This window comes from Coturnix japonica, chromosome 3, assembly GCF_001577835.2.
Source record: "Coturnix japonica isolate 7356 chromosome 3, Coturnix japonica 2.1, whole genome shotgun sequence".
Taxonomy (NCBI): domain Eukaryota; kingdom Metazoa; phylum Chordata; class Aves; order Galliformes; family Phasianidae; genus Coturnix; species Coturnix japonica.
In genome coordinates this window covers 13,398,493-13,532,050 of record NC_029518.1, presented here as the reverse complement: position 1 = coordinate 13,532,050, position 133,558 = coordinate 13,398,493, and the positions used below count along the sequence as shown (strand labels likewise).

The window sequence follows — 133,558 nt, the reverse complement described above, 5'->3', positions numbered from 1 at the left end:
TTTCCACTAACACACTTAGTAGCGGATCAGATGCTTCCGAGGCTTTGACAGGTGCAGATGCTTCCATCGGAGCTCTCCAGTTATGGGTAGTACAGTGAGAAAAGAACCACTTGGAATAACAGCAAAGGATGACGAGTGGTGTTCTCAGCCCTCAGTCTTTGGTCACTTGGTCCATTTGTCCATAACTATTATTGATTTAACTTAGTAGAACCAATCAGCCTGACTAATACGGCTTGGTCTGGGCTCTTTGTCTGTTAGCTTCTTTAATTCTGTAGAAATGCATGGAAATATCACCTACTAGAAAGTTTGACCTGAAATGCCTTTTGTATGGGGGGGGAGGGGGGTAGAGAACATTCCTGTGCCAGCTACAGAGATCTTAAAAGCTTCCATGTTTCACCAGTGGTTGATTAAAGCTGTTTCCTTTGTGTAATGTGTACATGGAAGTTGCATAGAGTTTTCCTGTATGTCTGTAGAGAAAAAAAAAAAAAAAATAACAAAAAACCCAAACCCTCAGCCTCCAGTGCGTTACTGTGCTGTGTTCTGTGTGTGCCAAACCTAAATGGCTTCAATAAATGGGGTTTCCTTCCCCTGGGTCAGCGACTGGTTCCTCTCCAGCTTTTGCAGTGGGGGGAACAGAGGCTGGAAGGAGAAGTGGGGGAGAAAGGATGGTCTGTTTCTCTGCAGGGCACTGATGTCCTCCCGGCCTTGCACGCCTCAGCAGCTCAGTGTGTAGCAGCCTGCAGCAGTCACAGGCTCCACTGTTGCATCTGCTCCCTTCCTGCTGGGCTCAGAACCTTCATGGGGAGCATCTCACGATGGTGGCCTGACAGGATCCACCACAGTGAGCTCTTATCAGAAGAGGAAACTAAACTGTCATCAGTGGGTGCTCCTGGCCTGTTCCTTCCCAGCTTCCAACCTGCCACAAGGGAGTAACCACCCCCATAAAAGCAGCTCTTCCATACAAGGCAGTAACCGTCCCCACAAAAACAGCTCTTCTGTACCTCAGTGTCCGTCCAAAGTTCAGGCTGAGATGATAAAACCAGTGACACAGTGGGAGTGGTGCTGCCTGGCAAATAAAGGGAACTCCCATCCAGGAGTCAACTGATAACAAACACCTCCAGACTGCAGCTAACTGAAGAGCAGTCCAGCCCAGGTGAAGCTGGTGGACTTATCCCTGGGATTTCCTTTTTTGGTTAAGAGATGAGCCTGAACAAAGGGGGAAGGAAGTCAGATGTGGAGGCAGGAGGGTGTATCCCAGCAGCACAGCCTGCCTGACAGAGACAGAGCTCTGCAAAGCCCAGGCTGCCCAAGGGGTGGGTGAAATCCCACTGCTCTGAGGTGAGGGCCTGGCCTTCCCATACCCTCATGGTTCCATGGAATGGAATAAATCCCAGCAATACCTGAACTCAAGCTTAAACATCAGTCCCCAGAGCACCTGTTTCCATCACCAGCCTTACTTAACTCCAGCTCCTCTTTCCCTTCCAAACACAGCAGCTGGGTGGTGTCCTGAGGGGCACTATGTCCCCCATGCCAAAGACACCACATCTGCTCTGGCTGCTGGAGCCCATTGAGCATGTGCATGCTGCTGTTCGCCCTCCTTGCTTTGACTATGTATTTACAGAGCTTTCTCACTGCTCCTGCATGCACACTCATTAAGCGTGTGCTGTTCTGCACAGTAAAGGAACTGGTTGTTGCAAAAGCAAAACCCTAAAACCAAAGGGTTTCATCACTTTGCTGTGCTGGCTGCTTTGGGGCCCTCACCACCGACTGCTCTTTGGATGATGGCCACCCCCTTACTTACTTCCCTTACCCCCAGCTCTGGTTGGTTTCTGCTGGTTTTGCTGTTTTGTTACTCCTGGGTCAGAAGGGCCTCCCAAAGCCAGAAGAGGAAGCTGATGGGCAATCATGGCTGCAGGGTGAGGGGGTGTCAATGAGCACATCCTTCCAGCAGCCTATTATAGCCAGGCAGAAGCTGGGCACTCAACCTCCCACGCTCAGAGGGCTGGAAGCAAGGGGAGCAGAGGGCATGGGGCACAAGGTCGTCAGCCTGCAGCCACCAGCTCCCTCCAGCCAGCAGCATAAGCTCCATCCCACATCAAAAGCCCACAGTCCCCACCTCAAGGCACTGTGGTCCTGGGGTGGGAGGCACTCGGCCCCACTCTGGGTGCTGTTCTGGTGACTTACAGAGAGCAGGGCCTGGGCTGGAGGCTGCATGCATCAGCCCCAATGATGCAGCCTCGAGGTCTGGACCACAAGGCTGTGCCTGGGATGCACACTGGCCCCAGCTGTGTGAAGTCACAGCTGCAGGGAGAGCCTCCATACCTGTCCCCAGGAGCAGCCATCCCATTGCATCCCCTTATGGCCTCAGCCTCTGCACCTCCTTCTTATACTGGAGAAAACTCACAGGGGAGAGCTGCTGCAGCACAGCAAGGACAGCAAAGGATCCGCTTCTGGCTACAGCAGGGTCATCCTTCAGGCACGCACAAGCAGCCCTGCCAACATGAGGAACAACCAGAGAAGTACAGCAGGAACCAGCCCCCTCCACTACGTCATTTTAATTGCATCGACACCCACAAAATACACAGAAGGACACATGCCCAGAGCCACCCATCAACAAGCGGCTTCCTCCCATCACGGGTCTTACTTTCACACTTCTTTCACTCAAAAAGAAAAAATAATAATAATAATAATAAGAAAAAATAATAATAATAATAATATATATATATTTATATATATAATAATAATTGCACCAGTTGATGTACAAACACAGCCTTCCCTTTTCACACATTCGTGGGTTCGAGGAGGGTCACATCCAGCCCCAGCCGGGCCAGAGCAGCACCCAGGGGAACCAGGGGTTGTACAAAACAGTATGAACATTTCCTTACAAATGTAGCCTGCAACGTTTACCTTTTTTTTTTCTTTTTTTTTCTTTTTTTTTTTTTTTCCTTAAGTTTCAAAACTAGGTTTGGGGTCACTACCGGCTTGTATTGTATCTTTATCTACAATAAAATCAGCATATACTTTTGTTTTAGGAATGTGTAAGGCATTTTGGTAAGTTGAACGGTACGTTCTGGGTCACACGGACTCGTCACACTGAAGTCCCTTCCTTCGAACTGTCCTCTTCACCCTGGAGAAGAACAGAGGTGAGTTCAACTCAACTGGGTCCCAGGGACCCACCACAGCCCCAGGCACTGCCCAAAGCCAGACAGACGGTTTCAGGCCATGGGATCCCCACTGCATCCCATTTTAAAGCACCACAACCTCCACCAGTGGCGGAAGGGATGGCCAACTGCCACAGCTGTCCCAGCGCTGGGAATAAATACCTTCTCATGAAGTTGTTCTTTCAACTTCTTCACCGTTTCTCTCTCTTTGGCCAGTTGTTCCTGGGTCACCTTCAGTAGCTCCTGTAGTTTGGTTGCTGCCTGGCCCAAGTCCCTTGTTAGCTTTTTTTCTTTTTCAAGTCTTTCCTGGATGGGAGTGAAAAGAACCATGTGCCTCAGCCTCCCTGCCCATAGGGAACCCAGTAACCCCAGGAGATCTTCCCATCATCTGCCTTGCCCCACCATCCCCACTGGGGATAAATCATGCCCCAAGTCCTGCCTGGATATAGCTTTAGCCCTTCTAGCTCAGCACTAAACGCAAGGGACCAGGTCAGCCACATCACCTTGAGATGCTGGGCCTCCTCTGTGTCCGAAGCTGCTGCGTTTTCAGCCAGTCTCAACTTCTCCAACTCTGCCTGCAGGCTGCACGCTGAGCTTTGTGCCTGGAAGGGGGACACGCACTCATTAAACACCAGCAGAGCAGCGGGCACCTCCTGCCCGGCCCTGCTGCAGAGCTGGGCTCTGGAGCCACCAGCAGCCGGCTGGGTGCACTGCATGCACCAGGAGGGCAGCACTTCCTAAGATAGGAGCATGAACACCCCGGCCATCAACCCTCCCGGCCCAGCACCCACCTCCTCCAGCTCCCGCGTCAGCTTTTGCCTCAGCTCTTGCTCCTTCTCCATCAGTGCCTCATTCTGCTCCAGCTGCGTTTTCAGCTGCGTTGAGAGGGGAAAAATGCACAGAAAACAAAACAAAAGGAGAGCTGATGAAGACGATGAGCCAGTGGGGAGCTGGGCTGTACACAAGAAATAAAGCCTGGAGCTCTCCCTAGGGCTCGGGCAATGGGTACAGAAGCTGGGCAGATGGCAATGGGGAGACTGGGCATTGCCAAAGTTTTCTTGCTTCCTGAGCAGCACAACATAGGAGGATGTATGTGGCAGATCCTCGTGTGCGCCAGAGCAGTGCCCGAGAGAAGGTTCCACAGTTAACAGGATTAAAGGAGAGAGACAGAGCCCGGCGTGCTGCAGCCACTGCTGCCAGCAAGAGGTGTTAGCCTGCAAGGGAACAGCCGTGGATAATGCCTTCAGCCCGGCTCCAGCAAGATTTGCAGAGCCGCTGTTCCTACTCAGGGCCTGTAATCCTAATCCCCAGGCTCCTGCTGGGAAGGGTTCCCATGTAGCCATGGCAGGGTGTCCTCTCCTGCAGCCTGTCCTGTTTCAGAGACCTTCAACATGTGGCTGAAGGGAGCAAGGCCCAGCTTCCCACAGCCTCCACTGTCAGACCCCATACACACAGGACAGGAGACAAGAGCAAAGCCACGTGCAGTTTTCCATGCAGTTAGAGACGGGGGGACAGGACAAGGGACACGATTAAGGGTCAGTGACCCTGTGGGCAGCGGTCTCACCACCCTAACCTCGAAGGGTGTGGGATCGCCCAGTTCAGCTTGTGACCCCGCTACTTCTCCATCCTGCACGTGGCTCTTCATCTCACTCAGCTGCTGCCTGACCTGGAGGAAGGACCGGCAAGTTTGCCTCAGTTACACTGCGCTGTGACAAGATCCACGAGGACCTGCAGACCAGTTCTGTCTGTCAGCCCTTCTGCTTGCACACAAGCTGAAATGTTGGGAAAACCAGCTCATGTTCTGCATCTAACACGGGCCGTTTGAAAGACGAATGTTTGCACTAACAAACCCTGTCCAGAAGAAAGGAAAGGCTTCTGAATGGACACAAGCATGTTCAGTGCTTACAGCCACCTGCCCAGCTAATGGGTTTAAAGCTAATGACCATCCAGCACCAAGCTCCCCAAAGAGTGAAGGCTGCACCAGTTTGTTCAGTGAGTTGGATGACAGTGTCTTCCAAATGAAACATTTCCAGTATTAAAGCCCAAAGCACCAACTGCTATCTCATTAACCAAAGCACTGATTTAAAAAACAAAAGCCCTTGTGGTTTCGGTAGATCTGCTGGCTCTTCTGGCCCTTTATCCCAGGTTTCTCTCCCACTCACCTGCAGAAACTCAGCCCCACCTTCCAGCCCTCTAAGCAACTTCTATGCACGTGGCATACACAGCCTAACTCATCCCACCCAGGGCCCCAGGGCAGCACCCAAAGCCCTACTCCAAGTGTTTGTGAGGGGTAATCAGTTCCTGCTACAAGGAAGGCTGGGAGCACCAGGTGTGCCCATGTGGTGGCTGTGCCTTCCTCCTGTCTCCAAACCTGCAGAGAAGAGCAGGGCACCAGCAGGCAGATGAACCCTGGGCTGTGGTTTGTGAGCTGCCCTGAGGCCAGGCAGCAGTCCTGCATGCAGGCAGACGGGTCCCAGTGGTTCATCACCCTCTTACCAGGGCCAGTTCTTTGCTCTGCTTCTGCGCTTCTGTCTTCGCTGCTTCCAGCTGCTCTTGGGACTCTGATAAGAGCTGTCTCAGCTGGTGAAAAGAAACAGGAAGCAGAGGTGAGGAAAAGCATCAGGGTTTGGGCTTTTATCTCCAGCCACGCCTCCCTGCAGCTGTGGCCCACCCTGCAATACAGAAGTCCAGTTCTGGCCACTCCCCATCCCATTTTGCTGCCCCATCACCCTGGTGCCTCTGAGAGGTAAAAAGGCAAACTCACAATACTTCATGTTGGAGCTCTGCAGCCCAGGGAGACATTATGGGACGCAACACCATCCCAGAGAAGCAGTGATAGCATCACTTGCTAATGGCTGCTCAAAGAGGCAACTGTGGGACAGCTCTGCCTCACTTGACCCACAGAAATCACACACAGCACTGTGGTGCATCTCCACATACATCTCTACCAGCCTGCCAACTGATCCTGACATCAGATGCCCACAGCCCAGACTGGAGCAAACATCTCCAGCTACTCTCTCTCCTGATTTGTGAAGCTGCAGATCCCTGGGGCACTCCTCAAACCCCAAAAAGGTGGAGGGGTGGCGAGTCCAGGAACATTTAAAGTAATGTCTGCCACACTTACACTTTCAACTTCTTTTGTGTAGTTTTGGCGTTCGGAGCTGGCTGTCTGCAAGTGATTTTCCAGTTGCGCTTCCAGGAGAGAGACGTACTCCTTTCTCTGGATTACAAGGGAAGAATGCAGAGGGGGGTTGAGGTGCCAAACAGCCCAGACCCATCCCAGGCTGCAGCCCACCTTGCCCAGGGTAGGACAGGAGATGGGTTCCCATTCAGCCCGAGCACAGCACCCATCTACCCAGTGCCCGTGCCAGGAATGCAGAAGGCCAAAAACCTTACCTGGTCAGTGCTCTGCAGCTCTGCTTTCAACTTCTCTATCATGTCTTCAAGGGATTTCAACTGGAGTTGTGACTAAGCCAAGAGAAAGAACAGTGTCAGCAGAAGGCATTCCCACATTTATCTTTGAGAAAAGGACACCATGGTTGCTGAATTCTTTGAACAGAAGAATTCCCCTCTTCTCCACAGAGAGGCAGAGCTGCTCTGGGCCTGCTGAGCTGCCACGTCCATCCCAACACACACACACCGGCAGCCACGTCATCCCCATGCAGCACAGCCGCAGCCCTCAGTGCCAGACAGCCAGCAGTGGAATTAGAGATCTCTTGTACAAGAGCTCTCCCACTGCTCTGCAGCCCAGGCAGACTTAGACTTAAAAACCCACATGATGGGGAGGAACCAGACCATGGGAAGCAGCTTTATTTCAGTTCTGCATTCAAGAGGATACTGAAGTCAGAGATAACTGAAGTCAGATTTGCAGGAAAGGCGTGACCAGCTGAGCCCTCCCAGACCCCAGCTAAGTCACAGGAGTTCAGGACACATGCTTTCCCCCAGACACTTGGAGAGCACTGGCTCTTCGGCAGCAGCCAGCTGGCTTTGTAGCCAGTGAGAGAGGTACCCAAAGCTAGACAGACAGCTGGACCAAAAGCTATGCACAATACGTGGCTTGGACCTCAGCTCCTTTCTGTAACCTCAACCAAAGCCAAGCTCAACCTAGATACCTAGAGCAAGCCAAGTCCCTGAAAATAGGAGTCCTAGAGCACAGCACGTGCCCTGCCTCAGCCAAGCCAGCACCCACCAGGAGGGCTGAGTCTGACTTCCAAGTTTCAGAGCTGAAAGCAGTAATGTAGTTTCCCAATAATCATGCCTGCACCAGAGAGCTGCAACCCATTCCTCCAGCATACAGCATACAGGGGAGGTGGGAGCAAGAAGGGTTTAAGTGAGTTTCGAATCTGTTTATTTTGTGACGAGAGGTGGAAGAGTAAGCTCTCATGTCTCAGAGACCAAAGCTGGCAGGAACAGACAGGGTCACCACCCAGCCCGCAGCCAACAGCCCCTCTGCTCCATGAACAACACACCCAGATGTCCCAAAGCACACACCTTTTGGAGTTCCTCTTCAGAGACACTGAGCTTTGCTTTCCACACCTGCTCCTCCTCCTCCACGCTCTTCTGCAGGTCTCGCAGCATCCCTTCCTGTTGGCAAAGCCCCAGCTGAGCCCAAGCCCCCTGCAGCCCTCCCAGCAGCAGCCACCAGGGCTGGGTGCCAGGGAACATCCATCTCTTCTCAAAAGATTTGAGCCAATGCAATTTGGGTCAATGCATCAGCAACCAAATCAGGTGGGGCTGGGGGCACCCATTTCCCAAGCTGCCTCAACCACTTTGCTTAACGGGGCCCTTGCATGTGCCGCTGTGCCTCAAGCAACATCCAAGGTTTCCAACTTGATTAGAATGCATAAATTGAGGCTTGTCCTCTTCCCCCAAATCACTGGGAAATAATCCTCTCCATGGCAGCCCCAGCGGACTGTGCAAAGCCCACCAGCAGCCCATGATCTGCTGGGGAACTGAGCTGTATTTCTAGCAGAAGGCCAACACATTATGAGGAGCCGTAACTTACTGTCTCTGCAAGGATAGCTCTGTACTGCTCGCATTCTGCTTGTAAAGTGCTCTGTGCTTCCTCTGCCTCTTTCAGTTTAAGTGCTGAATCCTGAGAAGGGAGATGGAGAAAGAGAAATGAGGAAAAGAAAAAAGCAGCTTAAGTATTTTACTTCCCAGCCCGCTCACTTACCACAGGCTCTGTCGTAACCGCGTGTTGCTTTAGCGCACTCACAGCCTTCTCCTTGAACTCTTGTAGCCAGGCCTCATAATCCTGAGTTTGAAAAACAGGACAAGGAGGGGAAAAGAGAAAAAACAAACGGTTAGATGCCTGATATCCCTACGTGGAAAAGGCTCTGTAAGGGGGCTGGAATGGTAGGAGCCCACCTGCTGTGATACAGTGACTTCTGGGAGTGCAGAGAGCAGAGTCTCTTTGGTTCGTGTCTGGAGCACATCAAGCTGGTGGGCCAACTCCTCCTGCAAGAGGAACACACTGCCATGGGGTGGAGGACTCGGGTGCTCATGGGCCAGGCTACCAGCACCAGTCTTGCTTTTCTGTGCCTACACACATAAGCTGGCAAGGGAAAACCAGCAAGCAGAGAGCAGCGCCTCTAAGATTCACTGAAATATCCTTCCCCCTCCATCCACAGTCATGGTTCCCCAGTGGCAATCTGTAATGGATACAGAGCCCTCAAGACAAACCTGGGGAAGCTGGCGAGAGGGTTAAACCAGTGCTGCTCCTAAGACAAGGCGGGCAGCCCAGAGCAAACAACTGGTGGCTCTGGGGAGGCTGGGGCGTCCCCTAAAACACTGACACCACTACTGAAGAGAAATACCAGGCTCACCTTTGCTCTTGTAGCAGCAAGTAGCTTTTCTTCACATGCCTTCTCCGCTGTGGTCAACGCTTCCACTGCTTTCCAGTTCTTCTCGCGAAGGTCCTGCCGAGACCACACACACAAGGCTTATTGCCACACACCACGCTGAAGGCCGCCAAGCTGCTTGTTGGCACTGCGGAGGATTTCAAAGCCTCCGTTCAGGAAAATGGGCAGCCCATCGCTTTTGCTGAGGATTCCCCATCCCACCACCCACATCCACTCCCTTCTCCACTATCCCTGCAGCTTCACAAAGCACCAGGCTCAAATCTTCCTGCAGGAACAGAACAGCACATGATGGAGACGAGCTCCAAAAGCAGCCCTCAGAGCTGCCTGAAATGGACTCAGGCCTAGCAGAAGGCTGCAGCATTGCCTCCAGACAACTCATGCAGCCTCGCAGTAGAGGGAAAAGGAGCAGAGAGGCAACAGGGAGCTGCCCTGATCCTGCTGGACAGCATCTCTCTGCTTAACAGGTCCTGAGCCCAGGAGGACAGAGGAGGGACACCTCCAACAATGCAGCCTATCAGCTTGAGTCACCCTGCCAGGACCCTCCTGCTCTCTAGCAGATACAGTGATACCCCAGTAGTGCTCCATGGGGATGAAAGAGCCTGTGCTGCACTAGAGCAACTGTTACCATTCTGATCCCAAAGATTTGGGTTTTATAGGAAAAAGAATCTGAGCAGCAGAAGTTGAGCCCGGTTCATTCCACATACGTTGTTTTTTGTCTTCTGTTGCTCCATCGCCTCTCGCAGCTCTGCTGCTTCCCTTTCCAAGGACAATAGCTGGTCCGTTTTCTCCTGGAGCCTGGAATGGTTCGATGCATGGCATGATGCAGGAGTGAGCTTCCACCTCTCGCCTCCCACCCAAGCCAGTGAGCACTGAGTAAAGGACCGCAGCCCTATTTGGGATCTGCTCTTGAATTTAAAAGCAGCAGGAAGCTGCACTTGGATGGAGAAATAGAGGGAGTAGGTTGCACTTGTTGGGATTAAAACCAGGAAATGAAAGACCATGGCAATGCTGGAGTGGGATCTAGTTTTCTTAACAGCAATAACAAGCAAGTAGTTGGCTGGCTGCACATCTAGGACAAGAGGAAGAAACAACATGAGCCAAAGGCCACAAGCTCTGGATCATACAACTGGAACCACTCCCGACACGCTCCCATTCAGGGCTCATTCGGCTGTGATAGCCCACAGCTTTGCATTTTGAAAGCATCATCCTACTATCTCCAGTCCACAATCTGTGGTGTGGGAAACTCTAATCAAATGCCACAAAAATCTTTTTTCTCTGATGTGAGTAGACATCAAACAGAAGAAGAGGGACCCAGAGAGGTGGTGAACCTCCATCCCTGAAGACATCCAAAACTCACTGGAAATAGCCCCAAATCCCTTGATCTGGATAGCCCAGCTTTGAGCACAGGCTTTGATTAGGAACATCACAGGTCCTCATCCACTTTCAGCCCCAACAACTTCCCCAGACAGCTGTACACAAACAGTTAGCCTTCAAGTGCCAGACAGCAATTACACTGTCACTTCAGAATATATTGGCTGTTATTTGGGGCCAGCAGACCAGCACTGGAACTGATTAAACAGCAGCACTGACCAGGATTCACCTGGTCTTCCTGGCTTCACAGTTCCCCCAGGCTATCTAACAAGGAGAGCAGGAAGTCCTCACCCACACAGCTCAGCACTGGGCAAAGTCTGGGATGCACAGACAGCAAGTTGGAAGAAGCAGCAGTTTGTATACACTAGAGAGCACCCAGACATACCTTATCTGCAGCTGCTTCATTTCTGCTTCATTGGCTGCCTAGAAATAGAGAAATCACTTTCATTATCTTCCCTAGACAAGTGATGCAGATCAGACATTTCAGTGGCACTCCAGAGATGAACCATTAGCAGGGATAACACAGATACTAATATGACAGTGCAAAAACACCTGGTTGGGCCTGGTGCTAAGAGCTGAACCACCCGCTGCCAGCTGGGCACAGGCAAATCCCTTCCACATCTGCCGCAAAGCAATGCAACCCCCCTCTCCTCCTCTCACCCAAAGTAAAAATGCACAGGACCTTCAGGTTTCTGTCTTTTTCTGCCTCCCTCATCTGGCCTGCTTCCAGCAGAGCTTCGATGGATTTGATTCTTTCCAGAAGCCTTGTATTCTCTGAGCTGGCATCCTGTAGTTTCCCCTTCAAGCTGTCCAGCTCCAGCAATTTGCTTTTGACCTCTGTTTCAGAGCTCAACAGCTTGGCCTGCAGTTCTACCAGAGAAAAGGGAGAGAAACACACTAAGGTAGGTGCAACAAACATAGAGACTCCCCACCCTGCCCTGCCCTAGCACAACCCTTGGCAAAAGAAACCTTGGCCGTGGATGCTTTCCAGGGGCATAGAACAGGCAGGAAGGGATTGTGAGATAGCACAAGGTGATACAGGACAGAGGCACTGGAGTGGCAACCTAAGAGAGGATCACAGCCTCTTTCTACAGCACCAGCCATGTACCAGCCCTTTGTCTTGCTTGCATTGATGCTAGAAAGCCAAACTCATCCCCAGGTCTACCCACCTTGCCCACAACAGCCCCATTCAACACTCAGCCCCAAAAGCTCAAGATCTGCTTTGTGTTCCAGATGCCCCACAGTTACCCCCATGCTGTTTCATGGTCCTCACCAGCAATGCTCTGCTGCTGCACTTTGGCCTTTTCCGCATCTGCGACCAGGCTCCTGTAGCTGGTCTGGGTTTTGCGGAGCTCATCGCTTACTTCATCCAGTCTCCTCTGCAGTGTTGCCTCCACTTCTCTTTTGGAAGCCTGCATAGCAAAAAAAGGAAGGCTTTAAAGAACATACCAGGCACCCTGACCAGCGTGCCAACCTCCCCCCAAGTCTGCAAGGGAGCTGAGTGCTGAAAATCTTCTGTAAGCTCCAGCCATAGAAACACAGAGTCATTAAGGATGAAAAAGACCACAAAGATGAGATCATCACATCCAACCATCAACCCATTCCCACCACTATCCCCGTCCCTCAGTGCCACATCTCCATGGCTCTTAAGCCCCCCAAGGGATGGTGACTCCACCACCTCCCTGGGCAGCTTGTGCTACTGCCTCACCCCTCTTCTGAGAAGAAATGTTTCCTAATACCCAACCTGAAAGCACTGCAGAGCACAGCACTGCAGGAAGCCTCCCCTTTGCAAAGTCCCAGCCGATGATCAGAGCCCAAACACCCCGTGCTCAGCAGCACACACTGGTGTCTCAGAACTTCTCTGCTGCAGGTTTATTCTGGCAGGCACTGCACAGCTCCATTTACCAACCACACTCACAGCTGCTGCTATGTGGTGGGAAAAGAGAGGAGGAAAATGTCCTGCCAGCAGCACACAGGATATCACAGGCCCTCCTTACAACAAGGAAGTCATCCTCAACATTTTTAGCTCCCAGAAAGCCATTGCCATGCAGGCAGCCGATGCCTCAGCCCAGCATGTAGAGGTCTGACATTGCCATCAGAGAGACTCAGACGCCCAGCCACGTGTTTCCATAGGCAGTGGAATTTTTCATGTGGTTTGGGCCAGAGAAGACTTATTTTCCATCTTAGAAAGCAGCAGAGGAGAGGCCAAGACGTGTGCTTGGACAGGGAAGGCAGAAAGAGGAGCATGAGGCACGTGCTGAAAACCAGAAGCTCTGCACATCACACCACTGCAATGCTTTGTGTGGAGAGGACAGGAAAAGGCAACCAGCAGCCCAGTGCTCATGTGGATTTAACACTGACCTGCCAGAAGATGCTCCCCCTGCACACTGGCAACACGCTCCAACCACAGCCAAGTCTGTACTTGGGAGGTGGCCTTTGAGCAGCCAAACAAACAAGCCAGTCACACCCTGGTGACAACAAAAAAGCCACAGCTCTATCTCCTGTGCTAGCATCAACAGGCCTGAAAACAGTTGTGGGTTCACTCCCCCGCTCTCTCATCTGCATGAGCACAGACACAAGCTGGTGCAGACCAGTGGGTTTCCCATCACATCTCAGGGGGTTTCTACAGAAGGGGAAGGGACACTGCTGCAGAAAAAGCCCTCCTTCTCCCAGGTGCTCTTCTCCCTGCTGCCTTCAAGCCTCCAGCCACCACCAGGAGATGGTGCTTTAAGGCAGGGCCCTACTCATTCAGCACCAAGTACACCCAGTAGCATATATAGTCTGGGTTTCCCCCCCAACACCTTCACACCAGCTCCACAGATGTGTGAGAAGAATGGTTTTAACTAAGTCTCATGCTGCCTGGGCTTTGCTGGTGATGCTACAAGAAAGCCACAACGCATGTGACTAACACAGGGGAGGCTATGAAAAGATCTGCAAAGCAGTTTGCTTTCCAGCTGTGGATAGTCATCATCATCAGCACCTCCCACAGCCCAGTCCCCAGATCTCACGCAATTCAGTTACTTCTAATAACACCTGAGCCTCTTAGCCCCTAACTAACCTGGAAAGAGACAGTTTTACTGAGTAGGGCAAGGTGTGTGCATGAACATGAGCACAGAGCCTGTATGCACACCTCCTTGTCTCTCAGCGGCTGACTTCAGTTTCTTACAGCCAGTGTCCATCTCAATCACCCTCCCTGCAGAAAGGGATGTGAGAAGTCAGTGTCTGACACGAGCACTTTCCCTTCTGAAGGCCAGCACAGGGCAGAGCTGTCTGTACATGACACTTTGCTCTAAGTAGCTGCCCATTTCCACTAGAAAAAAAAAGACCTCCTAAGGTCACAAACCCAGAACACTGCAGGACTTGGCTCCTGCAGCAAACCCTCTCTCTCTGTCCAACCCTCTACAGTTTGCAGAGAGAATGACCAGAAACACATGGAGATTAAGCAACCCAGACAAGATCAGAGGGAAAACATTTGGCAAAGCCCCACACTCCTGGTTAGCTCAAGCCAGCTGTCCCCCACCTCAGGCTGGAGCTGCAGTGAGCACAGACCCTCCCACAAGGCACCGAACCCAAGCTGGCAGAGCAGGTTGGCAGTGCCTGCCTGACCTGTAGCTGCTCGATCTGCTTCTCTGACGCTGCTGCTTTGATCTCCCAGCTCTTTTTCTGCTGCTCCTCTTGCTGTAGCACCTCTGATTTTTCAGACAGCTCTTTCATCAGCTTGTTGCATTCTTGCCGTAACTTGGCCAGCTCAGCATTTTGCCTGGAAAAAGCAAGGTTCCCTTAGCCCACAAGACAGTCAAGTATCCTTGGTGTTACTTACAGAGGAATACAACCACGTGTGGGCCTGGTATAGGACTTGAAGCATTTTAGTGGTTGCATTTTCCTATTTCTAGGGCCCGCCTGGTCCTTCAGGGAGGGGGTGGAAAGTTGACAAATCGCTTTTTAAAAGCCGTATTTCAATCACAGGAGACATTCCTTTCTTATGAAGTAGAAGACACGAGGATCTGTGTTCCCAGACACAAGAGGAAGTTTTCTAAGCATCTGGAGTCCAGTCTGTAATTATTTTACTGCTGTTAATCACCAGCTATTTTGTATTTTCTATAAAAAGGAGTGTGAAATTCTTCTATCTAGCTCATATTTGTTCTACAGGCATCAGGCACGTCTCGGCTCCCTGCATCGTCACTCATTTCAAAGAGCCAGCTGGATTTCTTCTCAGGTCAGGAAGTATGAGCTCACCTAAGCAGGGAAGGGCCCCAGCGCCTCCTGCTCCCTTCTCCCTCCCACTGCCCGCTGGCTTGAAGCAGCAGCACAGGTAGCCCCAGGCTCACAGCAGAGGGGGCTTCCTTTGCCCACCCACAATATCACAAGCCATGGCATGGGAATGACATCTTCATTTTCCCTGCTTGTCCCCAAAAGCCATTTGGCAAACACTTCCCCACTCCCCTCAACCTCCAGCCAGCAATAGGCTCTGCAGGGGGAGGTCCCTTCAGTAAGTGGGAGAGGTCAAGCCCAAAGGAGAGCTAAGCCCTGCTGCCCAAAGGTAGTCCTAGCCTCTGCCCCCACTGTAGCCATGGGCTTACTTGCTCTCCGTCTGGCTGGTGGCCTGGTTGAGCGCGTCCCTCAGGATGGAGTTCTCCTGCTGCAGGCGAGCAAGCTGTGTGTTGGGGCCATTCTCCAGCTGTTCCTGCAGGGCCCGAATCTAGAAGAGCCCAAGAAAGGTTATGCTGCTTGTGGGATGCATACAACATCCCAGTTCAGCTTGGAACACGCACACCAAAGATGCATCATAGAGCTTTGCCTCCTTCCTCAGTCTACAGACACCAACAGCCGCCAGAATACGATATCTCCTTAAGATGCTCCCATATACTCACTCCCCCTTGAGCAACACAGTTCAATAAAGCCCACATTGAAGAACTGAGCATCAGAGGGTCACCCCACCTCCTCAAGCCTCAGGTTTCTCCTTCTATGCACCACTCTGCATCTCCATAAACCCCAGAAAAGCCATTAGACAGCAAGAGGAGGAAGTTCTGCAGCCTACCTTTCCCTGGAGCTGCTGCGTTTCTTTAACATGGTCCTGGTAGCTCGCCTGCATCCGTGCCTGGACAGCAGTGATCTCCCGCTCACGGGTGACCAGCTGTTCCCTCAGCTTGCTCTCGCTGGCTGCTGCCTTGGCCCTCTCAGCTGCCAGTTCCTGCATGGAGAGAAGCCGCCTGCTTAGTCCTCAGGGCTCCAGTTTTCTCCTTACAAGGGAACACAAAACTTGGCCACCTAATCCAGAAGGTGCAGAAGTTCAGCCATCTCAGTGCTACCAGCTACCTGTGCACCCCTACACCAAGGCAGCACAGCCAAGCTAAGTCAGTCATTCAGCACTTACATTTCTATCCACATCTTCTTTTGGGCTCTGTGGCCACTGGATGCCACTGTTGTTCCACAGTGGGCCAGCTGTGAGAAAGCAGTAAAACAGCATGGATTTTTTCTCCTGCTCATCAGACACAATTTGGGCACAAAGCAGGGAAAAAAAAACCAACAAGAGTACCCACCACCCCTTGCAGAGGCAGAATCAGTGCTTGATTCAGGGGGGTTGGCAACCCTGCCTGCAGCAGAGGTTAGCAACTAGATGATCTTTAAGGTCCCTTCCAACCCAAGCCATTCTGTGATTCTATGAATGCTGTTGGGTGGCTGGGCCTTTTCTCTCCCACCTGCTGCTGCCTAGTCCTGCTGGCAGCAAGGTAGAGGCAAATGGACAAAGACAGTGGCCAACTCAAAGGGATGACATGTGGGAACCAAGATGCTCACAGCCTGGCTGCTTTGTCAAAGTGGGGTGAGCCACCATGACGCTGGACAGGCCACACAGTGCTTACCTTGTTCAACTCCCTCAGCTTGTTTCTGGCAGCAGCTGCATCCTCCTGCCCCGCAGTGAGCTGCTTCTCCTTCTCTTCCAGCTGGCGCTTCAGGACAGCAACTGGGTCACCCTTCTGTGTAGCCTGCAAGTGTGAGGTAGCACATGAGTGGGGACCACCATCTCCAAACCCACTCTCTTGCCCCACAGGCAGAAGCCACCCAAAGTGCTTCGCACAGGGCTCCCAACTAAGCTCCAGGCTCCAGAACTGAACTGTAGGATCAGTAAGACCCCCATACCACCCAAAGACCTGGAGTTCTACCTGCTGAGGCTCACTCAGCAGAGGCAGAAGCAGTACTAGCAGGTGGCCATGAGGATGCCCACAGCCCTACCGTGTGCCAGGTGTCCTGCACGATGCCCGCTCTCTCTGTCAGGATCTCGATGAGCTGCTGGGCCTCCCCCTCGCTGAACGCCATGCTACTGATGGTGGACACCAGTGTCTTGTAGGGCAGGTAGAGGGGCCCATCCGTGTCAGCAGGTGCTAGGGAGAAAACGGGGGGAACTGAGACCACTCAGGTTGATGGCAGAGCATCCAAATACCCCAGCAGGCTTCAACCCCAAAACTGATGCTTCAAATCAGCAACCAGACTGATGCATGCAGTCCAGATGAGTCTCATGACTTCAACCACTCTGAGATTCTGGGATTCCCTACTACACTAACATGAAGGATGAGCTTAGGGTCCATGAAGCTAGGCAAGGAGTGGACACCAAGGAGACTCCACTCCAACACAACCTCTGTACGGGGCACAGGGGCCTTTGCCAGGCAGTCCAGGGCTAGTTCCACCATAGGGCCCAACTGGTCTCAGCAGCCACACTGGTGGCAGCACCTGATGGGAAACACATTTAAGAATGAGCAAAACACCACACCGCTCAGGAGCCACGCTCACATTTCACTCACACAGGTGACAGCGTGGATGCAGGACAGCACATCACCTCCCTCAACCCAGTTCCGCTGGGTGGAAGAACCCATCAGCAAAATGTCACCCATCTCCAGCCGGCATTCATTGCGCAAGCAATCTTTGCACAAGGAGGGCATGGCACAAACACCACCTCACAGCTGGCAAACGGGCCTGGGGCAACCTGCCAAACCACGGCACAGCACAGCAGCCTGCTTTGGCCCAGCTCTGCTCTGCAAAGGGAAGCCTAGGCCACGCCGAGCCAATTCACCAATTGATTTTGAGGTGGAAACCTCATGCCTTGCCCAAGGAAAGAAGCCCTCGCACAGCCCACGAGAGAAGAATATGTACTTGCACAAGAGAAAAATACCTCAAGCCGCTTCTGTCAGGTTTGGCATCTGTTTCAGTGCTGAGGACATGTCTTTGAACATCCCAGTTTTTATCTGCAATGGGATAATGTGTTGCTTCTGCCTTCAGTAAAGTGGGAGACCACAGCAGGCACCAAGAGGCTGTCCATAATGCTTTGGCCCAGCTACAGACAACGTCATGGCACAAACACTGACAAGAGCTCTCATTTGGAAAACCCTACAGGAGCACCTAAAGACATCAGTCCTGGCTTTTAAGACATGCAGGACCTGAACCTCACATCCAAAGGCACAGATGTTCAGAGCAACCCCAAAACTACCTAAGTGAACAAGTGATAGAGTTCATCTCCCATCCATGTTGCCTCAGCACGCAAGAATCATTTACCTAAAAAGCAACTGGGGAAAAATAAAAAGGCAAGCGAAGCCAAACCTCTTCAAATTGGTGCAAAGACTGGCAGGAATCCAGCTACAGAACTGTGCCTACACCTATTTACACCCCAGTGAGTTCCTTATCCTTGTTTTCCACCCTGTTGTCCAGCACCCTTGGCAGCTGCCTCTCACCCAGATGTACCTGGAGCTCGCATTCATTCCTGGTATACAAAACTGCTCAGAGCTCCCCAATACAACAGTGAATCCTAGAGGAGCCTATACCTTGCCAATGCCTGCCCACCGAGCCAAGGAGATAAGCACCACGTGGGGCACCCAGAGCAGGAGGCAACATGTTACAGAGTGAAAATAAATCAGTAAGTTATTGACTTAAATTCTCCTTCTCCTGGAGAGAAAGGCAGTCCAGAACAAGTTTCTCCCAACCAACCTCAACACACACAGTCCATCTCACCAGACACAGCCATTCTACAGTTACCCTGTTACCAACTGGGAAGAAAAACAAATAAATAAAAATCTCAGAACAGGACAGCTCTGTTTTAGCAGTACCGAGATGCTCTGTTTGCTTACTCAATAGGAACACATGCAGAGGAATCTGACCTTACCTGGTTCAGCCTTCTTCTTGACAGGCCCATCATGCTTCTGCTCCTCGTGGGTTGGAACAGCCTCAGGTTTTTTGGTGGGGATGGAGCTGACAACCGGAGCACTTTGCTGCGTGCCAACTGGTGGCACAGCCACAACAGGAACCTCCTTAGGGGTCACCTCCAAGACAGGAGAGCCTTTGGGAACACTGGCAGGAGGAGTCACCAGTGCTGGGCTAGGAGCAGGTTCTACCTTTGCCACCTTCTTCTCTTTCTTCCTCTTTTCCTTAGGAGACGGAGCAGGTTTCTCCTTTTCCTGGGGGGAAACTGACACCGCTGCGATCGGAGACTCAACAGTTACGGGTTCTGGCACCACAGCAGGCTCAAGAACCACATCCTTGGAAGAGTCAGCCACCTCCTGAGTAACTTGCTGCTCCGGTATCTTTCCATTAGGTTTTTCTTCCTTTTTCTTTGCTTTTCCTTTTTTCTCAACAGGTTTCTCTTTCTTCTTTTTCTCTATTTTGTGCTGGTTGGTCTTCTCAAGTTCCTTACGTTGCTTTGCCAAGGCTTCTTCATAAGAAGTCTCCTTCATCGAGAAGGTGGACACCAGGAAGATCCCAATGGCTGATATCACCATAAAGCCTCCAAAGACCACAACACCCAGCGTCTGAGGGTCGTACACATCCATCCTGCCTTATTCTTCTGTGCCTGCAAAACACCAGAACAACAGTGAGAGGAAAACCCCAAAAATGCAATTACTTCACCAAGGGAATTAAAAGCATCATTTGTGTTTCCAAACACCACCCTGCACTGAGAAGACAAATGCTCACGATTCATACACGCATGGAGAGAGCTACCAGTGCTCCTCCACTATATTGCCTATTGACAGTAATCCAGTTATAGTGCTGCAACTAATTTCACTCGAAGCAATCTCCAGAAGAACAAAAAACATTGGAAAGAAAAAAAGAGGGATGTCATCACAGCCACTAGCAACCACCTGTCGCACGCCCAAAGGGACAATGGCTTTAACACGGCTGTAGGGCAATACCTGCAGCACTTGCAACAAACAGGATGAAAGCACGTGCAGGGCAGCTTTCCCTATTAGCTTCCAAATGTAGAAACAACCAGTCCGCAACAGCTCCTGCTCCTAAGGAGAAAACCCAGCACCGAGGCTGTGCGCACGTACGCCATGTAGAGTCCCAACCATTTCCTTGAAATGCAAATAGTAATAAAAGTCAGAAGTTCATGCTTAAAAAAAGAAAAAGAGTCACGGTCATAAATTATCTCATCTCCCCAACAGACGCCAGCAGGAAGAAGTGAGTGAGACTTGCAGAGGGAGCGCTGAATGTAGCACTTCTCCTTCCATCTCTGCTATCAGCTGGCAGGCAAAGGGGGCTGTTTATCCACACAGACACCACGAGCAGCCTTGGATGTTGAGACTGGGCAGGCAGCAGCCACTGCAAGGTGCTGCCATCTCCACTCTGCTCAATTCCTAGTCAAACCTTGTCCCAAGCTCCTAAGCCCATCCCATCCCTGCTGTCACACTCAGGTTCCTCCTATTAGGGCACAACCTCCACGTGGCCGTGAGCTGGCCCATTAACCCCAAATGGGATGCTGAAATGGGCCATTCATCTGCAAAGGAGCACTTTCCAGGACATGCCAAGATGTGGTTTCTTGTCCTTGTCCCTCAAAATACAACAAGAAAAATACAGAAAGCTCCTGGCTATCAGGAGTTCACATCCCCAAACTTAACTGGGAACATTATCGAATTTCCTCTGTATAAGGGGTTGTGGGTTGAGGAGGAGGGAGGAGGCAAAAAGAATGAAACTAAGGAGATCAAAATCTTTGCAGAACCTCAGCACCTGAAGGCAGAGACCTGGGAGGTTCTTCCTTTCCAACAGCTGGAGCAGGGAACTCACAGCCCTCTCTGAAGTGAACGGGAGGCTCTGTGTGCCAGCTGGACCCAGCCACCCTGCCTGGAACAGGCACTGCCCGAGCTCCAGACCCTGCCCCAGTGTGCAAGGTGTCTCCGCTGCAGGGAGAGTGCCTTGGGATCGTCCCCACCAGGACGAACAGCCCATAGAATCATAGAATGGCACGTGTAGGAGGGGGGCCTTAAAGATCATCCAGTTCCAATCCTCTGCCACAGGTAAGGCTGCTTCCCACCAGCCTAGCCCAGGGCCCCATCCAACCTGGCCTTAAGCATCACCAGGGATGGGGTACCACAGCTTCTCTGGGCAACATGTTCCAACCTGCTGGGGAAAAGGAAGGATTTCCCCACAGTAAATAGAAAGCGAGGCTGAAGAACACACATCCATGATCTAATGCTGGTTTTAGGGTTACACCAAAGCATTCATCAGCTATCAGAAGACAGAACAAAGTGACCTGTGTTAGTAAGAATAAACCCTCCTCAACCCCACACTATCAAATATACACATTTAGAGCAAATTTAGTGCTCCAGCTTAGGGAAGGCTCATTGCCAACTCCTGGCAACCACCACCCAACCCCACCAGCTGCTGTCACCACGTCCAAAAGCAGCCGTGTGGAGCCAAGGAGGGAAAAAGAAGAAACAGAGCAAACCCCAGTCTGGCACCAGAACACCTTTCCAGAGCCTGGCCAAAACCTCACACCCAGGATGACGCAGGTCCTGGCAGCCCCATTCTGCAGTTGGGCCATCCTACCAGCAGTGCCCACAGTAATCCCCTGTACCTGTCCTTAAATGCAGAGGGAAGGGGCACATACACACACACACTCCTGCAAGGGCCTGTTACAGTGCAATGCCCGCACTGGTGCACGGGCATGGTTAGCCTTCCACATCTAAAACACAGAGCTCACGTTCCTTAAACCCATGTGAAGAGCTGTCCTTTAACTCTTCAGAGTGCTTTTTGCTTGTTAGCCATCAAACATCCCCAAGTCCAGCCCAGGAAACCCTCCCCACGCAGCCACTCCTGCCTGCACTGAGCAATAGTCCATGGAAGCGGAGCTGGGAATGCTCAGCCCTGCTGGATGTAAGCACAGAGCAGCGTCCAGCCCCAACACCCCACACATGGAGCTCCAGCAGGTCACGTAGGAGCCACAGAGATCTCATTTCCCCACACAGCCAAAGGAGAGCTCATGGGCTGCCCTGCCCTGGGATAGTGCAATAGACGGGGAAAGATGCTCCCCGCAGCTCCCTCGCTGTGACTCAAGGGCAGCGCTCGGCCGTAGCCCCGCAGCAGCACGTCCCGCTGGAGCCAGGAGGTGCAGAGGCGCGCAGGGCAGCGGGCCGGGCTCCGTGCAGAGCGGTGCTCTCCTCCTGCTTTCCCCCGGCAGCTGCCCGGCTCGGCACACGAGGCTCCGAGCTGAGATTTCGGCTTCTTCCCAAGCACGAAACCGCGAGCGGCTCCTGAAGTTTCTCCCCGCACCAGCAGGAGCGGGACATCCCGAGGTCCTTTTTTCTAGCGCGGTGAACGGAAAAGGCACGATCATCTCATAGTGACCTTCCGTAACCGCGGCTAATCAGCTTACGGGATCCCAGCGGGCGGCGGGCACAGGAATGCGGCCGGGACGGCGGCACGGAGCGCCGGGGGTGCCCGGGGAGCGCAGGAGGGGTCGGTCGGGGGAGGAAGAGGCGGCGTAGCCGCGTCCATCATCCGGCGGTGCGGGCCCCTCCCCGGCCGCCTGCACACGTCGCCATTCCGCACCGCCCTGCACACCATTCATCCCGGCCGGACAGCCCCCCCCACGGCGGGACGGAGGGGCGCGGAGCGGGACGGCTCGCAGCGGGACCCCCCGGCACGTGGGGGCACGGGACGGCCCCCCCCGGAGCGCTGACAGCCGGCTGCAGAGCCGGGAACCACGGGGGACAGAGGGAATCCCACCCGCCGCACCGCGGGGACCCCGCCGGCACCGGGGGTGCGCGCAGGGGGAAGGTCCCCGGCAGCTCCCCACGCTCCGAGCGGCGCTCCCCATCCGCGGCGCCCCCCGCCCGGCCCAGCCCCGGCCCCGCCGCCTCATACCCGTCCGGGTCGCTCCCCGCTCTCCCGTCTGGAGTCGTGGCACTTTCTGCCGCTCGCTCGCCGGGCCCGCCCCGCTCCGCACCGCGGGGCCACTCAGCGCGGGGGGCGGGACGGGCGCGCCGCCTCCTGGGGGCTGTAGGCACCGGAGCGGGGAACGCCGCGTCCGAGCTGGACGCGTTGGCAAGGAGGGAAGGAGCTGCAGAGGGGATGGACGGCTCCGAGCCGGAGGTGAAGGCTTGAGAGCCGGTGCTGAGCAGGTCGGGCCGTGGTGTGCAGCCCTGCAGACCTTTGGCCGAGTGCTGTTTGCGGGGAAGAAAGAGGGTTTGATTGCCCGGGAAGCTGCTGGGATCAGCACGATGTGATCCGTGCTATTAAAGCAGAGCCTGATAAGCTGCGGGTCGCAAAGCTGCTCACGGTGTGCGGTGACACCCGGCATGGTGTGCACAGGGGGCATGTACACCTACAGGCATGACTGCGAGGTCCCGTGTGAGACAAAAAGGAAATGGGGCGCACTACTCAAGTGTCTATTGGCACCAGAGAGGGTTAGCAAGCTGGAAATTAAGTAAATGATTCAGTATCTTAGAAAGGATCTGAAGGGACTCCATTCAGAATGGAATGGAGCAACCATGGCTGAAGTGATGGAGAAGAGCCAGGGCACCCTTTGACAATCTGTACCATGAGAATGAGACCCGTCCTGAGTTTGACCACGTTCATGTGTTTCAGTGGCTGCTGGGGCTCCTCTTAGTGGTGTCACTAGGACTCACCCCAGCTGCTCTGCACCGTCACTCGCCATGCACGGAACAAGCTGTGCTATTGAGGCCAACTGGGATCAGCAGCAGGTCCCGTCCACAGCCTGGTACATCTCAACACAATGGCAAGGACAATAAGTGACTGTTTCATGCAAACAAATGTGATGAAATGAGAGGGGAAAAAAAATAATACGGCAGTGAAGAAACATTTCAGCTGATTATGACAACGTGGCTTCTGCACAGGGACCTGAAATAGACAGATCAGGCATGTGGACCACACGGGCACAGACATGCCCTCAGGCTCACCGTGTGTTAATTCCTCATCTGCCTGAAGCCCTCGCTCATCCTCTGCTCACCAACGCCTACATGGTGGTTCAAACCTCACCCCAGTGCCTGTGGTTTGTCTATCCTCCCCCTTTTAAGGCATCACGGCTGCATAAGGAATAGGGCTGGGGGGGGAGGGGGGCTGAACTCAGCCCAGCTCTCATCCCAAGATGGCATCCAGCCCCAGCCCAGCCCCTCCAGAGCACTCTGTACCCTGGTGTTAAAACAGCCAAAGCGCTGGCAATCATCCATGGTCATCCTCACTGCTAGAAAGTTTTTCTTGGGTTCAGTCTGAGAATCCCCTGCTCCAACTCAAGTTTTTTAGTCCCTAGTTATTTTTGCATCCACAAGCCTTTGGCTGTTGGTGAAGAAACTGTTGTTTGGCCCTGGAGCGGCTCCAAATCTTTCCGCTAGATGTATTAGTTATCCTAAATCCATAGCCATGGCTGGGATATATTTAGCTCCTCAAACAAGCCCTGCTGCAGATGAGGGGACGCTGCATGGGGCTCCCTGGGTCCTGAAGGGACCAAGAGCTGAGATCTTTAGCCAAGCAAAATGCAGGCTGAGAGGGAGCGGGATGGGAAGAGTGCTAGGAAGAGCAAAGCATTAAGTCAGGAGTTAAGGGAACATGCTTGCAAAGAAGCAAGTGTTGTACCACAGCACAGCTTTTCAGCCTATGAGAAAAGGCACCTGGCAGGGCTTACTCATGGGGAATGTGAGTACACAGTCCCAAAATGCAGCTGTGATGGAGCAAGGGGCTTTATGACAAGGATATCCCAGTGCAGCTGTCCCTGCTGACGTGACTCTTCAGCTCTTGGTCACCTCCTGCCCATCTGTAGTGCATGGGCGCCTACACCCAATCACAAGGAGCACATCTGTACCTCAGCTTTTCTTTCCATCACCTTTCCAACCACTCCAGCATGTAGAAATGGCGACCAGAAGCCAAAAGGTCAGTGACTTTATCCTTGGGATGAGTGACAATGCAGTTAACACAGAAGCAGGCAGCACTGATGAGGATCTGGGAGTTAAATTAGCTGACATGGTTTCTGAGAAGATAATCTCTTTATTTCCTCCCCAGCTACTTCTCTCTTTCCCCACTGACCTCATCAAGAACATCACACCCCTGTGGCATCCTTTCTTTTCCCCCTGGCCATTCTGGAGCTCCCGCTGTCTAAGTCCAGCTGAAATCTGGTGTCAGATCACTTCAGGCCATCCAAAGGCATGACAGCACGTGCTTTAACAGGGAGCAAGGTCAAATATCCATGTGGTTCATCAGCTTCTCCTTCCTCTTTGGAGATGTTTTAAGCAGAGCATTCTTAAGCTTGTTGTGTCACAGAATTTACTTGAAAACTCAGCAGAGGGAGGGCTGTGCAAACACAAGATCCCTTGGTGAGTAAGTGTTCTCCCATCTTGAGCACCAGTGGCATGTCTGTGAGCAGACATAGTCCTGCAGATCATAGAATCAATTGAGCTGGGAGGGGCCTATAAAGGTTATCTTATCCAGCTCCCATGCAATGAATAGGGACACTGACAGCTCAATCAAGTGATGATGCCCCCTTTCCTCTCTTAAAAGATGTGGGAAAGCCTGGTTGCAGCCTAGGGGAGGGAGTCATGAGTCAATATATGTTCTCCTGCTTCATTTTCCAGGCATGCATCCTGCTAGGCCTGCTCCTCCACCTGAAAAAGGGTCACTTGGTCTTCTTCGGGCTTAAAGGAAGCCTTTCCTGCACCAACACTGTAACCCAAGGGACTAATTTCAGGCTGTCACAGAGCCTCCAGGTGAGGAGATAGGGCTGTCAAGGCTTCAGAAACAGTGAATCACAAATGGAAATATTTCTTAGAATTACTAAGGTTGGAAAAGACCTCCAAGATCATTATATGTCCAACTGTCAACCCATCCCTATCATGCCCACTAACAGCCCAGCAAGCACCAGGGCTGACTCGCTGCCTTTCCACCAGGCTCACCTGAAGTCTCAGTGAATGATCAGCCCTGCCTAAGCACAGATTGGACCAGGTGAACTCCAGAGATCCCTTCCCACTCTGGCCATTCTGCGGTCCTATGATAAGAACCAAGCTGCTCTTATCTCCATGTTAATCATCTAAAGTGCTTGGATTTATCAGGGTTAGGACCTTGCCTTTCCCTGGTGTATCTCTGGTGCCACCTGGGTGGCTGGGACATAGGCAATATGCTGGTGTGTGGAAAGCTGTGTCACTGTGCCAGAGCACACTTGTGACAGGAAAATCCAGCCAAAAGGCAAAGCCAGGAACACAAGCTAATTTGGGAACACAATGGTTATGCTAATCAAAACACCTTCCAAAGGAGGAGGGAAGGAAATTACCTAATGCTTTACCATGTGGCACGGTTAGGGCTTTGCACAGCTTGGAAGGAAGGGCATTCACATCCACACAAGGAATAGGTGCCTGGAAAAGGCACACAGTCCTCTGCATCCTCAGGATGGGACATTCAACGTGGGAGAGCACTCCCTCTCCCTATCCCCAGGCAGGTTTCTGGTCCAGGTGACTGTGTGGCTCTTTCAAAAGTTCATCTGGACAGAAGTCCACGTGACTTTAGGAGATGGTGCTTAATAAGAAGCACCAAATGCTTCAGGACACACAAAATCTGGTGAGAGGGTACTGAGCCATGCAAACTTCCTCCACTGCCACCAGGCTGTAATGGGGCAACTGGAATTGTTCCTCACTTCCCATGTAATAAGAAGTCGTGTCCATTGATTGACTCAACATCTGGAAATTGTAATCCATCTGAAAAGAACCCAGCAAGGATCTAAACAGGCCCACAACACAGCTCCCAGCTTTGAAAACTCCCATTGCATGGCCCCATATGGAGAATGGCTGGGTGATGACACAAAGAAGTTGTGGGCATAGACACTCTGAAGAGGTAGTCATAGAATCAAAGAATCATAGGATCACTAAGGTTGGAAAAGACCACTAAAATCATAATGTCCAACTGTCAACTCATCACCACCATGTGCCACATCCACATGCATACTGCATGGACTATTTGCAGTATGTCACTCCAAGTGACTGTAAAGTACTTGGAGAGGAAGGCAACAGCATCAACCCCACTTTTCAAGGAAGCTCAAGCAGGAGGAGGACAGCCTCTCCTGGGTCTCTGGGTCTCCACTGTCCTAAAATGTGCTGGCTCCCCTCTGAGCATGAAGTTCTTTCTCTGTTCATAGCTGTCGATGCAGAATGCTTCCTTCCAGAAAATCATGCTCCTCACTCATATAAAACAAATGCATCCTATAAGAGGCATATTTTTTTCTGGGGAAAAAAGTTCCTGCTTTGAATATGGAGCTCTCCCCTCCACACACACCGTTGGATGAACATCCATTGCTGGACATTTAAGGCATCCATTGTGCCCACTGCTGCGATAGGTGCTTTGCATAAGAGTGAGTCTTCTTTGCTTCTGCACGAAAAAACTTTGTGGAGAGGTCCTGGAATTTGCCACATCAGCAAAGAAATGCATCCAAACCTCCCTGAAATGGGCATACCTCGGAGTAGTTATTTACCCAGAGAAGCAGAGCAGCCATCAGGGGAATGTTCTGAGCACACTGCCTTCATAACAGCACTCATGAACCAGATCCTGCATAGTATCATGGAATCATTAAGGTGGGAGAGACCACTAAGATCATCGCGTCCAACCACCAACCCATCCCCAGCATGCCCACTAACCATGCCCCTCTGTGCCAAATCTCCATGTTCTTTGAACACCTCCAGGGATGGTGATTCCAGCACCTCCTTGGGCAGCCTTCGCCAAGTAGAAGACAAAGAAGAAGAAAAAGAGAGAGAAAAGAGAAGGAAAGAGAGAAGGGGCGGAAAAAGAAGAAAGAAAGGAAGAAAATGAATGTTAAGCAGTTTTCCTTCCAAAAAATACAGTAGGGAATGTTAGAAGTTAGACCTGTGTGCGAGGTGGCACTGAGTAATGCCAAGGTAAATCCCAGCCCTGAATTGCTCCTCTTAGGGCAGCGGCGCGTACCTGCATGCCGCCATCCGAGAACACGCTGTACTCACAATTCAGCCTTAAAACAACACATTATGCTCAGGGGTTTTACAGCAGCAAACAAACCAGAGCTCTCTAAGTACGCACCGACTGTAGGGCTTGGGCCAGCCACGGGTGAGTGGTGAGTAGAGCAGAAGCCCTATGGGCTTTTGGCCTGCAATCACCTTGGCAAAGGGGAGCAGGGTTCGGTCTTTGTCCAGAGTCCTAGAAATAAAAGCAGGCCACACAAATGCTGGACATGGGGAAGCTGGGGAGTAAGGTCAACATGACATTAGTCAGTTTGAAGTGCTTCCCCCAGCACCCAGCAGCAGCACCCTGCGGCATCACAGGGGACTCAGCAGTGGGAAAACCCTGTTCAAAGCACTGCCCTGCCCGCAGGGACAGCTGGGGCTGGGCACACTGAGCAGCACGCTCTGGGTGCCCGCCTGCTGCATCCCCACGCCCCAGGCTCGCGTGCCACCAGGGAGGAGGGATTTTCCCGGCCAAAGGCTTTGTGCAGGATCAGCGTGGATCCAGCCCAGCCAGCAGAAGCAGTTCCTGTTTCCACTGCCAGAGGCTGTGACTCTCGTAAAGTTAATTAATCTCTTCACACGACATAATTGAACTGTGGAAGTCGCTTGTAAAGAACAACACGTTGTAAACCTCAAGCGTCACAATGCAACATACACGCCGACATGATCGTAGTAAAACAAACAAACAAGCAAACATTGAATCCATTCAAACAATACGTTTGGGGACCTACTGACTCAGCACCACAGGCTTAAAACTTAGCACAAAGAGGGGGGTCCTGCTTCCAGGCTTTTTTTGCCAGCCACCCAGGTGAGGGACAGGCACACACCTGGTTCTGATTGCGGCTGCAGTCTCACACCCACATGATGCTGGAGGAGCAGCTTTGAGCAGAGGGCTAAGGGAGGTCCCGACACCCTGTCAAGCAGAGGACAGGGTAGCACTGACCCAGAACAAAGCAGGCACGCACACTGTAGTTTGTCCCTGGTTTTATATACGTGCAAGCTGTACTTTGACTCTGTGTGCTCAAGGGAAATATTTACCTTGAGAGCAACAATGTAAAGGTTGTCTGCAAATCCACCTCTGCTCCTTATTGTAAACTAACTCATCAACCTTTGAAATGCAAAGCACAAGTTAAAAATAAATGAAAGAAGCTCAAATTAGACTTCAAGACCAGCAAAAATGGTAGTCCAGGGCTAGACAGTCATGTGTTACAGCCTTCTCCAAGAAATAGATGTCATACACGCAAGGGCTGTCCCCACCTTGAAGTTCAGGTATACCCAGAGGCTCATAAATGCTCACAGGTCATGAGCATGGGGGTGGCTGGTTTAAAAACAACTCTTCTTTTTTCTTTTCCATCCAGTTTCCAAAATGGAAGGACTATCTCGACCCCTGGATGAAAAACAAACATATTTTCCTGAAAGAGTCAGATTTTCATCAGCACCTAAAAAATGGATAATAAACATCTGTGGACCTGCCCTGATCCAAATGGGAAAACAAGTTATACACTGTCTGTGAGCCCACAGCTGTTACTGAGGGTGCTTTGTTCCAAAGAACAGGCCAAAGGTTTTGGGACACTGCCTGGATTAAATGTGCATTGGTAGAGCTTCAGGTAGGGTTCTCAAGGCTTTGCTCAACCAACATCTCCCAGGTGAGAGGTTCAGTCACAGCCTCTGTTTCCCAGCCCAGTGACTCTTTGTTTGTCCATGTACAGTCCTACACAAGCTCAAGGAGAACCTGTATGGAACCCATCTCCAGCAGGGCCCATGAGAGGGTATGGGTTCATATGGGCACAGCAGGCAGGCACTGGCATAGATGAGGGTTGGATGGATGAATGATGGGGGTTGGAGCTACATGATCCTTGAGGTCCCTTCCAACCCGGGTAATTCTGTGATTCTGTGATTCTGTGAATGATGGCACAGGGAATGAGCTCAGAGCAAGTGCAGCCTCGTCATGGGGAAAGAGGGTCAAAAGAACAACAGTAATTATTTCTAATACTCTTGAATTTTCTTTAGCTGCTTCGAATGCTTCAGAGCCCTGCACATGGCACACTCATCTCAGGTGTGACTTTGTAAGAGGTGCACAAAGCTAGACAGGGAAGAGAACACCCGCGGCCTATTGCACGACAGCAGCACGGCCCCCACAGCCAGCCACTGCTGGGAACTTATTGCAATCTGACGGCAGGAGTGAAAGAAAAAAGGAGTCTGGCAGTAAATATACTTAGCAAATTCAAACAGTGAACGGGTTCCAGGAAACTGAGATAACCCTGTAGGCACAAAGATCCCAATCCAAAGCCCATGGAAGTCAGTGGAAAAAATCACGTTAGCTTTAGCAGGCTTTGGATAAAGCCCAAGGAAAGTCAAATAAGTGATGCAGTCCCAATGACTCACTAATTCTGCCCAGTTAAATACCCACCCAGATCCCCCACACCTTCCCGGGCAGCTCCTGACCCATAGCTTCACCCCGCACTGGCAGTTTGCACTCAGGGTTACACATGCATCCATTTTTCCCTTGTAAACTGCTCCTGTGTCTTGCCCTCCTGGCAGCTCTCTGGTGTCAGTGCCTTTATCACAGGGCTCTTTGGCATTCCTTGAGCCCCTCACAGCAGTGTGGACAGCTGAACGTTTTGAAAGGTGCCAAACACAACCTGACGGGCAGCCATCAGCTTCCCCAAGGAATGGCTGCACAGCTTTTGGGGGGAACCCTGCCATCTGGTTTGAAATGAATGGTACAATCATGACTTAGGTTGGAAGGGACTTCAAAGATCATTTAGTTTCAGTATCTGCTTCAGACAGGGTTGTCAGCCACTAAACCAAGCACCAGATCAGGTTGTCCAGGTCCCCACCCAATCTGGCCTCAAACACCTTCAGGGATGGAACATCCACAGCTTCTCTGGTCAAAATCACAGAATGGCTTGGATAGGAAAGAGCCTCAAAGATGGTGATCCAACACCCTTACCTTGGGCTGACTGCCTCCCACCAGGATCAGGTTGCCCCAGTTTCCCATCCACATGGCCATGAGGTTCAGCATGGGGTTGCAAAGCAAAACAGTTTGGTCTGGCAGGAGAAACATCCTTTGGAAAATCCTGCAGATCTGATCTATGCTGTCCGCCTTCAGACAGCAGGCAGGAAAGGCTTAAAGAGAGGGGACACCTGCATGCTGCAAGCTAGTTGCTAAAGGCCCCAGAAATAAGAGATTAGTGTGGTTTAGGAGGGATCCCAGATGCTCGTGTGTTAGGGAGAATTCAGAAGAATCACACTTCATTTATTTATTTCCTAAATGAAATGTGTGCTTTTTCCCTTCACTTGTCTATATAAAAAATACCAGTGGCTCAGCGCCTGCTCCAGAGACCACTGACATCAGCAGCAAATTGCTGCTGCCTTCAGTGGGCTTTAAATCAGATCCCAAATATGCAGCCCAGCCCATCCACATCAGCAATACCACAGTCAGCAATGAGTCCAAGCACCCTGGAAATCCAGAGGAGTTGGGGCAAAGCCCAGCATGACATCTAGGAAAGAAATGTGCTTCGCTCCAGCAGCTGCACTGAGCTGGCTCCCAGGTGGGACCACTCAGCACCAGGACATGGCTGGCATGGAGACTTTGGAAAACTTATTCTGGAAACAACTCTTTTTCCTTAATGTGGTTTAAACGCAGTTTCTTAAGGCCCTAAAATCTAAGCAAGAGCTGCATCTGCTCAGCACACCCTTCTACCGAGCCACTTCTAACAAGTGTTACAGAGGGTGCAAGCTCCTGGAAGTAACAAGTGCCCATGAGTTTTCTGAGGACAGGAGAGAGGTGAAGAGCTCCCACAAAGCAAGGCTGGAGCATGAGCTCAGCCATCATCAGACATCAAAGAAGCCACTGCCAGGTTCAGATCCATGTACCAGGTATGAGTCTGGCACAACCACTGGGGATGGCCCAGAAGAAACAGAGACATCTCTGCACTAGAAGATAAATGATCGCCTCACACAACAAGAAAGGTCTAGGATGAGGGGAAGCTTCCTCAGAAACCCCAAAAAAGTGCTTGTAATTGTCTAATTAAGAGCATAGTTAATAGAAAGTGCAAAAATGGTTCTTCCCATACACAGGAAATATCTATGAGCAGGAGTGAATATTGCAGCAATTAACGATAATTGCAGGTTAATAAATACCACAGATCACATCTGGTAAACACAAAATGAACTGGGCACACTCACACTAAAAGCAATCAACTCCTAAGAGAAATCACTGTCAATAAAGGCCTGTCCTGTACCTCAGTGCTGAGGACGTATCTCTGAAATGTGAAAGCTTGGTTTCTAAAGGCACAAACGAGTTGGCAAAGGGAAGAGAACCTTCAGGATGCTTTTTTTCTAGGTGTGACTGAGAGGACCATTAGTACAACAGCTGGACACTGCTTAGCCCAAATCATCCCTGAGGGCAAGATCTCCAAAGGGAGCAGATGTGCTCACCTGCCCACGCAGTGACACAGGAATGCTGTTCCCACACTGAGAAGTCTGCCCTCTTCTTGTGTGGAGAAAGACAGATCTGCACCTGCTGCAGGTGTTCTCCACCAGTGCCTGGAGGAGCAGTGATTTCCACTGGCCAGGTAATGTGGATAGCCAAGACTGGAACACATGGACACCGTGGCACCATCTTTGCTCAGAGGAACGTTTCTGAAATGAGTGTTTGTTTGAGCCTTACCCCAGGGCACCAGTGAACTTCACCAAGTCCCAGCACTGAAAACTGCTGTTCTTTCCTTCCAGAGGAACTTCATCTGTGGGTACCTTCAGTGTGCTGCCCTACTCCCAGGCCCCCGCTGCCACTCCAAGTCCACACCAGTGTACCTGCAGCTGAAACTACCCCTGTTATGGGAATGTCAGAAGGTTGCAGATGCAAGCAAATATTTGACGAATCGATAGAAGGCAGCCTTGAACACTCCAGCTCCAGCATCAGGAAGACCCCCTCCTTTGGGTCTGTGTGTGAATGCCCTCCAGCATACCACCCACGCTGTGTTTGAGCTGTTCCGCTGTGTGCACACCACTTGTTTTGTTAATGTTTAGACTTTCCCTGCAAAGCCTGTCTGGGCTCAGCGAGCAGGAATCAGCACCATCAATTAGCTGGAGACAAAGCAATTTATCTACAACGCTGCTACAATCTCTCTCTTCCGCAGGCAGAAGACCTAGGTTCCTCCTGGGCTCTTCTACACAGCCTTCCCTTCCCAGCCCACGTTGTGCTGGGGATTCAAGTCTTACCACTTGAGTCTGTACGATTTACCACTGTGGAGATGGCTACCAGAAACCTATCTGCCCATATTCCTCCTAACCCTCCTTCCACACCTGATGAGGCTCAGCCCAACTCCTTGAAACATCTGAAGGACACTGGGGGCCATCCTCCGACCAGCAATCTCCCAGCAGAGCAGGGTAACCAGCTGTGAGCATCAGGCCCCAGCTCTAGGTGAAAGCTCCAATCCATGTGATAGAAGGACAGGATTTTGCCCATGAGACAATGGTCCTGCTCCACTGATACACGTGACTTTGCTCACAGGATGTCAGGAACACGGTTTTGAGATGCTCATTTGCTTTCAGTTACACACGGATCATTTCAATCAGCTTCTCCAGGTAGCCAGCTCACTGCCTTTCTCCATCTTCTCTTTGTCTCTTCCTTCCGCGTTTCCTTCCAAGTCCCATTCCATCCCATGGTACCTCCTTCAGCTATGTTCAGGTTCTATGAAAAACGATCAGCTTCAGACCCTGACACAGGAATACCAGCCCCATGGCTTCACAAGATGTTTGGGTTTGGACCTTTCATTTCATCAGGACCCATAAAACATTTCTTCCCTTTTTTTCTTTTGTTTTTTTCAAATCTAGACAGTTCATCTTCCTAAGCTCCAAGAGACTTATGTTCCTTTACTAGGACTAAGTTCCTAATCGCTTATATAGAAAGAAGTGCAGTGGAAGAAGCTTTAGGATTGCTTCTCCCCTCCTTCCCCCCCCCCCCCCGTATATTTTCATATACAAAGATAAGCTCAGCCATCCCACAGGTCCTCCAGACAAATATACTGCCCCACCAAAGCATGGCAGAAGAGTGTGAGCTCCACCAGCCCTCCCGGCTCCCTGCCCAGCAGCTCAGCTCATCCAGTATGATTCAAGGCGAGGGGAACTGCCTGAACACAGCCTGCACTGATTCAGGGTTCTGCTGTGGTTATCCTGAGGAAAGTCTGGTTTAGAGGAAATTAAGAGGATGTTGCAGCATTTTTACAGGATTAGTTCAGCTGAAATCTGTGCCACAGACAGAGGCAGCACAGAAAGCCAAGAGCTTCAGAAAGAGAAATCTATGGGGCAGATCTTGTTTTTACAAATCTCCCTTATTCAAAAAAAATCAGCTGTTTCCCCCAAATACTTTGGCAAAGGCAAACCATTTCATACTATCTCATTAAAGCTCCCCTCCTTTCTCAAGGGCTCAGGTTTCATCACCCAGACATCATGCACTGTCTGACCCCAAGCAATTCAGTACAACAAGATGGCACTGACCCTGGTGGGCTTCAACCCCCGTTGCTGCAGGAACTGGGTGTTTAATGTCACTAAATCCCCCTAAGCAGGGAGTTGCAGGAGCAGCAAGATGCCTCAGTGACCATTTTCACCCTGGTCATGCCCACCTCTCCAACTCTACCAGAGACTCAGGGCACACAGCAGGTTTGGTTTGAATTCCACACCTACGTGTCCTTTCCTTTTTCAAGCAGCTGCAGAGGTTGGCAGGGCAGGCTTGACTTTCAGCCTCCAAGGTGGTTTCGGGCCTAAAACACATAAAACCCTGTTGCTAAAAATATGCTCTTCTACTTTCAAGAACTAAAAGGGAGTCCAGTAGTGATGTCAATTCACCTGTCAGCCTGACTGCACTGTCCCTGTTTGCTAGCAAGCTATTTTCCACATTAAAGAGGTGCATTTATTTTTTATTTTTATTTTATTTTTCAGTTTAAACCTTAGCTTGTAATGTGTGAAGTACCACTTAAACAACAGCATCATGCCCTCCTGCAGCAGTTTCAGGTGCTCTGGTTTTTCCTAGCTCTGCAGCTGTGCAGGTTTCTGGACAGACACATCCCAGGGAGTTCCCCTCAAGGTTACAGAACCATGTACTGCATGGTCACAAATAGCAAGATGGCAGAAGTGAGAAGGCATCTCCACACATATCAGCTGCAGGCCCTGCCCAGCAGAGACACCCAGAGCAGGGCACCCAGGCCCACATCATCCAGGTGGCTTCTGGAGGTCCCCATGGAGGAGCCTCCATTACCTCTCTGAACAGCTTATGCCTGTGCTCCAGTATGTGCACAGTACAGAATTGCTTCCTTGGGGTGGTTTCCTCGTGCACACAGACATGTCCAGAAAGGCCACACAATACTCAAGAGAACATAGTTGGTTTGTGACCATTTACCTTCCCTTCCTTCGACATCCTGGGGTTGCAGTGATGGCAAGGGCTGCACCCTTAGGAGAAAGAAAAACGTGGTCACAGCGCTGATCTTGCAGATCTTTCCCAAACTGAATGATTTCATGATTTTAAAAGCTGGTTGCAAAACACTTCTTTAAAATCCTTGCCTTTCACATTCCTGCATGTGAATTCTTGCAGAGCAAAACTAGGCATAAGCTGCAGCCACATTACAAGAAGAGATGTTTCGAGCAGCACACTGCAATAACCCCGTTAGCAGGAGGCAGGGCCCAGCCGCTGGGGAAGGAGAGGAGCCATCCAACACTGTGCAATGCAAGCAGCTGCACAGATCCCAGCCTTTACAACTGCAGCACCTTGCAGTGGCAGAAACTTTACAAGAAATGTGACTTAGTTTCATGGAAGCCATGCCACAGTGCCAGAGGGCAGCAGGAGGAGGTGGGAGAATCCTCACTGCCCACCCATTACTTGGCAGGAGTGGGTGAAAGAAGGAGAAGCCATCCCCAGAAACTGCAGTAGGAACACTCAAGCAGGTGGGACACACTGGGCACGAACAGCAAACAGAGCTGGTGCAATTATTCAGGTGACTAATTTCTGTTGCCAAAATACGCAGCTCCAGCTGAAGGAGAAGTGTTTGCAGATTCATGCCACAACCTATGAACCATTCTGACAAAATAAATAAATAAAAAAACAAAACTTTTGATATCAAAACTTCTCACTTGAAAACCAAGACACCTGGACTTTCTTCCTTTCAAAAGAACATTTTAACATTTAATTCTAGTTAGGAACATTAGAGTGAGCTTTAAAAGAATCCTTCCATGCTGAGACAGGTTTGTGGTAACTTATCAAACACCTGTTACATCCTAGCACGTCAAAAATCACTATTTTGGTCTAAGAGTCAAACCATATGGTTGCCCCCGCAACTGAGAGACTGCAGCTGCAGAGGGGGGTTTCAACATGAAACTGAGAAGCAGAAGCGTGAACAAAAAGGCTTGCAGAGACAAGATCTCACACATTTACACATGATTAGGAGACCCTTGGCAAGGAGCTTGTAACTAAACATTCCCTAGTCAGTTATGAGACCCCTGATGCTGGCTTGGGGCTGGTGACACACAGCCTTCAGGACAGCAAAAGCTCAGCCCTGCCCCACAGCACCCCACAAAGCAGGTCCTGTGTGGGGCCCAGAGGAACCATAAAGCTCCTTTAAGCCAGCCAGCACAAAGCCAGGTCTGTTTGAGCACGGGCTGGGGGCTGCTGGCCCTCCCTGCCTCCGCCAGGCACTGAGTCATCCCACAGACATAGGGCTGCTGGCCCAGGAGATGCTGCAGCAGCTGAGAGCAAGAGGAAGCCACTGAGAAGCATACGGGCCTCACCCACAGCACTGCCAGACCACCTGCAGCCCAGAGCTCCACAAAGTGCTGCAGAAGGCAGAATGTTCACCTCCAGGTGTTTCTCTGTGCCAGAGCCACAGGTGCTCTATCAAACAAGAAGCCCTGTGGAACATACCCATGTCTGCAGCCATGTGGAAGGGTCATGTGTGAGCTGCCTAGGTTTCCTTCTGCTGCCACAAAGCCCTTTCAAATCTCTTTTCTGACACAAAGGAAGAAGCAAGGTTTTCCTTCTGCTTCCCTTTACAAGGTCAGGGAGAGAAAGTGGAAGACAGTTTGCAGCAAACAATGCCTGTGGTGTCTAGTGGGGGCTTCTCCCTTAAACACAAGTCAGGACAGCACAGGAATGTCAGCTTTCACCCAAGCAGCACACATACAACAGACACAAACTTCCACCCGTTAGGTCACAGAGGGGGTAAAAAAAAAAAACGTTGTAAAAAGCAGGTTTCAGCACTTTCCCATTTCTTGAAGCACTTTTATACTTTCAGTTCCCTCTTTTTCTGACATTGAGCTGGCAGCAAAGAGATGCTCGCAGGACAGAGGTGTTAATAGGATCAAAGTGATGGTTCTCTTCATCTGCCTGGAAAAGTGCAGCCCCATTCCCTAATGACAAATGGAGACATGAGCCTACTCCAGGATCTGACCCACATTACTAGCAGGCAGAGGACAACTGGAGGAACGTACCATGATTTCAGCCTACCAGCTCTTGACTCTTAGCAATAAGAAAAAAAGAAATGATAAAAGGCAGAACATGCTGTGGAAGGTTTCCTGCTCAGAAGACAGGAATAAAGGGGGCTGCTAAGCAGGGTAAGGGGTCAGCACCGTGTGTATGTCTGTGGTGCTGGTACACGTGCTGCTAAGGAAATGGGTGCCTGCAGCAGAGAGCAAAGGTAAATTTGAGGGAAACAGAAGACTTTAAGCAAAAAAAATAAAGCCCTCAAGCACCTCACCTGCACTTGGTCATGCAAGCTGAATAGCTAGGAGCACAGGGCACCCGCTGTTGTGAAGTCCAAGTCATGTTCCTCAGTGCCCCCAGCCAGACTAGTTTGGCTTAGAAATTGCCATTTAACATTGAAGAAAACAACTTGTACTCACACAAAAAAAAGAACAGATGCACACAGGAATTCATTCTCTCAGAGTACTTTCTGTCTTCCCAACCTTGCCTTTCTTCTTCCTTTCTCTTTCAGGTTATTCAAGGCATCCTGGGTACAGAGGCTCAGCCAGCATCACGCCAGTATCATTCTAAGAGCCAAAATCAAGCAGACAGCCAGTTGCACAGAGCTGAGTAGGAATGAGCTTTAGCAAATGAACTATATTCAACCAGACTTTCCTTTGATTTCCAAGGCTGGGGGCCCCCCCTCCTCCCAGCAGGACACTGCCCATACAGTACACAATGCACTGGGGCAGTGAAGCACAATGGGAAGGAAGCATGGTGAAGTAGCTTGGCTCAGTGGCCCCAGCTGTCCCTCTGGGTTTCACCCAGAGCTCTGTGGACAGGGCTCAAGCTGAGAACACGTCTCATCACTGTGTGATGGGATAAAGCATGGGGTTAGACCCTCCATCTACACCAGGCAGAAACAAATCCTGCACATCCACTCTGGAGTGCTTCAGACAGGCGCAGCTGGGATTTTACATTGAAAAGTCTTTGGCGAAACAGTATTGCATGTGTTGCAGGCACTTGAGCAAGGGAAGAATGAGCTGAATCCTCACCTACACAAAGCCACCTTGCTGAAGTCTCACCTCTGCACAACATTTTCAGCACTCTGTTGCACTCAGGGCTCCCCTGAAATGGAATTTTCTTGCAAAGAAAAGCCCAGCTTGGGGAAGGACCTGCAACTCAGAAGCCCTGGCTTCAGCTTCATCCGCGTGACCAGCTTTTACAAGGTAGAAGCCACCAGCAGGTGTGGGCTTGATACTGAGAAACTGCAACATTTCTGTCCAGGCACCATGAGGACACTGCCAATGAGTTGCCCAGGCTTGACATCCACAGATGCCACTAAGGAGGGCTGAATCCTTACCCCATAAAGGAGATTATCAGCTAGGGAGGGAAAATCCTTCATCTCTGCTCAGGATACCCAGCCAGAATCACTCTACCAGACACAAGCCACAAAGCAAAGTCCACCCTGACACTGGAGATGAAGTAACTGCTCTCCTCCATCCCGGAAAGTTATTCTACACAGGAGGAACAAAAAACTCTTATCCAGGGACTGAAACACCCTGAAGAAACCTCATCCACCTCCTCTTTCCTTCTTCCTCTATTTTCTCTCATAATTTGTATATTTCTAAACTGTTCTCTTTAGGGACGTTCTGGACAGCCAAAACCTCTTTGGCAGGTCAGGAGTCCTCACAGGAGTGGGAAAACCCACCTCAAGAAGAAATAGTCTTTGAACACAAGCTTGCAGGGTCAGAAGGTCTTTGGAAACACATCCAGTATCCATCCCACAGCGCCCAGTAGACCTTGCACTGCTGGTACAAGTGGCCTAGCAGAAATGCTGTTGGGACCTGTCCCCTTGGTGTTTCTCTCACACAACCCCACCACGAGGACCTACACACATGGAGTCTGCCAGCACAGTCCTGCACTGGGCACACACTAGGACAGGCAGCTCAGATGGCGCAGCCCCAGCAGGTCTCTGGGGATGGCAGGAACTTGCTTCCCCCACTCCCCCCCCCCACCCAAAGATATGAACTGAGAGACCTGGAGAACTTTCCACTTATTCCCAAAGGGGAAAGGTGGCCCTGTTCATCACTCACACCAAAGCCTGGCCCAGTGCTGTCAGCATCTCCAGCTGGCTGGAGGCAGGAAGAGTGAGCTACAACACAGACATTCTTATGCTCTTCCTTTTCTCTTCCTTTCCCTCTCTTTTTAAGCTTTGCTTCCCTTCTACACCCCCAGTCATACAGGCCTCATACCAACAGCCTCCATGAACCCTCACAAGGCAGAAAAGGGGCCTTGGGAGGTCAGGAGGCAGAGATGGTATTACTCTGCACAGAGGTGTTTGCTGCAGACCAGCCCTCACATGTGCTTCAGCACAGGCAGTCTGCCACCAGCAAATGATGTAGTAAGTGCCTGCAATCCTGCTCCAGAGAAGACAACACAGGCTGTTTGGCTGCAGGAGGATCACAGGATATATATTAAAAGAGCCCATTAAACTAACTTTGGTTGCGCTCCAAATCACATTGAAAGTTGGAGGAAAGACTCGTGTTGACGTGAATGGGTTTTGGATGGGATTGATACCATTAACCTGTGCGCTCAGAAGCGAACCCAGTCGAGTCCTGTGGTTATTGCTGTGTGTCAGCCATCCCTAATAAAATAAAGACAGACTGACCTCCCGTGTCTAATAATCCATGCTGACTAACGGACTGCTCATTAATGTCCATCTCTGACAATCTTGTTTTTTCCCCAGCCAGTGCCCAGCCTGCTCTGTACTACCCAACACACAGCAGCCTTCCTGCACAATTCCTGCCAGGAGTCGTATTTAATTTGCTGCAAGCTACCCCTTTAAGTATGGGCTTTTAAATCTAATTACTCCAGAGAATACGAGGAATGCCTCCTTGCTTTTTTTCACTGAGCCCATTTAGCCATTTTTGGACAGAGGGAAACATCTGAGAGGGAGGGCACATTTTTCCCTCTGACTCACAAAAGGAGCACCGCAGCTCATTCCTCGCATCCACACTGCTTAACCCTTCAATACCAAAGTGTTCCACAGTGGTTCCTCCCACAGCAACGAATCAAGAGAGCAGGGACCCATGCTCACTGCCACTCAGATGCAAAGGTGTGGGCTCAACCACACTTTCTGGGCTGCAGCTAAGGCTGTTTCTCCCATCTGGATCCAAAACCTCAACGTGCAACCCCACAACAGAAAACACAGAGATTTTTCTGTCTTTGAAACAGTGAAATAGTGTTTTTTTGCTTCCTGGTCATTTATCCACTGCCACAACAGCTGTCTCTTGGGCTTATTGCACAACCCTCCGGCTTAGCTCAGTTTTCAAGTGCACTAGAAATCCATATCCATGCCGCATGACCTATGCATTCAGCCTGCCCACACAGCTGGCAAGCAGCTTGCTGCTGTAAGCTTGGCTGCAGGGAGCGCCTTCCTGACAGCCAGAACAGCATGAAGAGATGCTTCAGCCTGTCCTTTCTCACACCCCCACCGGGCTGTAGGGCACAGCCAGTGTCAGCTTTGGGACTCCAGTTTTGAGCATGCACAGGAGGTGGCTGGAGTCACTTTTTCTAGGATTCGAAAGCAGGTTGTGTGATCCTGATCTATACAGGCACAGGCAAAAAAGATGAACACAAACCACAGCTTCTCACTGCCACCACTCAGAGAGGAAAAGCGATCACACTGTCACTATCATATACACTGATATTTTTGTATTGAATGTTTTTTAAATTAAAACACTCCTCCAAATGATTTTAAGTAAGATGACCTTTAGGTGTAATTTTTAATCGCATCCCAGCTGAGCCATGCAGCCACCTGCACCCTGAGTAGTGGAGGAGAGCAGGTGATGGAGCAGCACTGCTCACCCTAAGGCAGGATGACAGCCAGGCTCCTGCCCTGCAGGCTGCACAGTGACACAGGGTGAGTACCTGAGTGTTCCAGCTGCACTTCCACGCTCAGTAACGTAGCATCTGTGCAGCAGACCTCTAAGCAGCACACATTTGGTCTAGGTTTTGCATGAGCAGAACATCTAATTTCTACCTAATTAGTCATGGCTGTGGATTTTATGCCATCTCTGCAGGAAAAACAGGTAGTATACAGTCCAATATGCAGCACTTGGATAGAGGCAGCTCCTGATGTGGCACAAGGCTCTCCAGTCAGCCTGCCAAAAATCTTTAACAAATCTGAACCATAAAAATGACTTTGCATCGGTAATTAGAGCCTTGGCTCAGTCACAGGGCCAGGCCCGTTTTGATGTGGTTATCAGGAGCCCTGAGGACACAGCCTCCAGCACAGGGCAGAAGCACCACAAAGGGCAGGAGGCAGCACAGGATGCCACGTGCTCAGCAGCACCCTTGTCCTGCTGAGTTCCAGAGCATAAGCCTGGAGGTCTGGCAAAGAAAAGGCCACAGAGACAAAGCTCAGCTCCTCCACCACACTTCCAGAAAAAACAAAACTCATCATAAAACAGCATGAAACAAAGATCCAGGAGAACAACGTGGCTCAGTAGTACCCACGATGCTAAAGAAGCAGCTGCACAAGGGGATAGTAAAAAATCTTCAGACCAAACAGATGCATTTCTGTATTCATGATGGTTTCTGTACATGGCCAAAAAAACAAAAATATGGTACTTCCCTTGACAACTTCATCAGCCTGCGGCTGTGCCAGAACACACTGCCACTTCACACAAAGCTTAATGTTCTTCTTGTCACCGCGCCCAAGGCCAGGACCCCTTTCTGCAACACTGTTCTAATACACACAGCAAAGACAGCCCCTATCTCAAGCAGCCTGCAGGCTGAGAACAGATGGGTTGTGTTTTAAAGAATTAATTGGGAGCCTTTGGAGGAGAGTGGAGCACAGCAGCTGCTGACATGAGGTTTCTCTGCCCAGCACTGGAATAGTGCTGTGAGGATCCAGGACAGTTGAAAGGACTGGGAGCAGCTTGCAGCATCCTGAGAAGACAAGAGCAGACACCATGTTCCTAATTCCCTCCTGTTCCCTGGGAAGTCCCAGCCCCTTCTGGGAGCGTATTCTGAGACCACCTCCTCTGGAAAAGGAAAACCTGCCAGCAAATGGTGACAGCACTCCCAGCCCTGCCCAAGAGTTTCCATGCTTCCTTTGATCCTTGTAACACAACAGAAAGCACAACTACAACAGCAGAGGAGCAAGATCACAGGCTGCAACAAGAGGAGATCTGCATGGGCACAGAAATAAAGAAGCTGCTTACCTTCAGAAGGCCTCAGGTAAGCAGGGAACTCCAACAAAATACCTTTGCCTCCACTGCCAACCATTAAACGAGGTCTGGGAAGTGGTGGATCCTGGCTCCAGCTCTTCTGGTCACTCAGGAGCATTGCTTGCTTGCACCTGAGCTCCCCTGGGTTGGTCCTGCCTTCTCACCAGATGCTCAATCACTGTTTCAAGCCATGACTTAGTATTTCTGTTGCAGTCCTTAATAAAGCAAGGCTGGGGACCAACCAGTCTCCAGCCAAGGCAAAGCTGTGGCTTAGCTACACCATGTTACAGCAGGCTGGTATCCCTCTGAGCCCCTCACAGGGCTGCCATGGCCCTAGTTCCTCCTTGAAGAGCCTAGGCCCTTTCTGGAGAATATGCAGCATGAGAGCTGGCAGCTGGGCAGGCAGGGACTTAACATACAGAAGCACCAGCTGCCTCCTGCCTTGACAGGTGCTAACACTGGCTAATTGGCCCTCTTCATTCACTTCCATTCTGACAGATCAAAGCAAAGAGTTTTGACTCCATGCAAACGTTACACCACTCTACCAAGGGCAAACATCTCCAGAACTCAGAGAATGAGACACGGGCCAGTGCATTGTCCACACTCACTTCAGCATCTTCTGGGTGAGACCGAGGGTTTGGGGCTCTCTTTCTCTGAAAGATGCTGTTATTCCCTGCAGGAATAAGCATGCTAACAGAGAAAGCATATTTCTAAAAACCATTCTCTGATATTGGCAAAACATGCCTTTACCAGAAGACTACTGCAGACCTCTAAAGTCCACTGAACTTCTCTGAGCATGGTTTCTCAGCTCATGTCAGCAGCAGCACCCAAGCCATCATTTTTGCTGGGTTGTTTCCATCCTGGGTCTGTCCCCTGCTGTTTTACTCTTGGTCCCACAGAGCAGCATTGTAAACCAGCAGGGAGGCTGGAATCAAGAGCATTGCTTCAACCTGGATTGCTTCAAAGAGAAGCATTTGGCAAATGCTTCCCAAAGGCTTCTTTCTGCAGTGACTGCAGCAGGTGCAGAGATGAAGGAATGAGCCTAACCACTTTCCATGTCTGGCTTTTGTCTGGCTGGCAGCGGAGCTATACACCCTATTAAATACCACCTGCAGTGCCAAAGCAGATACCGCTCCAGGTCAGCACAGATGATGGGTTATTATGTTGGGCAGGATTCTGGTGGGTGATGTCCCTGAGGAGGTGAAACAGCACTGATCAATCCATGCCCATGACTGAGAGACTGGGGACCCTGGGAGGGCATTGCCCTTAAGAGACCACATCCTGCCTCTGGAAAACCAGCCTATATGAACCTTCCTTTGAGTCTTGGGAAGAAGAAAGAGTAAATCAGTAACCACTGAACTGCTTGACTCAGAAATGCATTAAAAGATGAGAGATTAGACACGCAGGTTTACCAATAGCCCTCTTCTTTCCTCTTGAATACAGCCACCTGCCAAACACCAGTGCTCCAAGCCGAGAACGCCTCTTGCTTTGCAGGCAGTAGCTAGATACGCAGTACTCCACAAATCACGAGAACATTGCTGAGACCATGCCCTGCAGCAGAAGGAAGCACTGCTGCTATGTTGTGCCATGGTCTGTCCATCCCCCCCGCCCCAGGAAGCCCTCCTACACAGCTCCCACGACCCAGCCACCCAGAAAATAACTTCTCTGAACATCTGTTACCTTCTCTCTGAGCAAATAACAGGCTACTGATGGAAAGGAAAGGATGCAAATATTTACAGACAGGGCAAAGGTGGGAGCTCTGCCAGACATTATGCCTGTGGGTACTGCTGAGCAGCACAGGGAGCTGCCAGGGTGCCTGCCACAGGCACAGACATCAAATCCCCAGGTTCAGCAACAAAGCACTTTCCTTGGGCTTATTTCAAGGCATTGGGTTTAAAGCTGACTTGCTGATCTGGACACAACTGTGGGCTCACCTGCCTGGATCCAAAAGCAGGATCCATCACTACAACACCTGGTGCCAGACCTTTCCAGCAGGAAAGGCTAGCACCATCATGGGAGAGAAAGGCACGAGAATCCCACCATCATATCCCATCCGCTGCAAAATGTCAAAAGGGCCCTCTTGAAATACATTTAGCCTCGAGTTCTGCAGCTGAAGTATCACCATCCTGGTGTGCACCAGCAAGGACCAACGAGCATGGTGCTGTAACAAAGACAGGAGGCAGCAGTTCCAGTGCTCGGAATAATGGATTTAAACACACTAGGAAACATTGCTAGAAATTGGAAATGCAGCTGTTAGGATAGTCCTTGTAGCTTCAGTCTGCAGATATCCCACATTTAGGACACAGTAGGTCAGATAGCTTTCCCAGCAGGCAGCATGGATGTGTCTGCCCTGCTTTGGAGGCAATTTAATAACACATAGACCTGGCCAAGCCCTGCCTGCTGGACCACAAAACACTTGTGAAAATGTGCCCCCTGCATTCTTGTTCCTCCACTTGGAGACTTAAGGACAGGCACCCTGGGGCAGGCGGATGCCCTTTCATTCCATTTTTCCTGCATGAATTCCTCTTTGATCTGACCTTTGCAAATATCCAAAGCCTCAAGCCACTTTCTCGGGGGTTTGTCTTTTTTCCAAGGCTGGAAAGCAAGTTGTGGGACAAGAGGAACAATGGCCAGGGAAGCAGAACCTGCTTTTGATGTTTAACAGGGAGGATCACACCCAGCCTCCCCTCAGCAAAGGAGCACTTTCTTCCTGAATTTACAGCAGGACCCTGAAGTGCAGAAGTACTCCTGTTATAAAAGCTTCACCCACCTGCTGTGCGTCCTTGTCACAGCTGATCACCCTCTGCTTTCTGCCTTTCATTCCCCAGCCTAGTGCTATGCTACAAGAAGCACCTCGCTGAAACATGCCAAAGTGTTTTCATAATTCCTGTACTTACCAGCCCCAGGAAATCAGCCGTGATATTGCTTTCACGTATCAGATTTCTGGCTTCGCTCACTCGTGGCAACAAAAACCATATGGCGAGAACACATCTTGCACAGCCTAGCAAGAGCAGCACATAGGCCTGGCTGAGCAGCCAGGCAGGGACAAAGGCTGTGCTGAAGTCATGGGGACACTCAGCTCAGAGCAGAGTCTCCCTCCACCTTCCTGCTCCCATCAGCTTGGGCTCCACACGGGCAACAAGCATCTGGCACGAGGATGCTCTCAGTGACTGACAGTCACAGATACTGAGACATCCATCTCTAAACACTTTGATGCAAGGGCTAAGACACTCCAGTTCTGCAAGAAGGAATCCTCAGCTCATTCCAGTGCTGTGGGCTGCCTCTCCTTCCCTCCAGTTTTCCCCCTTCAATCTGTCTTCATTCACTACAGCACTGCAACTCTTCTCCTTTAAGCCTCACTGTGAATCCAATCCAAGGAAATAAACCTGTTTTCTCTGGCCCAGCTTGACAGAAGTCTGTCCTAGCACCGGCACGGACACTGTCTGCAAGCAGCTGAAACCCCGGTGCAGCCTCCTCAGTTCTCTGCTACTCAGCACGTACCTGGCCAAAGGGCCCTGCAGCAAGGAGGATGCAGAGTACTGGGAAATGCTTGCTTCCAGGCAATAGCTCAGGGCTGGGATCATGATTCCTCTGCACAAGGTGTTATACTAACACCAGTAAAGGCCATGGCCTGCCTCAAGCAGCTCACAGCTGATGTTGATGGGAGAGAAAGAGCTTTTTCTAACACCAGGGTAATCATGATGTATGCACACATTGCGACACTGCTGGAGAGCACTACCACAAACCAGGGAGGAATGAAAATACAGGGAAGAACAAAAAACCCATGCTGCACATTAGTCCCCTCTGTCTACAGCTAACAGAGGACAGGGGCTGCCCTCTGTCCTCTTATCTTCCCCTCTTTATTGTGCTCAAGAGAAGTGATCCCATTGTGAAGGTCCTGCAAGTTCCCCAAAAGGTGATCTCTGTATCTCCAGCCCATAGGGGAGCTGACAGGAGACCCTGGGCCCATTGCTCCACATTACCTTGGACAGAGCACTAAGAAGCAAGGAGACATCCCATCCACTTCACTCTCCATGCCTGTGCTGCATAACCCACCTCACAGCAGGTCAGCAGACACCAAGGAGCTCTCAGCAGCACGACGCTCACATGACAACGAGATTCCTACATCCTTCCTGCCATGAGTGAAGATCAGGGAGGAAGCTGTCCACACCTTTCTCACTGAACTGATCCATCTCATCAGCCACCAGTCAGGGAGCCACTCCACTCAGTGTCCTTGCTCCTTTTTTTAGCTCTGCTGTAACCAAACATGGCCAGGCAGTTTATTTACAAAGATTTCCCCGCTGAGACACAGAGTTGCTTGTCTCCCACAGAGAGCCCCCTGTTTTCACTGCACCTCTCTCTGGTTGTTGTGTGCACCAAGGGAGTTCTGGTGGCTGAAGGTTTGCATACTCACATACCACACGGCTTCCACAATCAAACCATTCTTGTAGACCAAGTTATCCAGCCTGAGGAAAGCTTTTCAGTCAACTGTCCCCTTTCTTCCTTCAGCATACATCCTCCAGCTTACAATTTCACTTGAGCAGACAAACATTTCATGTGCAGTTCCAAGGACAGCAAGTCAGTGCTGCTTTTTCCCTGTTCCCCTCTCTGCAAGATAGAACCACTTGCAACATCCAGGCCACACGCTACACTTCGTGCTTGATGAACCATAGAGCTGGGTGGGTCGGAAGGAACCTCAAAGCCCACCCAGTTTCAACCCCCACTTTGGGCAGGGCTGCCCCCCACCAGCTTAGGCTGCCCAGGGCTCCCCATCCAACCTGGCCCTTGCCTGGGCAGCAGTTCCAGGGCCTCGCTGCCCATTGCTGTAATGCAAGCCAAAGGCATTTGTGGAAGTCACTCTCTCCAGAGCCCCTGGAAGTGTCTAATGGAGGGAGGCTCGTAAGTGTGTGCACCCATACAATGGGGCAGAAGCACACCCACCAACCTTGCTTTGCACCATTAGTAATATCTACACACCTCTTCCTGTGTGAGCACTCACTCTGGCTGCATTCTTGCCAGTCCTTACCACAGAATATGGAGACACTGCCCTGGGGTCTGATGTGAGTGTGATGATTCCTTCACCCTCCTTCAAGCCATGCTTCTTTGCCTTTCCTTCTAACCAAGGGGTGGCCTGGTACCTCTAGAAAATAAAAGGACAACTCCATTCTGCACAAAGTTGCCAGAAAGGCTGTTGTTGACAACCAAATGGAAGATAAGCTGCATCATCTTCATTTACTGCCTTTAATTCCTACCTTTTGTTTCTCTCTGCACACATATGAGGGAGAGGTACGGCTTTTCCACATTGTCTTGTGTCCAGCAACCAACTGCTCCATTCCCTGGCATGTTTTTACAAGGCATGGGGCTGAAACTCCACAAGGATCAGATAGTCTTAAAGAAGTTGAGCCAGGCACTGCACCAAGTGGTGCCAGCCCCAGGCTAGAAGACAGAGCTATTCAGCTAAGCCAAAAAAACCCAGTCTTCCCATCAGAGCAGAGGAACCAAGTCAAAGTACAGATATCTGAACCACCCTGTGCCAGTTATCAATGGGAAAATAAGGCAACACAGAGAGTAGGGCTTGACTTGTGCAAATATACCTAGGGAGGGCTGATTCGGAAAGGAGGAGGCAGTGCTTTGCAGTCAGTCATAAAGGAAGACGTGAATCGGGTCACTGCATATTGACTCCAGACAGACGTCAAAACCCACTGTGTTCAGAGCTAGGCAAACATGGCTGTAGAGCCCTAGTAGCATAAATCAGCCTTGCATTCATGCAGGTCAACACAACAATGCCAGCTTACATCAGAAGACACTCCAGCCTCCTCTCCCAGCATGAGAAGAAACCATGCAAGAGGGCTGCTTGTACTAGGATTACATCATCCTGAACTGCAAAAAAAAAAAAAAAAGCTGAGGAGAGTCCAGGAACAGTTGCCAGGGAAATCCTGGAGTCCCTTTAAGGAAGATCCGGGAGTTTCAACCCTCAGCTCTGATGCCGTTCCCACCACATTGCTTGTCAAAGGTCCCGCAGCCTCACCTGCACCATTCCTATCAGCAGCTCCCAAGAGGTATCCCATAGGCTTGCTGCCACTTCAACAGGGCACAGGTCTAGGAACAACACAGTTCATTGAAACTCAGCATGTTAAAAGCAGTACCCTCCAATACTGAGAAGCTGAAAAGCACAAGCTCCCTTTCTCTGCAGCCAAGACACCTCCTATAACACCATGGTCTACAACACAGGAACATCCTCTAGAGCCTTGCAACAGTAAGTTCAGCTTCAGAAGTGTTAGCACAAGAACTTGGCCCAGAAAACTAAGCAGTCAGGACTTTCTCTACCTGCTTCTGTTCAGCACCCTGCACAGCTCAGGACTGCACCAGTGTGGGCAGACGGAACAGCAACAAGACAGAACCAGAGCTGAACTGGAAAACTGACAAACCTCTTTCTGAAGGCATGGAAAACCCTGATCCAGACATCCATCTACAGAACACCAATAACTGCTGGTGCACATCAATGTGCAATGCGTGTAACCTGCTTGTCTGACCTCTGAAACAGACCATGGAGAAGACAGACAAGTATTCCCCAGCAGCAGCCAAGCATCCCAACCTTTATGCAACTTGATGGCATTAAAAAGCTTGACAGAACTAATTAGCCTCACCACGTGTTTATCTGGCTTCATCTCTTACAGGAACCAAATCCTTTTGCAGAGCCTGCAGTGGAAAGGTGGAGTCAATAAATCCTGAAAGATCATCCTTGGATCTCACTTCTTCCCCATCCTACAGGGACAGGGCAGCTCTACCCATCTAGGCATTTGCAGCAGAAAGGCCTCCTGGTTTTGGATGTCCAATGGAAGAAAAGACTCTGCAAATAGTAGAGGAAAGAGGAAGAAGAAGAGGCGTGGATTTAAAGGATGAAGCAGATACTGTAAATTTGTTAAGTATCTTACTCCCAAGCGAAAATCCCTTCTGCTTCTCACAATAATCAGGGCATTTAAAGCTAGTCCCAGCCAGCTGCTCCTACTTCCTTTGTCCATCACCTCTCCAAACACACAAAAAGCATGCTAAGAAACAGAGCAAAGGCATAACGATTTGCACACAGAAAGGAGACCTTTGGAAAACACTCTGCACAAGCAAGCACCCCTCTCCCAGCACAGAGGCAGCTGTGCTTTACAGTAGGACAGTTTCCAATGTTTTCCCTTCTCTGTGCAGACGAGGGATTTCCTGTCCTCCATGGCAACAACCTTGCATTTACTGACGGAGACCGTGCCAATAATCTCCACAGCAGAACGAGAAATTTTAAAGTGGCACTGTCCATTAGCTCAGAGCTTCAGTTCACTGACCTTTTCCACACCCACAGTCCAGCACCACTTATGAGTGGGGATGAACCCAGTGCTGTGCTGCCTTATCTCCAATGCCTGCACCTTTGCAGAGCAGGCACCAACCACCATCACCTCCAGCAACCCCCTCTGCCTGCCCTGCATAGGCCTGTGTGCCTGCTCCAAGAACACAGATTCAGTACACTGGCTTGGCAAAAAGCCCGACTTTGGTCTGGCCCATCTCCATTTTGGCCCATCTCATGCCATTTTAGTGAGTTACATCAGCTTGGCACAAGGCCACGTGAACATCAGGACCAGCCCAAGGGAAGCAGTAGAAACAAAACAGGAGGGGAAGCGAGGCCGTCCCCTTCCAGTGGCAGCAAGCTGGTGATGAAACAACACCTTTCACTGTCCAAGTTTAAATTACTTCATTAGCACATCTCTGCTCACCTGCTCATCAACTTTTTTTTTTTTTTTTTAACCTAGAGAGAAACATCTTCAAGAAGGAGCAGCACAAGAAAGAACTCAAGTCTGACTAAATTATGCTACACCTGAGTAAGATTTGGGCTAAGCCATGGGTGCATACTAAGCCTGTGCTGCCTTTTAAGAGTCTTCCCCCCCAGCCTCCTCCAGAGGACAGGAACAAACTTGATCCAAACTTAGACACAAAGTGGTGAATTGTTTTCAAAGAAGGCAGGGGGCTCCTATTGAAAAGAAACCTTAAACTACTTTTCACTGCTCTTCTTCTACCAGTGAGTCAGACTCTTGAAGACATGTTCCATACAGAACAGGCTGAGGAAAGCTGGTAAATAACAGAAAAGCAACTTGAAACAAAGAAACAGAAAAGGAAGGAGAAACCCTTTAGCTGATGGAGAAACCTTCTGCAGCCATACCCAAAAGTTAAAATGCTGTAAGCAATAAGTGCACGTGGTCTGGCCACAACACTCTCCCTCTTAATGTTAACATGCAGCTAAAGCATCAGAAAAGCACTCACAATGCTTTTCCAAGTAGCAAGTACTCCTCCACCCTCTCTGCAAAATGTGACCTCGCAATTCCACTGCCAAGTAAAACAGACCCACAAAAGAAAGCCATTTAAACTGACACATTTCACTGCACTGGAGTGGACACAGAACAGTCACAGCAGCAGTTACCACATTTCCGCAGAAGAGCAGTAAATTGCAGCCAAGGGACAGTCAAACTAAAAATCACAAACACTCATTTGACTGCTTCCAGCAGCAACAGATTGAGACAGCAGGAGCCCCGGAGTGGAATTTCAGATCCAAGTTAAATTTCTGCCTCTGCCACAAATTCCCTGCAGAAAAACACGCAAGTCACCTTTTCCATACTCTGTTTGAATCCCCTCTCCTGCAAAAGGGGTACTGTTCTTGCTTGTCTGTTCAAGTTATAAAGCTGTCCTAGCAGGGATTATTTTTAGCACGCCAGCACAAAAACCCAGCTGAGCTGGACTCTGATCTCAGCTGGGCCTTCTCGTTGGCTTTGTAATGTAAGAAGTAAACAAAAAGCAAGGCTGAACCCACACCAGAGCCCAGCCACTGGACAGCATCTGATAGCAGATGAAGCACATTTCCCGAAAACAGTGAGCTGCTGGTCTGCAGCTAGAACCGGTCAATGACCTGAGGGATTAAAGTGGATCACCGGTGTCTGTAATCATTCACTGGTGTGACCAGAGAGCTGCAAATGCACCAATTTCAAATCCAATTCAGATTTCTGCCGTCACCATGCAACAACAGAGGTGTTTCTCAGGAGTGCAAGTTGAAATAACTCCTCATTCAGCACTGAGATAGCTGCAAATTACTGAGAGCTACACTCAAGAATGGGAACTCTGCAGTATTCTTTGCCTTTGCTATAGCATGGTTATTCTATAAGGCCTGTCAGGGCTTTCTGTGCTCCAAAGGCACAGGAACTGTTCTCTGCCTGGATTACCATCCTCAGCACCAGGGACATACCCCCCTGAAATCATTACTGCCTGCATAAGTCACAGCAAAATAGCTCTGTCTCTCTCTCCTACAAGCACACTTGACACTTAATCAGCTACAAAATCCTATTTTAGTGAATCCTTTGGTATTTGCTATTTCAACTGGTGCAATCTCACACAACAGCTTATTTATCAGCTTATCATACTTGACCAGGTTGGTTCTCATCTGCAGTTTTCCAATACCCAGATGCTGCATGCTTCCTAGGCACAATTGCCACCTGTTTCATCCATCCCTAAAGTGCTTTTACTTTAGTATGCCTGACTCACTGCAAACTCACTGTACCAGGACTGCAGCCGTTTGCATCCAGCTACAGTTACTAGTCCCTTTTGGGTTTACACTCTCAGTCAGACCCACTTGTCTCTGCTTGTCTTATTTTCAGCTCTGTTCCACCAAAAATAGTCAGCCAGAGACCTGCAGCACCCATTCATTTGTTCTATCCCACTTCACGCTCATCATCTCAACAGACATCTTCATTTCTCTGTAAGTAGAGACACACTACTTTGTTCAAGGACATGAATCACCTTCTTTCTCTCTAATATTGAGTATGTAGCTGGATTCCTCAGTATCCATGCTTCTGTTGGAAAGATGAATAACACCTATCTGCTCTTTCTTAAATAGAATAGAAAAACTAGACTCCTAACTTACCATTTTCACAGGATACAGTGCTTCCTTCCACACACCCTATGCAGCCCAGAAGCTTTATGCTAGTAGAAACACTTCCCCTGATGGAGGGCAGTTTTTCTATGCTATCTTCTGTAACCGGAGCCATAGCATTGCACTAAGATGTAATGTACAAGATGTGCTCCTGCAAGCTCTGTTAAGAGAATAGATACATAACTTCAGTGATTAGATACATAACTTTAGTGATTATCATCTGCTGAGCTGCTTCTAGGAGAATCCCTGGCCCATTACAGGCAGGGCAAGCTGGATCAGTAGAGACCTGTTACTGCAGCTCTTGGAGGTAACTTAGCTGGAACAGACCTGTGCTGCAGGTCAGTGGCATGCTTACCTCCTTGTCACAGCACTGACAGTCTCTGTCAGCAACATTGAGCTGGAAGTCTAACAAACCTAAGCAAACTTCAAACACTACTTTTCCTGTTAACTTCAAGCAAAAGCCACATACCACGGTAACCACAGCAATGGTGAAGCTTGTGCCTCTCCTCCAAAGTCCATTCACAACTTCTAGATCAGAGCAACAATGCTGTGAAAGTAAACTGCTTTACAGATGTGATGGGTAAGTATAATCTGAAACTCCAATCCCTGTTTCAGCCATCTGTGAAATTCTGCTTTTGCCCCCCCCCCCCCCCCCTCAGTCAGCCTTTCAAACTGAGCCTCAGCAATACTTCTAAACACTTGATGTCATATTGATGACTAACTGTCTCATCAAACCAACTTGCATGTGCTTATCTTTGTTCCAAGGCTCTATTCAAGGTCATGCTACGAGTCATATTACATTAAACTCTTACTGGTCCTTATCAGCAGAACACTCACATACGCAGTTAATTTCTCATAAATCTCAACATATGTCTGGCTGTTGGGTAGGAAACTAGGGTACGCAGCAGTTTTCCAGTGCTTCCAACACAACTCCATCTGAAAGCAAACGCGATGTTATTAGTTACTAGCTGTCCCAGACTGCCACCCACTGGCCTCCAGGAACACAGTCTGGGCTGTGAGTGGTATTATACCAAGTAAACGTGTTTCAGACACTGAAGCAGATTGTGATGCACCCTACCGGTAAAGCTAGAAGGCAGCTTCCTGCAAAGCAACCGTGTCACTGACAAAGACTGCTTTGTAGCTGCCTTCTTACAGTTATTGTGAATTTGCTGACTACGACATTTGTCTAAAACTGTAATTACAAAGTGCTCTGAACGTTTAAATCTCATCAAATCAACCTCACTTAAAATATTATGTCAAACTTCCCTAAAATCAAACTCAGTGAAAGCTATAAAAAAAATACAGACAACCCAAATGCTACAGTTGGGTTCAGAAGATCCGTTATGTAAACAGCACTTGCTGCCAAGCACCAATAAGCAAGGCAATACTATTTTTCCTATGAAACATGCAATAGGTACAAGAGGACATGAAGCAACCACAGTTTGAGAGCCACAGCCACATTAATCATGACACAGCCGGCATACCAACAGAGCCCAGGAACCTCAGCCTGCTCTTCTCTCTGAATGAAAGAGCCAAAGTAATGGCTGAAAGTGCAGCACACAGTTTTTAGGAAAAAGTTGCCTGCTTGAACACCCCAGGACAAGTGAGCAGAGTTTCCTTGTTACAGGCAATGCTACCTACCTAATAACTCTGTGTGATGTTGTGGTTGCCAAGAGCAGCACAGTGGAGCCCAAACAAATAAGCAGTAGGCTATGGAAGAGCAAGCAATTGAACAAGCTTGTCTGGTTGAAACCACTTCAGACAGTCTGATCAGAGTATAGCAATGCAGTCTAATTTCAGCACAATTAGAAGGCCAAACAAAAGAAATATGCTCAGATTTCTCTTTTACTCTACAGAAAGCTGTCTCTAGAAGGACATGGCTAGTTGACCCATATACAAACATGCCAAATGACAGCCACACTGTCATGCCACATTGGAGTACTTAGATTATGGTAGTGAACACTCAGGGGGCCACACAAAGTTTAAAGACTTACAGCGTACACAGAAGACTGACAAGGGCTGTGCTTGCAAGTTTCAAACAGCCTCTTTGGTGCTAGCAGGAGGTGTCAAGACCAATAAAACACAAATGAAGTGCTGTAAAGCAGTCTGAAGGAGTCCAAGCCATCCAGACCTAACAATGCTTTAGGAAAGGTTTGGTTTCCTTGGTGTTTAGCATATAGCAACCAACAGCTGAAGAATGCTTTTCAAGCAGCAGCATGACCTCAGCTCCCTGTATTTCACATCAATATCCATTTCAAGAGCAATCCTGAGCCAAATATACATCTCTAATGCACAGAATGAAAAGCTCCAGGTGATAAGTAATGTGCTAATACTGTACCTGAAGCCCCGGTATGTAGCTTAGATCCCACACAAAGTCTTGCCATAGAGCAACAGCTTGTTTTGTCAGATATCTTTATTTACTCTATCACCCAAGTGTACAAATACCGAATGTAGTTATACAAATTCAAAATATACTGTAGTAGAAATCCATCTGGGAAGTGGAATGTTAAGGATATTTGCTTTATAAAATTTCTACACATAAGTCATTCCCACTTGCAAGTTTCAAATATCAGGTCTATGTCAACAGATTGCTTTGCCATCCTTCAAAATAAGAATTCTTCTCCAAAAACATTTTCTGCTGGATGAAGAATCAGTCAACAGCAAGTTAATTTATTTTTTTTTCCCCAACATTTGACTCATTTTGAGTTATCAGTCAACAGGATGGTAGCTACATCCAGACAACTCACATGCAATTCTGCTCTCATTTATACCCAGAAAGTCAATACATCAAAGTACTTCAGTATTAGTCAAATAATCTCAGTGACAATATTTATTTTAAGCTTATGAAATCAAGCCAATAAGTTACCCCAGCCATTGAGTGCAATTGATTTTTTTTATATTCCTTCACATTTTCAGAATAAGGCTCCTTAGTTCTTGAACAAGTCAATACAGCTTTGCAGGAGAGAGACGTTATTCTGGAAAGGAAGATAATTAGTTTCAGGTGAGTTGGACTGATTGTTTAAATCAGACTTTCAACAATGAAGGAGCTTTCAAAATGTCAGGTCCATCCCCAGTTTCTGTAGCTTGTGACAGCAACTAAGAGACTGTACTGCAGAAACAAGTATTCAAGCACTGCCAAAAGCAGTCAGTGGTCTGCTCCTCTCTGTAAACCTGTTACTGTGACCTTGGCTGTGGAAGGAGGAAAAGGACAGCAGACTAGGAATTTTTTATTTATCCTTTTTCTAAAGTGGGCCAAGCAGAGCCTTTTATACCTAGTTTAAGCACAGCATTGAAGTAACTACACATAATGAAGACCAAGGCAATCAGGGAATGGAAAATTACTCTCTCTAAACTTCCCAAAAGAGGCGAGTTACTTTTTCTGGCTTCCCACTTTGTTCTCTAAATTAGCAGACCCTACAATTAGTATATGCATTCTGACATTAAGATTATACAACTTGGCCTCCCCACCTTACATCAAGTTTGCTCAGCACAGAGCCTCTCTTTGCAAAGCCAAACAAGAAGAGTTGACAGCTAGATCACAAGCTGCAGAATGTGCCTGCAGCTCTCAGTAATGCATCCATGGCTTCCTACTATTAGGCCTATTCAGAAGGAATAAAATCCCATAGATGAAGGGGCTTCACAGAAAGTTTAAATGAAAGGGTAGCATGCTACACACTAAACTGAGAATTCTTACTCACAGGACAACAGGCTAGTGTCCTAGGAGTGACAGGCTGAAAACATCTGTCATATACAGACAGCCTGAAACTGCCAGCACTTGTTCATTGTATATACAAATACCTGACTTTCAACTTTTTTCTTCTCTAGATCTCTGTTAGAAAACCTGACTGTTCTATTTCACAAATTACTAGTCTTAAAAGGAAACCCAGCAAGTCATGAGTTGCACAGTATTCACTTCTCTCAAGCTACCTGTTAAATTCTAAAGAACACACCTTTGCATGTTTTATTTCCAGTTCTGCCATTTCAATTAGGTTTTTGCGGAAGGCTATTATTCTCTTCTGCTTGAAGCTTATCAGTTCTGCAGGAAGAAAGCATAAGCACAAGTAAGACAGAGGTACAAAATAGTGACTGAAGTTTCAGTAACGCCCCTTGTGTTTCATATTGTGAAATTCTAGTAGAGCATTAAGCTACAAAAAGATTTAAGAGCTAAGTCTTGCTGTTTCTAGCTGTAAGATGCACTGAATCACGTAACAGTGCTATCTTAGCAGACAAGCTGCCTATCTGCTCTAAAACAGAAGGGTTTCATAGGAAAACAACATGAATGAAAGAGTGATCCACATAAGCTCTGGGACAGACAGGCGTATTCAGAAACTGGGAATAGGAAGGAAGTTGTGTGCAACGTGAAGGTCCGTTTGTTTCTAATACTGCCAAAAGCATACAGCTAAAAAGCAGTATTTGAGATTTGGTATTGGGCACTCAGCAGCATCAGGACAGAGAAAAAGCCTGTTTGCATAGTTGTTTGATGTGGAAACTAAGAACAAATGTTCAGTGCAGAAAGCAAACGAGGGCTTCCACTTACAGTTGGTCTAGTACTGACATTGCTCAGACTCAGGTAATCGTTCTTCATAAGACACAGTTGCATTAATTTCTACATGCATTTACAGAGGCCCTAGGAATTTCAGACTGCTTGCTACAGGACAGTATTCAGAAGACTACAGCTGTTCAAGGTCACACTGAAACCACAACTACATTAAAATCTCCCTCGAGATTAAGTACAGTAAAAAGTCTTTTTCACCTTGTTTTGCAGATTCTGAAATCTTTTCAAACTTCTGGTAACAATCCTGTTGATGCGCCTCAGCCAGGTTGACATCCTTGCTCTTTAGCCTGGCTTTGTCTAGAGCTTTGTTTGAATTTTCATAACCAACAAGAGCCCTTGCACGTCTGTACAGAAGATCCTGAAAGCAGACAGGAATAATGTGTAGAAATCTTAAGAGGACTACAGACCAAATTGAGTTACAACTACTTTAGCAGGAGGTTTCACTTCTTCCAGCCCTAGATTATGCTTTTTCTAAAAAGCTGTTCCAACATTCTTTACTCCTAGCAAAGCAGAAGCGTTACACCAGTACAGTATCACATGCTCAAGACGGTGACTTGTGTCTTAATCAAGGAAGTTTGAGGGCTGCTTTAGTCATAATTACACCCTTTAAAACAGCTTCGTCCTTTTGTAAGGTGGGCACCCCCACCAAACAGTAATAACACTACCTGTTGGAAGCCCAGACTGCAGTAGCTGTCACATGTTTACCACATATCCATGTAAAAGGGCTCCAGTACTTGGGATTTACTTAAGGTTTTTTAATTTGTCATCAGCATTTTTAATGGGTTATAAACACTGGAAGTATCAGAACACTGAAAATTGAAACTCAGTTGGCTCTAACTCACAAGAATCCATTCAGTTGTGGCCAAAGGCCAATGGTACCCTGAGGTACATTAAAAAAAAAGAACATGGCCAGCAAATGTAAGGAGGTTCTCCTCCCCCTCTATCTTAGGTGAGGACACATTGGAGTGTGAAGGGTGCCAATGACCATTAAGGGCCTGAAGAATCTCCCATAGAGCTTCCTTACTGGCTGCCTAGAGAGGTTGTGGAGTCTCCTTCTCTGAAGATATTTAAGTCTTGTCTGGACACCTACCTGTGCAACATACCATAGGGAACCTGTTTTAGCAGGTAGGTTGGATCCAATCTCGAGATTTCCCTTCCTACAGTCCCATGTCTTTGAGTTCTTTACTTCTACATGCCAAAGAAACTGACCAGAGGTCTTAACCCTTTTATAACTGGACTAGACAGCAGTTGCATATGTAGTTTCTATATTCTACTGTCATTCAAAACTGCCAGGCTTCTTAAGCGAGAAAAGGGTCCACCTTCCTATCTTCTCAAAGTACAGAGATAATTGAGTCACAGTCCCCATAAAAATAAGCTTCAAAAAGAAAACAGTTCTCACCTTAGCAGCATCTATATTGAGCATGTAGTACCTCAACAGTTCAGAGAGCTTTAAGTCTTCATCAGAAGAAATTCTACTTTCCACCTTCTGCAGAAGAGATTATAGAATCTGCATGTAACAGGACAGCAGCATCCAGACTTACAAATTTGTGTTATTTTTACTTTTCCCAAAGCTTCTCTTACCCTGAGTTTCTCAAAGAGTTCAGCAACTTTCAGCAAGTACCTCAGGGAAGAAAATGCACAAGAATTAGATACAGACGTAGACAAGGGATTCAAAAGATGGTCTATGTAGAAACACTGACAAAAGGTTTAATGCAAGAGGTGTTGGATTCCTTCTTAACAGATCAGTAAAGCTGAGCAACTGGACACCATTTAACAATCTTGTAAGGAATTTCCCCATTGCTACTCTCCGAGAGCAACAAGCTGTTTTGTTGTGGTTTTTTTCAGCTGTAAACTGTGTTAACAAGGCTCAGTACATCATTATCAAGATGAATTTATCTTAGAATGACCAGGCTTCTACAATGTGAAAAAAAACCCTATTTCAGAATTTCAGATGTTCTAGTGTAAGCTGTAAATGTATTTAATACATTAGAATACAGGGGTGTAACTTCTATATTCTCTAAGTTTGTGACAGGAATAAAATTCAAGGCCTCTATACTGAAGAAGCTTTGAGCAATACAATTAAGCTGTGCTGCACAAGTGGCAAGAAATCAGTTAAGTAATGAATGCAACTGATATTCTTTTCTTTGATGCACCTGGTGCAGAGGAAAGAGTTTCAATGCCTTTGTGTGCAATTCAATAAACTCAAACTAGCTATGACTCAATATCCTAGATTTTCTGAAAACTTATAATACCCAGACTCAGAATATTATGAGCAATTAGCATTGCTTACTTTTTGATAACTGTAGGTTCTTCTAATGCCAGGCTGTTCAAGCAAGCTGAAGTATAAATATAGTCATCTGCAACATCTGAAAGAACAAGAGAAGGTTTTCAGGCTACAGAAATCACTAAACCCAGTGAGATTGCAGGTCTTTAGAAAGGTCTTTGAAAAGATTCACTTTTACGAGATCTTGTCATCTTATCTGCTTTTGCACATGCATCCTTGATTCTGTTGTGGTAGTTTACAAGAAAAGTCTTCTCTTGCTCAAAAAAGTCATCTACTTCCTGAAAGAGAGTATAACCTGTTAAGTTACTTTACCACAGAGCACAGGCACTTTTCTATGTAAGGAAGGGTCTAAACAAACACCATTAGCCACCTGAGTGTTACGCCTGTCAATTTCTATCAAAAAGGTAGAGTTCAAGAAAAGACCCCGAGAATTTCTAAATATTTGATATCGTGCTATTTTTTTTAAACACACTGAAGCAAAAATGGATTTGACACACAACTACTCAGCACTGCAGGCTGTCTGAAGTAACCAGAGAGCCATCAAGGCTAACAGCTGCTGGAATTTCATTTCCCAGGTCTTTAACAGCACAGTAACTGAATATTCAGCAGTTTACAAGCTTACTTCAAATCCATACAAAACACATATACTGTAATACCAGCTTCATGACATGGTTTCTATGATAGCAAGTCTATTAGAAAGATCTGCCATGGCAACAAGGTAGAAAAACTGAATTTGAACCACTTACAGGAGTCTGTGATGTTTGATTTTATCCAGTAGAAGCAGAAACCATAACTTTTGCTTATTCAGACCTCTGAATTAGACAAAAGCATGTTTGCTGAAGGTGAGATTCCCTCTTCCCCAACAGGAAGAAGTGTTGGGGCAACTCTTCCACATAAGGTTCTTGAAATATACTTAAGTTTTTAGTAGTCTATACCCTCAGTGACTTTTTTTTTTTTAAGGTCAAAAGGCCGCTCTGCACACCTTGGGACAGCAGTAAGGTTTGCAGTAGTAACTCTAAGCCTCACATACATTAAGTCTAAAGCAAATAACTAATGTCCCTTAAGAAATAAGCAATAAGAAATAACCAATCAAGAATAAAGCAAATAGGATGTAAAGCAACCATCTTACCTTGACTCCAGACAAGAGGATTTCATCTGCACTCTTTACCACACTTTTTAGAAGGAAGCCAAGCATCTCTTTCGTGTTTTTCCTCCGAACACTCAGCTAGAAGAGAGGCCAGGACAGCTTCAAATTAATCCAGGATGAATACAGGGAGAAGATGACTACTTTAACATTTACAAAATAACATCACTTATGTGTAGTGTATGACAGTGTAGTCTGATTTGCAAGCTCATCTTAACACCCCTGTCAGTTCTATATGAGATGGTACAGGTAACAAATAACTTTACTAGAAGTTCAACTGCTTCACAACACAGATTTTTCTCTTTCCCAGAAACAGCTCAGCTTCTCTCTAGATAACATCAATCAGTATCCACCACTTATGAGGTATAAAATGATGCAGTACTAACTTCAACACACCAATACTCTTCATTTTAAAGGACCACGAAAGTATCAGCAGAAACACACCTGCACAATATTTGTTCTTAAGATCCAGGGATGCATCAAGTTGGCTTCCCAACTTGACTACAGTTAAAGAGATGCTATTGCAGCAAAGTGACCTAAAGATGGGCCTTTATCTTTTAATCATTTCACAGAAACGCTACTGGCAACATCTTGCTGACACTGTGTGTAGATTTATGTAACGCTCTAATCTAATCACACAGAAGAGTGGCAGCACTCGTAGCAACCCCTGCCTCGCATGCAAAGAAGAAAGTGTCTTACATCCTGGTCATACTCCAAAAAAACACAAAAATTGTGGTCTTTGCTGAGCACGGGATGAGAAGAAATCCGCTGAAGGAAGATTTCATGTGATGACACAGTCTTCTTGAAGACAGCGAGGTATTCACTGAAAGAAAAAAAAAAAACTGAGATCCATCTGCAACTTCATTGTACAAAGAATTGCTTATAGTTTCCCAGTAAAAATACTCCGTGTGCCTCTGAAATAGCCAGCTAGCAATTGAGAAGCTACTTTCCGTCTCTAACTAGGAAATTTTCCTGTTTGAAAGAAGCTTTATCAACTGTCTAATTCCAGGATTTTACAGAGTATCAGGCAGCAGCACCTTCAACATCAGTTACTGCTAAATATATTGTCTCCCAGAAGGCTTCTTTGCATTCAGCCTTTAGCAGCAGACTCATTCTACTTACGCTTCTAGTTCTTGCTTCATTTTGGCAAACTCCTCTTTAGTCATAGATACTTCTCCCTCCCCTAGTTTCTGCATCTTCTCTCTGGGACCATCGAAGTCAGGCTTTGAGGGGGCTGGAGGTATCTAGCAAAGGAATAATTGGTTAGGGATGGATGGTAACAAGATTTACAAAGTTACTTCTAGCAATCTGTAGAAGGCAGTCATGTCAAGCCAACAAGGCTCTGCAACCAAGAAGCTTAGATGCTTATGTCTCTCATTACCCCTCCAGCTCTGTGCTACTCCTGCACTTAGAAGCCAACAAAGAGAAAAATACCTTTACCGCCCACTCCTGTCATGGTTTAATAGCCAGCTGCCTGTTGTGGCAGTTGAATAATCTTAAAACAAGAGATTACTTAATAGATCAGTCTACTGTGTCACCTTCAAGCAGATATCAGCTCCACTGTGCTGTCAGGGACCAAGGCCTGTGGCTGTTTTGCTGCTCCCAGCCAACCCATAGGGAAAGTTAACACTAGAGCTGTACCACTTGAGTAACTAAGGCAGAAGAAAGCATAAGGAATACCCCTGTCGTGAAACACTAGCAACAGTGGTAAAACAGACTTCACATCTTTACTACTTCCCACGTTAAATTATTGCAGCATTTTGCTTAGAATCACATTTTCAGGAACTACTTACAATGAGTCCTGCATACTCCTCAGTTTCACTGAGTGTGTCATGCAGCCATACAAAATCTTCATGTTGCCTTGTAACTGAAAACTCAGGACTTTGAAAAGCTGGCAGCGTAGTCTGGAAGAGAAGATAAGGAAGCCCCGCTGTTTTGTAAATGAGTGCTTTTAGAAACAGTTCTGCCTATTTTCAAAGGAAGCTATTTTGCCTAGTAAGAGCCTCGCCTACTCCCTTTTAGCTGAGCTGCCACTCAAATAAGAGCCTTACTAAGGACATTACTTGAAGAAAAGGCACTGCTGTAGAACAGCATTAATACAGTTTATTTTGAGGCATCTCACAGTAACTGCCTTCCCCCACCCCCCAGCCTGCCCATGCTCAAGATACTCTATTTTTTTAAAGTAAAGCCAACCTAGTATATCTGTTACCTTGTGTCTAAAGTGAGTGTTCAAGTCTTAAGAAGCATAAAAGTTTCTGGTTTTATACCCTCGGGCCACCTTTAAGTGAAAAAGCTCCATTTAATTAGATTTTCCTCATTGCCAAACCCATCTTCGCAGGTATGCTCATTACAAATACACACATTACTTGCATGATATCTACAAAGAGCACTTTCTAGCCCCATTATCTTACCTTAGTATGTACCGTGAACTTCACTCTGTCCTTTTCACTCAGGGCATCAGGTATATCAATTTGAAGAGAAGGGTCAACATTCAGGTCTACAGACACAGACCTCAGCTGCAACAGAATTGCTCTGGTCAAGCATTGAGTAGACTTAGTGAAGCCAAATTGGTCATCGGCATTGTCAACAAGAACCACATTGCAATAGACTGCTGCCTCAAGGAGCAGTACACAGAGGTACAACAGCCTCAACACAGCTCTCTCTTCCAAGTGCATAAAATAAGAAGAGTGTCATTTAAGAGTCCACGGACCCAATTGTTAGAGAAAACACTGGGGGTATTAGTGAAATATTCCTAGGAAGAAGCATCTTCCCTCCAGCACTTCTCCAGCTTATTTACTTAAGCACATCAAGCCAAAGTTTTTTAAATCATTTTGAAGGGGGTAACAACACTAACAGTTCTCCTCATTCTGTATCCCCACAATACATGGAAGAAGAGCTCTTGAGAGCCTAGTCTTGTGATCTATTTCCTTATCTTTACACCAGACGGCTGCTCCGGTCTGGCACAAGAATTCAGTGATTTTTATCCACCGTAAAGGGCAACTCATAGACAAAAACTGGGCGCTTCCTCCTTAGCCTCAGTGCTGCCACTGATCTCCCAAGAGTACTGCACATGAAGTTAAACACAGTGGCATTTCCACTAACTGTTCTAACAGCTGTGAAGGTTTCTTTGCCCCCCAGGGAAAAATGGAGAAGATGCGTAAAACCCTTCTTAGACTCCTATGAGCCCAAGATCCAAGCATTTGGACCAGAACCTGAGAATATGCAGATGCAGCATTAGTGCTCTGGTAATCTTATTTTCAAAGTGTCTGGCATCTAGTTAACAGCTGCTGGATTGCACACATGGTTTAAAAAAAGCCCCCTATGAGCTAGAATGAGAACAAGTTTCAGAGATACCTGAACTTCACTTTATGAAAACTATTTATACTTGTAATTACAAGTCTCTACCTCTCCTGAATTCAAGTCTTATCTTTCCTAGACAGTCTCTGCCTGGCAACATTTTAGTGCTATTTGTTTCTACTTGGAGCACCTATGAAGGGGTTTGTGAGCATGCAATGTGGATGAACTCCAAATAAATCCCTCAGAGGAGATGGCAGAGTTGATCATGTTCAACAAAGACTTGCCCTCTCACTGATTGCGATGGGGGCTTTAAACAGATCCAGTGCCTTTCTTAGCAGGAGATACTTCTTTCCAACCTCTTAAGTCCAGAATATCATTTCAACTGCGCTTATTTTTTTCTAGAGCAGTAGCCTTCTCAGTCAAGGATGTAAGTGGTGATGGAGCTCTGAGCTCCACAAGTCACAGCCCCGCAGATATTCCTTTTGAGGACAATGCTTTTAGATTCACGGCAGGGGAGGCTGTGGCAATCATCACTGTGCAGGGAAGTGGCCAGGTTATGCTGTACCTTACTGCTTTAGAGCACAAGTTTTAGTCGTTTTCTGCCTCTTGTTTATGAATTGAGCTTCCTTCAACTATTGTACTACACTGCTTGTTCCTAAACGTTTAGGACAAACAGCATCAGACAGCTACATGACCTCAGCAGGAAGCAAAAGACCTTAGGCATAGCCAGCACAGATAACTGATAAATATCGATACATGCATCCAGTTCCTAAATCAAACAGATGCAACTACCTAGATATCAAGAAATACAAACTACTGCTACCAAGAACACAAGTTACTGCTGATTACAGACATCTAATCTAGAAGTCAGCAATACCCTCAGCCTATATTACGGTGGTTCTTGCATTACAAATCTTGTCTCGTAAGAAGCTCTTTCCCCAGCATTGCAGTGTAACAAATCATTCTTATTTCCTGCGTAAGGGAGAAAGTGCTGATCAAGGCCACAAAGCAGGAAGTTTGTAGAAGAACAACTGTCAGAGCTGGGCCAAAAACCAAAGCCATCCTTCAGAGATTAGTTTGAATGTGTTACCAGGAAAGAAAGCTCAAGAGCTGGGCTGAGGCAATGCCATTTCACCACCCTGCAGCATATTGGCTAACAGAAGCCAGGGGCCTGCACATACCACCAGATAACCACACAATCCAGCACCAAACCCACAATAGCACCAGACAGCATCTGAGCAAGGCCATCATTGTGCATTGCTTAATGCTGCTTTAAGCTTCTGTAAAGCTGCATAAGAACTGATGAGAGATTGTTCTTTTTACAGTGAAAACTTCACTTCCAAGAGCTCTAGAAACCTCCCTCCCCTTTGTCCAGCCATCTGTGAACTGCAGTCCAGACCTGGCAGACAACAAGTCTCCCCACCAGCCTGCAGAGGACACACCTGGCAGGCTGGCACGCATCTGCCCCTAGCCAGGCTGCTGCTGGCTAGACTCCAGCTATCACTGATAGTTACTGTTAGCTCCGGCCTCCACACCTCAGAGAGGGATACCCCAGACTCTGTGCTTACACAGCATATCCTAAAAGGGCAGCCCTAGCAGTCCAGACACTGCTCAGCTCTGAACGTATGAGACTCCCAGCACCACAGGGACCCCAGCCCCAGCTGCTCATCACATTCCCCTGGATGCACAAAGCTCTCCCTGGGAAGGCGCAGATGAAGCAGCACAACACAGAGGTGTGGTTCAGATGTCACCAATGGCAGCCACACCACTCAAGCACTAGAGGAAGGCTGGGTAGAGGGCCACCAACTCAGAACAGTTTCACACGGAGCAGAGCTTGCAGTTTGTTGCCATCTGAATGGAAGGCAACTTTCAACATTTCCCAGCTACTACAATGTCAGATAACACAGCAGCCAAAGCAGTAAGATGCAGCCCCCCTTACGCTGTTTTGCATCCTGCTTACTTATCTCCACTGTCCAAACAGGATCAGCAGAGCTAACAATACAAACTGCTGAGTCTGTGAAAAGTATGATAAGCTAAAGGAAACTGCCTCCTCTCAGCTAAACTACAGGAAAGGTTACATAAACCAGCCAGCCCTGACTTTGGGAGCTTTCTTATTAAGTGTCACAGAGGAAGTAACCTGTGATTAGATGCTCTCCCCAGCTCTCCATGCCTAGTAGTTGTCTGCACAAGAGGTAGGGATGAATGTATGGACATAAGACAGTACTGCTTTGTCAGATTAAAACAACTGGGCAAGAACATGCAACCTACAACTTCAGAACTCCCCCACAATGCTACTTAAGCAGAGCTTAGTGCCCCAGCAGGGCCTCATTTACAAAGCACAACCATGGGTCATCAGCAGTGAGCCTCAGAGCAGCACATACAGACACACAGCCCATAACAGGAGGGTCCAAAAACCAGAATAACCAACAACTACTTGCTGAAGTCTTGCACTTTCTCCCACCCTAAACATCTGCTGTAAGCACATGACAGACATAGCCCATGCACAAAGATCACTGCAGGCAGAAACATCAAGCATTTCATTGTTGGAGAGTAGCAGAGGATTATCAACTCTAGCTGGAGCCTTAGCATCAGGTCTTTCAGTAATACGAAACTGAGGATAGAAAGCCACCAGTCTATTCTAGCCCTGTGAAGGTCACTGTGGCTCCTAACTCCAGGCCAGAGACCTTTCAGATTGCATAATCATGGCAGAAAAGCTTACACTACAAAGAGAGCATTCACACAGCCCAGCTTTGTGCAGAGTACTTTTTCCCTATAGCATTTCTCCACTGAACTGGAATCAAGGAGCTCTTCCCCCCACCTCTTCCTCTGCAATGAGAAAAAACTTGCTTACAGTCACAGGTAGGCTGTGCAGAGCCTTCCTTCATTTCCAGGCCCCAAGGCTTGATCCTTTACTGAATCAGGCACCCAGCCTAAGGTCTTTCTGGGAAGCCACCCTAGTTGAGCTCCCCAGCCTGCCCTGCCCAACAGCTCTTCTCCATCAGCTCATCATTTCATAGCTAGGACACGATTGTTTCCAGCCTACAATGAGCAGAACCAAGGTTCCCCATTCCAGCAACCAGAATCTAACCTGTGCTCCCCCATATCTTCAGTGCCATGGGCATACAACCAGAGCCCAGCAGCTGGTGAGACCATGCCTCACTTACAGCAGAGAGCTGCTAAGGATGGTAGCAACACAGCAGGGAAGCAGCTGAACTGGGTTGGAAACCTGAACACACTAAGTAGATTTTACTAGATTAGACACGGAAAGATTTTAGAAGTTTATGGTATGCAGCAACTACAGCAACTTTTACAGTACTGATGCCTTCAACTTCTTGTGCCTCTTCACCAGCTTATACTGGGACCCTCGGGACTTCATGTGGATTCAAGAAAACCTGATCCCTGTTCTGTAAAGGTCCCATCCACCACAACTCCCACCTAACCTGACTTGGCAATTAGAGCAGGACATCACACAGAGCTCTCCAGAAAAACAGATAATCATCACATTGATTGATTCAAGCTTCAGGACACCCAGATATTATTATGGTACTAATGAGAACACTACAATAAAGCATCCAATCTTGACCCTAAAGAGAAAAGATAGCAAGGAGAATATTGCTGACCAATTCAGGCAGAATTTTACAGCAGTTTTTTTATTGCTTAAAGAAGAAAGTTGGACCATCTAAATCCAACCCAGTACTAATCATCACCTATTCAGGCCTCAACTTGATAAATAAGTTTCTGATCAGGCCTCACTCGGCACAAGGACGTCTTCATACTTGCAAGCTCCCAGTGGCAGGAAACGTCCTCAGCCACAGGCGCTGCCTGGTTCTGGCAAGTGTCCCAAGCTGCAGCTTTGACAGTCACATTCTTTGCAATTTAGCATCAGCTTTGCTGAAGTGACTCTGTCACTTCTCCATTCTAACAAAAGAATCTGCCAGTGCAAGCAACTGCATACAACGTTTGACTGTTAGCGAAATACAAACTCATATTCATTCTCAATGTCAAATTAATCCATGGGTTTCCAACATAACTTGGTTTCCAGAAGGAACAAGTAACGCCTTCAATGAGAGCTTACACTTGACAGAACCTTCTCCCAATTGTCAGCTGCATCCAGCTCCCTTCTTACCCATCACCTCCTTGTTGTCAGTCAACCTGCAGCCACAAAACCATCACAAGTAATTACATCTGCCACTGCCCAGCATCCACTTTTGCTTTAAAAAAACAAAGTAGTTTAGTTAAACCGGTTTAAGTGCTCCCTCGAGGCCACCAGGACATGATATTTTCTGGCAGTTTCTATAGAGCTTTCATTACAGAGTGCCTTGTTTCAACAGCCAGGAGTCAACCAGCAGCCCTTCCAAGTAACTGACCAGCACACATTAAGTATTACTTCCTAGAATTGCATTTCAGTCATACTCAGCACAAGTGGCTTAAGATTCCCTTTAATCAAGATACCAGAAATATGTCTGAATGTATTCTGCATGCAGCAAAGAGCCAACAAAACAGATGAGAAGCTTTGATTTTGCAGCTTTTGGGAGAGAACTGCTATTACTTCTCTAGCATTTAGTTGAAATAGTCCTGAAGTTATTCAAGTTACACATAACCAGGAAAAATGAAGCAGGCTTCTTGTATGCAGCCCTCACATTGCTACTAACGCTACAGAATACTCCCAAATCTGTGAGTTTTGTACCATACAACACACCAGCGGGGCAATTATTTGATTATTCCCTCTTAATCTTTGTTCTAAGCAAAGCAGCTTAGTTTAGTCCCAGTGAGATGCTATTGCACACAGAGCTTTCCAAGCCAGCAGAAAGCAGGCTCTATGGCTGGAGCACCTGTTAGCACTGGCTGTGCAATAAGCTGCCCTGATCACTCTGCCCTCCTGTCAGAGGGATCCCAGATTCGTTCTTCTCTCAAGTGCTCAAACAGGCCTCTGCAGAGGAAAGGGGTTGTGGGAAGGATACTGCCAGCATTCAGGGCTCCCATATTCCAGGCCAAAGCCTCTAGCTCACCTTGAGCACATAGGAACTCCCTCCACTCCAGGAGTCAAGCACCAGCTTTGGCAACACAGGCTAAATCCACCCTGGCACAGCAATTTGCCTGCAGAGCACAGCCTTAGCTAAGTACTTCCAGTCTGTATTTCATCTGTAACATGAAGTACGCCCAGCTAAGATGGAAATTGTGCAACAGAAGCAAGCCCCTAAGCTGTACTCAGCATTTCCAAGAATGCTTTGCTGACCTCCCATAGTGAGGCCAGAAATAGTAAAAGGGACTCTGCAACACATGCAATCTTCACCTCCCGTGGATCTGAGATTGCACTTCCAACCCCCCTTGCCTTCCCAACCCTCCCTTCCTCTTCCTATATATCTTGACACGATTCTGCTTTACCTACTCAGGGTCAGTTTTTAGTTTGTACACACCAACAGTTCCCACTCAAGGTTAGTACATAATGATGTTTCCTTCACAGACAGAAGCTTTATCTACTGCCCACATACCTAAACAGGAACAGACAAGATAACTCTGTTTCTATCTTCACTGCAGCTGCTGGAATCCCAAGGCAGCCTTACAACCTGAACAGCTAGTTAATCTTTGGTCATTTACTGCTGGAGCTTAAAGCTACTTGAACCCTCAGTGGGAACATTTTCCCCTCCCTTCAGTGTTCCTGCCCATTATGGCAGAAAGGCAGATTAATACACAGTTACTCATTGCTACAAGACAGCTGATGTTTTACCTTCTCACCTGAAGGTTCCGCAGCCTACAAAGGCTTTCAATCACTACTCTCAAATGACAGATATTTTGTTTAATCCTTGTCATTTCATGCATAGCTGAAAGAAGTAGAAGTAGCAGCTGATTCGCAATTCAAAGTGAAGAACTAGAAGACACTTAAGCTTCTGTCAGTTCAACAGGTCAAGTTTGTTTTAAAAGATTCATGTTCTAGGGAAGAAGATGGAAGGAAAGAGGTTATTCAACCAGATTGCTCAAGGTAGATGTATGTTTTACAACTGGAAGGGACCTTAAATCCAAACCCCAGCCACAGGCAGGACCCCCCCCCACACCAGTTCATGCTGCCCAAAGCCCCATCCAACCCGGCCTTGAGCATCTCCAGGGATGGGGCACTCACAGCTTCTACAGGTGTGCCACAGCCTCACTACCACTGAGTAAAAAATATTTCCTCTTCATACCTAGTGCAAGTCTCTCCTCTTTTGGAGAGGCATTTCAAGTCCTTCAAGCCACAGAATCACAGAATCGTAGGGGTTAGAAGGGAGCTCCAGAGATCATCAAGTCCAACCCCCATGGAGCCCACCTCTCAGAAGGTTGGAGAAGATGCTGAGAACACAACCCATAAGCAGCTCAAACAGCTTGAAGCACAGTTCATCATCCAGTGAGCTCATTTTAGGCATAATGCAAACTACATTCAGATCCAACGTTACAGACAGCCGGCCAGGCAGCTGACCCCTGCTGCAAGGCTGCCTTACCTTCCACCCAGGCGGCTGGAGGTAGTTATTAAGGCACGCAGACTAAACCAGGCAGACCGCTTGGTAAAAGAGGCATCTCTAAGCACTGCCAGCACACACTCTCATTAAACACCTCACAAAGTTCCCATCTCAGCCTTTAAGCTGCACTTACAACAACACCCGAACCCAGCAAACCATCCCGAACACACTTCGGGCTTCGACATCCCGAATCAGCACCTCACGGAACGCAAAACCGAGCCAGTGCCCGACGCCACAGCAGGGAGCAGCAGGGAGGCACAGCCCAGTGACAGCTGACAGCTCCTCATCGCAGGCCACCACCTGGAACCGCACCTCACAACGGCGGCATCCCGGCGGGGCAGGCCCAGCACGGGGCAGGCCCAGCTCCCGGTACGTCCCGGCGCTGCCCCCTCACCTTGTTCTTCGCTCCGTCCCTCAGCAGCGCCATGTCTCGGTACCTCCAACCCCCGCCTGCCGCCTCACGGCCGCCGCCGCCCCTCATATAGCGCGGGGCGGAGCCGCTGCGCCCGGCCCCTCGGCGCCGCCGCCATCTTGGCTGAGGGCAGCGTGCCGTTTGCCTTCATTTAAGATGGCGGCGCAGCACTTTCTTTTTCATTTCGTTCTCTCTTCACGATTTGGGGCACTTTACAAAGGCAACAAAACCCAGCCGGGAGGGAGATAGAACAAATAGCGGCGGATCTAGCGCGGAGCGTCCCCCGCGAGGTTGGAAAGGACCGCGGCGCTGACTGTGAGGAGGAACTACGAGTCCCGTGAGGCGCGGGGCTGCTGAGGCGGCTGTTGTCGCGCATGCGCCCAGGTGGCGGCGGGAAGCGAGGCGGGCAGGTAGAGGCAGTTGGGGTGTGAGGGGATGGGGACGGAGCGGGAACGTGGGGCGTTGTGAGGCGTTGTGGGGCGTTGTGAGGCGTTGTGGGGCGGTGTGAGGCGTTGTGGGGCGGTGTGAGGCGTTGTGGGGCTGTGTGAGGCGTTGTGGGGCTGTGTGAGGCGTTGTGGGGCTGTGTGAGGGTCGGGAGAACGCTCTCATGGGGTATATAGTGTGCACCAACGTTTCCATACGGGTAATTCAGTGACAAAATAGGCTGTGAAGTCAAAATTTATACTATACGTTTATAAAATACTGCGTGAGTGCCAGTAAATTCGCACTAGTGTTTGTATATTGCACATCCTAAAAGCCCAGTAATTTAAAGCAATGATCTAACTTAAATTTACTCATAAAAAAGGACTGAGGGGGCAAATTGAACTTCTGATCAAATCTAATGGAGTTTTCCACCTTTAACCTTTCCTTTTTGGTTAATTTTGCATCAGGTTACGTTTTTATGTTGTTTTATGTTAGCTTTTTGTTACATGAGTTATTATTTACCCAAACCATGCAGAAGCAGTGTGAAAATGTGAAGAAAAACTACAGTGTGTCTGCTTACTCCTGATTAAGCTTCTACAGCTGGAAGGTCTTGTCCTTCATAGATGAAGAACAATATTGATGGGAATGGAGTCCAAGGTCTCACCCATTCGTTACAAGATTCTTTGATCTAAACAGCTGCAGCTGTTTTCCCCTCCCATTTTGGGGTTGTTTGTTACAAAATGAGTTTCATGATGTTGTTGCTATAAGAGCATCCTCTACTGCTCCTTTTGCTACTGGTAACATCTTTATGTTCGCTGATTCCAGTTCTGCCAGCCAGTACTTGTTCTTTTCAGGATGGTTTCCTGTTGATGTGTTCTGTCTGTTATTGTGTTAGTAATCTAAAGGAATTCTGATGGCATTAAGTTTATGAAGGCACTGTAGCAGATTTTTATTTGGCGAAGGACAAAAATAGTTTGATGGTTGTGTGCTTTATGACTTTGGAAATAACAGATTGATTTTTCTACAGGGGGAAATTATGATAGCCCACAGACCAGTCCTAATAGAAGGAAGGAAACTGTAGCTGCTCACAAATGCTTCTCAACAGAATGAAACTCCTACAGCTGCTGGGTAGGAAATCGGAGAAACTGGAAATGCTTTTTCAGCCACGTTTTTATCAAAAGCAGTTCCCATATATGTGTCTGGCTACCTCCGCTTGTCTTCATAGCAAGAAGAAAAAAGTGAGCGGTTATGAACAAGTTGACCAAGAAAAATACAAAAACTTGGTGTGTTCTGTTACATCTTACAAAGCCAGCGCTCAAACACCAGAGACAATCTTTGAAGAAGACAGTTTGTTATATGGACAACCACTTAAACATACAACTTCAAATAAAGCTGAAACAAAAACTCCTAAGAATTGGGTTTCTCTAATAAATCCCGCAAAGAGAATTCTGTCTGTGAGCAGCAATTCAAACCGCCCCATGAAAATTGCTTTACAAAAAAACCAAATGCCCAGTGTTACCCGTGTTCTTCAGCAGACTATGTCTCCGCAGCAGGCCTTTTATCTAGAAAGATGGAAGCAAAAAATGATACTGGAACTTGGGAAAGATGGCTTTGCAGAGTATACTAAAAGTAAGTCTTATCACAGCGTGGTGACGAAGCAGAAGCAATGGTCTGGATGGTTTTTTGCATAGCTGCAATGTTTGGTTCTAGAAGTTGTATATTAAAAATCCATTAAGTTGTTTCAAATTCAGAGGTCAGAGCGTATTACAAGGGCACATGTTGTCAGTGTAATCTTTGTTCAGGGACTATTAAAACTGATCCAGAAATAAGTGGGGAAAATAGAATTAGGCTCCTTTGCTCTATGCTGTCTGCTCTCTGCTGTTTCTCTGTTACTTTCTCTTTACAAATATTTATTTTCCAGCTGAATTTATTGAGCCTGCTTGGAGATATAAAGGTATTTTGTAAGTGGGTGAAAAGAAGCATTCTGAAATTATATCATCTTGATTGTTCGGAAGACTCCACATATTGCTGTATATGCTGATCATCAGAAACTGCACATACAGTATATACAGCTTCTTCTATGAAGTTCAAAGGTTTTAGAGGTTTTCATTTAATAAAGCCACATACAAAAATGACCCCTAAGCTGTAGGACTGAAGACAGTGTGAGGTGACATGGAGAATAATGCCTTTTGCAGAAAGACTGGTACATAACTTAGTGCTCCTTATGCAAACAGTTATTCCTTGGAAAAGTGGGTAGCCTTCTTTATGCTCTTTCTGAGTTCCTAAGCACTTGACTGAATAAGCTTACTAGGGAGAACAGACACAACAAACCTGATATAGTTATTTGAAATTATCCTTCTCTGAAATGTTTCTGAGATAAGCCCTTACTCTTCAGAACTATGTCCATGTCTGGTTTAAGAGTTAAGTTGTTTAATATCTATTATGCATGTTTGCCATATATTATGTGTAGCCTCTAAAATGTTGCATCTTTCCTAGATCTTTTCCTCCAAGGAGAATTTTTTCATGCAGCTTTGGAATCTATTTTTCTGCCTGAAGAGATGGCAACTAAGGAGCGAGGAGAAGATTCTGCTGTTTCTGGCTACTTATCAAGCGTGCAACATGTCTTAAAAGATATCAGTGAAGTTAAAGCTCTGGAAAGTGCAGTTCAGCACGAAAATCTTCAGTATCTGGGCCTGGTAGACTGCGTGGCTAAATATCGGTGAGGTACTGGTTCTCTAAGAAGCCAAGTAATGTCCAAGTGTTGTGTGATGTTATGTGGCATGTGGGAAACTATCCTGTGATGGAGCAGGTGTGTTGGTGAGCTACAGAGGGGAAGCTAGAAGGGCCTTCAAAAAGGGTGAAATGGAGGGACTCGGAGGTGAATCTACTGACAGAACTGTTATTATGTCCTGTAGAGGACTTGTTTTTGAGTAGAGTTTGAGCAGTGCAGTTACCAGCAATTGCAGCAGGTATTAGCAAGTCTTTTTTTTGAGATCTAAACTGCCAGCCAGGGGAAGAATTCCTTAGGATGGAAATAGTAATGAGCAGCATGACTTTGGGTGGAAATGGGCTGAAAATGATGTGCCTTTTTTATGCTGTGCTATGCCTTGTTTCCTGCTATGAGTGAATTTAAGCTGAAACATCCTCTCTTGTTGTCTTACACAGAGGACAGTTGTGTGTGATTGATTGGAAGACATCAGAGAAACCAAAGCCATTTCTGCAGAATACTTTTGATAACCCGCTGCAAGTTGCAGCATATATTGGAGCCATAAATCACGATGCCAATTATGACTTCCAGGTCAGTAAGTCTGCTGCCAGCCAAGACAAGCAACAGTGTCTGCATTACTTTCATTTCTCCCAACTTACTGCCGTTAGCACGGAACTGTTAGTAGGATTTGTAACAAAACAGCCCAGTCTTTAGGTCAGGCTAAACTGACATACAACTTTACTGCAAAATAATTACTCCAGTCTTCCTGCTGCCGTTGCATGTCCATAGTATATTGTCTGATTTTAAGGTAAGCCCTGTTCAGTGGGAACAATTGTGTTGTTGGGGCCTTAGGTTCTCTTTAAGGGGACTGTGGGGGTTGAGTGGGTCTGGGGGGGCCTCTTTGAGGGGGTGGGATGATATGACAGGTCAGGTAAGGCTGCAGTGAGTTGGTATTTGGTGAGTCCCGAGTGCTTTGTTCTGTGTGGTTTTAGCTTGTGCCAGGACTAGAAAAAGGACGAAAAAATAAAGTGAAAGAGCGTGCAAACAGGGGAATGGGATGGGAGTGCATTGCTCATGTCATGTGACGCTCTTAAGACTCCAAAGGTAATTGTAGTCAGGCCTGCTTGACCTGAGGAATTGCAAAGCTTTGAAGGGGGAAAGCATAAAACAGATCCTTAAAGTGCAGTATAGGAAGTAATTCAAGGACTCTGCTGTTCTGATTCCTACCACTTTCTCTTCACCTTCCTTAAGGTTTGGATATTACAGCTGTTCTTCGAGTATGAAATATTTCAGAACATATTTCTCATAATGTTTCTTATTTAAGATATCAGGAAGCACTTCTTCACTGAGCACTGGCACGGGCTGCCCAAGCTCTTCCTTGGTGTCCTTCAGATGTGGTCCTGAGCACCCAGCTCAGGGTGTCCCTGCTTTAGCAGGCAGACCCAGAGGTGTCTTCCAACCCTAGCCATACTGAGACATTAAGATCTAAGCTAGTATTTTGCATTGATGTCCTATTGCTGAAACTACTGATTGAAGTTGCATATTAACGTTCAATCTCTAACAGCCTCCTGCTTTTCGTTATAGGTTACTTGTGGACTCATTGTGGTTGCTTATAAGGATGGCTGCCCCGCACACCCACACTTCATGGATCCAGATCTCTGCTCCCAGTACTGGAATAAGTGGCTTTTGCGTCTTGAAGAATACATGGACAGAAACTGACCCAAACTAAGCTATGCGGAGGCAAGTGTTCTGAGCACAGAGCCAAAGCACAAATCTTTTGTTTAAATCTTTATTTAGTAATTCTGTTATTAGTAACTTGGGCTAACCTCTGTCATTTTTCCCTCTTAAAAAGAAAAAGGAAAATGAGAATGGGGAATGCACATTTGTAGGAGGCTTCAGTGGACCTGTTGGACAGAGAAGACCTAAATCATCCCTATATCTCTCCCTCCCAGTCTGTACAGTTTGTAGTTATAGGAAGGTTTCTACAGTCAGTCAGCTAAATCAAGTAAAAGCAGTTCGGGCATCCTTTTGTTTTTGAGAAAAAGCTGAGACTCTGAAAATGGAAAAATAAATGAATATTGTCGACTGGGTTTCAGTCAAGTTAGTTCTTGCCCATTTCAAAGATATCTATTAACAGGTCTGTTACTATTTGTGTTTTTCCTTACAGCAGCAACTGCAAAACCTGCACAATGAACTACAAGCAAAGCTCACATAAGTACTTCTTTTAAATCCTACAAAAAAGTTGATTGTTTAACAGGAGTGGCTTAGGAACAGAGGAGCAGAATTGTAACTGATACGCTTAGAAATTTCTATCAGGTGTTTTGATAGATAGGAAGATTCACTACTTCTAGTAGCTCCTCCTGCAGGTTCCAAAATGGGCTGTGTAGTGTCAGTAAAAGAAATGTTCTGAAACGGAGGAGTTGATTTGAAGCTCATTTCATAAAGTCAAGTTGCCAGACATAGAACAAGTCACAGTGTCAGGTGATAACGCTTCATGTGTCTGGAAAAACCTTTTCCTCATTCTGTTTATTTTCTCTGATTGATATGCATGAGTTTCTTAATATCACTGTAGATTACATATAGAAATACAACTGACTTACAGGCCTCAAAAAAATCAGCCAGAACCGTACCTAAAAAAAGTAAAATAATGGGCAAGCTTGCTGCAGAAGAAATGCAAGTGTCTGTAGGATTTGATACTCGACTCTTGTAGAGTAGTGAACTGTGAAAACTTGCGCAATAAAATGTTGCTAGTTGTGCTGGTACGTGCTTATTCAAACGATGGCGTGGTGACGGTGTGATTACTCTGAGCTTAATGGGATTTCTAAGGAGACAAACATGGAGACTGAGAAACTAAGTTCAGAGATGACTAATTGTAACGAAGCTGTGTGAGTACTCTGTTCTACCTGTTTGGCAAGTACATCTCCACATCACAGAATTTTAGCAAGTGGGTAGGTCAGTGTCATTGAAGATGGGCAATTAGACAGCTCTGTGGATGCAAAGAAGGTGAGCATAAGCAAGAGACGATGCTTCAGGCTGAAGTAGGAAGCGATATAATGTCTGAACTCTCTGTGTTGATTAGGGCTGGATAAATAAAGTTGAACAACATTGGGATGGGGTTGTGCCTGCATCAGTGCGTCATACAGCCATTAGATGTCCCTGAGCTGTCTAAGTTTTCGTCTTCATCCTGCTTCCTACTGAATGAGGCCTAGTTGAGCCCAGGCAGCATAGGCATGTGTTGGCTTCATCTATGTTGCTTTGTTTGTTACAGAAGTCTTTCTGAGAAAGTTTGCCAACTTCAGTAGCAGTGCCAGTTTGTAAAGCTATTTTTAAGTCTTGGATTAATTTGTAACATCAGAGAGGCAGGGGAAGGTAGACAGTATCAGTCTAGCACTTTTGAAAGCCTGGCTGCCTCAGGCATCCCTATATGAGTTCTCAAACTGTTCTGAAGAGGTAAAGGTGTTGCCAGTTTTGTCCCTAAACAAGCTGTTGCCAGTCCCATGCAAACTCATACCCGCTTTGTCACTAGTTTAAAATAGCTTGTCAGACGGTTAAATTGACATGCCCAAGGCGTCTGCTACAGGGAATATCTGTGCTCTGTAGAAGAACCTGTCGGACAGTTCAGGGCAGTTATTGCAACCATAGTGTCAAGTTGGAACTTTGCTCTTCATCCAGGGCTATTTTGCTTCTGTGTACTGTTACACGCTACTTCGTTCTTTTGCTGTGAATGCTTTCTATGTCTGAAATCAACTGGATGACCCACCTTGACGTGTCTAGTTCTTTGGCAAAGCATAGTTTGGCAGTGGTAACAGAAGGAATTCTAAAGCATTGTGTCCTACAGGAGGAAGAACACCTACCACCACCCCACACACACAGCCACCACAAATTCCCTGTCCAGTTAAAATAGGTGGGGAGGGTTTCAGCCACCTACACCGCTGCTCCAAGGGCTGCTGTTTCAGCAGAGCCAAGCATGTGGATCCTTTGTGGTTAGGTGAATTCTACTCACTTGCTCAGATAGACGCTGCCAACACTCCTTCCTGAAAGCTGAACTCAAGTCATGTCTGGGACTGTACTGTGAGGGTTAAAGGAAGTGAGCTACGTAATTACACTATTCAGTTATAATGGCACCATCTCAGAGGAGCTTAGATTAGCACCTGAGCCTTAGCAGTTTTTTCATGGTATCTTCTAATTACTTCAGATGCTTTTTCTTCAATAAGTTTACTATTTATTAAAAGTATTTTGCAAACTTTCCTGTTACATAGCAGTAAAGTTTGTTCTTTACATAGTAGCATTGCTTTATTATCATCATTTTCAATATCTCAAGCACATGGATTAGTGCTGAATAAAATATCAGTACCACTAGGAATGCTTTAAAACTGCTGAAAGCTCTTCCCCGTGAGAATCCAAGGAGGTGTCTGTACAAGACTGAGGTATCTTGAGGTTTGATTTTATTATTTGAATTCCTATGTAGATAGTCAGAACCTTACAATTGAAGTAGTAATGATTAGGAAGGTCCTGGCCAGGGCTGTTTCAGGTGAGTTACAGTTGATTGCTCATACAGAGCGTTTGTTTCAATGCGTACAGAGTGTGATATATTCTTCCAAAAGTAAACTTCTATGTTGAGCTCAAAATGAATATTGGAAAAATCACCAATGAAAACCATTAATTATTTAGCATTTAGATTAGTCTAGACTGTGGCCATTAAGTTATGAGACAGATGAATAACGTGTGATTGGAACGGTGTAACTTGGATTATTGCTGAGGAATAACCACCCCACTCTGTCTTTCCAAACTTAGACACCTGAGTGCCCAGTAAGGACTGCAGCAGCTTCTGAAGAGATTTACAGTGTTGGATATAAGGGGAGTCCTAAAAGCAAAGACATAGTGCTGGTCCCTCAGCAGCAGCACCACCTTCTTCTCTCATAGCATCAGTCTCACTAGCAGCCATCTAAACTGACGGTGATTAGGGGGCAGAGTTATGCATACAGTTTTGCACTGATCTCACGAGACAAACAGCCTAAGTCACACTCTTATCTGCTTTGCACAGCTTTGTTGTACTAATGAACAGGCACCTGATGTTTAAGAATTTTAAAAACCCAAATGCACACACACACCATAAAACACACACACAAAGTTACAGAAAATATGTATCTTCCAATCATTAAAATGGTTTCTTTGGGTTTCTGGCTTAATATTGATTTATGTTAAAATGATGTGGTAACAATCCCCAGGTGAGCACGAGGAGTCCAGAAAAGTCAGTGTCAAGGTCACACTTACATCTAAATAGGATGAGATGATTTCACAGCTTGAAGTCCCTAGAATGCAAGTCCCTGCCCTGGAAGGGAAAGTTTCAGAGGGGAAGAAGGTCTGCTTTGTTTTAAATAAAGTTTCAGCTCATCTTTTATAGCAGTTCTGCAGATGGTTCATTTACTGCACGGGGGCAGAGTTAAGGTTATTTGCACGTTTAAACTTAAGTACCAACACAACGTACTGCTTGTAAGCCAATCGTAATTAATTCTGCACATAAGAACAGTGTACTAGGAGCCACTCTTATGTGGCCTCTTTCACCCTCAGAAGTAATTTTTGTGGGGGGTAACTGTTACTGTCTAAGAAATGTGTTGGGAAAAGGTGAGCTGGTTTGTCAGTGCCATTCAGATGTGCAGGGGAGCTGAAACAGCCGTCACGTTACCTGAATGCCAGGGTCAGTAAATACTCCGCATTAGGGTTTCCATTTTTTGACCAGATAAAAGTCTGATGTTTGTATGATTTGTGGGAATATGTCTTTCAAGTTGAGGTTCTACCATTATCAAGAGAGTCCCATTAACAAAAGCATCCCTTTTCTTTCAGGGATTTATTTCAAAATAGGTTATTTAAAAAAATAATATCTATGTAGTCCTACGTGTAAACTTCATTCCTGTAGACCACTGTAGTAATCCAGTGCGTTACTCATCTTTGTCATCCTCTTTGGAGTTCCTCTGCAGGACAGGGCTCAGTTTGTTTTGCAAAACAGCTGCGAGTTTTTTTGAGGTTTTTTTCAGGAAAGCACTGCTGGGGTGAACGCTGCTGACGTGCAGGTACAGGTCCTCCTGCGTGGGGCCGGTGTAGCCACAATCCTCACACACGTACAGTTTGTCTCGCCTCTGTTTGTAGGCGTATTGCTGCTGCACCCCGTGGATCTTCTTGAGGTGGGATTCCAAGGAACAGCGCTGGGTAAAGGCTTTGTTGCAGACCTCGCATTTGTAAGGACGGATTCCTACAACACCAAAAGAGGGTCGTTATTGTTCTAGTTTACATCTACTACAGCCAAGAAATGGGCTAAAAGCAAAGCTGTCTTTCTTTCTAGATAGCAAGCAAACACCTGGCACTAAGTAGCTGCTGTCCCAAGACACTGTAATTAGACCATTTTACTTTTAAGCCAAAATCTTTATGAGTGGTTTTTGATGTATTTAGGAACGTGTGAATGTTTTGAGGAGATTGAAGCGGGAGCTGAAGCTCCTGGTGCCCATCGCAGCTGTGGTCCTAAAGAAGAAACAGTTATCTGCTCCTTTAAAGACCTGACTTAAGATCCTAGTGCTGCCATTAGGAAGATCTGCTGGTTTTAGCTAAGTGATCATTGTGGTGCTTGTAATGAATGAAATCTTGTGTCTTGGTAAGTTATTTTCCTCTTTTAGTCACTCTTCAGTGGATGGCTGCCAAATGTGGACATACAGAGATCACAGCACTTGCAATGAGCAGGAGTGTTTTCATAAGATATTAATTATTGTGATTACAGGCTCTACAAAAATAGTGTGCTGAGATGGAAAAAGAATGAGTCTCTGGAGGAGGAAGAACAGCAGTGGCTCGTGATTTGAATGCCTGAATACTTTCATTATAAAAAGCAGTGAAGAGTATCCACTTTATCACCAATCAACTCTGATTTCACAACAAAAGCTCCTCAGTGCTCAGAGATGAGCACCTGGGGCTTTATCGACACTTAAAAAACCCAAACATGGTTGTGATTTTTCTTCATACAGTGTAGCTCAGTATTAAGGCCAACCTTAAAGCTGATACAACGTGCTACCCCAAGCCTGCTTTGCTTAAGTGTGTATCATTGAGCAACAGGCAAGGAACAGTGAAGAGCAAAGCTGCCGTGTTGCTACAGATGGCTTTAAATTAGTCATCGCACTGTGCTGAGTTTGCGCTCCTCTCACTGGAATATGTTATACCAGAAATCCAAACTAACTGGGAGTTCCAATCAGAACCAGAACAAGTTCATTCCAAAGAACTAGAGCTATCGAACCTGAAGTGTGGATTCCCGTACTCCTACTGCTGTGAGACTGCACTGACTTCAGTTACATTGAGCTGCAGTTGGAGAGAAACTCCAAATCTTCCTCAGAACTCACATACAAATAACGTATCCTTTATGAAGAGTAATTTGGGTGCAGTTTTATGCTCACCCAGCATCAGCAGCACAGGTCTGCACCTAAGGCAGCTGGTCAGGATCTGTTCCTCTCCGTTAGTTTGGAATCATTTCAGGTTTTCATTTTGCCATGTGTATGAGCTGCTGTTTAACACTGAACTCTACATGCCATGCATCTGGGTTAGCACATTTGGCTTTCCCACTGTGACATCTGGCTGCAAGCAGTTTCCACTGGAACACCAAAATTCAGGGAAGCAACCCCAGAGGAAAAAGCAGAGCTGGTGCTCAGCCTGGCTTCGTGCTGGAGAGCAGAAATGGTCATTTCTGCAGTTAAATTTGGGGACACCTGACCTGGAATGTAGTGTTTCAGATCCTTCTTCCTCCACAACTCAGTTCAATCCTGACTGTTGAGTTCAGCTGCCCCAGCCACAGCAGAGATGCTTATGGCTCCTGCTCAGAGACCTTGCTCTAAGCAAGGTGAGTTTCCGAAGCCCAAAGAAAAGAGCAGGGGTAGAAGACACCACCTGTTTGTGAAGCGTTGGCTCTGCCCTGCACGTACAGCTGGAAGATTTCCTGCCTACTGAGCCAACAACCCAAACCAGCCCCGTGTTGCTCGCTGTGCTCAGCAGGCACCAAACGCATCGCGTGGTCTCCCAAAAGAACAGAGGCACAGCACACACCGCACTGCCTCCTCCAGATGCCAGAATTGACCCCCAAGTGCCCCATTGCCACAGAGCAGCCCGTGGCGACGCAACGCGATGGAAGAACTGCTGCTCGTTTCCTCTAGAGGGCAAAGCGCCTTCGCTCAGCGCCCGCACGGCTCCCACCCCGATCACCCTCAGCCCGTGCTCGTGGCTCCCATCCCGCCGCCGTCTCACCGGTGTGTGTCCGGACGTGGCGCTTCAGATCGAAGGTGTCGTTGAAGCCCTTCCCGCAGAAGGTGCACAGGTGCCTCTTCACCTGGCTGTGGCACTTGACGTGCCGGTTCAACATGCGCTGCAGGCGGAAGCCCTTGCCGCACAGCTCGCAGGAGTGCACCGCCGCGTCGGTACAGGTACCCGTGGTGAACTGGGGACGGGAGAGACCGGGTGAGTGGGGTACGGGCACGGCAAAGAACAACCGGAACCGAAAGCGAGAGGGGAGGGCTGGCTCGTTGTGGCACTGAGGGACATGGCTTAGGATGGGCTGAGGGCTGGGCTTGATGATCTTAGCGGTCTCTTCTAACCTTAAGGATTCTGTGATTCTGTGCCATTCCGAGCAGCTCCCACGTGCTGCCCCCTCCCCGTCTCCCTCCCTGCAAACAGCGCTATTTCCCACCCGTGTGCCCGGGGTTAGCGGTGTTTCTGCCCACAGAGGTGATGCGGTGAGACAAAGCCGGGCTGTGCTGACTCAGCGGAGCCTACAACAATGGCCCTCATCTGCTGTCAGCCCCCCCTCGCTGGTTAATTAATTCGAGGCTGTCATTATGGGGTAATCGCAATTCTACTACTAAAATTGTTGTGCCAGCTCCGCAACCCAACCTGACGGGAGGGAGACACGGATGATTCAGCTCTGAGGAAGAGCATTCCTCACAAGGAAGGTTCCTATGCAAATGCCCGGCCATTACTTTAATTGTGCTCGGCCGGCCCTTCCAGCCGGCAGCACCGCACGCACACGCTGTTGGCACTCAGGGGCTCCCGGCAAGTTTCTGTGGCATCTGCAGAAAACCCAGCGCTGCAGAAGCGGAGCTGAGCACTGAGGTCCAACTTCTCACCGGGCTGTATCTATTGCTGTCGGTGCAGGTTACGCTGTAAGAGGTGGGCTCAAGTCAAAGCGAGACGAACGGCTTTGGGGGTTGTGTGAAACAAGAGGGGCAGCGGAGTGCTGCCAACAGGTGGGGCTTCCCCTCATCCTGACTGCGTGTAAGGGGAGGAAAAGCACGACGTGATGGCTGAGCTGCTGCAGCCCCACCACGGGCTGTGGGGATGTCTAATGCCCCATCCGCACAGCGGTGCTCGGGGCTTAGCGAGGCGAGAACCAGCCGCTGGGTTATGCATCCGCCCCAGCACGAGGGTGGCCATGGTGCTCCTATATGGACAGGCTCAGCCCGGTGCATCCCATTGCATCCTGCATCCCGCCACGTCTTATATCTGCATCCCTCCGTACTGACCATACAACGTATCCTGCATCCCACCACCCTGCGTACCCCACCGCACCCTGCATCCCCCCCATGCCCTGCACCCCCCCCACCTCTCTTGGTACTGAAGGCACGGCCTCGCCCGGCCGGCAGTGCCCACGGCACCGCGCCCATCACCGCTCCCGCCGTGCAGCAGCGAAGCTAACGGGGAGATAAGCGCTTCCTCGTCCCCTGCCCGCAGGTCCGCTCCAAGGTACCAATGTCCCCGCGCAGCCCCGGGCCGGGACGCGTCTCGCTAAGCCGAGAGCGCAGCCCCCCGTGCCCGCACCCGGAGCGGGGCTCTGCGGGAGGCCTCGTGCCGAGGAGCGGGGCCCACCCGTGCGGAACCGGAGCCGGGAGCGGCGAGGCGGGGCAGGGCTCGGGGAGGCAAAGTGCGCGGGGCCGTTACCTTGATTTTCGACCTGGCGGCGGGGCGCCTGACGGCCAGGTCCAGCAGCATCCCCCCGGGCGCGCCCAGCTCCGCGGGGGCCGCCTGCGGCGTGGGGGGGTCTCCGAGCTCGGGGTCCCGCGTCCCGCCGCTGCCGCCGCTCTCCAGGCTGCAGTTGTCTTCGTAGCCCGGGGCGCAGCCGAGGCCGCCTGCGGCGGTTGGGGATGGGGAGACAAATGGAGTGGGCCGGGGGCTGCCGGCGGCGCCGAATCCGCGGGCGGGCCCTCGGGTCGAGGGGGTGGGGGGTGGGGGAGGTTCTCTCCGCGATCGGAAACTCAAACAACGAACGGTCCCAAAGTTCAAACGGGCGCAGCTCCGCCGCCTTCCCGTTATACCCCGGGCAAGGGCAGGCGGCGGGGAGGAGGAGTAGAGTAGCGGGGGGGGTCGGGAAGACACCCCCGACCCTTCCCTTCCCCCCCGCCGCCCACCTCCCCCGGCGCCCTTCCCACCCGCGATGTCCCGGCGGTGAATCGGGGCCGCCCTCCTCCGCTATTTGGGGTCCCGCGGCCCCGAGGGGCTCGGAGCGGAGCGGCGGATCCTTACCTGGGATGTAGGTGTCGGCGCGTTCGTCGTCGGGCAGCCCAGCCCAGCTGCGTACGGCGGGCTGCGGGCTGCGCCGCTTCACCAGGAAGGCTCTGGGCATGGCGAGGGAGGGGGCAAGGAGCGGAGCGGCACGATGTGGCACAATGTGGCACACGGGGAGCCGAGCGGAGCGGAGCGGCGCACACGGAGCGCAGCCGGGGCCGGGCCGGCCGCAGCCCGGCGGGGCGCAACGCTGCCGTGCGCGGGGAGCGGGACCGCACGCACCGGGGCAGAGCCGGCCGAGGAGCGGGGAGGGGAAGGGGAGGGGTGGGTGGAAAGGGGGGGGGGGGGGGGGGGGGGGGGAAAGTTTCATAAGGTGGAATAGAAAAATGCACCAGGAAACTTGGGAAGGAGCATGCGTGCTGCAAACATAACGGTGTCAACAAGTCTGCTTACCTGTCCGACCGGTTGGAGCAGCTGAGCTTTGTTCCAGCCCTTCCTAAGGCATGAATGTTTGCAAAAGAATTTAACGTCTGAAAATTAAGAAAGAAAAAAAAAAAGCCTGACGAGGAGTCGGGGGCAGCCGCTGCCCGCTGCCCTCCCGGAGCACGGAGCGGCGATGCCCCCGGCCCCGTGTGCGGAGCTGCCCGCGGGGCAGAGCGGGGCCGTGCGGGGCAGCGGTGCCTCGGGGCGGCAGCGGGCATTTGAGCGGCTCCCGGCATTAGGCAGCTCCACCAGCGGCATCGCTTCTAGGAGCGAGAAGGAAGCGCCAACAAAAGATGGGAAAGCTTCGTTCTGTTTTATTTATTCATTTATTTTAAGTGAAAAACGTGTCAAGGCCTCCGACTTTTTACTTCTCCGCCTCCCCCCCGTCCTTTTTTTTTTTTTTTTTTTTTTTTTTTTTTCTTTTTTAATTGTCTCTCGTCGTCTCTTCCCGAAGTGGAAACGAAACAAAAGAAAAGAGGACGGGTTGGGGGGAAGGAAGCAAAAGAAACAGAAGAAAACCCACAAAACAGCGCTGAGGAGCCTCCGAGAGCGGCAGAGCCCCGCGCGTGGCGTGTCCTTGAGCAGCTCCGGGTGCTCCCTGCCCTGCGCCTGGCACTGCGCGCTCCTTCCTCCCCGCACATCCTCGCGGCGATACCCTGCAACGAGGGGCCTCCGGGCATCGCACTCCTTCAAGGTTGCCGAGTTCCTCCCAAAGCAAAACGCCACAGGGAGAGATGATGGGGAGGGGGACAGGGGGCGGGAGGGGGGAGTCGCTGCTGATTCCACCAGGGTAAGGATTTGCTGAGAGCCAAACATGGAGGTTCTGGAAAGGATGTGACTCTAAATGCAACGTCCAAATTGAAGATGTGTGTTCAACTCATGTCCCTCCTGGCCCCTATGGGATGAGGAGCACCAGTGCAGGGCTGTTGGTGACTGTCCTACTCATGTGGGTCTGGAGCTCCTGATGGGATCAGGATGGAGCAGAGCCGTCCACCAGGCATCGTGCGTAGGGCTGAGCATCCTAACACTCCCAGCTGGATCTGGGATTGCTCAGTCTGATGGAGGCTCAGGAGAAACCTTATTGCTCTCTACAACTGCCTGAAAGGAGGTTGTGGTGAGGTGGGGGTTGGCCTCTGCTCCCAGGTAACGGTGATAGGACGATCGGTGCTGGCCTTCAGTTGCACCAGAGGAGGTTCAGGTTGGATATTAGGAAACAAGTGTTCTCTGAAAGAGTGATCGAACACAGGCAGAGGATGCCCAGGGAGGTAATGGAGTCACCGTCCCTGGAGGTGCTCAAGAAATGTGAGGATGGCACACGGAAGGACATGGTCAGTGGTGGTGATGGGCTGCCAGTCAGACACGATGATCTCAGTGGTCTTTTCTAACCTGAACGATTCTGTGATGCTGTGGTTTGGTAGGAGAGAGGCAGGAGAGCGTCACCATCATCCTTGCAGCACCCATTGCTGGGAGAGCCCAGAGGGAAGAGCTGAGAAGCCCTCTCCAAGGAGCTGCATTTGAGATACAACGCCTGGCTTTGCTCTCATTGCCACCATCAACCCCCGGCCACCCAGGGCAGCTCAGCACACAGACACTGCAGGACCTGTGGTGCCAGGGGAGGTGGAACCCAACGTGCCCCAGGGCACCTCAGTGATACCACGAGTAGCTCCTCCTGTCTTTCTCTGTAAGGCTAAGTGATTTCCCTTGTTCTGTCTGAGATTTTGCTCCAGGTCAGGATAAAACTACACAGGTTTTAATTGATTTTTTGCAAGGCTTTCAACTTGAGGTTTCTTTCATTTTAACCACTCCTTGTCTTTTAAGCCAAAAGAGGCAACAAACGCCATTAATCACAGCACTCCTGCACCAAGAGCTCGCTGGAACTGCTTCATCGTGCTCAAGGCTTTTACAAACCCTGCTTTGAGGCCCCCACTCATTAAGGTACTGGAGCACATACTCAGCTCCCATTGGGTGCTCCACACCAGCCGTGCACTCACTCACACGGCTGAATCAGGAGCTATAATTTCGGTCAGCTCCAGAGCCCTATTGAGCGGTCAAGGCTGCAGTGTGCCCACCACTGGTGGCACAGGGAGGATAGAAGGTCTTGCAGTGATGGGCTACCTCCCTCATGCTGTTATTTAACCCAGAGGAGGCTGTGGATTGGGCTCACAGCATGGCCCCGCAAACACCATTGTAGGGAGCTGCATGAGGTGCCACAAGCTGTACCTTGGGGCTGTGCCTCCCCCAGCAAAACAAGCCATGGATGTACCACCATCCTTCTCCATTGGCTGTGGGAGAAACGCCACGCACAGCCTGAGCACTGTAACTGCTTAACAAACAGCGATGCTAATGAGACTGAGTGGCACCAACCTTTCTGTGGGACTTTGCTTAATTTTCAGCCTTAGCTGGGTGTGGAAGAAAATCTGGTATGTCATATTAACATTTTGGGTGTAAATCAAATGCAATGTACAAAACGCCCCGTAGGGTCAAAGCACAATGGGACCCACCCTTACATATTTGACTACTAAAATGGGCTTCATTTGACTCAAATCGTTTGGGAGTGAGAAGGGAGAGATGGGATCAAACAATGCGCAGCAGCCACGCGACGCTGTCACAATCACAGCCCTCCTGCACACAGCCCTGCATGGCAATGGGTCCATAGTCCTGGTGGAAGGTCTGTCTGCAGACAGAAGGTTTGAGCTTGGCCATCACCGTGCCACCTAGAATGGCCAACCTGAGCAGATGAGCTCCACGCCAGCGATGTACAGTGTTTTCCGATGATTCCTTTAGATTTTGAGCCAAATGGACTGGATGGAGAACACGTGGATGCGGCGTGTCACCCAAAGCACAGATGGTGCTCAGTCTGGGTGCAGCACCACCAGCTGTGATATCTCCAGCAGCATCCTGCTCACTGGGACGGCCTGCCCGCCAGGCAGCACGGCTAAGGGGCCACATTGCCACGCACCCAGGAGGAGGCCACAGCAGCTCCCAACCAGGAGAGCGATCTGCTCACCTTGGCTGAGCCACGAAGGAGGGCAGCAGTGTGTGCCAGCCATGAGAACGTGGCTCTGAGCCTGCAGCAGCCCGGTTCTGTGTGCTTCCAAGCACCCTGCCGTGCTCCGAAGCGCCCCGCCGCGCTGACTCACTGGCTCCCAGCCTCCCACAGCCCCTGCCACTCCCAGCGTCTCCCTGTCTTTCCGCACCGATCCGTCCGCTCCTCTCCCAGCCCAGCGCTGTCTCCCTGCCGCCCACTCGTCGTGGCTGAGCTCCCTCGGGCACCCAGAGCAGCCCCAGCCGCTCCCAGTGTCGCCTCCGAGTGCCCCAAGAGCCGTGTGTGCATCACACAGCCACGAGCTCCTCACACGTGCGTTCTAAAGAGAGAAACCCACTCCTGTTCATGTTCCCACCGTGCCTGGGCAAGGGAGAACCCACCGAGGTGCCGGCAGATGGTTGCCTGCTCCGTAGGCAGGACATCCATCCATTTGGCTTCTCGGGTGGGATGTTGTCCCTTCTCTCCTCTTGCTTGGTTCAGGGCTTTGCTGGTTTGATCGCAGGGGTGGAGCTGTGGCCTTTGAGTGGTCCCCTTGGGCACAGAGGTGCCGGTACCCCTGAGGACAAAGAGCCGAGTGCTTCTGCTGAAGGGAAGCTGAAGGCAGGGAGGCACATGGAAACCTTGTACCCCTTATTTCCACTCCATCACATCCTGCTCAGCTCTCCACACCACCACAGTTGTGTGTCTCAACGTCCCTGCTGGGATGGTGTGTGTTGTAGCAAGGTGACCCACACAAATGGCAGGAAATATCCCCAGAAAGCCACATTTTCCCTGCACTGGCTGCCTGAAGCTCCCCCCAAAGGGCTGCTGCATGTGGAAGAAGGCTGGGCTGTGACCAAGCCAACCCCTTCCTAAAAATAATGAGCCCCGCTTCCTGCAGCTGCCACAGCCGATAACGGGGCAGGCACCGGGCTGCGCTCCCTGCCCACCGCATCTAACATCCCCCTCCTGCTCAGGGAGAAAATCCCCAAAGGACAAATGGCACCTCTGGGGCTCGGGGAGACACTTCCTCATTCCTGCAGGACGACCGGCTGCAATAAAACCCATTGTATGCATATGGGGCCGTCACACTTCTTTACCATTTCAAATGGGTGGGAGTCGACCTTTGGAAGCGGGCAGCTGGGCGGCGGGTGCCATCCCCAGCACTAGCGGGCGGACACAAAGGAGCAATAGGGGCAAGCACAGATGAGGATGAGACGGAGAGAGAAATAATTGTCTTGGGCTGGGCTCAGGTGCTCGGGAAACATCCCGAGGTGTTTGCAGCAGCGGAAAGAAAAGAGGTTGTGTGAGCAGCACAGACCCGCACTGCCCGCTCTGTTCCCAGCTGGGCCGGGGGCTGTTGGGGTGTTGGATCCCCATATCAGGGCCGGAGCCTTCCCTGTCCTGCTGCCCCGTGCTGAGGCTCAGCCTGTGTTCCGACAGCAGCACTCACCCATCAGCACGGCCACCCGCCGCCTGAACGTGGCCCCAGCTGCCGCTCCCAGCGGGGCTGCTCAGCCAGGGCTCAGGGAAACACGGGCACCTCTGCCCCCTCCCCAGCGTCCCGCTTAGGCCGCTCTGTGGGGTGGCCCCAAACAGCCCCAGCGGCCATCCCTGTCCTCAGGGAATCAGGGTGCCTCAGACGGAGCCGGGCTCTTTTTCCAGCAGGGCCACCTTTGTCATGCAAGCTCTGGGTGATTTCTTGCAGGATTACTTTGCCAGCCTTTTCCTTTCTTCCTTTTCGTGCCTTTCTGCACAAGGGGTTTTGATCCCCAACGCCTTTGACAGTGGTTTTTTTTCTTTTTACCAGACCAAACATAAAAATCAGTTTAAAAATAAAAACGACACCCGTTGCCTTTCAGCTCCCCTGCCCACATTAGCCTCCCTTGCCTCTCTCCGTCTGCGGACAAGGGTCTGTGAAATTGCCACCAATATAAATATAAAGCGCTGTTTTCACATCCTCCTCCTGCCGCCTGGCTGCTAGACTTTGGCCTCGACCTGTGTTTCACCTGCCCTTCCCCGCAGCACCAGGAGCCGGGGGCAGCTCCCTACCCAGGAGCCCGCTCCAGCACCCAAAGCCCCCCAGCACGGCGATCATTGGGGCAGGGAGCAGATGAGCCATGTCCTGGACAGTGCAGGGGGACACAGTGGCCCAGCCCATGCTGTGGGTTACCTGGAGCACAGTAGGGCTCATTGGCCAACCTATAACTGAGCACAGGTAGCTGTAAATCCGGCAGCGCTCACAGCGGCACCTGCCCTGCCCTCCTCACCATGGAGGAAGAGCGCAGGCAAATTAAAACCAGAAGTAACTGTTTTACAGAGAGCACTGCGAAGGGAAGGGGAGGTTTGGAGAGTGCTGCTTCCTGCTGCTCTCAGAGAGCAGGCGGCTTTCCACGTGGGTGTTCTCCATCGTTCACATCTTAGCGGTGTCAGACGGGGGGATGAGCAGCCCAACCCATCCGTGCTGCTGTGGGAGGGGGGCAGGAACCCCCCGACGGACACTGTGGTAGCATTCACTTCATTGGTGCCTGGCAGAAAGTAAAAGCAGCCCATGTTATGCACACGATCGCCTGTTTGGAGAGGGAGCTCAGCCAGAATAACACACTCACAGTTTCATTCATTCAAATTGTGGAGTCCGCATGCGGAGAAGCCCTCGGCTGCCCTCCCTCTTCATTACAGAGCAGGGACAGGAAGCCCTTAAAACACTGACATCTCCCTTTTCTGTTTTGGAAGGTTTTGCACACTAACAACACAACGCTCCCTGCCCAGCAAATCCTATGGGAACAAGGACTGCCTGGCCAGGTTGGCTGCACCTGAGCAACGTCCACATTGCAGCAATGGGGTCTGCAGCTGTTGTGTTGGGGATCACGGCATTTCTTAGGAGGGAAACTGCTGCTGATGACCCTCTAGGTGAGCTGCAAGGGAGTGCCCCGTGGGCTGGATTCCCTGGTGGCTGCTGGGGTGAGGTGACACAGCCGCCCCTTCCCTACACCCTGCTCTCCTGCTTCGGTGTAGCCACCCCTTCACACACAGCGCAGCGAGAGCTGCTCCACGCCTATGGAAAGGGCTGGGACTGGCAGATCAGCGTAGAAACCTTCCTGACACAGAAACTGCGAGGCGGCCTCATCTGGGAGACTGGCAGACGCCTGTGCGTGAACGGAGGGGAAGGGAGGGAGTGAATGAGGCACAGAGGTTGCACAAGCTTCGTTTTCTTAGGAAACCGGGATAAAAATGCCCCCTAAGCATTGACTTCAGACGCTTATTCAAGATAACTGTAGAGATCTGAGTTGTTTGCCCAGGAGGGAAATGGCCTTTAGCTTTACAGCCTCCTTCACATGCGAATCAGCTTCTTCCTGGCTGAACTGCAAGCCTTTCTCAGGTGAGATGATGCATGCTGCTATGCCCAGGCTAGCAAAGGTGGAACGGAGGCACAGGAAATAGGACATCAAAGAATAGTACAGACACAACATGCCAGGAACCCTCTATTAGCAAACCAGGGTGTTTATTTGAGGAAACCCTAAGTGGAGAGAAACCAGGTGAGCCAGCAAAAAAACAAAAGGCTCTTCTGAGCCAATTTCCCTCAGCACAAGCCCAAGGTCTCATCTCACTCCTGCTCTCGAGCACCAGCAGTGTGGCTTGACTCTTTGCAATAAGCTACCACCAATGGCACCGCAAGCCCTGTGTATCACCGCAGTATCACTGCATGGCACACCAGCCTCCCTCCCTCCTTCCCATGCCGTTCCTGCTCTCCATCCCTGCACCATGTATGCACACTGCCTGCCCACACCATCCAGCTGGACAGCAGCTTCATACAGAAAGAAACGGGGACTTGTCCACACGGTCACTGTGGGGTTTTAAGCCAGACCTTGCTGCCAGTCTGGCCCATAGCTTGGTTTTCCATCAGGTCAGCTCCTCAATGAGTTTACCCTGAGCATGGAAAGCCAGCAACCATCTGGAATGTTGGATCACAGCAGACTGAACCTGGGAAGGTGAGCACTGCAGCAACGCTCGGCCCTTAGCAGGGATGGGAGGAAAATGGGAACACCTTGAGCCACAACTCCCCACTGTGAAACCACAGCCTGAACATTCCCTGTGTGGGGTTCTGGGCCCTGAAATGATTAATGCCAGGCTCACACAGAGGCACTTGGCTCCCAGCTGGGCGAGCTGTGCCCTTCCATGGTGCCAAAGGCGCCGTGCCTTGGCTCACACTCACTCTACATCTGGCCCAACCCTGTTCTTGGCACCTGCCAGCCTTGGCCGTGCTACAAGCACTTAAGCACATCTTAATAACAGTAAACATACAAACGTGAGCAAAACTATTATACTAAATTGAAATGCTATCATTTTCACTAATTTTACCTTTCACTTTAATCACGTTTGTTCAGCAGACAGATGAAGAAGATTACAACAAGGAAGGACTGGCTTTATGCATTCAGTTTTCCTGTTCTACACAGGGGATGTGCCCTGGCCACCTCCTCACAGCGAAGGTCCATCACCAAAGCTGACTATGGCGCAGCACCTCCACGCTCTACTTGGAAATAGATTAACCTGTTTTAGGGGAGTATCCAACCTGAACTTCCCCTGGTGCAACTTGAGGCCATTCCCTCTCATCCCATTGCTATTAGCTGCGATAAGAAGCCAACCCCCACCTCAGCACAGCCTCCATCCAGGCAGGTGTAGGCAGCAATAACATCACCCCTGAGTCTCCTCCAGAATGAACAATCCCAGTTCTCTCTGTAAGCCTTGTGCTTCAGACCCCTCACAGCTTTATTGCCCTTCTCTGGGCACACTCCAGGGCCTCAGTATCTTTCCTGTAGTGAGAGGCCCAGCACTGACCACAAAGCCTCACCAGAGCTGAGTACAGGGGCTCGAACACCGCCCTGCTCCCACTGCTATACCATTACACGGCTCCATTGCCGTTCTCGTCCTTCCTCTGCTCAGGGCTGCGGCTGCTCGACGCGCTCAGCGCTCTGCAGGGCGGGCCGCTCTTCCCCCTCACAGCCTGTCCCGCCTTTCCCCGCGTTGTGCCGTTGGTTGCGGCTCGGTCGGTTCCCGGCCGTGCGGTGTGTGGTGCCCGGCGATGTCCAGGAGCTCCCGGGCGGTGCTGGTTGTCACCGCGCTCCTCTCCGCCGCCACCATCGCGGCCGTGCACGTCCAGCAGCGGCGGGAGCGTGAGGTGAGTGAGGGCGGGCGGGCAGGCCCGGAGCCGTGTGGTGCCCTCTGGTCTGTTGGCTTATTATTAGCGCTGTCAGATGCAAGGTACAGCTTGGGAGTGAAGGGCTTAATGTAAACAGGTCTTCAGCTGGCCTCACAGAGGTGGTTTACTAGCTTTATTAATCAAACAGGCAGTGATGAACCCTGTCCCTTGTGCTTCCAGAGGCTGCACAGCGGTGTGCTCAGAGATCTGGAGAGACAGAGTCAGAAAAGGGAAAACATTCGCCTGCTGGAAGAGCAGATCGCTTTGACGAAGCGGCTTACGGAAGAAAGAGACAAGATGCTGGTGGAAAAGGGATCCCAGCAGCCCTAGGTGGGACCTGACTTGTTAGAGGTTTGATTCGAGGCACTTGGGACAATTGAATTCTAATTACTTTCAAGTATTTCAGTAAACAGACATCACCTGTGAAAGACTGTTTATTTCAGACACATTATATTCCTGTACCAGAAGCCATAGGGCACAGCAGAATATTTCTTCCATCACTAGTACTTGTGGAGACTTGACACAGCCAGTGTGGATGGACGTGTGAATGTAGGGAGGACAGGCTCCTTGTGCTGCTGTAGGCCATGAAGGATGGCTAATAACGTCCACATGAGCGGGCTGCTGAGCCGACACGATGATGAAGCCACGAGGACTTCGACGTCGGAGGGTCTGGAGGAGGGTGAGGTGGAAGGGGAAACCCTTCTGATTGTAGAGTCTGAGGACCAGGCCTCGGTGGATTTATCCCACGACCAGAGCGGAGACTCACTGAACAGCGATGAAGGTGATGTGTCCTGGATGGAGGAGATGTCCTACTACTGCGAGAAGTGCCAGAAGTGGATTCCAGCAAGTAAGAGGGCTGGCTTTGCTGTTTCTTGTTTTCTGATAATGTGAGTTTAGTTGAGCTTTTGCAGAAGCGTGTCCAACCTGTAGCATCTGGCACTGGGGGGTGCTTGGAGTAAGCTAGATAACTTGATTCCTTTGCTGTTGCTGCTTGACATAAGATGTATGGTGCTAGCTAAAAAACAGGCTTTACTTTTGAAATTCTGGACAGCTGGAATTTGGAATGGACACATTATTAGATCCAAAACCTAAGTGTTGCTAAGCACTGCTTTTTGTTGTTGTTTTGTTATCGATTTGCTGTTGTGTTTTTATTTCTGTGTTTAGAATCATGGAACTCTTCAGTTGACATCTGCTTTGCAGCTGCATCGGGGCTGCCCTTATTGCCATCCTAAAACTCGCCACAAGTTTAGTGTAGAAATGTTGCAAGGCATGGTGTGAGCATTGCTAATAATACAGTAGAGCCAGCACAGTACTGTTAAAATGATGCTACATTGCAGCTTTCCTTCACGTGAAAGGGCTGAAAGTTTGATCTTTTGTCTGTTGGTTTTAGGTCAACTGAGAGAACAGCTCAGCTACCTCAAAGGAGATAACTTTTTCAGATTTACTTGCTCTGATTGCTCAGAAGATGGGAAAGAACAATTTGAACGGCTGAGATTAACTTGGCAACAAGTAAGTACCTTGTTTGTGCCAGGAAAACGTGCCAGCACTTTATAGAATTGTTGTTTGTTATGTATTCATTACCTAGAAAAGGAGGATTGGATATAGATGACAAACATGAGTGAACTTCAGAAATTAATTAGTTGAGAATTGCCTGCAGATTAGAGCTTGAGTATTTGGCAAGTAAGTGGCAAGATAATCACACAAACCACATTCCTCTCCTTTTTCGCTCCTCATTCATGTTGCTCATGAATTGCATGGCTTCAGGCGAATGTGGAAAAGCAAAATGCAATGTAGCTTCTAGGCACGAACAGTTTTTTGTATATAGGAGTGAATGCAAAGCTAGCGAGGTGGCAGCACGCAAACAGAAAGCTTGCCAGTTCCCTGAATGCAAAGCTCTAACTTGGCTGCTTGCTTACTAACAGTAGTTGTTGCTGGATTCTGCAAGTCCAGTCACTTACACGCCTGCGCGATCAAAATATTCTGCATTATACGGCAGCCACTGCGTGGGTAGAGTGATGCGTGTGTTGCTCCCAGGAGGGTGCAGGTGCTGCTCCTTTGGGGTACGTTGAATTGAGGGAAGTGAGCAAACCTGTCTGAAGTATGGAATTGATTCTGCATAATTAACAGTTGGTCATCTGGGATTTACTCACAAAGAGATGTGGTTCTTTCCAAACCTTTCCAATAGTTGGTTGGACTGAATTAGGCTGTAAAGCATGTAGAAGTGCTGTAATGGATTTTTTCAATGAAGGTCAATTCTGAGAGCATCATTTGCAGGCCAGTAACGAGTGGTGTCCCCCAGGGGTCTGTCTTGGGGCTGGTGCTCTTCAACATCTTTATCAGGCAGGGTGCTTGGAACTTGGAGATCCTTGGGGTCCCTCGCAGCCCAAGCCATTCTGTGATTTGGAGACAAACGTAATTGCCGCATACCAAGAAATATTAGTAGATGACATGTGATTTCTACATAGTTTAACCTGCGTTCAGTTTGGTACGCAACGGTAACTATCTGGGAAGACTCTGATTGCTATGTTTCTGATGAATAAGGTGGTGGGATTGCTCATCACAATTCTTTTTGTCTTTGAAAAAGACTATTTAGACTTCCACGCTGCATTCAGGTCCCAGTTGCGATATGATCAGTTTTTCCCACTCTGCAGAAGTTTGTGTTTCTTCATAAACCTGCATAATTAGGCAGCTTTTATTCTCCTACGGTGGTCAAATCTTGGTGGGGGGAAAAGACAGAAGAATTTTCATTTAACGATAGAGAGATGAGGAAAGACAGCATGAAAGAGAAAGAGAGATGAGGAAAGACAGCATGAAAGAGAAAGATTGCAGAAATTGCTTAAGAGGTGTTGCAAAAATAAGATATTTATGAGGCTGCAAAGGTGTGTGTGTGCATGGCATCATAAGGCAGCTCACCAGGAGAAGCAGAAAAGGTGCACTGGTTTCCATTGCTTTCTGTTCCAGGTTGTCATGCTGGCAATGTACAATTTGTCTCTGGAAGGAACTGGCCGTCAGGGGTACTTCAGATGGAAAGAAGATATCTGTGCTTTTATTGAGAAACACTGGACTTTCTTATTAGGAAACAGGTAAAGATATGCTGTGTCCTGGTGAGATGAATGAATTAAAACTGGTGTACAGGTGGGCAGCGTGAGTCCTGGTTAGTTAGGGATGTCTCTGTTGGGTCTAAGTAGCCAGAAAATGAAGTAGTTAGTACTAAGAACCTGGATGTAGGCATGAGGGGTAATTTTGAGGCATAAATGAGCACTTTTCAATGTGTGTGTGGGAGGGGGGGGAACAAATAAAAAATGTAGCCATGTAGGTGCATGTGTTTTGGATGTATTTCTTACCTTCATTTAGATAGATAGGAATGGAAGCAATAGGGCCTATGAAGTTGTGTATTTATTGGTTTCATGGACTTCCTCCTGGCTCCAAGGATTTCTCTGTTGTGAGACCTGGTCTTTCTCCCTACCCAGATTTGCTGCTTGGCTTTGCTTTCATTGCATGCCTGTGCCTCCTTGCTCTGTACCCAACAGTGTTATTCCCCTTTGGAGACCAACGGGACCCTGACAGGAGGGCAGCTAATGTCCGTTTGTCGCTGGCTCAGGGAGCCTTGCCTCCCAGTGTCTGCAGCTGTCTCTTGAGACCTGTGTTATGGTGGGGTATTCCCTGCTCTGGTTGATTTCAGATGAAGTGACTGACTTGAGTCTGTTGGTTCCCTCCTCGCCTGGACTAGCCACTGGTGGAGCAGGGACAGCTAAACCATATATCTAACAGTTCAGGAACTGCTGAGGTGTTCATGCTTGCCAGATTTAGTCACTCCAGACTCTGAACTGGGACATTTGATGTTGATCTCTCAGATTTAAAGAGCATCGCAGGGGTGTTAGTGGCAGAATTAGCCTGTCCTCTGTCAGCTTAGTGTATTACAACTCATTGCCAAAAGAAGGAAATTAACATCTCACCATGCTCTATTTGTGTGGCGTTTATGGAACACAGGTATGCAGCACTTTGTATGTCAGAGCCCATTGATACATTGTAGGTTGTCCTTTAGAACAGTTTTCTGTTTGAGAAGAAATTCTTTAATGTTTTACCTCCTGAAGGGCTGGAATTTAGGGAGTACCTAGTCCCGCTGTGTCAGGCAGTGCCTGAAGCTCTGTGCCCTTACCATCTCTTGAGGAGTGGGGAAGCTTTGGGGTGAAGGCACTGCTGGTGAGTAGGGACCTAATACCTGTTTTCACATGTCCTGCTGTAGGAAAAAGACCTCAACATGGTGGAGCACAGTTGCTGGCTGTCTCTCTGTGGGGAGCCCCTTGTATTTCCGCTCAGGAGCCCAGGAGTTCGGAGAACCAGGGTGGTGGAAACTGGTTCATAATAAACCCCCAACAATGAAACCTGAAGGAGAAAAGCTGTCTGCATCTGCGCTAAAGGCAAAAGGTAACTGTTTCCCAGGTGGGGTATAGGTTTCTAGCTGGGCCGGAGCTGGAAAACATGACAGAAGTTTGCTTAAAAGAAAAGTCTTTTATATTGTGTTTCCTTTTTGCATCATACTGATTTAAAGGCTTTTGAGATCTGTACAGGCTTTTTTTGGTGGTGTTTCTTTTTTCTTTGCAAGTGAAATCTGTGGTTCTTCCGTTCTTCTTTACCCTAGGGAGTGTTTTATTTTGTTTTTGTTTTGTCCACACTGAATGCAAATTCCCTTTAGCGTAGAGAAGCAAGAACAGGGTTTAAGTGAGGTTTTAATGGTGCATAGACTTTGCTACATGCCTTGAAGTAAATTTCTTGTATATATTGAAAATAATATAAAACATACTTCTTAAATTTCAAGGCAGTGTGTTCTTATCACCACATAGTACGTATGCAGTGATTGCAGGAGCTAAGCGTATGATAGAATAAGCAAGCTACTTCTTTAGCAGCTTCAAAGCCACCCCTGGATCCCATCATTACTGTAGAAGGTCTCAGGAAACGGGTAAGCCGCAATCCAGTGGAATCGGCTATGGAGCTGAAGGAGAAGAGGTCTCGCACTCAGGAAGCCAAGGATATTCGGAGAGCCCAGAAGGAGGCAGCTGGCTTCCTGGACCGTAGTACTTCCTCCACTCCTGTTAAATTCTCCAGTCGAGGCCGTCGTCCTGATATTGTCCTTGAAAAAGGAGAGGTGATTGACTTTTCTTCTTTGAGCTCTTCAGATCGCACTCCTCTGACCAGCCCTTCTCCTTCCCCATCTCTGGACTTCTCTGCTCCCGGCACGCCAGCCTCCCATTCGGCCACTCCTAGCCTCCTCTCAGAAGCAGATCTCATCCCTGATGTCATGCCACCGCAGGCCCTGTTTCATGGTAAGAGTTGCTATATTTTTAATAATACGCTGCACATAGTTGTCAAGGAGACATTAAAAAAAGGAACTCTCAAAGAACGGCAGGAGTTTTTCAAGTTAAGATGGTTGCGGAGTAGTGATGCATAGTGAATGCTGGCAGTTCCTTGGGAACCAGACCTCATTCTAATCTAGAAGATAGAGAGTAAATCACTTATTATTGGAAGGATGGTAGTCATAGAATCAAGGAGTCACCAAGTTGCAAGAGACCTCCAAGGTTATCTAGTCCAACCATCCACTTAACTACCAATATTTCCCCATTAAATCATGTCCATTAGCATAACACTGAAACAATTCTTGAATGCCTCCAAGGACTGTGACCCCACCACCTCCCTGGGCAGCCTGTTCTAGTGCTTGACCTCTCCTTTGGAGAAGAAATTTTTCCTTATATCCAACGTCAGCCTCCCCTGGTGCAACTTCAAGTGATTCCCTCGTGCCTCCTTGAATTGTGTTCTGCAGAGCAGCAAACACTGTTCTTCTGACTTGTAGTTGTTACTTCACTTAAAACAAAGCTTCTCCAGGGTATGCTACCTAAAGGTAGAGCTCATCAGCTTGACTATTGGATCCCCAGCATTTAGGAATTCTCAGCAATTTAATATTTGAACTTTACAGCTCAGTGTGTGATGTTTTTGGATGCCAGATTGCAGGATACCTTAGAAGGATCGATTCTTTGCCCCGAAATCGGGCTCCTTAATGTATCCTCTACCTCAAATCTGGAGGCCTAGAAGTATATAGAAAATTGAGTCTGTTGGGTAACGCACAGTATATTTCCTTAGCAGAAATATTCTGCAAGAGCCCCCTTTGCAATGGGATTTGTATGCTTACATTTTTTTCCCCTTGGATTTTTTTGGTGTTTTGAGCAGATGATGAGGAAATGGAAGGAGATGGAGTCATAGACCCAGGAATAGAGTATGTGCCCCCCCCGAGTGGGACTGCCGGTGCTGGGACCATGATAGCAAGTAGAAAGAAGGTGAAGACAGCTGAGCAGATCAAGCAAGAAGTGGAGAGTGAAGAAGAGAAAACAGAAAGGATGGAAGGTGACATTGAAGATCCTGAAGAGTCAAACGCATCTCTGCAGTTGAGGGGACGAGACAAGAGGAAACCGCAGCTGGAGAAGGACACCAAACCCAGAGCTCCCAAGCATACCTCTGTTAGTATCTATGAGGAGAAGCTGCTGCTGAAGAGACTGGAAGCCTGTCCCAATGCCTTGAACATGACCCCAGAGGCCCGGAGACTGAGGCGCAAGCTGATAGTCAGGCAAGCCAAGCGGGAAAGGGGGCTGCCGCTTTTTGACTTGGACCAGGTCGTGAATGCTGCACTGCTCTTGGTGGATGGGATTTATGGAGCCAAAGAAGGTGTTTCCAGGTCCCCAGTAGGGCAAGCGACTTACAGAACTACTAGTCAGGACTTCAGGATCTTGGACAGATACCAAGTGAGTGCCATTAAATCTAAGTGATTCTTTGACTCTGGTTGTTTTAGAGTTTTTGCTGCATCACCTTTAGTGTATCTGGCCCGGGAAATTGAAGGGATTATGTGAACAAGGCTTACTATGACTTGGAGCTGTGTACTCACTGGTTATTTCACAAGGTCCATTTTTTGTTCTCAGGAAATGCTCAGTCAGCACAGCTGTCTGTCAGTATAAGTACCACAGATTTCTATGTATTTGTACTCCAGCCCTGCCCCAAAAACTGTGGTGCTACTCAACTATTCTTTCATGCCATGTAGGAAAGAGGTTACGTGGAGTGCTTTGCTGAGCAGTAAGTGTAGCTTATAGTTACAGCTGCTGAATGTGTGAGTGTGTTGCAGTCCTCTGAGGTGGGACAGTCATCCTGAGGTCCAGATCATCCTGTCATAATGAAAGGCCCTTTTTCTTTCTGTTATTATGATTCCATTGTGTTAAGTTATTGACTAGTTTTCCTGAAGTATTATGGATTTTTTTTTTTGTACGTGCAGACAGTGCTGCCTGCCATGAAGGGATATCGACAGCAGACAACAAAGTTTCTGTATCGACTGGTAGGCTCAGAAGACCTGCTGTCAGACTACAGCATCGTCAGTCCTTACACATCCCGCGTCCTGAAACCATACATCAGGTACAGCTGGTCAGAGGTGGAATTTGCTCTTCACTGCGGAAACAGCAGCCCACCTTTCATGGCCTCTGAGCAAGGGGTGTTGTTGTGGGAGATGGTGCTTTTCATCTGGGCAGCCATCCTCCCCTGTTCCTGCTCTACAACTCGGTGTCCTATGGTAACTCTGGAAAGACACTGCTTAGCTGAATAGTTAAACTGGCATTCAAAAGGGGAATCTCCAAGGGAAGGGGGGCAGGACAGAGGAGGAATCACAGTGGTCCTTTGATACAAGCTGTGCCTGCTCTTGGGTCAGACCCATCATATCCTTGGTGCGCCCATAAAGACAGGCTGTCTTGATGTGCTGTGGATCCAAGTGTTCTGACCTCTAACACAGCAGTGTTTTTGCTGAGCAATATGCTGTGTTCCCACATGAATGGAAGGCTGTTCTTTTGTTCCAAGTTGAGCATGTCAGAAAAAATATTTGATGGGCTGCAGTGGCATTGTTCTTCACTTGCCTTCTGTGTTTGCTTTTCATGTTAATTGGCAGGCGTGATTATGAGACAAAGCCCCCCAAACTCAGGCTGCTGGCAGAAATATGGGCGTATCCACACAGGAATGATCTCAACTGGAAGGCTGAGCCAGAAGCGCCCATTGATTACTGCTACGTTCGCCCTAATCACATCCCTACAATAAACTCCATGTGCCACGAATTCTTTTGGCCTGGTAAGATGCCTTCGATGCTTGGTTTTCTAAGAAGGAAGTGGTTTTGTTCAGGGAAAAAAAAAAGCATTCTGGGGCCAAACTTTTCTTCATTTGATGTCTGGCTCAGTTCTTAGAAAACCATTATCTGATGTCATAGGAATGTGGTTGAGATGGAGACATGGGTTTGGTGTCTTTGTCTTTTGAGATCACTTAGACCTGGGCAATTAGGCGCTAATTAGCATAGCACTTAAAGAAATAGGTCACTTTGAGTAACACCGTTGATGCCAGTAGAAATAGTTACTAAAATTAAGGAACCAGTTGAACCTTTTTCTGAATCCACATGGAGGTTTGGGAGTGGGCTGAGTGGAAACAATTTTATACCATAGGTCTAATGCTCATTGGAGTGAAATCTAGGAATCACGCTAACTACTGCAGGCTTCAGTGTGGTGTTCTTTATTTCTTCAAGGCTTGGTATTTGCGATGTATGAGAGAGTTTGAATATTGATTTATTTTTTTTTTAATGTATCATCTCTTAAATTGTAAGATCCCTGGGGCAGTCAATGCCCTTTATAGGGTGGGATTGCGGGCAACAGTTAGACTGTGGCCTCTGACTCTTATGAAATAACAGAAATGAAGCTTCTGATTAGGAGTCAACACTGCAGGCTAATTTAGAAAAGCCCAGTGTAAGCAGTCCACGCCTTTATTCCAAATAACTGTTTGCTTTACATTTTGATTTGCAGATAGTGATTCAGCGTTGCCTGTAGTTCAGCTGTGCTCATAAGCTGCAGTCAGGATCAGAGCTCTTTGTGCTACTCATTGTCCACATTGTACGGTCCAGGGGAAGATGGCTTGTAAAAGGCAAGATATGCCAAGTTGTTTGGGAGCTCATAAAATACTGCAGTCCGGACAGAGACAGAACCCCTTAGTCATGGTCAATCCTCTTGACAATGCATTTGAAGTTCTGGCCAAGTTGTGTTGCGCATTCATCAAGCTTTTCAGGACTCACCTTGTTTTGTTTAACATAAGGAACATGGGTGTGTTCCGCCCTACTAGGGGCTGTGCATCATTAAATCAGAAAGCTGACACTCCCATCAGTCTCCAAACAGCAATCAAAATCATTTCCATGGTGTTCATTTTCTGAGGTTGGGGTTATAAGATTATTGCACCTTGATCTATTTTAGTAGATTAATGAGGTTCCTGTGTGGGCACCAGAGGTTTAGGTTTACGCTGGGCTGGTGTAGGCTGGTGAATTGGGGGTGGGATGCACAGCTGAGAGGGTTCCATAGCAGTAGTGTTCAGAGAAATAGAATCATTTAGGTTGGGTAAGACTTTACAAGATTACACAAGTCTGACTGTCAACCTGACCTATCAAATGTACTGTCATTAAACTTCATTTAGTGCACTTACGTGCACTCTGTGTGTTGTAGTAGTTACACTGTCTCGCTGGCTGAGTTTTTAGGTCCATAGGCACTTCACCAGGCGGGGTGAGTCCAGAGCTTAGTTCTTACACATCTCCAAATCCTTCCTGTCAAAGCTTTTCTTCAAGACAGAATAAAGCTAGTGGGTAACTACCCCAAATGAGCTGAAGTGAAGCAAGATACCTCCTTCTTGTCCCACATGGTATCTCGTGCCTTCATGCCTTAATGGGAAGCATCTTCTGAGCAGACAAGTGGTAAACTGTACTGAGCTAAGCGTCTTCCTACGGGAGTAACTGCACGCTGAGGGGACGACACTGCTTCATCACCGCCAGAGCAGCTCAGGGCAGTGTAGTGTTCCTGTACAGACATGCTCTGAGGCACTTCACAGTCAATTGCAGCCTTGAGATAATAAACGCTGCTCCCTATTGCCAATCAGTTCCTCCCACGTCTTACTCCACCCATTTTACTCTCGAGCAAGAAAATAATTCACCCACTTTTATAAGCCTAATGGTGTCTGAAGTCTCACATCTCATTATGTGTGATAAACATTACTGGAAAACATGCTCTACTGTTTTGTTACCCTGTGTTCCAGCTATTTCTGAGATTGCCAATGTGAGGCTGAAATAGACTGTGATTCTGCACCTCATGCAGGGCCTGTCTATGCAGACAAATTACCAAGCAGCCTTCTGTGCTGTGAGCTGAACGCTTGGCCCTAACATGCTGTGTAGATGCTCTTAGGCTGCACCAGCAATGTGGTTAGGTAAGGTTAGACGCTTCACTCACTGACTTCAGGTGTTTCTGTCCAGCCTCTGACTCAGAAGCACCGCTACCAGAGAGTCTGTTTCAGACACCAGGCTGGATAATTTGCGTGCTAAAAGGAAATGTTTTCATTGTGTTGAAAGCTGTGGTCAGCTTCACAGGGTAGCTCCACAAACAGCTGAGTACAGACAGTGGAGGAGCAAACAGCAGTAGGAGGTGAAGGCCGGGTGGAGAAGAAATGGGAACTGTAGGTGGATAATGCTGCCAAACATGAAACCCAGTTTCAGGTGTGCTGTGTCTGGAGAGAGTTTGTGGGAGGAAGAGGATGGAGTAGCTGATGCACTTTATATTGTTCCCCTTTGCTTGCAGACAGGTTGTTTGGCATTTGCAGGTTGCAGTAATAACGGTATATGCCTGCCTGGTGCTGACAGGAGGGTGAAGAAGTAAGCCCTTATCCTTCAACGTTACTGTGGACCCAAGAGCTGTAGGCAAAGGGGGTCCCAGATTTACCAGAACCTGATCCAGAAAATATTTGCATATGCAAGTACCTTAATCCATGTGTGCATTTAGAACGGGATTCAACAGGCTGCTGATATGGCTCAGAATACAAACTAAGGAAGGACTGAGTGCTGAGTTAGTTATTCCATTTTAAGTATTTTTTTTTAAACCATTCCTTTTTTGATTTTGAGTTTTATCTTCTGCTTATTTGGTTTTAGTTTCTTTCTCCAGGACAGATAAGCAGGTTTTCCCCCTTTGTGCATGCTAACTCTGCTGTATCTATTGTCAGCAGTGCAAAAGTCTCATCTTGTTTAAGTGTTTGGTTGAAACATCTGTCAATCACAGCGCTTGGAAATGGATAAGAGAAAGAAATCAAGTAACAGGGCTTTAAAATGTGCATTTCCATGTAAGTGTAACAATGTAGCCCTGCTTTCCATTTGGTTTGTGGTGCTTTCAACTGTTGTTTGTTCCTTTTCTCATAGGAATTGATTTGTCAGAATGCCTGCAGTATCCCGACTTCAGTGTTGTTGTCCTTTACAAAAAAGTTATTATTGCCTTTGGCTTTATGGTGCCAGACGTGAAATACAACGAAGCTTACATCTCTTTTCTGTTTGTTCACCCTGAATGGAGGAGAGCTGGAATCGCAACCTTCATGATTTATCATCTTATCCAGGTAATAAAAAAGTAATAATCCCACATCTTTGCTAAATCACCAGCTCTCCTTTCTTCCTGCTGTGTGTGTGTGAGCACGATCATGAGCAGGTAGTGTTGTGTTCCTCCTTTCTGCCTCTTTTCCCTTGCACTTTCTGTGCTCACATAGCTGCACAGATTTGCCAGTGTGTGGGAACGTTTATGGGGGGAAATTGCTTGAAAAGCAGGAACAGAAATGTGATTAGAAGAGTAACTGTGTTGCTCGAGTCCTCAGAATTAGTGAGGTGATGGGGTCTTTCTCTTGGGATTCACTTTGCATTTTCCAGTGGTCAGTAGTTCACATAACAGTAATCCTGTAAATTCGGGAACTGAAGGGGAAAAAATAACAGTGCTAATAGTGCAGTTGGAACATATGGTAGTTTTTCTTATCTACACCTGGAAGCTTATTCCATGGCCAGTGCAGTTGTGTTAAATCACTTAACTGATCCCAATCATTCTCCTTCACTTGTAATATGCTGGATAAAATCCAGCAGAGTTGAAGATAAAGAATAAGTGTTTGCAACCTCATTCATATTTGTTCAGACCGACTCGTACCAGGCTTTGCTGGACAAGGACACTTGGGAAAATTAATCTGTGCTAACTAAAGGAGTTGTGGTAAAGTAGTTAAACTTCATTATACCACTTTTTATAAGGTGTCCTTAATTCCATTTACTTTCTTGAATTGAATTACGTGGAAGCCAGAGTAATTTTGAGTAAGGGTACAGACAGGTGTCCTTATCAGAGCTCAGTTGTACCTCCTCAGGACCCAGTTTTAGCACTCCCTGAGCTCTTTTGGCTGAGCTGCTGATGTAAAACGTTCCTTGTTTTAGCTGAGATTAGTTGCACTAGCAAAAAACTCACCAATGAAACTGCTTTTACTAATATTTATTTGCTTAAGAGAGAGTTCTAGCAGATCTGTGGAAGCAGTGATTTGTACCTTAGAAAAGCGGTTTCTGCTGAGAGTAGCTGTTGGCCTCCTGTAGGTAATTGTACCAACAGAGCTTTCTGCAGTGCCCAGCTCTCACCGGTTGTTAGCCTGCTCCCTTAAATCCTGGTGAGAGCTTTTCACTTTGGCTGATACGCTGTGTAGAGTTCCTTGAGTGCTGTTACCACTTGAAGTTACTGTATGTTCAGCGTACACAGAATGCTGTGAAAGCACTAAAGGAAAGCAGGAAATGCTGTGATATTATTAGTTGATCAGGGAGAAAGGTGCCCGTGTAATCTTGGATCTTTATGGTAACCTCAGCAATGCCAATTGCTGTCAGAACTGAATTCTCTCGCCTTCTCAGGAGGCGAGTGCCGTGCCCTGCAGGATGGGAGATGAGCTGGGTGGAATGTAGAGGAATTCCAGTGTGACAGCCCAGAGGTGCACTGGTGTTAGGACGTGGTCCCAGAGAGTTCAGCCCTGTTTGCTGATGGGGAGGAGCACAGCGTTTGATCCTTTGTGATGTTTTGTCTTGTCTTCAGGCTGTTGTCGTCAAGTATTTGAGATTAGTGCAGTACACCGAGATTATTTTTAATCAACAATTACTTCGAAATTGACAATGGAAAGCTTACAAATTAGAATCCAAAGCTTTGATTTCTTTGTCAGAGAGTCCGTGTTTCCCAGAATAAAAGGCTTTGAGGAAGAGCAGTATTGCCTTCATGTTATGTGTGGTAACGTCTGTGTTGAGGCCTGTGATTTTTCTCACGTTTTCCCTGTGACTCAAATACCAAAGCTGATGAATCTCTTCACCTCCACATTCCCCCAGAGGCTTTTCTCATTCTCTTCCTGTGATACTTATTTGTTTCTTTTCTCCTCCCTTGGCAGACCTGCATGGGCAAAGATGTAACCCTTCACGTCTCTGCAAGCAACCCCGCGATGCTGCTTTACCAAAAATTCGGGTTTAAGACTGAAGAATACATTTTGGATTTTTATGACAAATATTATCCCCTGGACAGCAAGGAGTGCAAGCATGCATTCTTTCTCAGACTACGGCGCTGATCTGTCAGAGGGGATCTGTGAAAAGCCCAGCCTGTTGAGCAAGGTATTACCGTGACTTTCAGCAGAGGATGCTGGCTGTCACATGAGAGCTGGAACGCACATTTGCCTTTTTCGGTAGGTCTTCTAATATCAACAGCGCTATGTTTTGTGCTGCAAGTGCAATCCAAGAGGATTGATTCATACTCTCCAAGGGAGAGGCCCAGAAATGCCAACAGAAACATGCTGAAGCCACTGGAAGACTGAGATTCTTATGGAGTTTTCCTGATACTTTGGAGATTGCCACTGGAGGAAAAAACCAACCACACAAAAAAAGCCACCCAAAATTTGTCATTTCAGAGGAGTTCCATGGATTTCAAATTTTGAAACCTATCTCACGTTACAGGGGTTTTGTTAATGTTTTGTTTATGGAAAATGAACATCTAAACTTAAATCATCCACAGTGTTTCTGCGATTTGATTGCTTTGTTAGGAACCACGTCTTGAATCCACGGAGGGGAATGCAATGTCAGGTTCTGACTTCAGGCTCTGCACAGGACAGAATAGCAATACTGAAGCTGTGTTTTAGGAATAATGAAGTGTTTGTGAACTCGTGTGATCCCAAGTTAAAAGGCCCAGGGATGTCTTTGTTCTGCTCCTTCCCTGTGGCCTTCACCCTTGTTGACTCTGTGCTCATTGTGAAGTTCTTGTAGCACGCAGTGTTTTGAGTTCAGGAACAAGATGTCAGGTGGGTTTGTAGCTAGGTGAGGTAGGATACAACAGCTGCCAAATGAGCTCTTTGAGATCTTACTGCCTATCTGCCAGTTGTTGATACTGCAGATCAGCCCTTTGGGCTCACCTCTAACCACATAGCAAGCTTCACAAGCTCCAGACAGCATCTGTCTCCACCTGCTGTGGACACTCTGACCAGAAGAAACCAGGAGCAAAAGTCAGTGGTTAAGTTTGAAATGCAGGCTCTGGTTTGTAGAAGCAACCTGCTTGCAGCTTGGAGAGCAGAGGTGAGCTGGTTCCAGTTCACTGAAGCATTTAGATTCTGTTTTCAGGGCTCGAAGTAAAGAGGAGAGCAAAGAATAAAAAATAATAGCCAAGAACTTAAGAAAAAAGACGCAAACAATGCAGCAGTTACTCCTATAGCAGGGTGCAGCCCTTCTATACAGTTTAGCAGCTTCTCTCTCTTAATTTTTGTTATTTATTTCTTTGTTTTCTGCAGAAGAACAGGAAGTTGCCACTTTGCTTTCTGACTTTAGGCTGCTCAGTGTGTTTAAAGGATGAATCATATCCACTGCCTTGTTCCTTTCGCATCAAGGTCAGAGAGCTACACAACAAATATAATGTATTTGTTTTAAATCTGCTGTGTGTGCCTCTTAGGTACTTGGCTGTAGTATTGCCTTAATGACCGCTTCACATTGGTAACAGCAGGAAGGTGGACGTGTATTACGCTTTTGTGTAGCTGACGTACATCTTCATCCAATCAAAACCAGTGTTAGTGGGAGGAAATAAGAACCCGTCCAAGAACTGTGACCTAACATCCATGACATTTCAACCTGCTTTATGACTGTGAGACTTTTCCACGTTACCGGTGTTAGGAATTAGCTGTACTTGGAAAGGAAAAACACGTCTCTATGAATGGAATTAAAGCCCTTCCCTTGACAGAGCCTACCTGTAGTTACCTATGTGCTGAGCTGACTTTCTGAGGTGAAATCCCACAGGAGCACTGGCAGGGCTCTCCTGGGGACTTACTCCCAGGAGGGGAGTAAACTCTTCGAAAGGGCTGACAATAGCAGGCCTAGGGGAAATGGTTTTAAGTTAAAAGAGGGAAGATTTAGGTTGGATGTTAGGGGGAAGTTTTTTACTAGGAGAGTGGTTAGGTCCTGGAACAGGCTGCCCAGGGAGGCTGTGGATGCCCTGTCCTTGGAGGTGTTCAAGGCCAGGTTGGACGGGGCCCTGGGCAACCTGATCTAGTAAAGGTGTATGTTTGGTGGCCCTGCCAGGCAGGGGGGTTGGAACTACATGATCCTTGAGGTCCCTTCCAACCCGGGTCATTCTGTGATTCTGTGTGCAACTACTTCTACTGGGCATCCACTTGGAGGCCACATACCAGAGCAGGCATAAAAGATCATCTGTAGAAGAGGAGTAGTTCTGCACCACATTCTCAAAGATGGCTATGAAGAGTCTGAGGACCTTGTGGAGTGGGCTCAGTGAAGGTTACAAGGGCTGGAGATCACCAGGGCCAAGATGGCTGCCGCCCCGGGTCGGACTGCATCTCCCGGCAGCCCCCGCCCCGCCCCGTTTCCCGCCCTGCCCTTCCCGCCCAACCGCCGCCGTTTGAACAATGGCGGGCTGTGGGCTGCCCGAGGGATGGCTGGTCTACCTCGTCTCCACACGCGCCGCCACCTTCCGCAACTGGCCGTTCACCGAGGGCTGCGCCTGCACGCCCGAGCGGGTGAGCCTTCCCGGGGGTACATAGGGGGGTTGGCGGGGTCCGGCCGGCGCTGACGGCCCTTAGGTGTGCCCACAGATGGCGGCGGCGGGCTTCGTGCACTGCCCCAGCGAGAACCACCCCGACGTGGTGCAGTGCTTCTTCTGCCTCAAGGAGCTGGAGGGCTGGGAGCCCGACGACGACCCGCTGTGAGTGCCGGGGTACGGCCGGGACGGGGCAGGGAGCGGGAGGCGGCTGGAGCTGTACGAAGAGTTGGGCGTTGTTTTGTAGGGAGGAACACAAAAAGCACTCGGCCGGCTGCGCTTTTGCCTCCCTTCAGAAAGATCCCACTGACCTGACGGTGCAGGAGCTCTTGAAGCTGGATAAAAAGCGGATCAAAAACGTCATTGTACGTACTACTCGGTAGTGTGGTGTTTCGCCTTATGGGGCCCTGACACCGACTGGTGCTCCGTGCAGTGGCAGGCAGTAAGGTTGTGTTTTTCATTTGCAGAAAAAAGCCATTTCTCAGAAGGAGACTGATATCGAAGATGTAGCCAAGGGTGTGCGGCATGCCATAGAGAACATGGGCTCTTAAGCTCCTCTGGTCTCTTCCAGACCGATATGCTGTAACACTGCCACACCGTCTGAATAACTGTTTCTTGGGACCACTTCTGCAACGGCCACGCCTGTGGGAAGCAAAACTGAACTCTTCTTTATTCACCCGAGTCTGTCTGAGAAGTACGTGGACTTTGGTGCATTGCATAGGTTGGCAGCAGGGGTTCTGCTTCCCATTACTTTGTTTTTATTTGTTATTTTTTCAGTTCTGTTTTATAAACTCAGTTCTTCCCATTTTGGAAGTGCTGGTAGCTCTGCTGCAGAAACCTGTGAGAGCCAGCAGGCGTTTCTACTTTTGTACTGAATCCTACCAGTCCTTAGGGATACTTTTAGAAATAAAAAGGATTAAAACTCTGGGGACGTAAGATTGTGGTGCTTAATAATGTCTAGTAATACCAAACTGTGGTGTACTCAGTATCCTTACAAGCTTTTGTTAGAGTTGGCTGTTGTCTCATGTAGAAACATTTGTAAATAAAAGTGGAAGGCAATCCAGCAGGCTGAATGCAGTTCTTAGCTCAAAGCAGAAAAATAACAGCATGAAAGCCCAGCTTGCAGAGCTATTGCTCAAGTGTCACAATGTGTTTGGGAGCGTTCACCGGGTCACCTTGAAATATCGTGCCTTGTAAGATAAGGTTGGTTATTCTCCTTGTACAAGTTAGGGAAGGAAAAGAAACTTCACTGGAGCACAGACAGGGAAGAATTATGCTCTGAACTGCTGGGAATAAGCAGGAGAATGTTTTACAGAGTAATCAGAGTTTATTGCATGATTCCGTGAAGTCTGCAGACTGAACTGAGCTGGATCTGTGAGTTTAAGTTCTCATGAATTCAGAGAACCTTGAGCTCCATATTGGAGAAATGGCAGTTGTGATTAAATGCTGTTGAGACCAACGTCCCTCAGTTTTGTGAGGCTGTCCAGCACTCCCTGTCCAAGCTCCCTTGCAAACAATGAAATAATGTCAATACTTCCAGCTGTAACAGCCAAATCGTATGCCGATTGCCCTTTTGTATTCTCTTTTTGCTACTTGCATTGCAGCTGTAAGCAAAGAATAGATTGTTTTAAGCTACTTACGTTCATTCCAAGTTACTGGAATTAGTTGAGTTGCTCCTAGGTAAGTGCTGATGTGGAGTCACTTAGACTTTCTGAATGCCTCTTCCTGCAAGGCCAGCTGTGTGCGGGGAGCACTGAGCGTTGGGCAGGCTCTCATCCATCAGCACTGCTGGCTACATCTGTGCAGGTACACTGAGTGGATCCCCAACACTTACCGTAACAGGGCTCGGATACATTCCTCTCCCTCCAGTCCAAGCAGAACTGCCTCATGGAGAGCAGTGTTGTTGTGCCTGCATGGAAGGAGTCAGCAATGTACTTATTTGCTAAGGAAACCCTGTGGACTTAGGGAAATGTTGCAACAAATTAAACTGAGGGAAATTAATTGGAAGATACAGAATATACAAGAAGTCGCACTGATTTCTTTTGTATGTATTGATGTAGTTTTGTGTATTAAGTTGAAGGGAAAGAAATTTTAAATAGAATGGTAGATTTTCTAACTGAAATGATACAGGTACCTTTCTGATAAAGACCCGAGGCAGAGAAGCACAGCTCACTTACAGTCCTGACTGCTGGTCAATGTCAGCGCCTTTCTGTACAAGAAGAGAGATCGCTTCTGCGTGCCTGTTAAGGACAGCCACCGTCAGAGCAGGTCGGGCCTCATCACTGATGCAGTTTGGGTCAGCTCCCTAGAATGTGCAGGAGGAAGGTAAGCCGTTACAAGCCATACTTTTCCACTGTGCTTTAACATTAATGTCAGTTTACGCTGGCAAGTGGTCTCTGTTTTCAGGACATAAATATCCAAATTACGTGCCAGGCTAATATTCATGCAGTAAGTGGTCATAGATTTGTAAGGTGAAATGGTAACTTACTTCACTAAGCAACTGTTCTATCAAGGTGATTCTTCCTTTCCCATTTGGACCCAATTCATCCAGCAGTTGTCTGGACTCTGGCTGTGGAAACACAGAAAACTCACGTTTCACATAGAAATACAAGTGAGATATCTGCGCTTGGGTGAAGGTTGGAAAATGCACTCAAAATGTAGCTGAGGGAAGACTGCAGTATAGCTGAGCCTGCATTACCCTGGCTGCTTCTGTGGGAATTTCTTTCTGAATGTGAGCAAACGTTGGATAACCCAGGCTAATATCTCATTACTGAAGTCTTGATTCTGTAAACAGACCTGCGAATGCTTAGCTTTGTGTCGATACACCTGTCTAGGGCTGTACAGATTTTCTCACCACAGAAAAATTAAACACAGCATTAGTTCTTTCCTATAGAATCAAAGTCTCAAGCTCACAGAACTTGTGGGAGCATGTTACTTAGAAAATGAATAATAATTGCCTTACAGAAGTTATTTAACTAAATCTTAACAGCACCAACACCTTTTTCACTTTATCTCTTCCCAGCCTTCCACCTTCTTCCCCCCCTTTTCAAAAGCCCACTCAGCAAAGCATTTTATCTCTGCACTCACATCACAGAGCTTTACATCTTCCACCTGTTGAGTAGGCTGAGTGATCCAAGCCCAGATAACTGCGCATTTCCCTCTTGAAATAATGAATAAAAGCAGGCAGTGCTTCCTGAATGCTTGGTCTCTAGTGGAAATAGAGGTTTGCTTCTAGCATTAATTAGGGAATGCCTTAGCTGTCTGACTTCTCAGCTTGATGAGAAAACTGAGCTAATCTAAAACCTGTTGCATAGGTCACGTAACCTGTCTCGTTTGCAGTCAGACTTTATATGGCAGCTATAGCACAGCCAAGGGGGGTGTCCTGTGGGGTCAGAACCAGGAGGCAACATCAAGGGAAGACGGGAATGCCTCCATCAGATGTTACTTGTTAGAAAAACCCATAAGAAGTCATTCTGCAACAGTATTTAGGCCTAACACTGTGTCATTAAGACACAATGAATCCAAAACTGGGAATAGTCTCATTAAGCTTTTGGTAGGAAGGAAGCTTGACCACTATCAGTTTTGTAATAAACATCAACCATCAACTTTCAGGTTTTGAATTAAGTTGGACTTCTGTCTCCTTCCTCCCTAAGTCAGCTTTCTGTTTTTCTCCTTGGTGTCCTTTTAGTTGTCAATGCTGCTCAACACCTAGTTTGTCCTGTACCAGCAGCAGATACGTACCAGCAGATTATCTTCTTTTTCTGTGAGAGTTCTTGACTTTGTTCTCTTTATTTTGCCTCTTGAATATGAAAGATTGTGATCTTCTTTGCCTTCAGAAAGGGAAACAAATAAACAATTCAAAGCAGAGTCAGTATCCTAACAAGAACCCAGGGAAAAAAATCTGGAAATAATTTATCCAAAAATATTTCATTTTGTGCTGAAATGAAAGCGATATTTATCAGTTTTTCTACAAGAGAAAGTGATGAAACATTTGTTGCAGCTCAGACTGGTTTGAACAAAAGGTTTGCACTCAAGCAGACTTAAAAACTTGCTATTTTGAAACGAAGATTCAGTGAAATATGGAGTTGGAGTGTTTCAGGCTCTTAATTAGCTGCAGATATTCACCGGGTTTGACTCGGGTTCATTCATTGTTTTGACTAAAAACCTTACTATTCTTTCAATGCTTTTCAGTTCCCAGATACTCGAGAACAAGACTAGAGGACATCGAATATATGTCTATGTCCAGTGTTTTTAAAATATATATACCACTGTGCAGGAGGGCACCGGGAGATGTAAGTTAAGTGTCTCTAGGTCTGTAATTAATGCATTTAATCATTTCTTATGTCTGCCAAACATACCAACACTGAAGTCACCGGCAGAGCTCAAATGTAGAGATAATATTGGAAACCAATACGCAAAGCATCTGAAATTTTAATCGCTGGAATAAAAACACAGCTGTGTGTGGCCACAGTTTGTTGGTCTTTCCAGCTGTTCTCTGGGTATGAAGCAGACCTGTGAGCTTTTGACAGTCTGTACACTGCTGAAATCAGAATTTGATGCTTAAAGATCTGCACTTAAGGTGCAGAACGTGCCAGTATATGTTTGCCTGTCCCAGTGTCTAACCTTCTAATCAGTAGTTCCTTATTCTTGACTGTTATATTTATATCACAATGACAGAAATAAGGGCTCTCACCAGAACTAGTCTGACTGCCATCCTGTTCACCTCTGCCCTCTGTTAGGCTGTTCAGGTAATGATTATTGAACTTGACTGGTTTGGTATGAGCACCCTGTAGAACCATCAAATGTGGAAAGTTAATCAGATTACACTGTTACAACATTTGTAGCACAAACACGGTGGTGTTGCACATTAAAAAAACCCCAAACAACTGGGCTTTTAATATCAGCCTCAGCTTACATGACATCAGTTTTTGTAACGTGGTGATTCTGGAGGGAGGGACTTTGAGTATTGGAGTAGTATTATAGGAGATCTGGTAAATGTGATCTCCAAACTACTGAACATTATTAACTGTGTTGCTTAAGAGCACAATCGTGGACGGAAGAAAAGAAGGTTCTAAGATAAGGAGCTGAGGGGCACTAGAATGACTAAATATCACCACTAGAAAGCAGAATATTAATAAAAATAAATATTATAAAAGTAAATATTAATAGTAAGCTAATGTGTTGCTATCATTTTTGCATTTCAATTGTGAAGTCTGGCTTTATCAGATAAAGATACCTGTTGAACCAGCTCCAAAAGTAAACAAAAAAAGATTCCTTTCTCTGAAGTGAAGAATGAACACCCTCTGAACAAAATAATACCTTGTTTAAACCTGAGTTTAAAATATATCAGTATTACCCTGACTGCTCTAGCAACAACTTTACACCAGCTGCCTGACAACAGGCCTCATCCCCCAGACTGACCTTGTTAATAGCAAGAGCATAATTTAACGTAATAGTGACTTGATGGTCATTCTCATGGATGGCAGCAGACGTGATCTGTAGGGAAAGAGCAACCAGAGACTGTTAATATCTCTTACAAAAAAATACATGGCAATGAGTTGTGCCAATGGGCTGTGGGTATGTACAGTGGAGCCAATACACAAAATCACACAGGACTTTTATCTGTTTCTAATTCAGTTCCAACACTTCCCGTTTAACTGAGCAAAGAACAGTTGGTATTTTGAGTAGCTGGGAACATCAGAATGACTGAAATGCCAAATGTCTGTGATCCATAAGAGTACAGTCAATTACAGCTTAGATTTTGCAGTTGCATGGAAGGTTGTGTTGTTGTTAAGATTCCCTATACAAAACCTACAACAAAGTTGGTTATATTTCCACTCTGTGTTACAATTGAAAAAGAGGCACTGCACTCTGACAGTTGGCATCTACTCTGAATAACTTCTGTTATTCTGGGGGGCAGTGGTTTCAACATATTAGAATGACCAAAGCCCAGTAAATCAGCAGTAGCTGCTCTAGGCAACCTCAGGCTTTCCAACATGTCTAGCAGTGGAAACACATTGCAGTTGACCTATACCTCACCTGCTGTACCATGTATATCAAGCAGATACCTTTTATATTTTTTATAGCTGCATTACAGTTTCTAAATGTGTTGGTGTACCAGGTACATCTCAGTGGGTACACAGCTCGGGTGTAAAATATCTGACGGATTGCTAAACTTCCCAAAACAAAGTACTCTTACCAAATAACAGATTTCTCACTTTAGTATTCATGAGCTTTTCTATAGTGGTTTCTATGTGCTATACTTGCTTTTTCATTATTGCGTCATATCAGTCAGAACAGGATAAGATGCATTGAGTTTGAACTGGAACAAGGTCAGACACAGAAAAAGTTTTCCAGTAGCTATGGCAGTTTAAGGAATTCCTAACCCCACCTCTGCCTCCATCCCACCTCCAGCTGCTCGCTGCCAACTTTCTTTTGTATTAGTACTGATGTTTTTTTCTACTCAGCTATTTTTAGCCTAGGTCGCTTCATTGATCCAGTCCACAGGATCACAGTGTCACAGCCACTTGTGCTGGCATCACCTAGGAAAGCCTTCATTCAGGGAGGAAGCAACTCCTTAATCCAGCAGGACTGCCAAAGAAAGCAATACAGTACCGCAGCTGAACTACAAAGGATAATTGACTGCAGAAAAGGACAGCCTGGGGCAATTGTGAAATCTCCATTGTTGGTGAGTTTTCAAAGCTTCAAAACAAACATCTGTCAGGCAAAGTTTAGGCAGAGTTGAACCTCCCTCAGGACAGGGACTGAATGATCTGTCATTCCAGCAGTGTCTTCTAGGACTCTTTAGAAAGAGTCTCCAATTTCTACTTTCTTGCTGTTACAATGTAATCATATAAACCCACTCGGTGCACTAAAGGCCCTATCTCCAGTATGAAAAGAATCCACCGTTCTGCTACTGATACAGTTTATCCTCAAAGTAGGCTATATAACCACAGAGAATTACTGCTATCTGCTGGTGTAATGCAGGGGCAAGCATATTGCCTATGTGCTATATCTAGTAGGGCTATTTTAACTGAACAACTACATAGATGTCAGTGGCCTCTTCTTGATTGCCTGCTGTGGGATTCTGTAAAAGCAGCTGAGCAAGAGCCTTCTGGTTTCTGTCACTTCTCTCACTGAGGTGAGAGAAGAAAAGAAACTGATGTAGGCAGAAACAAACATTCAGTGAAAGACTAAGTGAAAAATGGAAAATCAAAAGCAAACAGAAATCTCCACGTACAAATGGGTCAAGGTCTAAAGAAAACTGAGATGCTTACTCCAGTGTTTGTCTAGCAGCCAGAATGATCTTTGCATGATGCTCCATAGGAAGATATTACTCCTACCTTTCCCATTTGAGGTTCTCCAACCAGTGCTCTGAATTCAAGGTTGTTCTGGGCATAGCTTCTAAGGTGAGCGCAAACATGATCCAGCTGTTTTCTCCAGTAACCTGATCAGAGAGAGTTAAGCAGGAGAAAAATCCCTAGCGTTACAAATAGTATTTCTTCTATTCATCTGATACTTTATTTTAAAATAGAAGATTTTCACAGAGACATAAAAAAGAAAAAAAGGATTGAATTTTTCTTCAGAAAATGTAACTGATCAAGTACGTTATACTCTTAAAAAAAGGTGGAACACTGTCTCATCCATGGGCTGTAATTCATTCCTTGGGCAGCTCTATTCACAACAAAATCATGTCTCAGAGTTCTTAGGAACCAAGACTGGCCCTGTGCAAAGAAGAAACTTTCAATTTCAGGTTAAAAGTACAATAGTACAAGTAGTAACTTTCAACAGATTTTTTAGTTGATTTGTGGTCACTGACAGCTAACAATATGACAGATCTGAAAGCTGCAGACATTGTAACTGAGCCTATATGGCATTCTGCTCTATGTAACTCAATCTCCAAATACATGCATTTCAATTACATATGGGAGGGCAAATGAAAAGCTTAAGCATTCCCATTCTTTTGCCTCTCCATATCTCTGGAACATATTTGGCCTATATAACAAAGATTTCGCTGGGTGACAGCATACTGTCCTGTTGGTACATGTAGATTCAAGCCCTTCATCAAGCTTAGCATCAAGGTAAGAGAACAGCGTGAAAGACTTGATGTAACAGACATTTATTGATTTTTCAGAATAAAGTATGTTCCCCAGCCCTTGGCAGGCTCTAATGCAGAATGCAGCTTCAACACAGGTGACTGTTCTAAGTGGATAAAGATTAGCAAGTATGGGGTTGCTCAAAAGCTGCATAAACTGTAATCTTATGAATTAAAACAAGGTCATACATCAGGGCTTTGTTTTGAATACAAGTTGTCATTCACAATCACATAAAATCAGAGCTCTTCCTAACCTTTTCCGGGACTTATAGCTGTCAGGAGAGGCTTATGATCACTCATCTTTTGCAGCTTTTCTTTGTGTAAAACCAGCTCAAGTTCCTTCTTTTCCAGCAATTTGCTAGATGGGTAAAAAAGTCCAACAGTTTGGGTTCCTTTATCTTCTGTTTCTTTTAGTTTTGCTCTTGATTCGGACAAGGAAATAGGAAGAGGCTGCCAGACAACTTGAGCTTGAAGTGATTTAGTCTGTAGAGGGTGGAGAGGAAGGAAAAGTCTAATACAATTAGATGGCTTACAGCTATAACAGTATAAAAACTGACAAAGCTAGAAGTGAGAGTCGTTAACAATTGTTGGTTATATTTACCAGTCAGTAACAATGATGCAATTTATCACAAATAATCAAGAAAGAAAAACTCTTTGTGACTGTCAGCAGAATCAGGCCACTTAGTTGGCCTTGCTGAGTGTCACAGCTTTTTCTTCAAACAGAATTTGCAGAACAGTGTCACACATGCATGAAGTAGTGCCTTATATTAGCAGGATGCAAATAATTCACAAGTACTAAGATAAAATCACTTAAAGAATGAAGACGTTTGAAAAGGTGCTTGTTTCTCATTTTGATATTTAGAATAAGACTGGATTAAAGCCTTTGGTTAAGGCTACATTTGTGAAGAAAATAGTTCTCAGAATAGAAATATGGTTGGTTTTGCTCTCACAGAGCACATCTCAAAAAGGAAGTGAATGGAGTTAGGTTAGTCCACTGTTGGTACAGATCAGTACATCTTTTAGCTGTGTTCAAGCCTGACTTTCAATTTCTACGTTTTTTACCTCAGAAAACCTCGGTGAGTCTCCAGAATCCATGCAAACTCCATTTTGAGAACTCAGCCTTGATGGGGGCTCTATGTACACACCACAGGACCCACAGAACCGAGCATATGGACGAGTTTTTGTACCACACTTGGAACAAGTAAAGTAGCATGGAGGAGGGTCAGGCTGCGAAATTCAAAAGACACTTGTGACTACAGAAACACAATGCACAGTTTGGGAGAGGAAAGTGATTACGTGAATTAAAAGGCAGTAAAATAGCACCACTGAGAATATACTTCTCTTTACTTAAGTTAACAAGGCCTTCAGCCTAAACAATTGCATGCATCATCTCATTTCTGGTAGCTGCCTGAATAGACGATCATAGCCCAAAGCAGATATAGGAAAACTTGAGTTAGGCTAGCCTATGCTTTAAACCTTAATGGATAAGTTACTTTGGCAGAGTGCACAGCTACTGCATCTCATCCATGGCAATTTGTATGCATCTCTAAACCTTTAAGTCATTGACTGAAGTGGAGTTGAGATGGAACCTCAGCCTTTATTTGTTCTTTATCTTATCCTGTGTGCTTTAAGCAGGTGTTTTGGTAGTAGTAAGCTATGTACTGTCTGTCCAGTTTTGCAAAGGGAAAATTGTAATTGCTGCAGCTCACAGATGAGTGAAAGCAGATTTGTCAACAAGAAGACCAGCGTACCTTGGCTCCACACCAGTCGCAGAAACGTGCATCACAGTGGTTCACACGACCGCATTTTGAGCAGAACACTGTCTTCCCTTGCTGACTGGTGTAAGGTGGGGGGGGATCTCTTCTCAACATGGGCTAATAAAACAAGGTGAGCATTAGGTAGAAAACAGTTCCTACGAAGAATAGTTCAGTGTCTAAGTAAGGTGAAATAGGAAATCAAGCTGCTTTGATAACATAAAGTTCAGCCTAAAGGAATTCTTGCAACACAGAATAAGCAACAGACCAATTTTGCTCTAACTTGCAACTTTTTTATTTGCAGAGCCACACTAAAATGTGGTACTAATTAATTACTGTTTGTTTTTGTACAAAATAGTGCAAAAAAATTCTTTTGCAATCCTGTTCTTTTACACTGAGTACTTATTCATATAGCCCCATGTATAAGTATACCTGGAATCAACAAGGAGGTTTCTCTCCTGGCAAACATGCACTTTCAAATCCAAAACACAGAGTTATTTTTCTCAGTACCTTTTAAAGCCTTTTATTGTACTGTTCTCAGGGAAGTGTGTTCAGACAACAAGTTTTCGCACAGTTGATGTCTGCCACGTGAATATATTTCTGCACACGTTTTCCTCATACAAGTCACATATTACCTACTTTTCCAATTACAATTTACTTACGTGGGTATGCAAAAGAAAGATTGTTTTTTCAGCTGAAGCTTCCAGAGGTTGAACATAGATCCTAACTAGGACAGATAGGTGTTAAAATGGTTTTATTAGATTTTGCTTTGGGGCACTAACATGTCTAAACATGTTCTCCATCTCAATTATTCAATAATCACCAATAGCAATATCAGTATTATCAGATCAATGATCAGTTATTCAGGAATTACTCTTGGTTGTCACCAATCAATATTATCGGTAAAGTCTGTAGTTCAGTGAGCATTTAACTTTCTCTCTTAGCTACTGCAGAGCTCACCCTACAAGTCACATGCCTAACTTCATGCAGTTACATATTAACGCCTGCATTCAGTGAAGCAGTTAAACACATGATCATCTTAGGTAAGTAAGTACAGATTCCCACTGAAGTTCACTTTAAAGTGACACTTCAGTGGCTGTACCAGAGACCTTTGCATCTACCTGCTGATGGTTTTGAACTCAGGATGTTGCCATGATGATCAGACTTTTACTTTCAAATTGTTATTCTTCTCTCATTTCTATGTGAGAATCTGGAGAAGTGAAATGTATGAAATGTATCCTAGGCTTTTCATACAAGATTTCTCTCTTCAGAAGTGAATTTAAATTATTCCACAGTACTCGATAAGCAATATAAAATGAGAGCTGAAGCAAACATCACTTTTAGAGGGAACATTTACTTTTTTTTTCTGTGCAGAGTCAGCACCAACTACAAACATGGGAACTCCATGTGCATAGGGGCAGCAGCAAATGGAGAGAACAAAAATCATATAAAAGATTATTTTGTTTTCACAAAGTAATTTAAATTAATGAGAATGATCTTCAAGTTTTCTACTGCAATTACAAATAATTTGAACACCAGCGGGACTCCCTAGGAGTCACAGCTACCTGTTTTTAAAGAGCATCCTAAGTTTTGACAATGGCACTTCCAGTCCTGATTTCCACAGGAGAAATTTGAAGGTATAGGATACGTATATATGATGTTTAGCTTGTCCTTTGTGATGGTGCATCTGTGGGAGTATTGATCCAGAATATGGCGTGTGGGCGGGATTCGCTGCTTTTGTAACATAGGCACACAGGGACGTGACTTCTGCTTTGAAAAGCAAATAATTTTATGGTTTGATTTCAGTAATGCTACCGCAGTCGATACAAGCCTTACCATCTGTGTTTCAGGCAGTTTGCTTTCGCAGGTCACACAGTGTTTATGGTGCAGAGGATTTCCTGTGCCACATGCCTGACATATTACTTTGCCCTTTTAAATAAAGAAAGCATACGTTTCACATGGTATTTGAAAACAGTGAACAACAATCATAGCAAGAGGACTTAATCTTAGAAATTGCCGTGGTTATTCAGCTCTACAAGTAGAAGAGATACTTCAAGTCTGTGCTCTGGGCTTTAGATTTTTGTTAAGCTGGATTGCCTGATCTTTACACATCTACATATCTTTGTGCCAGTTTTATTTTATTTAACCTATGGTACAATTCACTCAAGAGATCCATTATCAGTACCTGCAGAGCTTTCAAATCATTAGTGTCAGCTCAGTCACTGCACTCATGCACAACAGAAGGAGCCATATTTGCAAGGAAAAAACAAAAACCATGTTTTGTTGATTGTGTGTTCCTATGCTTATCAGCCCAGTCCATTGCCTCACAGGGCTGCTAGGAACTTTTATTCCACTCTTATTCTTAGTTTAAAGCCTTCCTTATCTGGTCAGCCTGATATTTTACTAGCAAAGATACCTTTGCCCTGCTTAGTGAGGTGGATCCCCCCTCTTTTAAGGAAATGTTGGTCCTCAAGCAAGATCCTGTAATCATAGAAACTAAAACCCTGTTGTCAAAAGCTCCACAACCAATTGCTGGTGTATAACATCAGTCCCCTCTTCACAACCTATTCCTTCAGCAGCAGGACTGAGGAAGGTTCCCATGGTCCACGCCTGCATGTTGGGAGTATTCTGTAGGGCCAATTTTGTCCAGTTAAAGCCATCAGCACTTTCAGATCACTGACCAAGACTGCCCTGATCCTTCCAGCCGACCTCTACTGAGCACTCGCAGTCAGATGAGGTAAGCAGAGTAATTGGAATATATTTGATACACTTAATTGATAAGATGATCCCTACTTAATACAATTCTACACATTCCAGTCTTTGGGTTTTCTACCTCAGCTCTACCTTAAGCTCTCCTGAGCTTAAGTGTTTTTGCCTTTAATAATTATTCCTATTTGAGCTTTTTTAACCCTACTAACTCTTAATGCTGCCTTAAGGTATTTAACATTAGATCAAAATATTCAAAGTAGTCACCTGTTAGAGAAATACATGCCAGGAGTTGAATTACTATGTTATTATATTGATTCTCAGTTACCTTAAAGCAGGAGTTGGTCTGGGGCCGCAATTGTGGATCTATTGGTGACTCACACACAATGCAGGTGGGTGTATTCATTGGCACGAGATGTCTGCATTCAAGACATGGTGCCATCTGAAAGAAAATACATCACATCTTATTAAGGAGATCAATGAGATTATCATGAGATCATTAATGATATTGTGACAGTTTGTCACAATATTGCGATATTTTCTGTATCTTGCTAATTAAAGCTGATATCAGCAGCAAAGTCAGCAGACTGACAGCAAAAACTAAAAGCTGACACAGATCACAGAGAATGCTTTGCTGATACACGTGCCAGAAAGGTGCTAAGTTGCATTTCAGTAGGTTTAAATCTGCCATAACGTGTGTGTAGGTAGCTCAAGTCATTGTAACTATGAACCTAAACTAAAGAGGTGCTGCATATTTTCAGTTATCTAATGAAACTACAGCATTGCCTCAGACAAGGCATCTTTCTAAGGATACAGGGGAAAAAAAACCAACAAACACCATCAACTCATTAGAGATAAGGTTATTATCTCCTGGGAAGAGCTTAGGGAAGACAGTTGCAGACATCACTGTAGAAACTCAGGGTGTTCTGACATACACACATATACCACTGTTTACATCTTCAGGCATATCAGATGGATCTTCTACAGCTATGGCATAGCTACTAGTTACTAACTAACTGACCTCACTAGTTAGCACTGATATAAGATGCATATGCAGCTCCTGAAGAATCGGTCCTTGTTGCAGGATGAGGAGGAATCTGAATTTGGTGATGTTTCCTGGCACAAGTGAATAAAATACAATTTACTTTTATAAAGTTGCCCTTAGTAAAATATGTGGCACCTGCAGCAATCCAGTTAATTTTGCCCTCCATTAAATAACTACTTTGGTTCTGCTGCTGAAATTACTAAATGAAATAAAAAAAAATAAGAACTTCTCAAATGAAAGAGTGACTACACGATGAATACGGACTTTGCTGAGGAAGTTCCTCCAAAGAGGATTCATTGTGTTATGTTCTTTTGCTGACCTGTGCTCGTTCAGGGGATGGGAAGCGATGCACTGGCACGGGTGGGATAGGAGAGCCGCATTCCTGGCAGAAGTGAGCCAAGGGGTCAGACAGGCGGGGTGCGGAGCAGTACGAACATCTGGAAACAACAGCAAGCTGGCTCAACTCGTTTTGGCAATGTACTGGTGCATAACAAGGAAAAATCTGGAATCATCTGTGACTGGACTTAGACCGCCGATGTCTAAATTGTGGTTCCTAGTCTACAGTGGCTCACCAGGCCATTCCCCAGCGTCCTATGCAGGAGACTGAACAAGGAAGAGCTTGGCAAGGTGGAAGCTCCCTGGCTGCTGCTACAAAGTTTCATGATTTTTACTCACCATGTAAGGTCTACTGAGAGGTGAGCTCTGTCACCTACTGTATCTCTTTTGCTTTCTTTATTTCTAGCAGAGTCTCACAGCATTATCAACTCGCTTGTTGGAAGTAACTGCTCTGTTTCTTTCTACAGAACAAAGATGTCAGTAGCAGTCATTTACCTGAGGAAATCTCTCTCCCTCTGGATCCTTGCCACCTGTGTGCTTGTTAAGCTCTTCCGGCTGGTCACTGCAGAACTGGCAAACTGAAATGAAGGTAATACTTTTGCATTAATTACTGTTTGCCAAATGCATACAAGATGCACATACATGCATCGAGCTAATTCAAATAAAGACATGTTATTTGAGACAAAGTGCATAGAAATGTATTGCTTTAAGGAATATCTAATACATCTCCCATTAGCTGCAGTAGTGACCGAGAGATTCTGCAATTCAAAATAATTGTCTTATCAAAGGCAGCATGATTAAATGGTAGGTCTAAATGTTTGTTAATTGCAGTTTCTGTAATGTGTTAGAAAAGGATTTCTAACAATGCAGGTATTGGTAATTTTTCGTACCTGGTTTTGTCTTTACTTTTTAAGCATGTCTTTACCCATAACCTTAAATCAGTCCTGTATAGTACAGCCAAAGGCAGTGGTTTCTGAGAGATTATATAAAAATGACGACAGAGTTTCACATCTTTCTCTTTTCTGGACAGACTTGTACAGTTTTCCTCCATGCCCCTTTCCTTGCCTGTGAGGACTCCATTGGTAGTACTGAGGATTCCTCTCCGTACCCTGCTGTTCCCAAAGGGCTGGTCAGGAGCTGTGGTCCTTGCAGGGACTTGTGATCAGTCTTTCTTTCTGTTTCTAAAACCAAAAATGTGTTATTCTCTATATTCTAATGAATTTGCAGTCCCATCAGTTTAATGTCATTTTCTAGCACAAATGCAGATGCAGACTGGGCCTTGTTATGTTGCTTAGAAATGAATTATTTTGTTGTTGTTGTTCTTAATAAGCAGGCTGGTAAGTATAGAAGGCAATTTTTGTTCCCTGCTTGCAGTGCTGAGAAATGGAAATTGGACTCCTCAGAAGATGTTTTGACTTCTGAGATGTTTTTTAGATTCCCCTGTATTTTAATGATGACATAAGATGAAAACTTTGCACTGTATTCTCAGCTAACAAAAAAACCCAAAGTCTGTTCTGACTTCCTGCAGTAATACCATACCTTGAACATCCCGGGGTGTTTCAGTCCAGGCAGGCTTGATTTCCACACCCATTCCATTTTGCCTTGGTTTTGTAGTAAATGTTCCATCTTCCTTCTCCTAAGAAGTGATTTCATTTGGATTACTTAGGATTGCTTGTTTTTGCTCTAATCCTTCCTATAGTTATAGGAAGCTATAGTTATTTGTTACGATTTTAAAGGCATATCATTGAGGTATTTCTTTTCATTGTAAGCATTTGAAAAGCTTGGAGGATAAATGTATTTTAAATATATTTGACCTGAATTGATCATGACAGAGCAGTGAGTAAAGAAAGAAGACGTGTTCCCTTAAAATTTCACTTTATAAAAAGGGCCAAGGCTGCAAAGATGAGCAACAGGGAAAATAAAATACATAAAAAATGCAGGCAGTCAAGGTTTAATCTCTAAGCACTATCATACACACAACCTTCTGTATTCAGACAAGAGATTGCAACTGCTACAACTTGCCTGTGTTGTGACATCTTTTAGGAACTTCTTGTCATCATCTTCCATAGAGAAGAGGCCGTTTGGTTGCTTGTACTCTACTAGAAACACCTTTGTCACAACAGCACTCTCCCTGCAGTCCCTGGAAGTCAATGATCACAAAGTTCTGAACATGCCATAAAACCACATGCAATGAAAAGGAAACCACGGGGGAACACGGTTGATCGTCTGGAACATCTCTTCCAAGTTTGCAAGTCATTACTTCAGTGAGTAAGCACAGTCCTGGGAAATACTCTCAAAAACCTCTGCTTTGTTTTGTTATTATGTTTAAGTTAGTGTGCACACTAAGAAGTTAACAGTAAAACATACGGATGGATACTTTAATTCTTCAACATCTTTTACCTGTGAAACTAACTCCTGATGCTGCTGTGTCTGCTTTCTGGAGTAATTAGTTTGCCAGCATTGCAGGCAACAAAGGGCAGTCAAGCAGCAGACAGCACACTGTCAATTTGATATATCAACTGTCCTTCTCTTATCTACCTTCTCTACCTTCTCACTTGCTAAATTACAGCAGTAACATTAAAATGCCACAAATGTACAAGCTATTAATTAAGAATTTGCTTTCATTCCAGAGCATCAATTTGGTGCACCTGGAAATGTCTTAATAAAACACTGGAAAGAACTGTTAATTCAGATAGTGATATATGAAAATACCTTCAGACCTAGGGTTTGCATGTCCTGCACAGGGAATATAATGTTGTCATATTCCAATGCAGATACAAGCAAAGGCTACATGCAGGTGCTAATAGTGGGGAACAGATTCCCAGCTGGACTGGGGATTCCTTGTGTGTTCTTCTAACCATGAAGTTAAGATGTCCATTCTAAAACAGAACTAAGTTAAAGCAGGATACTTACTTGGTAACTGCAAGAGCCTTGACTGTTATTTTCCCGACTGGTAACGTGATAGGACTCTTATACTTAAAAGTGTTACGCTCTCCATAGCCAGGCTTCCTAAAAAGTTCTGGTTTACTTCCATCTAAAGTGTAATAAATAGAGACCTCAGGTGTATCTGAACAACACAGAGAAAGTAATTAGCCAAACTGTGCAGGAGCTGGAAAAAAACACAAATATCTGTACAACCCTGCAGATACTCAGCACTGTGTGAGTACTTGACTTTCTCACATAAGCACAATGAAGCAATTGCATAAAAGTTCAGAACCAAAACCGTTTCTCCCATGAAGAACTGACACTGAATGGCTGCGATGTCACGATTAGCAATATTTCTCTTCATAAAGTCACCGCACGGTGGTTTTGCAGGAAAACACTGTTCTACCAACAGATAAACCATCTCCTCTGATGGCAGGTGGAGTTCCTGAGGCCAGTTACCTGCAGCCAACACGGAGGCTGGAAGGCTCAAACGCTTTGAGAGGAGGTTTGACAGAGGCAAAGCCGCAGCCCGTACCTGACTTGATTTCCACCCGGGTGCCGCTGTCGATGCGGTGCTTGGCCTGCCCTGGAACAGGGACCCGGAGCGGAATGAGCTGCGGCACAGACACGGAGCCCGCCGCCATCCTGCTCTGCGATCCCTGAAACACAACAACAACAGCAACCACAACAACAACCACAACCACCACAAAGCAGGCGGTGTCGACAAAGCCCACGCGTCCCGTTACTCGGCAACCGGCACCGGCGCGTACAAATAACGTCATCTCAACGTGCCGCTCAGTAACCGATCCCCTCCGCTCCTGGTGACGGCATCTCCCCGCGCAGCCCGGCCCGCCGCCATGGCGGAGGTGAAGGTGAAGCCGGAGGTGCCCGACCCCGTGGACATAGAGAGCAGGTGCGTTGGGACGGGCCCTGGCCCGAAATCATCGGGAGAGGCTTCGTGGTGCTGGGGAGGCGGGGAGCGGTGGGTCCTGGTGGGTCCTGGTGCGTTGATGTTGAGAGCAGCCCAAAAGTGAAGTGGAGCAGCAGCGCTGTCAGAAAGAGCTGAGAAGTGGTTCTTCCTGAGCTGCTCTTTCCTTTCCGTCCCTGCTCTGATGGCCTTTCAGGTGGCTGGTTTTGTGCACAACGGCCTTTGGTTCATAAACCGCCTCATTCCTCCCCCAGGATCATTGAGCTGTGCCAGCAGTTCCCTCACGGCATCACAGACCAGGTGATCCAGAATGACATGCCGCACATGGAGGCCCAGCAGCGAGCCATGGCCATCAACAGGCTGCTCTCCATGGTACGACGTTCCACACCCCTTCGAGCTGCTTCATCCTGAGGCTCTTGATGTCAATGGGCTGTTGTCAATGGCTGCGTGGTGGCACCCAGCTGGGCAGGGCTGGGAAGTTCATCTTGGATTTAGTGTCATTTGCCAGAACTGGCAGTTTTTGCAGCTTAATTGTGGTTCTCACTTGTGACCACCACAACCACTTATAACGGTCACCATCATCTATTAAAACATACCTCAAAATGTAGTTTCCATTCTGTAAGATAAAGTTAACACCTGTTGTGTGAGTGAGCAGCCTCCATGAGGCATCCTCAAACTTGGCTGACACTTTTCCAGTTATCTACAGAACTGAGAACATAACCAACAAAATAAGAGCCCTCATCTCTTCCACTTGTGGAATTGTTCAGTGTTCCTGTCCAGCAGAGCTCTCACTTGATATCTGGATGCTCATATGAATGAGCACTTTGGTGGGAAGTATACAAGAGCTCCATGTCCCAAGGTGAACGTTAGGAGAAACAACGGGAAGTGCACCAGTGTTGTGGGGAGAGGCTGGAGCTGTGTTTGTTATTTCTGACAGCTAATGATAAATGCATGGTCAGAGGGGAAGAATAATATCCTCAGGGTTATTGTTGTGTCTAGCAGTTAGAAATGTTGTTTTTCCCTTTTCTGTATTCAGCTGATACAAAGTACATTTATTTTCTTTACAAGTTAAGGAGATTTTCTTGCCGTGTTCTGAAAAGAAGCTGTTAGAAGGGAAGTTAATGTGCTGTGCCTGTTTCCCACAGGGGCAACTGGACCTTCTCAGGAGCAGCACAGGTCTCCTGTATAGAATCAAAGAGTCTCAAAATGCAAGGTGAGCCTTGTGCTTACGCAATCAATATCTGAATGCGGTTCTGCAGCTGATGTGCGGCGTTGCTGAGAACACAGCAAGGAATTTAACATGGGCTCTGTAACAAAGATATTACAGAATTTACTTGCTTGATACGCTTAACCCCCCTGAGCCAATTCTGTCAACTGTTGTATGATTCCTGCTGCACAGACTCTCCCATGGGGCTCCAGCTGTAGCTTACTAGTGGAATTCTTCATCTGGCAAAGTGATCTCTATGAGCAGATGCGAATGCTCAGATGAAAGCCAGCTGAAGCTTGACCACACCATCTATAAGTATCGTTCTGTGGTCTTTTCCAGCACTTACAGCAGTTCCAGAAGGCCGCTTGATATGTTGTTTGTGCTCTTTTATTTGATTTATTAAAACATGCCTTCAATAAAGTCGTGTTTTGCGATGTCTGTGTGGAGCTGAGTAGGAGATGCCTGGATTTACTTCTAGAAAGAAACGTCCTTCAAAATTATCTTCCATGCAGGCATCTCAACTTCTCTTTCCACTGCATTAGAAAAAAACCTTCTAAGCTGAGGCTTTCTGAGACCAGTGAGAAGGCACGTTGTAGAGCCTCTGCTGTCCCCTTGTTGCGACAGTTGGTCCTGAATTATGTGCTGAGTGTTTGACCTTATGCAGTTGTGTTAATATGTGACTCCAAACTTCTCTTTGTTAAGAGAAGTTGAGTGTTTCCTGCTTACCCTCATTTTTAATGACTAATATTATTTTTTTTTTCAACTGTGCTGTTTTCTCTTTACTGTGGCTTTTCACTGGCAATCGCAGAATGATCCACAGAGGTTTGGTGTCATGTATTTTATTTGCCACTGGCTGGTTTATTGTGTGGGGCTTCTTTTTCCCTTTGTGTGTTGTGGTTTCTGTTCATAGTATTTGTTTTTGGTTTAAAATAAATCCACCCTCTTTCAAACTTCAAACTTACCCCAAAAAATCCCGTTGTCTCTTCTACTCCACAGTAAAATGAAAGGCTCTGACAATCAAGAGAAGCTGGTTTACCAAATCATAGAAGATGCAGGCAACAAAGGTAGTTTAAATAAATTATAATGGGGAATGGTAATAGCTTTGTTTGTGGAACTTTTCCTGTCCAAACGTTTAAATTCTTGTCCAGGCAATGCAGATATCAGATATAGAGCACGCCTAAGTCTGTAGCTAATGTTCCACGTGCCACTTATTAAAAACAGAGGAAGACATATTTCTCTATTAAAATAACAAATTATCTGGTCTGACCTTTTGGGACCTCTTTCAAAATATGAAGTTTCAGAATATGAATTATGGCTTATTGATGGGACTGTGAAACTGGGGAATCTATACAAAATACTCATCACTTTAAAAACAAAATTCTGTGTCTCCTGGATCTCCTGTGAGGCCAAATGTTGTGTACATGTAAGAGCTCCCAGAGATACAGATGGTGACTGTGCTGTGAGGTTTTTCTTCTGCTTTGTCAGTTGATTTTTATTTCATCCTCTTTTTCCCATTCCCTCCCTTTTGCTGAGGGTGGTAGGATTGGAGATGCAGCCTTTGGCTGGCAGGCAACATTATGACTTTTGGCTTGTTAATCCTTACAGAAACAAATACCTGGTTCTCCTAATTAATTCTGTTCATTTCTGTGCTTCTTTAACAGGTATTTGGAGCAGGGACATCAGATACAAAAGTAATTTGCCTTTAACGGAGATCAACAAGATATTGAAAAACTTGGAAAGCAAGAAACTAATTAAAGCAGTGAAATCTGTGGCAGTGAGTAATTTTTGACTTGTTGCTTTTTAACATTTCCAAATGTTTGCTACATGCTGTACATGTTTGAACGTGGAACAGGGAGCAGAGAAACCTTGTTCTGCCTCCAGCTTTGTCACTGCATGTGGACCAACATTTTACTCTTAACATTTACAATGTATGTTTGAGCTGTACCAGATCCAAGAGGCTGTCATGTTTGATAAGTAATAAACATACTATAGCAAACAAATTAATAATATAAGTAATAAATACACCGCCATTAATATACTGTTCTATTACCATTCATACTGCTGTTATATCTTACGTACAAATAGTCCACATGCGAGAGTAGGGCTTATTTTTTTCAGTACTTTTGTTATTCTGTTGTAATGCTTATGCAGCATCCTGCTCTGCCTTACCTGCTTCATTACAAATCATTGGCATGTGCATATTATTTGGGCACTCTCCTGGTTTCTAGCTCAGGGCTTGTTGCATACTAGCAATGTGTGTCCATCTTATCTAGGAGCTGTACACATCAATCCAGCTGACTCAAGTTATCATTACTGTGCCTTAGATTTTACCTTCATCTATTCAGAGCCATGTACTTTCTCTACCAGGCATCCAAGAAGAAGGTGTATATGCTGTATAACCTGCAGCCTGACCGATCGGTGACTGGTGGGGCCTGGTACAGTGACCAGGACTTTGAGTCTGAATTTGTGGAGGTGTTAAATCAGCAGTGTTTTAAATTTCTACAGAGTAAGGTAAGTGCCACTACTAAACTGATCCTTCATTTGTATTTGCAAATAAATCTTTTATTTCTAAAGCCAATGACAGACAAGGCTTCAGTTTTCCATGGTACTTCCTGTGAGTGTTACACTTTTTTGTAACCTTTGCAGTGAGTGGATCCTTCCTTCTCCAAACTGCAGTGACATCTCAGAAATGGTTTACAAAACAGCACTTTGCACTCTGCCCTAAACTGAGCTGTGAAGAAAGCTCTGTCACTGAGTGCTGACTGCAACTTGTCTTTGTGGTTTTCTTCCTCAGGCAGAAGCGGCTCGAGAGAGCAAACAGAACCCTGTGATACAGAGGAACAGCTCATTTGCCTCCTCCCATGAGGTGTGGAAATACATCTGTGAGCTGGGTATCAGTAAGGTCAGCATCAATTCATCTTTCTGCTCAGAATTGTCAGTACATGATTAGCTGCAGGAGTTGGGTCGTGCAAGTTTGGTGAGTGCTCTAGTTCCCTGCAGTTACTGCAGTGGAGGTGGACTTTGTTGCTTTGTTGCTTTTTGAGGATTGCCAGTGGTGCTGTATGGGATTCCAGGATAGTCTGTATGCGTGGGCCATTGTTGGTCACTACCAACAGGCTTCAGTACTCTTGTCCTTTTCTTCCACAACTGTTTTGTTGTAGGACAAGAAATATATCGTGCTGAGATAATATAGACACTTGAGGTGCATAGGAAAATTCTTTTGCGCTAGTAAAGGTTAATGTAGTCCAAGAAAAAGTCCAAGAAGTCTTGGGACTTTTCTTTTTGTATCTACACAACCCTATCAAGTGCCCAGTTAAGAGCTGTACCTGTAATGTGGGACAAGTTAGAAGGGCTCCTGGAAATGTCTGTTACTCGTGGGGGTTTGCTCTTGTTTCCTCATGTACTTAGTGGCAAACGTCTTTCCTATATTTATTTTACAAATTGTTCCTTAGGTAGAATTGTCAATGGAAGACATTGAAACCATTTTAAATACACTAATATACGATGGAAAAGTGGAGATGACTATTATTGCTGCAAAGGAAGGGACGGTCGGCAGTGTGGATGGACAGATGAAGTTGTACAGAGCTGTCAGTCCTCTCATACAACCCACTGGATTAGTCAGGACACCCTGTGGACTCTGTCCAGTAAGTAACAAATTCTTTACATGAATAGGTGGTACATGCACATTTTGGATGCAGTCCTTCAAATGGTCAACTGGTGCAAATGAAGGTTATGTCTGTGAGTGATTCTTGTGGGTTTCTAAGCCAAGTGTGCTCATGATGCCCATGAACATTATGTTGCATCATTTATTACAGCGGGTTCTGTTTTGCTTTGTTGTGCTCACGTTGCTCTTACTCCAAACTGGCACTGAACTTCCTCGACTTTGTTCTCAGCTAGACTACTGTTTTTCTACTTAGAAAGGAAAAGGAAACATGAGGCTCTGCTACTTCTAGTTAAGTCATGCTCGCTGCGTACAGTTACACAGGTCTGACACAGGTCTTTCTTTCTTCCCTAGGTTTTTGATGATTGCCATGAAGGTGGTGAGATTTCTCCATCTAACTGTATTTATATGACAGAATGGCTGGAGTTTTAAGGTGAAAGAAAACTGTAAACTCGATTCGTTCTTCACAGCTAAGATGACAAAGCAGCTTCTGGTTGTGAGCTACTTCAAGATGTGAAGTTCCTCTGGCTTTTTTCTTTTTAAGTAAACATAAAGCTGCAGCACATCAGCTGTGTGAGCAGTCCTGTAAGTGGACTGAAAATCAAACAAGCATTGAAGATCAAGGCTGAACGTAGTTCCCATCTTGTACAAAATGTAAGTGCCTGACTTGAGAAGCACAACAGAACAGCTGTGTGGTGAGGCATTGCATTCAAGGATTGTGTTGAATACTCAACAGACGCTTACTTCGAAGGAAAATAAGTCATCAGCTGATCAGAAGAACTTGCTAAGAAGCATTGTCAAGAATGAGATCCTAAACTTTGCTTTCAGACTTAGAGTGCTGGTGGGAGCTTAAGACCTAAAGCTGACACTTTCTTCCCTATGTAAAATAGGAATTGATGATTCTTTACCATCGTTCTTACCTGCTATGATCTATGATTAAAACTGTATTTGATTTTTTTTCATATCTATTTTGGTGCTTCATTTACTCCACTGCTGTCAGAGTCTGGTGATGTTTCTGTTGCATTTTCTGTTGGACAGCTACTGTGATCTGATTATCTGATCTGTGCTTCTGTGTTCTGGCAGCTGCATCATGCACATCAGTGTCAGCTGAAATTCAGAATGTAGGTATTCTGTGAAGATGTGTTTTCCAAACGAGAAACAGCTCTTCTGTCCTGGTTATACAGGTACAGTGAAAATTTGTGTAGGCTGTTTCGGTGCCCTGAGGATTACAAAAAGCACCAGAGTTAGCTGTTTGTACATAAATACGGATTGTGATTGAAGGCATGATACTGGCATACCATCAAAAAGCACGCTCTTATCTTCCTGTCACATAGAGCAGATTTCTTAGAATCACAGAATCATAGAATCACAAAGCTGGAAAGGACCCACAAGATCATCTGGTCCAACCGTCCTCCCATTACTGCTGCTACCACAAGCCACTAAACCATATCTCGTAGCTCCTCATCCAGACGCCTCTTGAACACTGCCAGGGATGGTGACTCCACCACCTCCCTGGGCAGCCATTCCAGTGCCTGACCACTGGAAAAGTGTTTCCTTATGTGTAATCTAAACCTAAATTCTAAAACTGAACACAGTACACGAGGTGTGGCCTCACCAGTGCTGGGTACACACGGCTGACTACCTCTCTGCTCCTGCTGGTCACACTATATCTAAAGGAGGCAAAATTGTTTCTTTTGAGCATAGCCTCTCGTGCTCCTTCTCTGTGCATGTCTGGACTCATGAATTGGCAATAATGTATTAACTGTGTTTTTGTAACCCTATTGCCCTTTCATAGTGCCCAAAGACATGCTGGAATGCAGATCTATTTGAGGCAACTAGATACAGCTTTCTAGCTATTGTTACCTGGCAGCATTAGAGATGTGATACTGTCTTTGAAAATATGTGTTCAAATCCTGCTTTGGAAGTAAACAGGCTTTTGTACTAACAGGGAAATTAATTACATCGCCTCTTCCTTGTCATGAAATCAAGCAACATCTTGAAAAGTCAGCTCATTTTCATCAATGAAAATGTGCATGTATGGTACAGTCACCTCTCCACCATCTACAATAACAGAGGGCTGTTATTTTTTCCTTCCTGACTTTCTTCAGTTTTCTACCTGGCAAAGCCGTCCCCTTTACGCTGTGCTATGAAATG

The 133,558-nt window shown here is 47.2% G+C and overlaps 9 protein-coding genes across 16 annotated transcripts; 5 read left to right on the top strand and 4 right to left on the bottom strand.

The window, feature by feature from the left end:
• Positions 1 to 2,706: 2,706 nt before the first annotated feature.
• Positions 2,707 to 22,635, bottom strand: RRBP1 (ribosome binding protein 1). 4 transcript variants are annotated; one of them, XM_015857034.2, is made up of 24 exons: positions 22,520 to 22,635; positions 18,546 to 19,229; positions 16,628 to 16,776; positions 16,258 to 16,380; positions 15,435 to 15,587; positions 14,977 to 15,095; positions 14,003 to 14,156; positions 11,670 to 11,808; positions 11,079 to 11,266; positions 10,782 to 10,819; positions 9,730 to 9,820; positions 8,990 to 9,082; positions 8,532 to 8,621; positions 8,338 to 8,418; positions 8,167 to 8,256; positions 7,653 to 7,745; positions 6,558 to 6,629; positions 6,286 to 6,381; positions 5,658 to 5,741; positions 4,735 to 4,827; positions 3,953 to 4,036; positions 3,665 to 3,763; positions 3,324 to 3,467; positions 2,707 to 3,127 (listed from the first exon to the last, which is right to left on the bottom strand). In XM_015857034.2, the coding sequence occupies exons 2-24, from the start codon at positions 19,207 to 19,209 to the stop codon at positions 3,089 to 3,091; spliced, it is 2,976 nt and encodes a 991-aa protein (XP_015712520.1). In that variant the 5' UTR covers positions 19,210 to 19,229; positions 22,520 to 22,635; the 3' UTR covers positions 2,707 to 3,088. The 4 variants fall into 4 exon arrangements, with proteins under 4 accessions (XP_015712520.1, XP_015712523.1, XP_015712522.1 ...); XM_015857037.2 differs by lacking the exon at positions 22,520 to 22,635 and adding an exon at positions 22,029 to 22,109; XM_015857036.2 differs by lacking the exon at positions 22,520 to 22,635 and adding an exon at positions 19,570 to 20,309.
• Positions 22,636 to 54,665: 32,030 nt separating this feature from the next.
• Positions 54,666 to 70,550, bottom strand: SNX5 (sorting nexin 5). Its single transcript, XM_015857117.1, has 13 exons — positions 70,436 to 70,550; positions 62,665 to 62,769; positions 62,047 to 62,157; positions 61,376 to 61,497; positions 60,953 to 61,076; positions 60,239 to 60,334; positions 59,282 to 59,387; positions 59,116 to 59,191; positions 58,407 to 58,446; positions 58,225 to 58,311; positions 57,024 to 57,183; positions 56,221 to 56,306; positions 54,666 to 55,245 (listed from the first exon to the last, which is right to left on the bottom strand). The coding sequence occupies exons 1-13, from the start codon at positions 70,520 to 70,522 to the stop codon at positions 55,198 to 55,200; spliced, it is 1,248 nt and encodes a 415-aa protein (XP_015712603.1). The 5' UTR covers positions 70,523 to 70,550; the 3' UTR covers positions 54,666 to 55,197.
• Positions 70,551 to 70,749: 199 nt separating this feature from the next.
• On the top strand, positions 70,750 to 75,673 carry MGME1 (mitochondrial genome maintenance exonuclease 1). Of its 3 annotated transcripts, XM_015857121.2 has the most exons (6): positions 70,750 to 70,863; positions 71,904 to 72,505; positions 73,373 to 73,595; positions 74,042 to 74,174; positions 75,168 to 75,323; positions 75,436 to 75,673. In XM_015857121.2, the coding sequence occupies exons 2-5, from the start codon at positions 71,968 to 71,970 to the stop codon at positions 75,300 to 75,302; spliced, it is 1,029 nt and encodes a 342-aa protein (XP_015712607.1). In that variant the 5' UTR covers positions 70,750 to 70,863; positions 71,904 to 71,967; the 3' UTR covers positions 75,303 to 75,323; positions 75,436 to 75,673. The 3 variants fall into 3 exon arrangements, with proteins under 3 accessions (XP_015712607.1, XP_015712605.1, XP_015712606.1); XM_015857119.2 differs by having other exon boundaries at positions 75,168 to 75,673; XM_015857120.2 differs by lacking the exon at positions 70,750 to 70,863 and adding an exon at positions 71,011 to 71,096 and having other exon boundaries at positions 75,168 to 75,673.
• Positions 75,674 to 78,011: 2,338 nt separating this feature from the next.
• Positions 78,012 to 84,376, bottom strand: OVOL2 (ovo like zinc finger 2). The gene is made up of 4 exons (XM_015857122.2): positions 84,126 to 84,376; positions 83,544 to 83,731; positions 81,858 to 82,047; positions 78,012 to 79,833 (listed from the first exon to the last, which is right to left on the bottom strand). The coding sequence occupies exons 1-4, from the start codon at positions 84,223 to 84,225 to the stop codon at positions 79,523 to 79,525; spliced, it is 789 nt and encodes a 262-aa protein (XP_015712608.1). The 5' UTR covers positions 84,226 to 84,376; the 3' UTR covers positions 78,012 to 79,522.
• Positions 84,377 to 92,663: 8,287 nt separating this feature from the next.
• LOC107310984 (protein PET117 homolog, mitochondrial) lies at positions 92,664 to 93,529 on the top strand. The gene is made up of 2 exons (XM_032443602.1): positions 92,664 to 92,791; positions 92,993 to 93,529. The coding sequence occupies exons 1-2, from the start codon at positions 92,696 to 92,698 to the stop codon at positions 93,140 to 93,142; spliced, it is 246 nt and encodes an 81-aa protein (XP_032299493.1). The 5' UTR covers positions 92,664 to 92,695; the 3' UTR covers positions 93,143 to 93,529.
• On the top strand, positions 93,117 to 107,631 carry KAT14 (lysine acetyltransferase 14). Of its 3 annotated transcripts, none has more exons than XM_015857130.1 (10): positions 93,117 to 93,659; positions 94,203 to 94,321; positions 95,774 to 95,895; positions 97,059 to 97,240; positions 97,717 to 98,136; positions 99,035 to 99,603; positions 100,125 to 100,261; positions 100,785 to 100,960; positions 104,097 to 104,287; positions 106,115 to 107,631. In XM_015857130.1, the coding sequence occupies exons 1-10, from the start codon at positions 93,404 to 93,406 to the stop codon at positions 106,286 to 106,288; spliced, it is 2,346 nt and encodes a 781-aa protein (XP_015712616.1). In that variant the 5' UTR covers positions 93,117 to 93,403; the 3' UTR covers positions 106,289 to 107,631. The 3 variants fall into 3 exon arrangements, with proteins under 3 accessions (XP_015712616.1, XP_015712618.1, XP_015712617.1); XM_015857132.2 differs by having other exon boundaries at positions 93,373 to 93,659; positions 97,990 to 98,136; XM_015857131.2 differs by having other exon boundaries at positions 93,373 to 93,659; positions 97,720 to 98,136.
• A 937-nt stretch (positions 107,632 to 108,568) lies between these two features.
• BIRC5 (baculoviral IAP repeat containing 5) lies at positions 108,569 to 109,806 on the top strand. The gene is made up of 4 exons (XM_015857022.2): positions 108,569 to 108,727; positions 108,803 to 108,912; positions 108,995 to 109,112; positions 109,215 to 109,806. Exons 1-4 carry the CDS (start codon positions 108,617 to 108,619, stop codon positions 109,296 to 109,298), a joined length of 423 nt encoding a protein of 140 aa, XP_015712508.1. The 5' UTR covers positions 108,569 to 108,616; the 3' UTR covers positions 109,299 to 109,806.
• Positions 109,807 to 110,054: 248 nt separating this feature from the next.
• On the bottom strand, positions 110,055 to 126,279 carry DZANK1 (double zinc ribbon and ankyrin repeat domains 1). Its single transcript, XM_015857018.2, is given in 21 exon segments — positions 110,055 to 110,329; positions 110,332 to 110,351; positions 110,582 to 110,656; positions 110,925 to 111,052; positions 111,236 to 111,316; positions 112,489 to 112,577; positions 113,441 to 113,534; positions 114,169 to 114,243; positions 116,091 to 116,194; positions 117,097 to 117,325; positions 117,905 to 118,069; positions 118,594 to 118,716; positions 120,433 to 120,525; positions 121,631 to 121,744; positions 122,667 to 122,784; positions 123,179 to 123,261; positions 123,749 to 123,864; positions 124,223 to 124,319; positions 124,706 to 124,823; positions 125,597 to 125,750; positions 126,144 to 126,279. Coding segments are annotated over 21 exon segments (2,328 nt in total). The 5' UTR covers positions 126,253 to 126,279; the 3' UTR covers positions 110,055 to 110,186.
• An 89-nt stretch (positions 126,280 to 126,368) lies between these two features.
• Positions 126,369 to 132,368, top strand: POLR3F (RNA polymerase III subunit F). Its single transcript, XM_015857019.2, has 9 exons — positions 126,369 to 126,521; positions 126,791 to 126,908; positions 127,682 to 127,749; positions 128,740 to 128,807; positions 129,405 to 129,517; positions 130,111 to 130,254; positions 130,538 to 130,645; positions 131,196 to 131,387; positions 131,759 to 132,368. Exons 1-9 carry the CDS (start codon positions 126,466 to 126,468, stop codon positions 131,834 to 131,836), a joined length of 945 nt encoding a protein of 314 aa, XP_015712505.1. The 5' UTR covers positions 126,369 to 126,465; the 3' UTR covers positions 131,837 to 132,368.
• Positions 132,369 to 133,558: the final 1,190 nt, after the last annotated feature.

Bases quoted from the DNA above. Each gene is read 5' to 3' on its own strand.
- OVOL2 (XM_015857122.2), bottom strand. From the start codon at position 84,225: ATGCCCAGAGCCTTCCTGGTGAAGCGGCGCAGCCCGCAGCCCGCCGTA. The intron at 82,048-83,543 runs GTAACGGCCCCG...TCCCGTCCCCAG, and splicing joins CCGCCAGGTCGAAAATCAAG to TTCACCACGGGTACCTGTAC. The intron at 79,834-81,857 runs GTGAGACGGCGG...TTGGTGTTGTAG, and splicing joins CCACGTCCGGACACACACCG to GAATCCGTCCTTACAAATGC.
- POLR3F (XM_015857019.2), top strand. From the start codon at position 126,466: ATGGCGGAGGTGAAGGTGAAGCCGGAGGTGCCCGACCCCGTGGACATA. The intron at 128,808-129,404 runs GTAGTTTAAATA...CTTCTTTAACAG, and splicing joins AGAAGATGCAGGCAACAAAG to GTATTTGGAGCAGGGACATC. The intron at 129,518-130,110 runs GTGAGTAATTTT...TTTCTCTACCAG, and splicing joins AAGCAGTGAAATCTGTGGCA to GCATCCAAGAAGAAGGTGTA.
- BIRC5 (XM_015857022.2), top strand. From the start codon at position 108,617: ATGGCGGGCTGTGGGCTGCCCGAGGGATGGCTGGTCTACCTCGTCTCC. The intron at 108,728-108,802 runs GTGAGCCTTCCC...GTGTGCCCACAG, and splicing joins GCGCCTGCACGCCCGAGCGG to ATGGCGGCGGCGGGCTTCGT. The intron at 108,913-108,994 runs GTGAGTGCCGGG...GTTGTTTTGTAG, and splicing joins GAGCCCGACGACGACCCGCT to GGAGGAACACAAAAAGCACT.
- MGME1 (XM_015857121.2), top strand. From the start codon at position 71,968: ATGCTTCTCAACAGAATGAAACTCCTACAGCTGCTGGGTAGGAAATCG. The intron at 73,596-74,041 runs GTGAGGTACTGG...TGTCTTACACAG, and splicing joins GACTGCGTGGCTAAATATCG to AGGACAGTTGTGTGTGATTG. The intron at 74,175-75,167 runs GTCAGTAAGTCT...TTTTCGTTATAG, and splicing joins ATGCCAATTATGACTTCCAG to GTTACTTGTGGACTCATTGT.
- RRBP1 (XM_015857034.2), bottom strand. From the start codon at position 19,209: ATGGATGTGTACGACCCTCAGACGCTGGGTGTTGTGGTCTTTGGAGGC. The intron at 10,820-11,078 runs GTCCTGTGCATT...CTCTATTTCTAG, and splicing joins AAAAAGACAGAAACCTGAAG to GCAGCCAATGAAGCAGAAAT. The intron at 6,382-6,557 runs GTAAGGTTTTTG...CTTGTAATCCAG, and splicing joins AGCTGCAGAGCACTGACCAG to AGAAAGGAGTACGTCTCTCT.
- SNX5 (XM_015857117.1), bottom strand. From the start codon at position 70,522: ATGAGGGGCGGCGGCGGCCGTGAGGCGGCAGGCGGGGGTTGGAGGTAC. The intron at 62,770-70,435 runs GTGAGGGGGCAG...ATTCTGTTGCAG, and splicing joins GGGACGGAGCGAAGAACAAG to CTGAGGTCTGTGTCTGTAGA. The intron at 58,447-59,115 runs GTAAGCAATGCT...TTCTTCCCTGAG, and splicing joins GAACCTACAGTTATCAAAAA to GTACTTGCTGAAAGTTGCTG.
- LOC107310984 (XM_032443602.1), top strand. From the start codon at position 92,696: ATGTCCAGGAGCTCCCGGGCGGTGCTGGTTGTCACCGCGCTCCTCTCC. The intron at 92,792-92,992 runs GTGAGTGAGGGC...TTGTGCTTCCAG, and splicing joins AGCAGCGGCGGGAGCGTGAG to AGGCTGCACAGCGGTGTGCT.
- KAT14 (XM_015857130.1), top strand. From the start codon at position 93,404: ATGGCTAATAACGTCCACATGAGCGGGCTGCTGAGCCGACACGATGAT. The intron at 93,660-94,202 runs GTAAGAGGGCTG...TGTTGGTTTTAG, and splicing joins CCAGAAGTGGATTCCAGCAA to GTCAACTGAGAGAACAGCTC. The intron at 100,961-104,096 runs GTAAGATGCCTT...CTTTTCTCATAG, and splicing joins CCACGAATTCTTTTGGCCTG to GAATTGATTTGTCAGAATGC.